The following is a 144,179-nucleotide window of genomic DNA, read 5'->3' as shown; positions in this document are numbered from 1 at the left end:
TCTGTAAATACAGAAAACCAGCTCATAGGGCAGTGGTAACTGGGCTGACCATATAACTAATCCTAGCACCACAAATACCAGCAGCCGGGGAACATTCCTACGTTGATCCTAGACGTCTCGCGCCAGCCAGAGAGCTAACTACCCCTAGAAGGGAAAAGAAAGACCTTTCTTGCCTCCAGAGGAAATACCCCAAAAAGTTGGATAGAAGCCCCCCACAAATAATAACGGTGAGGTAAGAGGAAAAGACAAACACAAGAATGAGCTAGGTATTTAGCAAAGAGAGGCCCACTAGCTAATAGCAGAATATAGAAAGATAACTTATATGGTCAGCAAAAAATCCTATCAAAAATATCCACACTGGAAATTCAAGAACCCCCGAACCGTCTAACGGCCCGGGGGGAGAACACCAGCCCCCTAGAGCTTCCAGCAAGGTCAGGAATCACATTTAGTACAAGCTGGACAAAAATGATAGCAAACAAATAATCCAAAAAAAACAAAGAAGCAGGACTTAGCTTAATTTAGCACGAACCAGGACCAGCAAACAGGAGCAAACAGAATGTGTCTGATAACACCGAGGCCAGGCACTGGACTAAGGTTCCAGGAGGTTTATATAGCAACACCCCTGAAGTAACGACCCAGCTGGGTGCAAACAGAGGGAAGGAAATCCCAGAGTCATATCACTAGTAACCACTAGAGGGAGCCAAAAAAGTCTAATTCACAACAGATGGCCTCAAAATGCGTTCGGACCATGACCATTTGAAACACTGGAGCGTTGTATAAAATATCAACACTCCAATATTGCCGAATTTCTGGCTTCTTCAGGAGCCCCATATGAAGCATCAGGCCCCAAAACTGCATCATTTCAACTGCGTCTACAGGAGACCAGTTAGAATATGATGAACCGGTGTTTTGCTCCAAAAATTGACGAGCATACAAATTAGTTTGCTCCACCATGAGGTTAACAAAATCCTCAGAGAAAAAGACTTTGAAAAAGTCTATTTCTGTGAGACCGGTGGTGTCAAACCTGATTCCTGATTCTGCCACAAAATCAGGAATCAGTGGCTCGTAATTTTCGGGGGGCGAGGTCCATATGGGGTCCAAAGAGGGGCGCGCTGGTTCATCTTCAGGAGTGGGCCCTGCCTCATCTTCATCTTCATGAATGATGGGCACTGCTTCTGTCCTGCGGCGTCTGCATGGCGGCTCCGCCAGGCCGGACTAGGAAGATGAGGAGTTGGAAGAGAATGAGGAAGAGGATGAGGAAGAATCAGAAAAATAAAGAAAAGTGGGATCCTCTCTCTCGCTATCAGTGTCGGAGGCAAGGAAAGAATATGCCTCCTCCGCTGAATAGCGCTGTTGGGAAGAGCGGGACATTTTTTTGTGAGTATGGTGCTTGGGTGTACTTTATTGGTAACTATGTGTATGTATGGGGGGGATAGTGTTTTGTGCAAACTATTCTGAAAATAAAAAGCTAAAGGGAAAAAAAAGCAAATGGGGAGAAAAAAATACCTGTGAAAGGAAAAGTCTAAAACAGCAGGCCCTAGCTCTGATAAGTGATGAAGAGAGATCAGGCCGGGATCGGGGTATCAACACTTACATTTGTAGTCTCTCTTCTTTCTTCTCTCTTCTTTCTTCTGTCTTTAATTTTCTTTAGCAAGGATTGTGGTGTCACAGGCTACTGTGGCACCACAAGTCTCAGCACAGGAGGGGATCTCTCGGCATGACCGCTCTGAAGGAATCCTCATCAAGTGTGAGGATTCCTTCAGAGCAGTTAGACAGGTCAGGGGCAGGTGAGACAGGTCACAGAGCGGTCACACCGCTGCTGTGACCTGTGAATGGTGGGATCAATGATCACATTGATCCCACCAATCAGAGGAGGCCCTGGTGATGCCGGTGTTGCTAGGCACCAGATTATGATCGGAGCTCACAGCTCCGATCATAGGCAGGTCACCGGCAGGTGACCAGTAGGTGACCAGCAGGTGACCGGCAGGTCACCGGCAGGTCACCATCAGGGCACAACACGGTCACACCGCCGCTGTGCCCTGTGAATGGCGCGATCGACGATCACATTGATCGCACCATTCAGTAACTGCAGGCTATCATCAGCAGGCAGGGCACATCAGGCAGGCTCCGGATCAGGAAGTTGCAGGCAGGGCACAGCGCGGTAACACCACCGCTGTGCCCTGCGATTGGCGCGATCGATGTGAGTGTCGATCGCGCCAATCTGGGGGGTTTTGGCCAATGCCTGGTGTTGCCAGGCACCGGCCTAGGATTGAGTACATCGGTACTCGATCCTAGCCTGGGACCTCACTGTTTCAGCAAATCTTATTGGCTGAAACAACGAGAGAGGCTGCGATTGGCTGTTCAGAATTGAGCAGCCAATCACAGCGATCGGGAGACCGGGGGGGCGGAGACAGGCCCTAGGATGCCGACACCATCTTCCTCCAGGTAAGATGGCGTCGGAATTTTAATGCGATCACTGTGACTTAAGTCGCAGTGTCGCATTAAAGGGCATGACGTACTATTCCGTCCTTGGGAAGTAGGGCCCACCCCACATGGACGGAATAGTACGTCTAATGACAGAAAGTGGCTAGATATCGCTGAATGAAATATTTCAGTTGCAAATCTTTATTCATTACATAGTGGAATGTGTTGAGAACAATAAAACATAAAAATGATCAATGTAAATCAAAATGAATATCACAAGGAGATCTGGATTTGAAATGATACTCAAAATCAAAGTGGAAAATCAAATTACAGGCTGATCCAATTTCAGTGGAAATGCCTCAAAACAAGGAAATGATGTTCAGCTGTGTGTGTGTTGCCTCCGTGTGCCTGTATGACCTCCTTACAAGGCCTGGGCATGCGCCTGTTGAGGCGGCGGATGGTCTCCTGAGGGAATACTTCCCAGACCTGGACTAAAGCATCTGCCAACTCCTGGATAGTCTGTGGTTCAACATGACATTGGTGGATGGTGCAAGACATGATGTTCCACATGTGTTCAATCGGATTCAGGTCTGGGGAACGGGTGGGCCAGTCCATAGCTTCAATGCCTTCATCTTACAGGAACTGCTGACACACTCCAGCCACATGAGGCCTGGCATTTTCCTGCATTAGGAGGAACCCAGGGCCAACCGCACCAGCATATGGTCTCACAAGGGGTCTGAGGATCTCATCTCGGTACCTAATGGCAGTCAGGCTACCTCTGGTGAGCACATGGAGGGCTGCGCGGCACTCCAAAGAAATGCCACCCCACACCATTACTGACCTGTTGCCAAACAGGTCATGCTAAAGGATGTTGCAGGCAGATCGCTCTCCACGGTGTCTCCAGACTTTGTCACGTTTGTCACATGTGCTCAGTGTGAACCTGCTGTCATCTGTGAAGAGCACAGGGTACCAGTGGTGAATTTGGCAATCCTGGTGTTCTGTGGCAAATGCCAATCATCCTGCTAGGTGTTGGGCTGTAAGCACAACCCCCATCTGTGGACATCGGGCACTCAAACCATCCTCATGGAGTCGGTTTCTAACCGTTTGTGCAGATACATGCACATTTGTGGCCTGCTGAAGGTCATTTTGCAGGGCTCTGGCAGTGCTCCTCCTGTTCCTCCTTGCACAAAGTCTGTGGTAGCTGTCCTGTTGCTGGGTTGTTTCCCTAATATGGCCCCCTCCATGTCTCCTGGACAATACGCTGACAGACACAGCAAACCTTCTTGTCACAGCTCGCATTGATGTGCCATCCTGGATGAGCTGCACTACCTGAGACACTTGTGTGGGTTGCAGAGTCCGTCTCATGCCATCACGAGTGTGAAAGCACAACCAACATTCAAAAGTGACCAAAACATCAGCCAGAAAGCATTGGTACTGAGATGTGGTCTGTGGTCCCCACCTGCAGAACCACTCCTTTATTGAGTGTATCTTGATAATTGCCAATAATTTCCATCTGTTGTCTATTCCATTTGCACAACAGCATGGGAAATTGATTGTCAAACAGTTTTGCTCCCTAAGTGGACAGTTTGATTTCACAGAAGTTTGATTTACTTTGAGTTATATTCTGTTGTTTAAGTGTTCCCTTTATTTTTTTGAGCAGTGTACTTTATAGTTAGATGAAAATAAAATATCTTCTTACCAGTTCTGTCACCTTGCAGACACATAGTTGTACATGTAGATTTCATCAATTGTGTGATACATGCTCATTGTTGGAAGCCCACAGGGTGAACACGGGTAACCTACTGAGTATAGGACATCCACAGTGGTCCATGTCCATCAGATTGTACTCTGTCCAGTAGTGTAGCCTAGGACCCCGCGCTCTGAGGGGGCCCACACAGAGCTACGCTATGTAACTGTATTGGCGTGCACAGCATATCACAGATACATTCTGTGGCAGAGCAGGGAGACACGATCTCCCTGCTCTGCTGCCAGGCTGCTATGGGGCCTCTGAGGAGGTCGTGGGGGGCCCTGTGCCAGCAGTGAATCCCCCGCCTGTCATCGCAGGGTCAGCTGATCAGGTACATGCCAATACAGCTGACTGCATTGATGAGAGAGGGAGCATTACGCTCTCTCTCTCATCATTCCCACTGGCAGTGTCTGACGTCACTGATGCCAACACTGACAGGGGGTCGCGATGATGTCAGTACTCGGCGCCCGCTATCTGGAGATGAGCGGGCACTCAGAGCACCGCAGGAACAAGGAGGAAGAAAGGTGAGTATTGGATTTTTTTGCTATCGGGTGCATTATACTGTACTGGCTGCCTAATGGGGGTGCATTATCCTATACAGGCTGCCTAATAGGAGTGCATTATATTGTACTGGCTGCCAAATGGGGGTGCATTATACTATACAGACTGCCTAATGGGGGAGCATTATACTTTACAGGCTGCCTAATGGGGGTGCATTATATTGTACTGCCTGCCTAATAAGGGTTTATTATACTATACAGGCTGCCTAATGGGGGTGCATTATACTGTAGTGGCTGCCTATTGGGGTGCATTATACTGTACTGGCTGCCTAATGGGGGTGAATTATACTATACAGACTACCTAATGGGGGTGCATTATACTGTACTGGCTGCCTGTGGGTGTGCATTAAACTGTACTGGCTGCCTAATGGGGGTGCATTATACTATACAGACTGCCTAATGAGGGTGCATTATACAGTACTGGCTGCCTAATGAGGGTGCATTATACAGTGAAAGAAGGAATATAAACCATCTCACCCGTGATGCATAAATCAAACCTCGGGAGCACGGACCCGCTGTGTTCAGGCGTATAAAGTCCAAAAAAGAAGAGAATGTCCAGCTTCACCGAATCCGTAAAAAAGAGTTTTCTTTATTCACAAACTTTAAACATGGAGGATACTGACTTCAGCACGAACCATATGGGTAAGAATCTCAATGTTGAGATTCTTACCCATATGGTTCATGCTGAAGTCTGTATCCTCCATGTTTAAAGTTTGTGAATAAAGAAAACTTTTTTTACGGACTCGGTGAAGCTGGACATTCTCTTCTTTTTTGCATTATACAGTACTGGCTGCCTAATGAGGGTGCATTATACTATACTGGCTGCCTATGGGGGTGCATTATACTGTACAGGCCTATGGGGAGTGCATTATACTATACAGGCCTATGGGGAGTGCATTATACTATACAGGCCTATGGGGAGTGCATTATACTATACATGCCTGTGGGGAATGCATTATACTGTACAGGCCTATGGTGAGTGCATTATACTATACAGGCCTATGGGGAGTGCATTATACTACACAGGCCTATGGGAAGTGCATTATACTATACAGGTCTGTGGGGAGTGCATTATACTATACAGGACTGTGGGGAGTGCATTATACTATACAGGCTTGTGGGGAGTGCATTATACTGTACAGGTCTATGGGGAATGCATTGTACTATACAGGCCTATGGGGAGTGCATTATACTATACAGGCCTATGGGGAGTGCATTATACTATACAGGCCTATAGGGAGTGCATTATACTATACTGGCCTGTGGGAGTGCATTATACTATACAGGTCTGTGGGGAGTGCATTATACTATACAGGCCTATGGGGAATACATTGTAATATACAGGCCTATGGGGAGTGCATTATAATATACAAGCCTATGGGGAGTGCATTATACTATACAGGCCTATGGGGAATGCATTATACTATACAGGCCTATGGGGAATGTATTATACTATATTGAGGACTATCTGGCACATTATACCACAGTATATGGAGGCTATCTAGGAGGCCATCATACAGTGTGAGGATTACAGTGAAGGGGCCACCACACAATGTTGGGGCCATCAAGCAGTTTTGGGCTACTAAGGGGTCAGTATACTGTATGGGGGTACATTGCAGTGAGGAGGCAATATGTTATTTATAAGAGAGCATCATGCTGTGTATAGGGGAGCTGTACAGGGGGAGACTCCGGACATTATTCAATGTGGGCAATTATTGTTATAGGGGAACTCAGGTTACTGTGACTATCAAAGGGTCACACAGGGCAATATTACTTTCTAGGGAGCAAAATGTGGGCACTGTTTTCTAGAGCACTTGCACCCGGTATTAGTATATTATAGAGGGTTGCTTTAGAATTTAGAGGGCACAGAGAACCACACAGCAGGTGCAGTAATAGGGACACATACGGCAGCAGCATTGAGGTACTAGTAGGATGAGGAGTTTGTGCAGGTTGGGAATAGATGGTGATGGCTGAAAATATGAGAAGTGAAATGTGTCTTTGTTGTATTCTCAGCAGATGAGTCCTTGGTGAAAGAAGTCGTGTCGGTCTGGGCCAGATGGAAAAGACCATAAAAGTGAACAACTCCATCAGAAAGAATGTCAGCGGTAAGTCCCCTTCTGTAACTGTACTTTGACCTGTTATATGTTCTGCTGGTATTTACCACTGACCATATGGCCGTAATATCAGTGTTGCTCTTTGTATAGAGATTATTTTCAGCAACATCGCTGTCATCTTCTGAGGTTCTCCTCCACTATTAGGATGCTTCACCGAGTTGTAATCAAGGTTACCTGGTTAGGGGCCCACTCAGAAGCTTTGCCCCCTGAACCAAAACCCTAGCTACACCTCTGACTCCGTCAATACACCATGAAGCAGCATGGCACCTTTCATGTGCTATTGTGTCTTTAAAGTGTTCTAAAGGTAGAAAATAAGCAATTAAAATTAGTGTAAAGGTTCTTTACATCATAAATGCCAACCTGCAAGGCCATATTATAGGGAAGTCTCAATAGACATTTGTCCTGGAGCTTTGTTGTTTTCACCAACTACATTATGTAATGTAGCTTCATCTCCAGGCTGACAATAACATCACCCCAGAGGACCCCTTAAAGCAGCGAAGGCCCCTACTGACCGAATACCACAGATGGCGTCATGAACATAAACTTTATTCAGTTTCCCTTTTACATGGGCACCCAGGTGGGTCGCCACCGTGAGATCCCCCTGTGAACACTGGATCCGGTACCAGGTACCCCACGGCTCTGGCGGGCGACTCATCTGCAGTCCCCTTGATGTTTCCCACCTGCCTGTCTGCGATCTCCTGAACATCGTTTGCCTACATGCGGTTACCAGCATCCAGCCTGCCTGTGGTCTCCTGGATGTCTCTCAGCTGCCGGTGATTTCCAGTATATCGACATTCTGTCTACAGTTCTCTGGACATCGCTTGTCTACCTGCGATTTCCAGTCTCTCGGCTGTCCATGTCCCATATGCCCCACCTATCTGCTGCACCAATGCCCGTAGCCTCTGTGCCCACCCAGACCTTGGGCTTGGAGAATCCACCTCACTTGGTGAGTGAAACACTGTATTCTTAATCTGCCATCCTATCTAATACTGTGAATAGATAAGACATTGTGACTGTAGGATATGTGTTTCCTGACATGTACTGGACATTGACTTTTGTATAAATGTAACTATTGTTACTAAATAAAAAACAATAAATATATACTTACATTTGGTAACAGAAGCAATAAATCACTTCTCTTTAATAGAGTGGACCAGATTACATTTCTGCAGGTTTTGTTGGATTTTTCCAGATTCAGTTCTTATATCTGGACTACAAATCTTCCTGAGATGTGGATGGAGTATGATCTCAAGGAAATGGACAGTTCTCATCTTAGATGGCATTTTGCATGAGAAGACTGCCCCCACATTTTCTGCAAAATGCTTTCCTTTCACTGAGTTTTGTGAAATGCCCAATTCTATGGAGACAGAAAAAAACAGGGATTAGCAGACAAGAAAGGGCAGAAATATTAGTTATTAGAGGAAGGGCATGGATTATTATTCATGGAAAATTAGATCTCAGTCTTCAGTGACCTCCTGATCTCATCATATTAGTTGCATTAATTTAGTTTCTTTATAACGATATAAAAATAAAATATCTCCTTACCTACAGTACAGACCTAAAGTTTGGACACACCTTCTCATTTAAAGATTTTTCTGTATTTTCATGACTATGAAAATTGTACATTCACACTGAAGGCATCAAAACTATGAATTAACACATGTGGAATTATATACTTAACAAAAAAGTGTGAAACAACTGAAATTATGTCTTATATTCTAGGTTGTTCAAAGTAGCAACCTTTTTCTTTGATGACTGCTTTGCACACTCTTGGCATTCTCTTGATGAGCTTCAAGAAGTAATCACCGGGAATGGTTTTCAATTCACAGGTGTGACCTGTCAGGTTTAATAAGTGGGATTTCTTGCCTTATAAATGGGGTTGGGACCTTCAGCTGTGTTGTGCAGAAGTCTGGTGGATACACAGCTGATAGTCCAACTGAATAGACTGTTAGAATGTGTATTATGGCAAGAAAAAAGCAGCTAAGTAAAGAAAAACAAGTGGCCATCACTACTTTAAGAAATGAAGGTCAGTCAGTCCGAAAAATTGGGAAAACTTTGAAAGTGTCCCCAAGTGCAGTGGCAAAAACCATCAAGGGCTACAAAGAAACTGGCACATATGAGGACCGCCCCAAGAAAGGAAGACCAAGAGTCACCTCTGCTTCTGAGGATAAGTTTATCCAAGTCACCAGCTGTAGAAACAACAGGTTAACAGCAGCTCAGATTAGAGACCAGGTCAATGCCACACAGAGTTCTAGCAGCAGACACATCTCTACAACAACTGTTAAGAGGAGACTTTTTGCAGCAGGCCTTCATAGTAAAATAGCTGCTAGGAAACCACTGCTAAGGACAGGCAACAAGCGGAAGAGACTTATTTGTGCTAAAGAACACAAGGAATGGACATTAGACCAGTGGAAATCTGTACTTTGGTCTTATCAGTCCAAATTAGAGATCTTTGGTTCCAACCACCGTGTCTTTGTGCGACGCAGAAAAGGTGAACGGATGGACTCTACATGCCTGGTTCCCACCGTGAAGCATGGAGGAGGAGGAGTGATGGTGTGGGGATGCTTTGCTGGTGACACTGTTGGGGATTTATTCAAAATTGAAGACATACTGAACCAGCATGGCTACCACAGCATCTTGCAGCGGCATGCTATTCCATCCGGTTTGCGTTTAGTTGGACCATCATTTATTTTTCAACAGGACAATGACCCCAAACACACCTCCAGGCTGTGTAAGGGGTACTTGACCAAGAAGGAGAGTGATGGGGTGCTACGCCAGATGACCTGGCCTCCACAGTCACCAGACCTAAACCCAATCGAGATGGTTTGGGGTGACTTGGACCGCAGAGTGAAGGCAAAATGGCCAACAAGTGCTAAGCATCTCTGGGAACTCCTTCAAGATTGTTGGAAGACCATTCCCAGTGACTACATCTTGAATGTCATCAAGAGAATGTCAAGAGTGTGCAAAGCAGTCATCAAAGAAAAAGGTGGCTACTTTGAACAACCTTGAATATGAGGCATAATTTCAGTTGTTTCACACTTTTTTATTAAGTATATAATTCCACATGTGTTAATTCATAGTTTTGATGCCTTCAGTATGAATGTCCAATTTTTATAGTCATGAAAATACAGAAAAATCTTTAAATGAGAAGGTGTGTCCAAACTTTTGGTCTGTACTGTATATTCACACCCTGAACACACGTACTGTAGTTGTACGTGTAGTTGATGCTATATGCATGATGTATGGTTGTAAGGAGGAAGACCAAGCTGCGGGTACCTGCATTGAGCCGGGTCCAGAACTGTCGAGGCTGCATCCCATGTTGTCCGGGGGTAGGAGTAGGGGTCCGGACAGGTCCCATGATCCGGAAAGTGGGGACGTGTTTAAGCCAGAAGGAGAGCAAAAAACGTGCAAAGTGGCATCAGAGAGAGTGCAGCAGGGTGAGCAGGACACTTTGCCGGCCATTGCTGGCACTACAACCCCCATTGGAGTGTATATCACAGAGAACCAGCAGGAGTCACAATGAGTGTTGTTTAAACCTCAGACTGTCACATCAATTCTTACTATTCCTTTAATCCTTGTTTACTGTTTATTACCTCCCTGTGAGATTACTTTCATCTTTACTGTTAAATTAAATAGTATTGTTACACTACATTTCTCTGCAATACCTACGTACTGCATCTCAGCACCTGCTTACATTTGGCAGTCAGCAGGATGCAGTCTATGAGCACAGAGGCAGCAGACCAAACGGTCATGGGTGCCCCAAGGGCCAGCTTACCCCTGGGGGCCATGCTCAGCAATCTCCCAAAATTTACAGAGAGCAATTCACTGCTGTGGGACTGGACTGAGCATGTTAAAGGCATGCTGAGGATGCACCCTATGACCCCCGCTATGCAAGAAGAAATTGCTGTGATGGCCATGGACAGGAAGGCTAGATGTTCTGTAATGTTTTGACCCCCCTCATGAAAGGAACACCTTTACCAAGGTGTTGCAAGTTTTAAAAGGGATGCATGGGGATCCCACTGATGTTGGAGAGTTACGGATGCAGATGTTTAGCCACGTTCAGAGAGAGGGAGAATTCATGACTCAATATATGAATGTACTCCAATCACACCAAGCGGGATGATGTGGGCGTGGGACCCCTGATGTGATCTTGTGAGATCAACTTGTAGCGGGCCTAAGAGACGTGTCGCTTAAACAAGCTTTGCGGGAGCGCCTGTGTGCCAATCCGAGCATGACTTTCCTGGAGATTGAGGCGGAAGAGTGAGTGCGAGAGCAAGAGCAGGGGATGGAAACCTCAACAGGGATGGTTCGGAGTAGTGGGGTACCCGCCTTGCCTGCGGCCGAGCCAGGATGGGCTCAAGAGATTTGGAAAGAAATACAGGAGATGTGGGAAGAGTGGTCTAGCCTGCGAAGAGCTCCCACCATGGCTCCAAATCCGTCCAGAGACAGGAGTGACTGCGAGTCCCACTTGCCCATTGTGCCTCACCAGGAAAGGGGGCAATCCCGAGCAGAGAGACATCCAACTTGTTTCAATGTGGGGACACTATGCCCAAGGCTGTGTGAGATGGGGGCGGCCCCTTACTCAGCAGCGGTTAAAATAGTAGGCTCTGTGGCTGGGGAACGATGTCCTGACTCTGAGAGGCCAAAGAGGAGAGAAGGCATTCCTGAAAATTTAATTTCTGTGAGCCCCCTTGCATGGACTGAAATGAATGTTTGAGCCATTCGCTGCCTAGTTGATACTGGTTCACAGGTGACCACCATGCCGGAAGCGTATTTCAGATGTCATTTTCCCAAGGTGACGCAGCCAAAGTGGGGCTCAGTAATCAAACTGACGGTGGCCAATCAGTTGCCCATCCCAGTCGCATGGGTGGTCTGGATGCAAATTACAGTGTGCGGCAAAGATGTTGGCCGGAAAGGAGTCTTGTTGACCACCAGAGAAAATAGCAATGGCCCTGCAGTGACTCTGGGGATGAATGTGCTAAAAGTATGCAGATCTCTCCTGATCAGCGAGTCACCTGACGCTTTTCTGGACTGATGGAGCCCACAAACCCCCAGAGGAAGGTGTTTCAACAATTGATAGGGGTCACTCAGTCCCAGGAAATGACAAGTGAAGGGAAATTTCTAGGAAAAGTGATAGTCCCTGCAGCTGCAAACCTCATCCTACTGCCTGGCCAGAATGTGCTCACATTGCCCGTATGAGCTTGTACACCCATTGAAGGAATAGAAGTCCAGATAGAGCCAACCTTAATGGACCAGATACCCTTGGGACTCTTCATTGAATGGACACTAGCTGTCGTCCATGATAGTAACGTTGTGGTGTGGTGCGTCAACCTAGAGGAGGACAATCTTTCTCTCCTGCCCAAGAGTGAAGTGGTGCAGGTGCTGGGAATGCCTTAAGAGTTTATGCAGCTGGAGGCCATCCAGTTTGCAGAAAAAAAAGGAGATCCTTGGACTGTAGCCGTTATAATGACCCCGGAGCACCTGCCTGGAAGCATGAAGCAGGGGCGCCGAATCTTGGAGCAAATGCAGGCTGAATTGATGGGACTCTCACCACCACAGGTGCAAAAGGTGGAAGCTGTACTGGAGAGTTACCAGGATGTCTTTGCCCATCATAAAGATGACTTCGGGTGCACTACCACCATTACCCATGAGATACCAACGGGAAGTGCCACCCTGATCCAGGAGAGATACCGGCAGATACCCCCTCAGATGTACCAGGAGGAGAAAGAAATGTTGGCACACATGCTGCAAGGTGGAGTCGTACGAGAGAGCCAGAGCCTGTGGGCTGCTCCCATTGTCCTAGTTCGGAAGAAAGACAGGACCCTGCATTTTTGTATTGACTATAGGTGACTGAATGCCTGCACGGTGTGAGATTCTTACCCCTTACCCAGAATTGAAGAGTCGTTATCTCCTGTGGGGAAGGCAAAGTATTTCTCATCCCTGGATCTTCGGGGTAGACCAGTCCTGTACCACCGCTATCTTCTCATGTGCAGGTCTCACTCCTTCAGTGGATACAATGTGTCCCAGGTACTCGATCTGCTTACAAAACAGGTGACATTTTTGGGGCTTAAACTTCAGGCCGTGCTTCTGTAGTCAACTCAACACTTGCTCCAGCCAAGCCACCAAAGGTGCTCTTCAAAGGTAGCCGCATAGACAATGATGTCGTCCAGGTAGATAATTGTTGCTGGCAGGTGCCTATGGCTGAACATGATCAACTGAAGACTGCATTCATACTGCCCATGGGAATGTTTGAATTTAATCAGATGCCCTTCGGCCTGACTATCGCTGCTTGGACATTTCAGCGATTGATGGAAAGGTGCTTAGAGAATCTGAACTTCAAAGCAACACTTATCTACCTGGACGACATCATTGTCTATGCGGCTACCTTTGAAGAGCACCTCCGGTGGCTGGAGCAAGTGTTGAGTTGACTACAGAAGCATGGCCTGAAGGTGAAGCCCAAAAAATGTCACCTGTTCCGTAAGCAGATTGAGTACCTGGGACACATTGTATCTGCTGAAGGAGTGAGACCCACACATGAGAAGATAGCGGTGGTACAGGACTGGCCTACCCCGAAGACAGTGAAGGACATTCGGGCCTTTCTGGGGCTGACTGGGTACTACCGGAACTTTGTGAAGAATTTCACCAGTATCACTAATTCCCTGTTGGAACTACTAAACGGAGTGCCCTCTGGTTCAAAGAATCAGATTATCCAGTGGGGAAGCAGCCAGAAAGAAGCCTTTTGAGTCTTGAAGATGACCTTGACTGAGGCCCCAATATTCGCCTACGCAGACTTCTCACAGCCCTTCATTCTTCACACCGATGGAAGTCTACACGGTCTGGGGCCGTTTTGTCACAGATGAAGGACGGGAAAGAATGAGTGATTGCTTATGCGAGCCGGTCCCTCCATGACTTAGTTCGGAAGCCAGACAATTACAGCTCTTTCAAGTTGGAACTGCTGGCCTTAGTGTGCGCGATGACGGAGAAGTTAGCTGAATACCTGTCTGGATCCGAACTCTTGGTGCGCACCGACAACAATCCTCTAGCCCACCTGGAAAATGCAAAGCTGGGGGCCTTAGAGCAATGATGGGTGGCCCGCATGGCATATCGGTACAAGATCACATATCGAGCCAGAGCTGAGAACATGCATGATGATGCACTATCAAGAGTGACCCATGAGCGAGCTGGACACGACCAAAATGAAGAATTGGAGGCAGAAGAGATTCCTGGTTTCCAGAACCATGCCAGGTCAATGGCAGCAATGCAGGGAAAAGATCGGAGAGGCATCTGGGGAACAGGTGCTGGGACAACCCCGGAATGACTGGGTGTGACTCCAGCAGGAAGATAAGGAAATGGCTCAGCTGAGACAGTGGGTGGCCCTGAAGCCAGTGTGAAAGAGATGCCATGTCTCCGGGAACTCTGCAGATTTTGTTGCAGTGGGAAAGACTCCAGTTGGAAGATGGCTTGCTGTATAGAAGAGTGCAGTTGGTGCGAGAGTTGGGGGTCACCTGGCAGATGGTGCTCCCACAGAAATTGATCCCAGTAGTGGCTACCGAGGCCCATGAGAGAGGGGCTCACTTTGGTCCAGAGAAGATGTTCCAGCGGTTGCAGTAGCTGGTATATCACCCTCTATTGAAGACTGCAGTGGAGGAGGCCTGCCAGCAATGTCGGAGCTGTGAACTAGCCAAGCCTCCAGAGCAGAGAACTCCAACGCAGTGTATTGTGACTTCTGCCTCCTTGGAGCTGTTGATGATCGACTACTTCACCGTGGGCCGGACTCATGTCGGGTATGAACATTGTCTGGTGATGACTGACAGTGAACAGTTAAGCAAGTTGAAGATGAACTGATATCTAAAAGATGTCCCTCAAGCCAAGGAGTATTATTACTCTGCTTGAGGCATTCCATTCCTTACTTTGGTCGCTACTGTCCCTCAAGCCAAGGAGTATTATTACTCTGCTTGAGGCATTCCATTCCTTACTTTGGACCCAGGATTTCTCCAGCACTATCTATCCTTTTCTCCTTAAAGCGCGGGTCTGCTCTAGTTTTTGTTTCCATAGTACGTACATGGGTGGGCACTACCCGGTTTGACCCCAGCAGCTGGTAAGTGTTGTGCTGGGTGGGAGAGCGCCAGTGTTTTTGCTTATTTTTGATCTCTAAAAGGGTTAATGTTAAAGATGACACATGTCCTTTGTATTTTAGGCAAAGAAAAAAATATTGTCACAGAGCAGCTGCAATTAAAACTTGCACCGTGACTCGCACCCTTAGATCAAAATCAGAAATGTTTCTGAATTTTTCCACAGACCACTTGGTCCAAGGAAAAAATCGGACATGTGCACAGCCCCATAGAATATCATAGGTACAAGGGCTATTTGTGAAAAACATGGATAGCAGTCAAAGTAGAAAATTGGTCAGGTGCACGAGCCTTTAAAGTGAATCTCAATCTCCATGCTAATTAATTTCCTTCTTATATGTTTTTATAGACATCGGAGCTGAAGAAGAGCTCCAAACAAAAACCCTACATAGACATTCTGTATATTTGCATGTACTTCAGATGTCGGGTGCTGATGTATGGAATGGACTCAAGAGCTAAAACCACGCGACCATATATATATATATATATATATATATATATATATATATATATACAGTTGACACTCTATCAAAAGAGCTCAGAACTAGCTACAATCACTGCTGTTTGTTCACATTTATTCAAATATCAGGGGGACATATTTACTCCTCAGTGACATGACTGATGGACTTTTATTGCAGTTGAGGGCTTTCTGAAGCCCTCATGGTCACCAACCTAATACTTCACATCAGATTGATAATTTCACCTTAAATACAGCAATACTACAGCTTTACAGCAGATTGTAAAAGCTTTTGAATCAAATCACAAGTTCAAGTGTCCAATGCTAATAAAATGTGAAGAAAATAGTTAGAAAATGAAAAAATATAAAGAATTCAAAAATACGTGCCTTTTGCCAATTCAAAATTAAAATAAAAAAATGGACTGACATTTCAAAATATAAAATTATGTAACCTACACAATAAACACTGAAGAGAAATTAAAATCAAAATGTCAATATCGAGGGGTTTTTATGACATCATGTACCATAAATAATAGAATAAAAAGTGATTAAAAAGTCATATATACACTAAAACAATACCAATAAAAGCGTAATCTCTTCCATCAAAAAAACAACACCTCATATGGCTACATCAATGGACAAATTAAAAGCTATGGTTCTTAGAAAATAGTGACAAAAGCAAAGGTTTTTTTAAATATTCAGATTTAAAATAAAACAACAAACATTTTTTCAGAAATGTATATAAATTTGGTATTAGTGTTATTGTAGTGTCAAGGGGAATAATTTTTAGCATTAAAGGGGTTGTCTAGGCTTGGGATTCAAGTCTTCAGTCAATCGATGTGGATCCAGACTTGTAAGTCCTCACAGTGTGCAGCATTCTCTGGTTCCGGGAGCGGGGGGGGGGGGGGGGGGCACGTGACCTCAAGTATCTGATTTGCAGAAATGCAGCCATGTGCTGACTAGGCGTGTACAACTTTGCTTAATCCAAGTGAAAATGGCTAATCTGAACGTGGCCAGAAGTATACAAATCGCATACTTGCAGTCACATGACCGCTCACTCCCGCTACCTTCAACATCCTGACAGTGCGCACTGTGTGTGAATCAGCTCGAAGGTCTCGAAAGCAGCAAATTAAAGCATAATCTAAAGAGATTAAAATTTCAGATATTAAAGTAATGCAAATCTCCCTGTCTAGAAAGGGTTACAGAGCTATAGTAATGTATCTATAACATATGCACATTTTTAATTATTATTTACCTGCAATAAACATATTGAACTTGTCTTTTTGAGGTTAATTTGTCTTAAAAAGTTTGTTCTGTTCATAAAGAGAAACATCATCTAGCTTGACAGATACCACACAGTAAATGTCTTCTCTTCTACTGTTTCTTTCGTCTGAGACAGATGTTTATGTTTCCAGTATATTTCACTATCATTTCTGCTGTTGGTGAAATACTTGCAGTGTGCTAATTTACTTTGACAGACAAGTCATATTTGTGGCAATGTTCATGAGTGATCTAATTTCTTGCAAATAACAAGAAGGAAGGAGTATCTGTCGAAACATATGGCTGCTACTGGTACAGTTGGTGCTACCCTCGTCAAGAAGTTAGTATTTTCCATATATTAGCACAAGCATAAATAATTGTTTTCTTTTAATGTATAGAATACAACATCAATATGTGATCTGTAGTGGCCGGACAACATTAATAGACTTTTAATAACACATGCAGGGCTTAAGATTAGCAGTTAATAGGACTAAACTATGGTGGAGGATCAGAGAAGATAGTTTAACATTTCTTCAAATTAAAGATGAGCTTGTTATTAGGCCTCATGCTACGCCATGTTGTGTGTCAACTCATAACATCTTGATGTCGCAAATCCTAGTAAGAACCGGAGGTGTTGAAGAACGGACTGGAAAAGTCACAATGAAAATCAAATACCTATGAAGAGACGACCAGACCGGAACAGTAACTACTGCGCAGAGAGGGTGAGTACCAGGAAGAGGTGAGTATAACTTTTAGTTATTTTTAAACCCCTACATCTTTTATTATCGGAGTCTCTCATAACATAATGCATATTCAAGTCGCATCAAGTAAACTTGATGAATTTCAGCAGTTTTTTCATCCTTACATTAGACTTATAGACATTAATCGCTGATACAGCAAAGTTTATTACCTGTTATTGAACACATATACAGTATGATTAAACTTAAAGGTCTCCACATTAACTAACGTAATCTGTCCAAGATCCCAGTATAATCTCTTTAGTGCAGAGGGATAAAACTTAATGGGCACTGGTGCAAAAAATGTTTTTTCTATTATCACCTGCCACAAATCCAAACTTAAAGGGAATCTGTCAATAGGATAAAACCTCCTTATGCATCTATATGGGCATGCAAGTAATAGAAACTTGAATAAAATTATTCCATGATATTTGCAATCCAATGTCTTATTCCAGAGAAATCAACATTGTTCATCAACATGTAAATGAGCTGTTATTAAGATCTATGGGACGGTCATAGATCTTCCTGAGAATCTGCCTCCAGGGCTTACTTTTAATGAAACGGAACACTATCAGTGTGAGCTATGTAATGGCTGACAGACTGCTCTCCTGATCGACATGTCTCACACTGGTAACATCTCTTTTCATTTAAAGTAAGTTCTGGAGGCAGATTCTCATCTGTGTAAGGCCCATAGCTCTTAACCCCTTTACCCCCAAGGGTGGTTTGCACGTTAATGACCGGGCCAATTTTTACAATTCTGACCACTGTCCCTTTCAGGATAGCTTCCGATACTTGTGTCCCATTGACTTGCATTGGTATCGGTATCGGCGATATCTGATATTTTTTTTATATCGGCCGATCCCATCCGATACCGATACCTTTGAGTATCGGAAGGTATCGCTCAACACTATCCCCAAGTGCTTCACTAAATTTATGACGCCTGGCTTGAAAATAAAAAATTCTATTTTATACCCACAAAAATTATCTTTCAGTCCCCAATTTTTTATTTTCCCAAGGGTAACAGGAAAAATTGCACCCCAAAAGTTGTTGACCAATTTGTCCTGAGTACGCTGGTACCCCACATGTGGGAGAAAACTACTGTTTGGGCACACTTCAGGGCTCGGAAGGGAAGTAGTGACGTTTTGGAATGCAGACTTTGATGGAATGGTCTGCGGGCATCATGTTCCATTTGGTGAGCCCCTGATGTGCCTAAACAGTAGAAACTCCCCAGAAGTGACCCTATTTTGGAAACTTGACCCCCTAAGGAACTTATCTAGGTGTGTGGTGAGAATTTTGAACCCCCAAGTGCTTCACCAAAGTTTATGACGCCTGGCGTGAAAATAAAAAAATCTATTTTATTCCCACAAAAATTATCTTTCAGTCCCCAATTTTTTATTTTCCCAAGGGTAACAGGAGAAATTGGACCCCAAAAGTTGCTGTCTATTTTGTTCTGAGTACGCTGGTACCCCATATGTGGGAAAAAACTGTTTGGGCACTTCAGGACTCAAAAGGGAAGCAGTGACGATTTGGAATGCAGGCTTTGATGGACTGGTCTGAGGGCGTCATGTTCTGTTTGCAGAGCCACTGATGTGCCTAAACAGTAAAAAAAAAACCTCAGGTGACATCATTTTGGAACCTAGACCCCCAAGGAACTTACTTAGATGTGCCCCTTCTTTGGAACTAATCTACTGGTTCCTGTAAAGTAAATTAGTAGTGCATGGAGGTGTGGTACAATTTGAAGCAATCCTTCATACACAGGCCAGGTTTGTCGGGGCAGGTGTTGCATTGATAGATGGTGTCCTTGTGTACTCCTCTTCTGTAGCACACTTGGCACCTTTTTTGTGGCTTACCTTTTCTATCAGTTGGCGGGACCACCTCTGGAAAATGCTGACCTGGTACGATACGAGCACCCTCAGTTCCGGAAGTACTGGGGCCCGCTCCTTCCCTCGTGCCAAACATCAGGGCCTTAACCACTACCTCCTGGAACTGAAGGTATGACGTACCGGTGTGGCGTGCACATCATGACAGCAGGAAAGTGTTGAGCATTGCCATTTGTACGATGTACACGGACAGCTTTTTGTACCACACCTTGGCCTTTCTCAAAGCACTGTACGGTTGGAGGAGTTGATCAGAGAGATCAACGCCCCCCATGTTTTTGTTGTACCCCAGTACACAGTCCGGTTTGCTGACCTGTGTAGAGGTACCCCATACACTGCTGAGGGCACTGCCATCACCGTGTATGGTGATCAAGAGAAGGACATCCCTCTTGTCCTTGTACTTGACCACCAACAGGTGGTCGCTACATTGGGCTTTGCTCTCACCTTTTCTGAGCATCTGCCCAAGTAGCGTCTTCGGGAGGCCTCTCTGATTTTTGCAGACAGTACCGCAGGCTGCGGTACCTCGCGCAGAGAGGGATTTGTAGAGTGGGATGCTGGAATAAAAGTTATCGGTATAGAGGTGATAACCTTTATCCAGCAGTGGGTGCAACAAATCCCACACAATTTTCCCACTCACTCCCAGGATGGAAGGACACTCAGGCGGTTCAATCCTGCTGTCCTTCCCTTCATACACTCTAAAGCTGTAGGTGTACCCTGAGGTACTCACACAACTTGTAGAGTTTGATTCCGTACCTGGCCCTCTTGTTGGGCAGGTATTGAAGGAATCTGAGCCACCCCTTAAAATGAACCAAAGACTCATCCACGCAGATGTCCCTTTGGGGCATGTACACTTCACCAAACTTTTTGCTGAAGTGTTCGATGACCGGCCGTACTTTGAACAGACGGTCAAAATTGGGGTCATCTCGTGCGGGACACCGTGCATTATCGTTGTAATGCAGGAACTTATGGATGGCCTCAAAACGCGTTCTAACCATGACCATTCGGAACACTGGAGTGTTATATAAAATATCAACGCTCCAATATTGCCGAATTTCTGGCTTCTTCATGATCCCCATGTGGAGGACCAGGCCCCAAAACTGCATCATTTCAAATGCGTCTACAGGAGACCAGTTAGAAAATGATGAACCGGGGTTTTGCTCCAAAAATTGCCGAGCATACAAATTAGTTTGCTCCACCATGAGGTTAACAAAATCCTCAGAGAAAAAGACTTTGAAAAAGTCTATTTCTGTGAGGCCGGTGGTGTCAAACTTAATTCCTGATTCTGCCACAAAATCAGGAATCAGTGGCTCGTAATTTTCGGGGGGCGAGGTCCATATGGGGTCCGAAGAGGGGCGTGCTGGTTCATCTTTAGGAGTGGGCGCTGCCTGATCTTCTGTCCTGGGGCGTCTGCGTGGCAGTTCCGCAGGACCCGAGGAGGAAGATGAGGAGGAGGAGGAAGAGGAGGAGGAAGAGGATGAAGAATCGAAGAATCTGAAGAGTATAGGAATGTGGGATCCTCTCCCTTGCTATCAGTGTCGGAGGCAAGGAAAGAATATGCCTCCTCCATTGAATAGCGCTGCTGGGACGAACGGGACGAACGGGACATTTTTTTTTGTAAGTGTGGTGCTTGGGTGTACTTTATTGGTAACTATGTGTACGTGTGGGGGGATAGTGTTTGGTGCAAACTATTCTGAAAAGAAAAAAGCTAAAGGAAAAAAAAAGCAAATAGAGAGAAAAAAAATACCTGTGAAAGGAAAAGTCTAAAACAGCAGGCCCTAGCTCTGATAAGTGAACTGCGTCACTTATCAAAGTTTGACGCCTGCTGGGTGTGTGAACGGGGTTGTGAAAAAAAACGGCAGGCACGAGAGCTCTGATAAGTGAACTGCATCACTTATCAAAGTTCGGCTGTGGTGGTTGGGTGCGCGCAAAGGGATGTGGAAAAAAAAAGAAAAGAAAGGCACGGGTTCAGACGCAGCGGCGGAGTGCGCGCAAGGGGATGTGAAAAAAAGAAAGAAAAGAAAGGCACGGGTTCAGTCGCAGTGGCGGGGGGTGCGCACAAGGGGATGTGGAAAAAAAATAAAAAGAAAAGAAAGGAACTGGTTCAGACGCAGCGGCGGGGTGCGCAAGGGGATGTGAAAAAAGAAAAAGAAAACAAAGGCACGGGTTCAGACGCAGTGGCGGGGTGCGCGCTAGGGGATGTGAAAAAAAGAAAAGAAAGGCACGGGTTTAGACGCAGCGGCTGGGTGCGCGTAAGGGGATGTGAAAAAAAAAAAAGAAAAGAAAGGCATGGGTTTAGATGCCGTGGCTGGGTGCGCGCAAGGGGATGCAGGAAAGAAAAGTGAGCACGAGTGTTGATCGGTGAACTGTGTCACCAATCAACGCTCGGCGGCGCTAAGAAGGTGAAAAAGAAAAGCGAGCACGAGTGTTGATCGGTGAACTGCGTCACCAATCAACACTTGGCGGCTGCTAAATTTGGGCACGGATGGACGCGGCGCAAAGTGGTGGTGGAGGGGTGAAGGGGAAGGGGGGTGAAGTAAGATCGGGCCGGGATCGGGGATGAACACTTACGTTTTTAGTCTCTCTTCTTTCTTCTGTCTTCTGGCTTCTTTCTTTTTTCTTTAGCAAGAATTGTGGTGTCACAGGCTACTGTGGCATCACAAGTCTCAGCAAAGGAGGGGATCTCTTTCGGCGTGACCGCTCTGCAGGAATCCTCACCAAGTGTGAGGATTCCTGCAGAGCAGTCAGACAGGTCAGGGGCAGGTGAGAGAGGTCACAGAGCGGTAACACCGCTGCTGTGACCTGTGATTGGTGGGATCGATGATCACATCGATCCCACCAATCAGAGGAGGCCCTGGTGATGCCGGTGTTGCTAGGCACCAGCCTATGATCGGATCTCACAGCTCCGATCATAGGCAGGTGACCGGCAGGTGACCGGCAGGTCACCATCAGGGCACAGCACGGTCAAACCGCTGCTGTGCCCTGTGATTGGCATGATCAACGATCACATCGATCGCACCAATCAGAGCTGCAGGATCTGGAGCAGGGCACAGGAGGCATGGCACACGAGGCAGGGCACCGGAGGCTGCGGAGCAGGTAGTTGTAACACCGTGGTAACACCGCCGCTGTGCCCTGCGATTGGCGCAATCGATGTGATCATCGATCGCGCCAATCCGGGGGGTTTTGGCCGATGCCTGGCATCGGTACTCGATCCTAGCCTGGGACCTCACTGTTTCAGCCAATCTGATTGGCTGAAACAATGAGAAAGGCTGTGATTGGCTGTTCAGAATTGAACAGCCAATCACAATGATCGGGAGGCCGAGGGGGCCGCGCCATACCCCAAGATGCTGAGGCCATCTTCTGTAAGGTAAGATGGCATCGGAATTTTAATGCGATCACCGCAACTTAAGTCGCGGTGTCGCATTAAAGGGCATGACGTACTATCCCGTCGGTGGTCATACGGGCCCACCCCACCTCGACGGGATAGTACGTCCAATGTCAGAAAGGGGTTAATATAATATATATAATATATACACTCACCGGCCACTTTATTAGGTACACCTGTCCAAATTCTTGTTAACACTTAATTTCTAATCAGCCAATCAATGGCAGCAACTCAGTGCATTTAGGCATGTAGACATGGTCAAGACAATCTCCTGCAGTTCAAACCGAGCATCAGTATGGGGAAGAAAGGTGATTTGAGTGCCTTTGAACGTGGCATGGTTGTTGGTGCCAGAAGGGCTGGTCTGAGTATTTCAGAAACTGCTGATCTACTGGGATTTTCACGCACAACCATCTCTAGGGTTTACAGAGAATGGTCCGAAAAAGAAAAAAAATCCAGTGAGCGGCAGTTCTGTGGGCGGAAATGCCTTGTTGATGCCAGAGGTCAGAGGAGAATGGGCAGACTGGTTCGAGCTGATAGAAAGGCAACAGTGACTCAAATCGCCACCCGTTACAACCAAGGTAGGCCTAAGAGCATCTCTGAACGCACAGTGCGTCGAACTTTGAGGCAGATGGGCTACAGCAGCAGAAGACCACACCGGGTACCACTCCTTTCAGCTAAGAACAGGAAACTGAGGCTACAATTTGTACAAGCTCATCGAAATTGGACAGTAGAAGATTGGAAAAACGTTGCTTGGTCTGATGAGTCTCGATTTCTGCTGCGACATTCGGATGGTAGGGTCAGAATTTGGCGTAAACAACATGAAAGCATGGATCCATCCTGCCTTGTATGGAGCATCTTTGGGATGTGCAGCCGACAAATCTGCGGCAACTGTGTGATGCCATCATGTCAATATGGACCAAAATCTCTGAGGAATGCTTCCAGCACCTTGTTGAATCTATGCCACGAAGAATTGAGGCAGTTCTGAAGGCAAAAGGGGGTCCAACCCGTTACTAGCATGGTGTACCTAATAAAGTGGCCGGTGAGTGTATATAATAATATAAAATTAAGATAGCATGGCTGAGCTGTCTAAGGCGCTGGATTAAAGCTCCAGTCTCTTCAGAGGCGTGGGTTCAAATTCCACTGCTAAAAATATACCACCCCAATCTTCATTGGCTTAAACTAGTTTAAATAGTGACTCCTGTTATGATGACCTGGTGGTTAGGAGCACCCGGAATGACCTGATGAGCAAACTAGTAATACAGGACAAGCTCTGGGAAGTGGGAGCTCTGCTGACCGCAACTCCTAATCCTATCACAAAACACTTGAAATAGCCGTGGAGCGTACCTGACTCTGCCTAGACGCCTCTTCACAGCCTAAGAGCTAACTACCCCTAAAGATAGAAAATAAAGCCTACCTTGCCTCAGAGAAATTCCCCAAAGAAAAAGGCAGCCCCCCACACATATTGACTGTGAGTTAAGATGGAAGTCACTAACACAGGAATGAAACAGGTTTCAGCAAAGGAGGCCAGACTTAACTAAACAGACTGAGGATAGAAAAGGTATCTTTGCGGTCAGCACAAAAAACAACAAAAAAACCATGCAGAGTGTGCAAAAGAGACCCCCGCACCGACTCACGGTGCGGAGGTGCCACTCTGCATCCCAGAGCTTCCAGCTAGCAAGGCAAAATCATGATAGCAAGCTGGACAAGAAAACAGTGATAAACAAATAAACTAGCAGGGACTTAGCTTCTGCTGGAGTAGACAGGTCATCTGAAAGATCCAAGAGAGATCTGAACCAGTACTAGGACATTGACAGCTGGCATCAAGTAACGATCTGAGTGGAGTTAAATAGAGCAGCCAGCCTAGGACTTAAACGAGGTCAGCTGAGGAAGGAACCTCAGAACCAGCAGCTCCACTCACAGCCACCAGAGGGAGTCCATAGACAGAACTCGCCAAAGTACCATTCATGACCACAGGAGGGAGTTCGAGAACAGAATTCACAACAGTACCCCCCCCTTGAGGAGGGGTCACCGAACCCTCACCAGAGCCCCCAGGCCGATCAGGATGAGCCAAATGAAAGGCACGAACCAAATCGGCAGCATGGACATCAGAGGCAACAACCCAGGAATTATCCTCCTGACCATAGCCCTTCCATTTAACCAAGTACTGAAGCTTCCGTCTCGAAATACGAGAATCTAAAATCTTCTCCACCACATACTCCAACTCCCCCTCAACCAACACCGGGGCAGGAGGGTCAACGGAGGGAACCATAGGAGCCACATATCTCTGCAATAACGACCTATGGAACACATTATGGATGGCGAAAGAAGCTGGAAGGTCCAAACGAAATGACACAGGATTAAGAATTTCAGAAATCTTATAAGGACCAATGAAACGAGGCTTAAACTTGGGAGACAAAACCTTCATAGGAACATAACGAGACGACAACCAAACCAAATACCCAACACGAAGTCGGGGACCAACACAGCGATGGCGGTTAGCGAAACGTTGAGCCTTCTCCTGGGACAATGTCAAATTGTCCACCACGTGAGTCCCAAATTTGCTGTAACCTGTCCACCACAGAATCCACACCAGGACAGTCCGAAGGCTCAACCTGCCCTGAAGAAAAACGAGGATGGAAACCATAATTACAGAAAAAAGGCGAAATCAAAGTGGCCGAGCTGGCCCGATTATTAAGGGCGAACTCCGCCAAAGGCAAGAAGGACACCCAATCATCCTGATCAGCAGAAACAAAGCATCTCAGATATGTTTCCAAAGTCTGATTGATTCGTTCGGTTTGGCCATTTGTCTGAGGATGGAAAGCTGAAGAAAAAGACAAATCAATGCCCATCTTAGCACAAAAGGACCGCCAAAACCTTGAAACAAACTGGGAACCTCTGTCCGACACGATGTTCTCCGGAATGCCATGCAAACGAACCACGTGCTGGAAAAATAATGGAACCAAATCAGAGGAGGAAGGCAATTTAGGCAAAGGTACCAAATGGACCATCTTAGAGAAGCGATCACAAACCACCCAGATGACCGACATCCTTTGAGAGACAGGGAGATCTGAAATAAAATCCATGGAAATATGCGTCCAGGGCCTTTTCGGGACCGGCAAGGGCAAAAGCAACACACTGGCACGAGAACAGCAGGGCTTAGCCCGAGCACAAGTCCCACAGGACTGCACAAAAGAATGCACATCCCGTGACAAGGAAGGCCACCAAAAGGATCTAGCCACCAAATCTCTGGTACCAAAGATTCCAGGATGACCAGCCAACACCGAACAATGAACCTCAGAGATCACTCTACTAGTCCATCTATCAGGGACAAACAGTTTCTCCGCTGGACAACGGTCAGGTCTATCAGCCTGAAACTCCTGCAGCACCCGCCGCAAATCAGGGGAGATGGCAGACAAAATTACCCCCTCTTTGAGAATACCAGCCGGCTCAGGGACTCCCGGGGAATCAGGCACAAAACTCCTTGAAAGGGCATCAGCCTTCACATTCTTAGAACCCGGAAGGTACGAAACCACAAAATTGAAGCGGGAGAAAAACAGCGACCATCGAGCCTGTCTAGGATTCAGCCGCTTGGCAGACTCGAGATAAGTCAGATTCTTGTGATCTGTCAAGACCACCACGCGATGCTTGGCTCCTTCAAGCCAATGTCGCCACTACTCGAACGCCCACTTCATAGCCAACAACTCTCGATTGCCCACATCATAATTGCGCTCAGCAGGCAAAAACTTTCTAGAAAAGAAAGCACATGGTTTTATCACCGAGCCATCAGAACTTCTTTGAGATAAAACAGCCCCTGCTCCAATCTCAGAAGCATCCACCTCGACCTGAAACGGGAGCGAAACATCTGGCTGACACAACACAGGGGCAGAAGAAAAACGACGCTTCAACTCCTGAAAAGCCTCAACGGCCACAGAGGACCAATTGACCACATCCGCACCTTTCTTGGTCAAATCAGTCAATGGTTTAACAACACTAGAAAAATTAGCGATGAAGCGACGGTAAAAATTAGCAAAGCCCAGGAATTTCTGAAGGCTCTTTACAGAAGTAGGCTGAGTCCAATCATAAATGGCCTGAACTTTAACAGGGTCCATCTCGATAGTAGAAGGGGAAAAAATGAAGCCCAAAAATGAAACCTTCTGAACTCCAAAGAGACATTTAGACCCCTTCACAAACAAGGAATTAGCACGAAGGACCTGGAACACCATTCTGACCTGCTTCACATGAGACTCCCAATCGTCCGAAAAGACCAAAACATCATCCAAATATACAATCATGAATCTATCCAGGTACTTTCGGAAGATGTCATGCATAAAGGACTGAAACACAGATGGAGCATTAGAAAGCCCGAATGGCATCACCAGGTACTCAAAATGGCCCTCGGGCGTATTAAATGCTGTTTTCCATTCATCGCCCTGTTTAATACGCACAAGATTATACGCCCCTCGAAGATCTATCTTGGTGAACCAACTAGCCCCCTTAATCCGAGCAAACAAATCAGACAGTAGCGGCAAAGGGTACTGAAATTTGACGGTGATTTTATTGAGAAGGCGGTAATCTATACAAGGTCTCAGAGAACCATCCTTCTTGGCCACAAAAAAGAACCCTGCTCCCAACGGTGACGACGACGGGCAAATATGCCCTTTCTCCAAGGACTCCTTTATATAACTCCGCATAGCGGCGTGTTCTGGCACAGACAAATTGAACAGTCGGCTCTTCGGAAACTTACTACCAGGAATCAAATTAATAGCACAATCGCAATCCCTATGAGGAGGTGGGGCACTGGATTTGGGCTCATCAAATACATCCCGGTAATCCGACAAGAACTCAGGGACTTCAGAAGGATGGGAAGACGAAATTGACAACAATGGGACATCACCATGTACCCCTTGACAACCCCAACTGGATGCAGACATTGATTTCCAATCCAATACTGGATTATGGACCTGTAGCCATGGCAAACCCAAAACGACCACATCATGCAGATTATGCAACACCAAAAAGCGAATATCCTCCTTATGTGCAGGAGCCATGAACATGGTCAATTGAGTCCAGTACTGAGGCTTATTCTTGGCCAAAAGCATCAATTCCTCTCAATGGAATAGGATACTGTAAGGGCTCCAAGAAAAAACCACAGCGCCTGGCAAACTCCAAGTCCATCAAATTCAGGGCAGCGCCTGAATCCACAAATGCCATAACAGAGTAGGACGACAAAGAGCAAATCAGAGTAACGGACAAAAGAAATTTTGGCTGTACCGTACTAATGGTGGCAGACCTAGCGAACCGCTTAGTGCGCTTAGGACAATCTGAGATAGCATGAGTGGAGTCACCATAGTAAAAACATAGCCCATTCTGACGTCTGTATTCTTGCCGTTCAGCTCTGGTCAAGATCCTATCACATTGCATAGGCTCAGGCCTCTGCTCAGAAGATACCGCCAAATGGTGCACAGTTTTGCGCTCACGTAAGCGTCGATCGATCTGAATGGCCAAGGACATAGACTCATTCAGACCAGCAGGCGTGGGGAATCCCACCATAACATCCTTAAGGGCTTCAGAAAGGCCCTTTCTGAAAATTGCCGCCAGGGCACACTCATTCCACTGAGTAAGCACAGACCACTTTCTAAACTTCTGACAATATACCTCCGCTTCATCCTGACCCTGACACAAAGCCAGCAAGATTTTCTCTGCCTGATCCACTGAATCTGGTTCATCATAAAGCAATCCAAGCACCAGAAAAAACGCATCTATATTACGCAATGCAGGATCTCCTGGCGCAAGGGAAAATGCCCAGTCTTGAGGGTTGCCACGTAGCAAAGAAATAATGATTTTTACATGCTGAATGGGGTCACCAGAGGAGCGGGGTTTCAAAGCAAAAAACAGTCTACAATTATTTTTGAAACTCAGGAACTTAGATCTATCCCCAGAAAACAAATCAGGAATTGGAATTCTGGGTTCTAAAATCGGATTCTGAACTACATAATCTTGATTGCCTTGTACCCTTGCAGTGAGTTGATCCACACAAGAGGACAGACCTTGAATGTCCATATCTACACCTGTGTCCTGAACCACCCAGAGATTTAGGGGGAAAGAAAAACAAAACACGCTGCAGAGGAAAAAAAATATGGTCTCAGAACTTCTCTTATCCCTCTATTGAGATGCATTAACACTTTACTGGCCAGCTGTACTGTTATGATGACCTGGTGGTTAGGAGCACCCGGAATCACCTGATGAGCAAACTAGTAATACAGGACAAGCTCTGGGAAGTGGGAGCTCTGCTGACCGCAACTCCTAATCCTATCACAAAACACTAGAAATAGCCGTGGAGCGTACCTGACTCTGCCTAGACGCCTCTTCACAGCCTAAGAGCTAACTACCCCTAAAGATAGAAAATAAAGCCTACCTTGCCTCAGAGAAATTCCCCAAAGAAAAAGGCAGCCCCCCACACATATTGACTGTGAGTTAAGATGGAAGTCACAAACACAGGAATGAAACAGGTTTCAGCAAAGGAGGCCAGACTTAACTAAACAGACTGAGGATAGAAAAGTTATCTTTGCGGTCAGCACAAAAAACTACAAAAAAACCACGCAGAGTGTGCAAAAGAGACCCCCGCACCGACTCACGGTGCGGAGGTGCCACTCTGCATCCCAGAGCTTCAAGCTAGCAAGGCAAAATCATGATAGCAAGCTGGACAAGAAAACAGTGATAAACAAATAAACTAGCAGGGACTTAGCTTCTGCTGGAGTAGACAGGTCATCTGAAAGATCCAAGAGAGATCTGAACCAGTACTAGGACATTGACAGCTGGCATCAAGTAACGATCTGAGTGGAGTTAAATAGAGCAGCCAGCCTAGGACTTAAACGAGGTCAGCTGAGGAAGGAACCTCAGAACCAGCAGCTCCACTCACAGCCACCAGAGGGAGTCCATAGACAGTCCATATGACCACAGGAGGGAGTTCGAGAACAGAATTCACAAGACTCCTTGAAGAAGCCAAGGCAAAACATATATTGGAGTTTTGGGTGTCACTTCTCTCTGGTCAGTCTACCTATACATATGTCAAGGAAGAAAGGAAAACCAAGCAGCCATAAAGTCCCATATAAAAATATAAATTTTTATTAAACAGCATTAAAACCAACAGATAAGATGCAATGATGCAACACAAGGGATCAGACATGCATTCCTATCGGCCATGAATAATGGGCCAAGGCACCAACCCGTAACCTGCTTAGATATAACAATATGCCTCTATAATGAAAACCCATAGCTACTAGAGGAAATAATGATGGAACAGTGCCATAGCATGGGAGAAAGTAGATTACAATTCAGTGTGAGTACATACCCGGTATATGCAGAATAAGCAGGATGGATGGGTGACCGGACCCGAACCCGACGCGCATTTTGGAGTGGGCAGCTCTTTCATCAGGGGATAAGTGTGGTAGAAATGGTGTGTGTATTGATACACCACACCAACCGGAAGTGTGCGACCCTCTTGTGCGCTGCAGCAGAACATCGAGTAGCGCGCACGGTCCCCAACATGACTGCTGGCGCCGGAAACACATGGGGTAATTAGTTTGAACAACCATGTTCTCACTGAATCTGACCTATCTCTTTTGGGTAGGGGTCTGTCTTTTTCACCCACACTGGGGTTCGACACCTTCACGGCGGTGAAGGAATTGCATATTTTTGCTAGGTCATTGTCAAAAGACATTTTTATAATGATGAATTTCAAAAACTTTTTCCAACAGAGGAGGAACAAGAGGCAATAAGAATTTTGGAGGAGTTGGCTGAAGAACATACCAATGAAGGAGGTAAGATCCCTCCATCCATCCGTCCACAGTCTACTAAGTTCCCTCCATTTTCCTCCTGTCCCAGTATTGATCTTTTTGTCCGGGTGGTTTCCAATGATTTTCTTAGTATCCCCAAATTTTGTGGGGTTGATAACCTTACTAGGGAAGAAAGGACTCGGCTGAGATTCCTCCAAGAACTACCTGATGTAGTGCTGAAGCCAGTGTATAAGGGTGGCAACGTCGTTGTGTGGCCGAAACAAATGTATTAGAGGAAAGCCTTTAAACAACTAAATAGCACCACTTGTTATAGGAAGTTAACGTATAATCCCCTCTCTGCATTTGTTTCTAAATTGGAATCCATAATCAAAAAGGCCCTAGACAACGAGGTTGTCACCAAAGATCTGGCTTCGGCACTTATGGTAAAAGAACCTACAATTCCTATGTTAAATCTTTTGCCTAAGGTACATAAAGATGCCTTAGTACCACCCGGCAGACCGATCGTGTCTGGGAAGGGGAACTTCCTTGAGCGTGTCAACGGATGGATTGATTGCTACTTGCAGCCATTGGTATCTACTCTGCTCTCTTTCCTCAAAGTGACGGGTGATTTATTGCACAAGGTTGATGGACTGTGTTTAGAGAGTGATACTCTGCTAGCGTCCGTGGATGTTGAATCCCTCTGTACTAATATTAGACATCATGACGGCATTAGAGCTGTTTGTTTTTTTCTTGATACATCCACCCTTTCTCTACCTTTGAGGGATCTCATCCTGGAGCTATTAAAGTTCACTCTGACACAATTTTTTTGTGTTTAAGGGTTCCTTCTACCTACAGATCCAGGGGACAGCCATGGGGGCGGCCTTTGCGCCCTCCAATGCTAATCTGTTCCTGGGTATGTGGGAGAGGGACCTTTTCCTGTCCGACAAACAGGGGTCGATTGATCGTGTCCTTTTATGGACACGCTATATCGACAATATCTTCTTTGTCTGGCAGGGCACCTCCATTGACCTTGTGCAATTTATATCTATTTTGAAAAACAACGACCTGAATATATGTCTTACCCCGGTGTGGGATGATAAGAAGATTGACTTCTTGGATGTCACGATTTGTAAGGATGCAGGGGGTATGATTCAGACTGATATTTTTCGAAAACCCACTGCTACTAATACTCTCCTGCATGCCTCATCGTGCCATCCTTCCCCATGATTAAGGCCATCCCTGTTGGCCAATTTTTGAGCCTGAGATGCATCTGTTCTAGTGAACAGGATTTTGAGATTAGAGCGAAGGAGCTCATGTCACGTTTTCTGTCAAGGGGATATAGCAGACGAAGTCTAAAAAAAGCCTATCATAGGGCGAAATATTCTGATCATGATAATCTTCTCTATAGGAGTACTACGGTGAGGTCAAGTATTAGTAATCAGATAAGGTTTGTCACATGATATCATCCCCAACATGTAGGAGTATGATTGGCAATGAAGAAGGCTTGGCCAATTTTACAGGCAGACCCAATCATTAAAAAGTTTCTGCAGGCTCATCCATTGATTACTTTTGGCGGGCCAGGAACTTGAGGGACCAGCTCACTCATAGTCATTACGTTGGTCAGTCTGTTCCCACATTTCTCAGCGGAGCTGCGGTGTGGGGTGGATGTATCCCATGTGGCAAATGTGTTGCATGCCCGAATATCGAACGTTGCTCTTCTTTCTCCAATTCAGATGGCACTAAGAATTTTGCCATCAAGAAACGTATAACATGTGTTTCTAGATACGTGATATACTACGCCACCTGTCCTTGTGATCTAATATACAGTATGTTGGATTGACCACAAGGCAACTTAAAGTCCGAGTTAGAGAGCACGTTCTTGGTATATAGGCGGCAGCAGAATGTAATGATGTCACCATTTTGAAAACAAGACCAAGACACTTTAAAGGGCCACTGTCACCCCCCTCCAGCCGTTATAAACTAAAAGAGCCACCTTGTGCAGCAGTAATGCTGCATTCTAACAAGGTGGCTCTTTTAGTTTCAGGTTCAAGTATACCCCAAATAAAGCGTTTTTATACTTAGCCACAATTCCTGTCTCTAGCCAGGTAGGCGGGTCCTCACTCCCCAGCTTGGCCAGCTCCTCTGCCGTCACTCCAATCTTCCTGCGCTTTCGGCGCTGCCCCCTCAGCGCTGTTATCTTTTCAAAACCGGCACCTGCGCTGTGTACTGGTGTCCTGCGCAGACGCAGTAAGCTCTGGCCATCTGACATCCCAGCCAGGCTTGCACACTGCGCCGGTTTTGAAACTGCTGCACAAGGTGGCTCTTTTAGTTTATAACGGCTGGAGGGGGGTGACAGTGGCCCTTTAAGGATTTCCACTCCTGTGACGCAGCGTTGCTGAAGGTGCAGGGCATAGATCTCCTCAACATTAACATTAGGGGGGGTGGCCTATCCAAGCGCCTTGCACAATTAGAAACAAGGTGGATATGGACTCTGCGCACCATAAACCCTGATAAGTTGAATGAAAATATTTATTTTGCCCCATTTCTGTGTGTAATTTGGGCCTTGTAAGTTTTTATTATTAATATATACATTTTTATTGTGGTTTTACATTGTTTGCTTCTCTTTTTCGTATAGTACTCTGATATTTTGGATCCATTAATGAATATTGAAGCTCTTATGGAACTTTAGGTCATCTTCGGAACAAGTGTTTCAGCGTGTCAACACAAACAATTTGTTATCTGTAATATTATTTATAGGTTATATTTTTATTTCCATACACTTGTATATTTCCATTGGTGGTTATATGGTTCATAAATATGATTTTGTTCTATTGTATTTATGTGTATAGGTCTGTGTTTATATACATATTTTCTACTGGTGTTGGGATGGTTTTTATGGGGGTACAATATAATATATGATTGATATCTTTATTACCATATGACACAGGTGTCTTGTGTCATTTGCTTTTTGTATATTGGATACATATATTGTAAGAAAATTTGAATATACTTTCTCTCTCTATATATATATATATACACTTTCTCTGGTTTCCCATTAATCACTATGTGCTATTAGAAGTATAAATATTTTTGTATTGTTAGTATTATGTACATTGGTGATTGTGGGATATATATAATTATCTTTCTATGTATTTTGGTACACTGTGTATTGTTTTTTGTTTGTTATTCTGTAGGTTTTGATAGTCTGTTATACATTGTTTGTTTTGTTACCCCTTTCCAATATGGCTGAGTTGCGTTCCCTATCTTGTGCGCATGCGCCGGTTTGCTGAGTGGTGCGCGGTCTCCTTCTTTCCATCCGGTGTTTGATCACATGGGGCCCCACGTGTTTCCGGTGCCGGCGGTCATGTTGGGGACCGTGTGCGCTACTCGGCGTTCTGCTGCAGCACACAAGAGGGTCGCACACTTCCGGTTGGTGTGGTGTATAAATACACACACCATTTCTACCACACTTACACCCTGATGAAGGAGCTGCCCACTCCAAAATACGCGTCGGGGTCGGGTCCGGTCCGGTCACCCATCCATCCTGCTTATTCTGCATATACCGGGTATGTACTCACGCTGAGTTGTAATCTACTTTCTCCCATGCTATGGCACTGTTCCATCATTATTTCCTCTAGTAGCTATGGGTTTTCATTATAGAGGCATATTGTTATATCTAAGCAGGTTATGGGTTGGTGCCTTGGCCCGCTATTCATGGTCGATAGGAATGCATGTCTGTTCCCTTGTGTTGCATCATTGCATCTTATCTGTTGGTTTTAATGCTGTTTAATAAAAATTTATATTTTTATATGGGACTTTATGGCTGCTTGGTTTTCCTTTCTTCCTTGACTTATGTTTGGCAGCTGGCCCCCATTAGTCCTTGATGCATATTTGCTACTTATTAGCTCTATTATGGTATACTTGTAATTGACACATATTTACTTAATATGCTTGCTTCAATATTACTATACCTATACATATGGTATGCTCACATTAATACTTTTGTTATTACCATATAAACCTAAAATTGATTTTTCCTCTCACCTCATTCTGTAGGTGTACTTATTATTCCATGTTATATATGCCTTTTATGTAGAGGTCAGATATGCTATCATGTTTACAATGTACAACCTTTACAATACATAGACTTTGTTCTCTTTATGAATGTTGGCCCTAAATTTGATGCTTTTTTCATGAACTATGGCTCTGTGTTGCCCCCCTACTTATTTGATGAATGTTATATACCCTATAAAAATATATTTTTGCAATGTTTTTTTTTCAAGTGGTTATTTGATTTTTTTGTAGGTTGTCACAGAAAGATTCTGCACCAAACTCTTCTCAGCTACAACTCTAGCAAGACACGCTTGCTTTACCAAAACTAGTAAAATAGTTGCTGGAATCCAGTAGAAATAACTTGTTTGGTTTTCCATCAACTGAAAAAGATTGATGGGACTGCAATAGGGAAGATATATTAATCCAAAGCACGGTCACTGCATTATCAACAACATGGATTTGGAGCTAAAACATCAGTCATTATCAAATAATTGTCTCTGTAGAGAGTCTGAATCAATCAACTTAAGAGATTATCTACACTGCCAGAAGACCTACATAAGAACAGAGCAGCATCAATCAGCTAATTAAAATAATTACATGTACTAATAATCTAGCATTTTTAATCTGTTACTCTTCCTTACGCGATTTGGAGCCAAGATGAACAAGCTGTTCTAGTCTCAAATTTCCTACCATAATTTCCAGAACTCGGAGAGAAAAAGTGGCTTACAACATTGCCTCCCTAAATCGAAAATACGGGGAAATTACAACCTGTAGCCTTGTCTATGGTTCACAAAACTAATTTAGTAGTGGTTGAAAACCTGTTAATAAAACTGATACATAGAAAATTTAGTCTTTTCTAGATAAACGATATTTCAGGCTGAAGAAATTTGTTTTCGAGGAAGTTATTTAAACTAAGGACAAACTGTCAAAAACTAAATGTGTTTGTTCTTCAGTCGATGTAAAACGCAGAATATGTCATCATGTCATTTCGTGCACTTTCCAAACAATCCCCCTTCTACAGTAACATCGTTAATTGAGCATTTAACTTAAACTATATAATCTTGACTCGCTTCCTACCTCACTCTGCCAAAAAGACTGTTTTGGAAAGTTGTGCATCGCATTAACGCTAATTAGGCCCATATTTCTTGGCACACAAACACCGTATTATTAATGTAAGGTAGGCAGAAAGTCATTTATTAGGCAAATATAAAAAAATACTTGATTCTATTATTAAACCATCCATTGTAATGAAATATAGATTTACAGAAACAACGTCACATTTTTCATAAATGTTCATTTAAATTGGCAATTATAATGAACCATTAACAGACCGTATTCAATGTTAGTATGACAACTTGTATATATCTTAAAGGTCAAGTGCTATTACTGTTTTTGTAGTTTATCATCACGTTTTCAGAAGCTGGCCTAATGATTTGCTGATTACTAGAGATGAGCGAAATGATTCGATACAAATTGATTTTGACAGGAATTTTAGAAAATATACAGATCCAAGTGAATTCAAACAATTTGTGTGAATCACCCCAAAAATGCCTGCCACCATTTTACACATTGCAGAAGATTACATCAGCTAAACAAGGCTATCATAACCTCAGGCGCGACCTAAAACATTGAAAAATTGCTCTTCATATAGTAATATGTTTTGTAAGGGCAGTCAAGATGATAAGTTTAGTGGTCTGTGAATAATACATTGATTCAATTAATGGGGGAAAGAGATAGAGGTGCCAGCAGCAGTTCCAGACTCAGCGTGACTAACGAGCGATATGGCATAGCTGGTATTTGTCCGGCTGCATTTGATAACCAAATTTTTTTTCTTTCCTCCATTCTATAGAAATAGAAAGCAGCCAGCCAACACAATATTTTAACAGATAAAAATCTGAAATCAGTGTCAGTCAGAGAAGGTTTGCTTGCTTATTGACTTGTCAGGCTTGGCATGTAATTTTCCAGAAGGAGAAATGTTACCCCTTGGATCCCGGTCAGACGCCTGTCACACAGCCAAACCAGATCTCACACTTTGCACTGACGAGATGTAGTACCCCGAAACACAGTATCTGCAAATTGAGATTTTGATTTTGACTTTTAGCCTAAGTGGGCCGCCGCCAAGGCCGAGAACAGCTGATCGGTGGGGGTGCCGGGTATCGGACTTCGACCAATCAGACATTGATGACCTATTTCAAGGATAGGACATCAATGATAAAGTAGCGGACAACCTCTTTAAAAAAACTGACTAGCTGAAACCTAAGCTCTATGTAGAAACAGGAAGTCTCTTTTCTGTGCATGAGTCATGAGTCACTGCAAAAGACACTGGCATGTGGTAGGAGGGAGAAGCTGGGTCAGGTATTGAAGAGGAGAATGATTTCTTCAGGGAAAAGAGACTTCCTGTTTCTACATAGAGCAGAGACAAGAGAAGAATTAGCTGGGTAGAAAGGCAAAATGAGCAACTGTAAGTACACAGTGCTATATAATATCATGATTGCAATATAATAAGAGGATAAACACTTTGATGGGAGGAATGCTAAGGTTGCAAGATCAACATTTATTATTGAGTCCTAACCAAAAGTAAAAAATGGATATTATATAAATATTATAAATTGTGCATAACAATGCTGAATGAGCAACACACTCACATACTGTGAATATTCCCCACAGAAGTGCTGTAAGCTGTGTTACTATAGACTAGTAAAATAGCCATTGTGTCAGTGAGACTGCAATCACTCAAGTACTCTCCACTGATTCTCCTTCATTCATTTGTGCTCTGTGTACAATGTTTTCAACAGTTTCTCAATTGCCAATAAATAGACCCTAATCACATGGTGACCTGCTCCGTCCTTATACAAATCTACACATTATTGCTGTATTTCTCTCCACTCCTCTAACAAGTGGGTTTCATATCAGCCGACTACAAGTGTTTCTGAAATAAAGCTGCCTGAGTGACTGATCTCATCAGTGTCGAGGCAAAAATTGTTTATCGTACATAAATCTATATATTGTATTTACATGATGTGCTATTGTATTTTCATTACATTATTACTAGTAGTAGTATTATGTACCATGATGTTGAGTTACTTTTCCATAATGCCATGATTTTTAGCCATAACTTTTTAACTCCTTTTCAATAAACTGTAAATCCACAGAGAATATACACTCACAGGATTATTGATAAGTCACACGTATAAAAAAAAAATGAAAGGAACAAAAAGAAATGAAATTGTCTTAAAGTAATTAAATGTATGTAACAACGAATAGATATGAACCATTCTGCTTTTGTTTTGCCTTGCTTGGGATGAATGATAAACAGGAGGTATGGGAAAGGGAATATGTAGTCACTACATAGGCAAACTCTGTATAGTATAATGCAGCCCTCCATAGGCAGATTCTGTATAGTATAATGCACCCCCATAGGCAGACTTTATATTGTATAATGCACCCTCCATAGGCAGACTCTATATAGTATAATGCAGCCCCCTATAGGAAGAATCTATAGTATAATGCACAACCATAGGCAGACTCTATAGCATAATGCAGCACCCTATAGGCAGACTCTATAGTTTAATGCACCCCCAAAGGCAGACTCTATAGTATAATGCACCCCCATAAGCAGACTCTGTATAGTATAATGCAGGCCCTGATAGGCAGACTCTATATTGTATAATGCACACCCATAGGCAGACTCTATATAGTATAATGCAACCCCCTATTGGCAGACTCTATAGTATAATGCACCCCCAAAGGCAGACTCTATATAATATATTGCAGCCCCCATAGGCAGACTCTATAAAGTGTAATGCAGTCTCCATAGGTAGACACTATATTATGATGCACCCCCCCATAGGCAGACTCTATAAAGTATAATGCAGCCCCCATAGGCAGACTCTATAAAGTATAATGCAGTCCCCATAGGTAGACTCTATATTATGATGCACCCCCCTTAGGCAGAATCTATAAACTATAATGCAGCGCCCCCATAGGCAGACTCTATAAAGTATAATGCAGGCCCCCATAAGTAGACTCTGTATAGTATAATGCAGGCTCTCATAGGCAGACTCTATATTGGATAATGAACCCCCATAGGCAGACTACATATAGTATAATGCAACCCCCTATAGGCAGACTCTATATTATAACGCTCCCCCATTGGCAGACTCTATTAAGTATAACGCAGCCCCCCATAGGCAAACTCTATAAAGTATAATGCAGCCCCCCATAGGCAGACTCTATAAAGTATAATGCAGTCCCCCATAGGCAGACTCTGTATAGTATAATGCAGGCTCCCATAGGCAGACTTTGTATAGTATAATACAGCCCCCATAGGCAGACTCCAATATAATGCAGCCCCCCATATGCTGACTCTAATGTAATGCAGCCCCCTATAGGCAGACTCTAATACAATGCACCCCTCAGGACTCTATAGTATAATGCGCCACCATAAAAAATAAATAAATCCAATGCTCATTTCTCTTTCTCCCCATTTCTCTGCTGCGCCGAGCTCCCACACATCTTTGGACCGCGGACGCCGAGTAGTGACATCATCGGCCCGCTGTCAGTGTCTGCATCAGAGACATTTGATGCTGACAGGGTGGTGATGGGAGAGGGAGCGTAATGCTCCCTCTCATCCATGCATTCAGCTGTGTCGGCATCCAGCTGATACAGTTGAACCTGCGATGACAGACAGGGGCCCGGTGCCAGCAGTGGGCCCCCCGCCTGCTCAGGGGCCCTATAGTGACCAGGTGGCAGTGCAGGGAGATCAACTCTCCCTGCTCTGCTGCAGAATGTAACTGCTCCAGGTGGGTCCCCTCAGAGTGAGTGGCCCGGGGCAACTTTGCCCCTCTGCCCTTCTGGTAGCTATGCTACTGATGTAGTGAGTAAAAATTGCTTTTAATTCTTTTGTAATTATTCAATAAAAGATGCATAAAGATACTAAGGATTTTAAATTCAGTAAAAAAACTAGAGCAAAGTATAAGCTAGAAGAGATGTATTTGCTCACACACTGTTCCACTGTTCTTCTTCACTGCTGTGCTGCCACACATTATCTGTACAGTTTCTTCAATGACTTTCTCTCCAAACTGCTATGAATAAGTTGTGAGTAGTGTTGAGCATTCTGATACCGCAAGTATCGGGTATCGGCCGATATTTGCTGTATCGGAATTCCGATACCGAGTTCCGATATTTTTGTGATATCGGAAATCGGAATCGGAAGTTCCCAGTAAATGGTTCCATTCCTTCAGGCCCTGGGATCCATATTCATGTAAAAAATAAAGAATAAAAATAAAAAATATGGATATACTCACCCGTCCGGCGGCCGAGGAGTTTACCGATGTAACCGGCAGCCTCCATTCCTAAGAATGCAGTGAGTTTAGGACCTGCGATGACGTCGCGGCTTGTGATTGGTCACGTGAGCGGTCACATGAGCGGTCACGCGACCAATCACAAGCCGCGACGTCATCGAAGGTCCTTCACTGCTCATTCTTAGGAACGGAGGGTGCCGGTTACATCGGTAAGGTCCAGGGGCCGCCGGAGGGGTGAGTATATCCATATTTTTTATTTTAATTCTTTATTTTTTACATGAATATGGATCCCAGATGGATGATAAAAATGTAGATACTCTGAAATTTGCCAATAGCACAATTCTCTTCCCTGGGCTATTTTTTTCTATTGAGTTAGGTTATATATGATCCATTGAATAAGTTTACATGACATCAATCACCTTGAATGAATGAGATTTTAATACATGCTCAAAAATAGTTTGTAGTATGTTTGATTCTCTAGGGCAAAGGGATCCACAAGTTAGTTGCAGCACTAGAGAAGTCCTGCAAAGATAATCTGTTTAGTCAAAATGTACAACACTTCTTAGTTAATTCTACACAAAACACCACTCCAGTCCATGGGCTGCTTCTAGTATTTCAGTTTAGTTAAAGAGGTTGTCCAGGTTTGGCATGAAAGTCTGTAAGCACTCTGTGTGACTGCAGACTTGTAAATCCTCACATTATGCACAGCACATGCTGCCAGGATTCTCTAGTGCCGGTGGCTAGATTGGTGGGCGGTCATGTGACTGCAAGTATGCAGTATGCATACTACCGGCCATCTTATGACTAAACATGAAAAGTTCTGCATACTCCCGACCACATTCTCACTAACAGGGCATTGAGCCAGGACACACTCATCTAGTCAGAATATAGCCATTTGTATGCATATCGCATACTTGTGGTCACATGGCTAACCGATCTCGCAGCCAGCACCAGAGAATCCTGACAGTACCAGCCATGTGGGACATGAGAATTCACAAGTCTGCAGTTACATGGAGCGACTGTAGACTTTTGTGCCTAACCTGGACAACCTGTTTACATATGCATGGACATCGCCTTTCTTAAAACACCACCCCATTGTTTTTTTTTATTTCATTGCTGGAATGACACTTAAAATCCAAGTCCCCTACCCCCAGTCTGATACTCACTTTCTGGTGTTTTCATCTTTTTTCCACCTCCAGTTCATCTCCTACAGTTTGTGACCTGCTGGCACCTCTAGTGTTTCATGGAGTGCACAAGAGGTCACTAATCAATGGAGATCATCCTCGTTCTAGCTCTACTAGACTTGCATTGAGAGCTTGTAATGTGGCTTCTGAATTCTGACCACTCAGTAGCTGCACTGATAAGATGGTGCCATAGGACCGGAGCAGTGCTGGAAAATGGTGAAGACACTGAAGTATGAGTACACTGTGTTCCAAATTATTATGCAAATTGGATTTAAGTGCAAATAAAGATTTAATTGTTTTGTTTTTCAAATAAACTCATGGATGGTATTGTGTCTCAGGGCTCAATGGATCACTGAAATCAATCTTAAACACATGTGATAATTAGATTTACAGGTGATTCTAATTAAAGGAAAACTACTTAAAAATTATGTTCCACATTATTAAGCAGGCCACAGTTTTCAAGTAACATGGGAAAGAAAAAGGATCTATCTGCTGCTGAAAAGCATCAAATAGTGCATTGCCTTGGTCAAGGGATGAAAACATTAGATATTTCCGGAAAACGTAAGTATGATCATCGTACTGTTAATAGATTTGTGGCTGAATCTGAGGACAGACGTGTTCATGCTGATAAAGGCATAATGAGGAAGGTTCCTGCCAGACAAGTTCATCGGATTAAAAGAACAGCTGCTAAAAAGCCATTACAAACCAGCAAACAGATATTTGAAGCTGCTGGTGCCTCCGGAGTCCCTCAAACCTCAAGGTGTAGAATCCTTCAATGGCTTGCTTTGGTTCATAAACCTACTATTTGTCCACCCCTAAACAGTGTTCAGAAGCAGAAATGGTTGCAGTGGGCCCAGACATATATGAAGACTAAATGAAGTCTTGTTTACTGATAAGTGTCGAGCAACCCTGGATGGTCCAGATGGATAGAGTAGTGGATGGTTGGTGACCACCATGTCCCAACAAGGTTGCGATGTCAGCAAGGAGGTGGAGGAGTCATGTTTTGGGCTGGAATCATGGGGAAACAGCAGGTAGGGCCCTTTAAGGTTCCTGAAGGTGTGAAAATGATCTCTGCAAAGTATATAGAGTTTGTGACTGACAACTTTCTTCCATGGTATAAAAGGCAGAAATGTGCCTTCATGAGCAAAATCATCTTCATGCATGACAATGCACCATCTCATGCTGCAAAGAATACCTCTGAGTCATTGGCTGCTATGTGCATAAAAGGAGATTAACTCATGGTGTGGCCACCATCTTCCCCTGACCTCAACCCTATAGAGAACCTTTGGAGTATCATCAAGCAAGAGATCTATGAGGGTGGGAGGCAGTTCACATCAAAACAGCAGCTCTGGGAGGCTATTCCGACAAGCAGAAACTCTCCACAACTTCAATGGATGCAAGAATTGTGAAGGTGATATCAAAGAAGGGCTCCTTTGCTAACACGTAACTTGGCCTGTTAGAATGTTTTGGAGTTAAATAGCTTTTTTGTTCAGTGAATGTGACCTCCTAATGCTGCAAATTCAACAAGTGAGCATTTTCAGTTCTTTAAAACATATCAAATATTTAGAAATTCTACTGTGCCTAATATTTTGGAACAGAGGATTTTGAGGTTTTATTCATTTTGGAGATTATACTGTTATCATTGGGAGGTTTCTTCAATAAAATTTGATGTATAATCTAACGGGTAACGACTTTTATTAGAATGACTGTCATTTGCACCGACCATTTAGGAAAATCAGAGAAAAATATCATTTGCATAATAATTTGGAACATGGTGTATATGTCAGAGGGCAGTGGACTTAAGCTTAAAGCACCACTCCAACGGTGGAAAAAATACTGGAGTGGTGCTTTAAAAAAAAAGGTCTGAAGGCATGATTTATGAAGTGTTAACCCCTTCCCGACCTTTGACGCCACGTAGGCGTCATGAAAGTCGGTGCCAATCCGACCTGTGACGCCTATGTGGCGTCATGGAATGATCGCGTCCCTGCAGATTGGGTGAAAGGGTTAACTCCTATTTCACCCGATCTGCAGGGAGAGGGGGAGTTGTACTTCAGCCCAGGGGGGTGGCTTTGCCCCCACATGGCTACGATCGCTCTGATTGGCTGTTGAAAGTGCAACAGCCAATCAGAGCAATTTGCAATATTTCACCTATGAAAATGGTGAAATATTGCAATCCAGCCATGGCCGATGCTGCAATAGCATCTGCCATGGCTGGAAATCATGTTCTGCCCCCCCCACACCACCCCGATCTCCTCCCCAGTCCTCCGTTCTGTCCGGTACCCCCCTCCGTCCCCATGTCCGCTTCCCCGTGCTCCTGTCCGCTCCCCCCGTCCTCCGATCCCCCCGTGCTCCGATCCACACCCCCACCACCCCCTCATACTTACCGAGCCTCCCGAAGTCGGTCCGTCTTCTCCCTGGGCGCCGCCATCTTCCAAAATGGCGGGCGCATGCGCAGTGCGCCCGCCGAATCTGCCGGCCGGCAGATGCGTTCCATGTACATTTTGATCACTGTGGTAAACTTATCACAGTGATCAAAATAAAAAAATAGTAAATGACCTCCCACCTTTATCACCCCCATAGGTAGGGACAATAATAAAATAAAGAAAATATTTTTTTTTTCCACTAGGGTTAGAACTAGGGTTAGGGCTAGAACTAGGGTTAGGGTTAGGGGTAGGGTTAGGGTTAGGGTTAGGGGTAGGGTTAGGGTTAGGGGTAGGGTTAGGGTTAGAACTAGGGTTAGTGTTAGAATTAGGCTCTGTGCACACGGTGCGGATTTGGCTGAGGATCCGCAGTGGATTGGCCGCTGCGGATTCATAGCAGTGTTCCATCAGGTTCACAGTACCATGTAAACCTATGGAAAACCAAATCCGCTGTGCCCATGGTGCAGAAAATACAGCGCGGAAATGCTGCGCTGTATTTTCCGCAGCATGTCAATTCTTTGTGCGGATTTCGCAGTGTTTTACAGCTGTTCCTCAATAGGAATCCGCAGGTAAAATCCGCATAAAAAACACTGGAAATCCGCGGTAAATCCGCAGGTAAAACGCAGTGCCTTTTACCTGCGGATTTTTAAAAAATGGTGCGGAAAAATCTCACACGAATCCGCAACGTGGGCACATAGCCTTAGGGTTAGGGTTGGAATTAGAGTTAGGGTTGGAATTAGGGCTAGGGCTGGAAATAGGATTAAGAATAGGCTTGTGGTTAGGGTTATGGTTAGGGTTAGGGGTATGTTGGGGTTAAAGTTGTGGTTAGGGTTGGGGTTAGGGTTGGGATTAGGGTTAGGGTTGGGATTAGGGTTAGGGTTGTGGTTAGGGGTGTGTTGGGGTTGGGTTGTGATTAGGGTTATGGCTAGAGTTGGGATTAGGGTTAAGGGTGTGTTGGGGTTAGGGTTGGGATTAGGGTTAGGGGTGTGTTGGGGTTAGTGTTGGAGTTAGAATTGAGGGGTTTCCACTGTTTAGGCACATCAGGGGTCTCCAAACGCAACGTGGCGCCACCATTGATTCCAGCCAATCTTGCGTTCAAAAAGTCAAATGGTGCTCCCTCCCTTCCGAGCCCCGACGTGTGCCCAAACAGTGGTTTACCCCCACATATGGGGTACCAGCATACTCAGGACAAACTGGGCAACAATTATTGGGGTCCAATTTCTCCTGTTACCCTTGCGAAAATAAAACATTGCTTGCTAAAACATAATTTTAGAGGAATGAAAAATGATTTTTTTTTTTCACGGCTCTGCGTTGTAAACTTCTGTGAACCACTTGGGGGTTCAAAGTGCTCACCACATATCTAGATAAGTTTCTTGGGGGGTCTAGTTTCCAAAATGGGGTCACTTGTGGGGGGTTTCTACTGTTTAGGCACATCAGGGGCTCTGCAAATGGAATGTGACGCACGCAGACCACTCCATCCAAGCCTGCATTTCAAAACGTCACTTCCTCCCTTCCGAGCCCTGACTTGTGCCCAAACAGTGGTTTACCCCCACATATGGGGTATCAGTGTACTCAGGACAAACTGGGCAACAACTTTTGGGGTCCAATTTCTCCTGTTACCCTTGGGAAAATAAAAAATTGTGGGCTAAAAAATCATTTTTGAGAAAAGAAAAATTATTTTTTGTTTTCATGGCTCTGCGTTATAAACTTCTGTGAAGCACTTGGGGGTTCAAAGTGCTCAACATACATCCAGATTAGTTCCTTGGGAGGTCTAGTTTCCAAAATGGGGTCACTTGTGGGGGAGCTCCAATGTTTAGGCACACAGGGGCTCTCCAAACGCGACATGGTGTCCGCTAATGATTGGAGCTAATCTTCCATTCAAAAAGCCAAATGGCGTGCCTTCCCTTCCGAGCCCTGCCGTGCGCCCAAACAGTGGTTTACCCCCACATATGGGGTATCATCGTACTCAGGACAAACTGGACAACAACATTTGGGGTCCAATTTCTCCTGTTACCCTTGGGAAAATAAAAAATTCTGGGCTAAAAATCATTTTTGAGGAAAGAAAAATTATTTTTTATTTTCACGGCTCTGCGGTATAAACTTCTGTGAATCACTTGGGGGTTTAAAGTGCTCACCACACATCTAGATTAGTTCCTTGGGAGGTCTAGTTTCCAAAATGCGGTCACTTGTGGGGGAGCTCCAATGTTTAGGCACACAGGGGCTCTCCAAACTCGACATGGTGTCCGCTAACGATTGGAGCTAATTTTCCATTCAAAAAGTCAAATGGCGCTCCTTCCCTTCCGAGCCTTGCCGTGCACCCAAACAGTGGTTTACCCCCACATATGAGGCATCGGCGTACTCAGGAGAAATTGCCCAACAAATTTTAGTATCCATTTTATCCTGTTGCCCATGTGAAAATGAAAGAATTGAGGCTAAAAGAAATTTTGTGTGAAAAAAAAGTACTTTTTCATTTTTGCGGATCAATTTGTAAAGCACCTGAGGGTTTAAAGTGCTCACTATGCCTCTAGATAAGTTCCTTGGGGGGTCTAGTTTCCAAAATGGGGTCACTTGTGGAGGAGCTCCAATGTTTAGGCACACAGGGGCTTTCCAAACGCGACATGGTGTCCGCTAACGATGGAGATCATTTTTCATTCAAAAAGTCAAATGGCGCTCCTTCCCTTCCGAGCCTTACCATGTGCCCAAACAGTGGTTTACCCCCACATTTGAGGTATCGGTGTACTCAGGAGAAATTGCCCAACAAAATTTAGGATCCATTTTATCCTGTTGCCCATGTGAAAATGAAAAAATTGAGGCTAAAATAATTTTTTTGTGAAAAAAAGTACTTTTTCATTTTTACGGATCAATTTGTGAAGCACCTGGGGGTTTAAAGTGCTCACTATGCTTCTAGATAAGTTCCTTGGGGGGCCTAGTTTCCAAAATGGGGTCACTTGTGGGGGAGCTCCAATGTTTAGGTACACGGGGGCTCTCCAAACGCGACATGGTGTCCGCTAAAGATTGGAGCCAATTTTTCATTCAAAAAGTCAAACAGTGGTTTACCCCCACATATGAGGTATCAGCGTACTCAGGACAAATTGGACAACAACGTCCGTGGTCCAGTTTCTCCTTTTACCCTTGGGAAAATAAAAAAATTGTTGCTAAAAGATCATTTTTGTGACTAAAAAGTTAAATGTTCATTTTTTACTTCCATGTTGCTTCTGCTGCTGTGAAACACCTGAAGGGTTAATAAACTTCTTTAATGTGGTTTTGAGCACCTTGAGGGGTGCAGTTTTTAGAATGGTGTCACTTTTGGGTATTTTCAGTCATAAAGAACCCTCAAAATGACTTCAAATGTGAGATGGTCCCTAAAAAAAATGGTTTTGTAAATTTTGTTGTAAAAATGAGAAATCACTGGTCAAATTTTAACCCTTATAACTTCCTAGCAAAAAAAAAATTTGTTTCCAAAATTGTGCTGATGTAAAGTACACATGTGGGAAACGTTATTTATTAACTATTTTGTGTCACATAACTCTCAGGTTTAACAGAATAAAAATTCAAAATGTGAAAATTGCAAAATTTTCAAAATTTTCGCCAAATTTCCGTTTTTTTCACAAATAAACTCAGAAATTATCGAACTAAATTTACCACTAACATGAAGCCCAATATGTCACGAAAAAACATTCTCAGAATCGCTAGGATCCGTTGAAGCGTTCCTGAGTTATTACCTCATAAAGGGACACTGGTCAGAATTGCAAAAAACGGCAAGGTCATTAAGGCCAAAATAGGCTGGGTCATGAAGGGGTTAAATTAAAGTTTCATGCTTTTTTGGCAACAAGTTCCATAAGATGGGTGCAGCACAGAAATCCTGCAAGCAATTGTTTATTTTGTAAAAACTGACACCAATCCTAAGTCATATTGCACGACTCGTTAAAGGGTTGATTGTGACTTGTAGGATCGCTACTTCCAATAGGTGGCGCTGTAGAGTTTAAGTCCTCTTTTTCTCAGAAGAGGCAATTTGCATATTTAAATTCCCAGAGGAGCATTGTACGGCAAATAAGCCTCCTTACCTTGACAAGCCAGAGATGGTATGTCACTCTCCATAAGGAGAAACGATACCCCTTAGACCCCAGGTAAATATGAAGCAGGTACATAATGTGTGATTTTTTTTCCATAGACTTTAGAAGAGACCACTGCTTTATAGTCTTACATTAAAATAGTAAATCTCATTTTGCCTGGGAAGTGAGTGAACAATAAGATGAATGTACATGTGAGAGGGTTTTGTAATTAGGGTAAATCAGTAAAGCAGAAAATGACAGTAATGACTGAGAAATACATCCAGGAACATGGTCTGGTGTATTAACTCTATCATATCCTCCTGGAGAGTTAATCTTCTGGAAAAGGTCAGGAATGGAAAAGTTGGTAACTGAAGCATGGAGCAATAAAGTCTTTAGTTAATGGTAGATTATTAAAATATATACAAGACTTTTGCCATTCTGATCTTGGTTTTACTGTTATCATACAGGCTACAGTCTGTTAGGCACTGGCTTTATTAATTAGGAAATAGATATTCTGTTAAAGGACGCCTTGCACATTATTAATGTGAACTTCAAAAAATTTACAAGAAATGTAAAATAAAGCGACCTGCTATAAACGCAATGGTAAAAATACTACAGCACAGTTTCAATAAAGCAAAGAAAGTTTTAAGCTTATTATTCCCCTAATCCGGCAATGTTTTAACCCATCAGTGGGTCTTTGTCGAGAAAAAAATTATAATATCACCAAAAATTTAATTTATTTCAGTTCTTCAATACAATAAATAAAACTCATATATTATTTAGATTCATACACTCCCTGACTGAAGTTATGTTGCTTATCCATGTTATGTAAATAAAGGCTTATAACCTGACAATAAATTCATCCATTGGTTGTATAAATTATTCTTTTGAAAGCTGAAACACTCCAAAATGTGGTTTAGGTTAAGAAAATAAATTGGCATCAATGCAGAAATATTGATCAGTTAATGGACACAGAATGGTCAGATTTTGGCAAGACAAAAGTTTTGTCGCCTGGTCATATAATGCACCCAATCCTAGTTTACATCCTCATCTGTGCTCAGTAAATGATCGGCTAATTAGTGTGTGTGTATAAAAAAAAACTCAACACCCCAGAACTGTAACTTGAGCTCTGACAACATGCCAAAAATCCACCCTGCGACCAAAGCCTGGATTATCAAAAGGCTGAAGACCAGATCCACTGCAGAGGTGCCTGGCACCTTTAATGCGTCTCAGTGTTAAGTACAAAGAATTTAAAAAAAGATTTGAAGAGACTGGGGATGTGTTGGACAAGACCAGGTCTGGCAGACCCCACAAGACAACTGCTCAGGAGGAACATTTGTTGGTTAGAAAATCCAAAGCAAGCCCCTCTTCCACTGCAGCAGCACTCCAACAGGCCTGGTCACCTCAAGTCCCTGTGTCAACTAGAACTGTTTGTAGGATTCTGTCTCGAAATGTCCTCCATGGTCGAATCAGTACCCAAAATCCAGCACTAAACGAAAGGCAAATAAAAAGCTGTGTGGCATTTGCCAAGTCCCACAGCCTGATAAACAGATGGACGCTGGAAAAGTGGCGGAAGGTGGATTTCTCTGATGAATCTTCAGTAGAATTACACCACAGCCGCCGCAAATACTGCAGGGAAACTACTGGAGCCCGTATGGATCCAAAATACACCCAGAAAACAGTTACATTTGGTGGTGGAAAGATCATGGTCTGGGGTTACATTCAGTATGGGGGTGTGTGAAACATTTGCAAGGTGGAAGGCAATATCAATAGCCTAAAATATCAAGAAGTATTAGCTACCTCTTATATTCCAAATCATAAAAGGGCTCAAATTCTGCAGCAGGATGGTGCTCCATCTCATACATCCATCTCTACAACAAAGTTCCTCCAGGCAAAAAAGATCAAGATGCTCAAGGACTGGCCAGCCCGGTCATCAGACATGAACATCATTGAGCATGTTTGGGGTAGGATGAAAGAGGAAGCTTGGAAGACAAAACCAAAGAATCTAGATGAACTCTGGGAGACATGCAGGACTGCATTCTTTGCTATTCCTGATGACTTCATTAATAAATTGTATGAATCATTGTTGAACCGCATGGATGCAGTCCTTCAAACTCATGGAAGTCACACAAAATATTAAATATGAATAGCACCACAACTTCATTCACCAATGTTATGCAACATATATTTGTATTTTAAGTTAATTATTTGTTTGAATATCACATTACTTTCTGTGGGCGACAAAACTTTTGTCGTGCCAAAATCTGACCATTCTGTGTCCATTAACTGATCAATATTTCTGCATTGATGCCAATTTATTTTCTTAACCTAAACAACATTTCAGAGGATTTCAGCTTTCAAAAGAATAATTTAAACAACCAATGGATGAATTTAACGTCAGGGTATAAGCTTTTATTTACATAACATGGATAAGAGACATAACTTCTGTCAGGGAGTGTAGAGTGATCTATTTCAAGTGTCTTACCTGGGCCAAGGAAAAAAAGAACTGGACTGTTGCTCAGGTCCAAGGTGTTGTTTCCACAATCAGTGATGGTTTGGGGAGCCATGCCATCTGCTGGTGTAGGTCCACTGCATTTTATCAAGACCAAAGTCAGCGCAGCTGTCTACCAAGAAATTTTTGAGCACTTCATGCTTCCCTCTGCCGACAAGCTTTTTTGGAGATTGAAGTTTCATTCTCCATCAGGACTTGGCAACTGTCCACACTGCCAAAAGTACCAATACCTGGTTTAAAAACAGCAGTATCACTGTGCTTGATTGGCCAGCAAACTTCCCTAACGTTAACCCCATAGAGAATCTATGGAGTATTGCCAAGAGGAAGATGAGAGACACCAGACCCAATAATGCAGGCAAGCTGAAGGCTGCTATCAAAGCAACCTGGGCTTCCATAACACCTCAGCAGTGCCACAGGCTGATCGCCTCCATGCCATGCCGCATTAATGCAGTAATTGATGCAAAAGGAGCCCCGACCAAGTATTGAGTGCATTTACTGAACATACATTTCAGTAGGCCAACATTTCGGATTTTAAAATCATTTTTAAGCTTGTGTTATAAAGTTTCTAATTTACTGAGATAATGACTTTTGGGTTTTCATGGGCTGTAAGCCATAATCATCAACATTTAAAGAAATAAACACTTGAAATACATCACTCTGTTTGTAATGACTCTATATAATATATGAGTTTCACTTTTTGTATTGAAGAAATGAAATAAAGTAACTTTTTGATAATATTATAATTTTGTGAGAAGCACCTGTATCTGGTTTCTGGTTTTATTGCATTTTTGGTGCCAAAACATTATGAAGTTGATTCAGATTTCTTTTTTGTGCACTAAACTTTATCAGCATGCACAATAGATACAGTAAATGTACCCTGACAAAACTGCAGTAAATAAGCACCAAAAACTAGGCAAAACCTGCTTTTTATAAACAGTTTAAACTCAGGTTATAATTGGCATAAAAAAGCTGCAAAAACACAATGTGTAAACATAGCCTAAGACGGAAGATTTACATTACTATTTTTTACCATTATTTTTAATGAGCATATGCAGCGCCCCAGGGTCTTAGTTGCTGCAGTAATATTATTCTCCTCTAGGGGGGAGTGATGTTACGTTTGAAGGCAATAAAGGAGATCTCACCAGGTAAACACAATGCATGCAACACGTTCACACTCCAGACCAGAAGGGGGAGCTCTAAGCCTGTTTAAGGTGAACTCCCCTATAAAACATCCTGATCTGGAGGGAAAAGGAGTTCAGAGTTCAGTTCCTGTCAGGAAGACAGAGGGACAGGATGGAGTTCTGGAACCTGAAGTGCCACGACTCCTGGAAGAAGACACTAAAGTGAACAGATTGCAGAGAGTGTGCAGGAAAGCAGAGCACAGGAGTATCAGAGGGAGATCAGCCAGGAACACGCTGCTCTTTTCTGAGGTGCAGTAATCTGGTAGCCAGCATACCGAGGGAGTAATAGTCTCTACGCTTTACTTCAGAGACTGGCAGGACAGTCAATTCCACGTTGGCTGCCCGACCATATACCCAGGAGGCACGGTGGCAACTTGTGGGGGCTGGGGCGTCTCTAGGGTCCCTGTAAAAAGCCTCAGGCCATCAGTCATATGGGTTTGTCCTATCCATACCATCTGGGGGACAGAGAGGAAGACATAACATCTAGAACATCTACAACAGTTGTGAGGACCTTACCGAGAAGCTCAGCAGGGAGGTACAACAACACACAGGCGCTAGAGGAAGGCTACTGATTTCCACCTGGATAAGGGGACTCTGGATTTGCCTTCAGACCGGCTGGACCCTGCCTTCCCTGTGGTCCGTATCCTGGAGTGTGGATGCTGAAGTCTTCAGTAAAAGGTAAAGAGACTGCACCCTTGTGTCCTCGTTATTCACTGCGCCTTACAACATCCACCATTACCATCGATACTCTGGGATTCCCTGGGGATACACTTCACCTGTGGGAAGGTATACCATCTAGCTGCCATCACATCACCCCAGCGGACCCCTAAGCAGCGTCGGTCACCCTGACCGAATACCACAGGTGGCGTCACAAACTACCCCTTTAAAGACCTTTCCCAAAACCATAAAAATTCTCTTCTTTATTGGACGTCCCTCAAAGGGCCATGGACCGGGTCAGGCCACCATGACATCCCCCAAACCAAAGGACCCGGTACCGAGTACCCCATTGCCCTTAAGTAGGGGCGCTCCAAAATCTTGGTATCACAAACAGGATCTACTTAAGCCTGAGAATCGGGTAATGTGCACCTAAGAACTGTGCCAGAACTCTATTTGAACTGTGATTTGCTTAAAGACTGTGTACTGCCATTTGCCGCCAAAAATTCCCGCCAAAAATCCGCCATTGCCGCGCCGTGTGGAGCGCGAGGGGAGGAGCCATACCTTCGTGGGCGGAGCAAGCCAAAAAGAGCGTGAAGCAAGAAGACGGGTGCCGTGCTGCTGCCTGGAAATCCGGAAGTGGAGATGTCGTGCAGCAGAGCCGCAAGAAGAGATGCTGCAAAGTGCCGATTCCGGAGAGGAGCCCCGACTTCCACCAGGTTAGCAGAGGGGAGGAACGGCCATGTCCGACCCGGGAGGGGAAGTAGTGGTGGTCACAGCCGCAGACCTAGAAGCGCCCGCAGGCCTAGCAATACCCCCAGGCCCCGTAGGTCTTGTACCGCCGCCGGGTCCCGCAGAGCTTGCTGCTTCCATCAGCCAGCCGGACACCACCACGGCTACTACGACCATCATGCCCTTCTCCTTGTCATACATACCTGGAGCAGCCTGGCTCCCGCGATACTCTGGAGAATCGCATACATTAACTGACTTTAAAGAAGGAATCTGCAGCCTGCTTGACTTTTATCCCCTTACAGAGACTCAGAAGGTTCACATGGTAACGGGCCAACTGTTTGGAGCAGCTCTGAAAGAGGTGAAGTCCTGGTGCGCTGCGGACAAAGGGACCGTGCAGCAAAGCTTAAAGCCACCTTTGACACCAGCACCCCCACAGAAATCAAATTGAAGTTTTATGGGTGCAAGCAGAGAGCGCAGGAAAGCCTACGGGACTATGCACTGCGGGCAATCAGGCAGGTTGACCCTAATAGTGTGCAGGATGAAGATAAACTCTTAAAGGAGCAGTTCATTGAGGGGCTCCTGTGCAATAACCAAAGGGCCCAACTGCACCTCCTGGCCATGCAGAATCCTGACCTGACCTTTGCGCAATGTAAAGACAAGGCCATCCAAGTGCTACAGGAGCGACAGCCCGGCAGTGCAGTACTTCCTAGGCATCATGCCCTCACGTACCAACAGGAGGTGGCACCAGGTCCTCAAGTTTCTGCTGAAGCCGATGCCCAGATCCTGGAAGACGATTCCCCTGCAGGACTATGCCTCCAGATGCAGGAGCTGACCAAGAGCGTTGCTGCATTAGCCCGGATCATGCAGTCCCTACTGGAGGCCCCCAAGGAGAAGATCAAGCTGGCTTTCAGACCGAAGGATGTTCCAGGGTGACGACAAAAGAGGATCCCGCCGACCAGAGGCAGAGACAACGATCGCTATCATCAGGACGCATGACCCATCTGCCGCCGCTGCAATCAGGCAGGCCACATTGCAAGGTAATGTCATTTAAACAAGCCACCCTGTTATGATCCGGTGGTAGGATCACCAAACTGACCTGATAGGTAAACCTGAATAGTAGGACTAGCTCCGGGAATGTGGGAACTATACCGACCGCAATCCTGAACCTATCCACACACACTAAAGGCAGCCGTGGAGCATTACCTAAAAACCTAGACGCCTCTTCACAGCCTAAGAAACTGGCTACCTAGAGAGAAAGCAAAGCCTCACTTGCCTCAGAGAAATAACCCCAAAGTTTAGACAGCCCCCCACAAATAATAACGGTGAGTTAAGGGGAAAATACAAACGTAGGAATGAAAAACAGGTTTAAGCAAATGAGGCCCGCTAACACTAAATAGACAGAAGAAAGCAAGGGATCTGTGCGGTCGGTACAAAAACTATCAAAAACTATCCACGCAGAAAGTACAAGAACCCCCACACCGACTGACGATGTGAGGGGCGCACTCTGCACCCCAGAGCTTACCAGCAAGCGAAAAATCACATATTAGCAAGCTGGACTGAACACATCATATACTGAGAAACATATTCAAGGAAACAATGAGCAAAAATAACTAGCAAGACTTAGCTTCTCAGAAAGAGACAGGTTACCAGGGAGATCCAGGAGAGGTCAGAACCAGTACTGAATACAACAACAGCAGGCAACAAGTAAAGGTCCAGGTGGAGTTAAATAGGAACCAGCATAGCAGGAAATGAGGCAGCTGAGCCCAGCTCCAGACCCGCAGTATCGCTAAAGGCCACCAGAGGGAGCCCAGACGGAATTCACAACAGTACCCCCCCCCTTGAGGAGGGGTCACCGAACCCTCACCAGAGCCCCCAGGCCGATCAGGACGAGCCGAATGAAAGGCACGAACCAAATCGGCCGCATGGACATCAGAGGCGACAACCCAGGAATTATCCTCCTGACCATAGCCCTTCCACTTAACCAAGTACTGAAGCTTTCGTCTCGAAACACGAGAATCCAAGATCTTCTCCACCACATACTCCAATTCTCCCTCGACCAAGACCGGAGCAGGAGGATCAACAGAAGGAACCACAGGCACCACATATCTCCGCAACAATGACCTATGGAACACATTGTGAATGGCAAATGATGCTGGGAGGTCCAAACGAAATGACACAGGGTTGAGGACTTCCAAAATCTTATAAGGACCGATGAAACGAGGCATGAACTTAGGAGAGGAAACCTTCATCGGAACATAACGAGAAGACAACCATACCAAATCCCACACACGAAGTCGGTGACCCACACAGCGCCGGCGGTTAGCAAAGCGCTGAGCCTTCTCTTGTGACAACGTCAAATTGTCCACCACGTGGTTCCAAATCCGCTGCAATCTATCCACCACAGAATCCACCCCAGGACAGTCAGAAGGCTCAACCTGACCCGAGGAAAAACGAGGATGAAAACCAGAATTGCAAAAAAAAGGCGAAACCAAAGTAGCAGAACTAGCCCGATTATTGAGGGCGAACTCAGCCAATGGTAAAAAAGTCGCCCAATCATCCTGATCAGCAGAAACAAAACATCTCAGATAAGTCTCCAAGGTCTGATTAGTTCGTTCAGTTTGGCCATTCGTCTGAGGATGGAAGGCCGATGAAAAAGATAATTCAATGCCCATCTTAGCACAAAAGGACCGCCAAAATCTGGACACAAACTGGGATCCTCTGTCAGACACAATATTCTCAGGAATACCATGCAAACGAACCACATTCTGAAAAAACAGTGGAACCAAATCGGAAGAGGAAGGCAGCTTAGGCAAGGGCACCAAAAGGACCATTTTAGAAAAACGATCACAAACCACCCAGATAACAGACATCTTCTGAGAGACTGGAAGATCCAAAATAAAATCCATCAAATTCAGGGCAGCACCTGAATCCACAAAAGCCATAACTGAGTAGGATGACAGAGAGCAAATCAAAGTAACAGACAAAATGAATTTAGGCTGTACAGTACCAATGGTGACAGACTTAGCGAAGTTTTTTGTGCGCTTAGAACAATCTGAGATAACATGAGCAGAATCACCACAGTAAAAGCACAACCCATTCTGACGTCTGTGATTTTGCCGTTCAATTCTGGTCAGAATCCTGTCACATTGCATAGACTCAGGCTTCTGCCCAGAAAATACCGCCAGATGGTGCACTGGTTGTTTGCGCTCTTGCAAACGCCGATCAATCTGAATGGCCAAAGACATTGACTCACTCAGACCCGCAGGCGTGGGGAACCCCACCATAACATCCTTAATGGCTTCAGAAAGACCCTTTCTGAAAATAGCTGCCAGGGCACACTCATTCCATTGAGTGAGCACAGACCATTTCCTAAACTTCTGACAGTAAACCTCTGCTTCATCCAAACCCTGGGAGAGAGCCAGCAAAACCTTTTCTGCTTGGTCTACCAGATTAAGTTCCTCATAAAGCACTCCAAGCGCCAGAAAAAATGCATCCACATTTTGCAATGCAGGATCTCCTGGCGCCAGAGAGAATGCCCAATCTTGAGGGTCACCACGCAACAAAGAAATAATAATTTTAACTTATAGGTATCTGTTGTGAACTCTATTTCTGGGCTCCCTCTTGTGGTCACAAGTGGTACTGTGTGAGTGCTGTCTTTCTGCAGGTTTGTGACTGGCATCAGCTGTCTCGTTATCTGTGGGCTGGTTTTCTATGTAAGCTCACTTGGACTCTCAGTCTATGCCTGCTGTCGTTGTATTCAGTGCTATTCTGATTGCTCCTGTCTACATCCGTAATCAGTCTCTCCATGAGAAGCTAAGTTCTGTTTGCTTATTCTTGCTCATCTATGTTCAATATGTTTCCTAGAATATTATGAGTTTTGTCCAGCTTGCTAATATGTGATTTCTCTGCTTGCTGTAGCTCTGGGGTGCTGAGTTGCTCCCCCCACATCGTTAGTTGGTGTGGGGGTTCTCACATTCTCTGCGTGGATATTTTTGCATAGGGTTTTTTACTGACCGCACAGATCCCTTGCTATTTTCTGCTATCTAGTGTTAGCGGGCCTCATTTGCTTAACCTGTTTCATCTCTGCGTTTGTCTTTTCCTCTTAACTCACCGTTATTATTTGTGGGGGGCTGTTCTATATCTTTGGGGTTATTTCTCTGAGGCAAGTGGAGTCTTACTTTATCTCTAGGGGTAGTCAGTTTCTCAGGCCGTGAAGAGACGTCTAGGATTTCAGGAAACGTTCCAGGGCTACCTTTAGTGTGTTTGGTTAGGATCAGGTTTTGCGGTCAGTCCAGTTACCACATTCCCAGAGCTTGTCCTATTTTCTCTTACTTAGCTGGTTAGATTTGTGATCCTAAGCCACTGGGATCATAACAGGTATCTAAGGCTCTGACATAGGACTGTGAACTACATAATCCTGAATGCCTTGTACCCTAGCAGTGAGATGATCTACACTAGAAGACAGACTCTGAAGGTCCATAGCTGCAGCTGAATTCTGAACCACCCAGAGATTAAGGGGAGGAGAGAGGCTAGACACACTGCAGAGGAAAAAAAAAAACATGAACTCAGGATTTCTCTTATCTCTCTTTTGCGATGCATTAACTCTTTACCGGCCTGCTGTACTGTTATGATCCGGTGGTAGGATCACCAAACTGACCTGATAGGTAAACCTGAATAGTAGGACTAGCTCCGGGAATGTGGGAACTATACCGACCGCAATCCTGAACCTATCCACACACACTAAAGGCAGCCGTGGAGCGTTACCTAAAAACCTAGACGCCTCTTCACAGCCTAAGAAACTGGCTACCCCTAGAGAGAAAGCAAAGCCTCACTTGCCTCAGAGAAATAACCCCAAAGTTTAGACAGCCCCCCACAAATAATAACGGTGAGTTAAGGGGAAAATACAAACGTAGGAATGAAAAACAGGTTTAAGCAAATGAGGCCCGCTAACACTAAATAGACAGAAGAAAGCAAGGGATCTGTGCGGTCGGTACAAAAACTATCAAAAACTATCCACGCAGAAAGTACAAGAACCCCCACACCGACTCACGATGTGAGGGGCGCACTCTGCACCCCAGAGCTTACCAGCAAGCGAAAAATCACATATTAGCAAGCTGGACTGAACACATCATATACTGAGAAACATATTCAAGGAAACAATGAGCAAAAAGAACTAGCAAGACTTAGCTTCTCAGAAAGAGACAGGTCACCAGGGAGATCCAGGAGAGGTCAGAACCAGTACTGAATACATCGACAGCAGGCAAGAAGTAAAGGTCCAGGTGGAGTTAAATAGGAACCAGCATAGCAGGAAATGAGGCAGCTGAGCCCAGCTCCAGACCCGCAGTATCGCTAAAGGCCACCAGAGGGAGCCCAGATGGAATTCACAACACCACCCCTGGGGAAGAGGGCCCAACCCCCTGGAGTAGGACAACCAGGCCTAAACAACTGGCGAGCAAAGTACATTGGAGGACGACCTGTTCTCCACATTGTGATCGACGGTATTCCCATGAACGCTCTCTTGGACACCGGTTCTCAGGTGACAACTATGCCTTACATCCTTTACAAATGTTATTGGGAAGACACCGATATTACTCGTGGCCCTGATGAGGACTTCACCATAGTAGCCAGTAACGGTCAGCCATCACCACAAGTGGGGTACAAAGAGGTCACCATTAAAGTGGGTGGGTAGAATTGAAGGCCCAAGGAATTGTAATTGTTGATATTGACCGACGTGAATGTAACCCCACGATGACCATTGGTACTAATGTCATAGAAAATTGTCTTGCAGAGGTTATTGTCTTATTGCAACAGGTGGCTGAAACTGCTGGTTCCAGTGAGCAATGTGTCCTGCAGAAAGAAATCAAAGCTCTAGTGCAGAGACAACAGGTAGAACTATCTGGTGGAGAAATTGGCTGCGCCACAGTGATTCAATCCCCATTGCAATACCCCCCAAGAGTGAAATGTTAATATGTTGTCAGGCAGCAATAGGCGTCAGAGGTAAAGACTATCAGGCCCTGGTAGAACCTGTGTATTCAGACAGCAGGCCCACAATCCTGACAGCCAGAGGGGTGGTTGAAGTCCGCAAGGGGAGGGTACCAGTGCGTGTCCTTAACTGTGGAGAGGAAGAGGTCCACCTAACCAAATATGACACACTTGCCAAACTGTTTGCTGTTGATAATAATGTGATACAGGCAACAGAACCCTTGGTCCCATCCAACCAGGTGGAGTACAATGGCTCTGCAGGACAAATGGAAGATTGGTGTCAGAAAGTACACATGGTCACTCACTCTACCCCATCACACCAAAAACAAGGGGCTTACAGGGTAGTTCATGAATATGAGCGGGTATTCAGCAAACACCCCCTAGATTTTGGGCAGGTAAAAGGGATTCAACATCATATCCCCACGGGAAATCATCCACCCATTAAAGAGAGATACTGTCCTGTCCCTCCAGCTCATTATCAGTGTGCCAAAGACATGTTGCACGAGATGAAGGAGGCTGGGGTAGTTAGAGACTGTTGTAGCCCCTGGGCAGCTCCATTAGTCCTCGTCAGGAAGAAGGATGGCACGATGAGGATGTGCGTTGATTATAGGCAGATAAACCGCATTACACACAAAGAAGCATACCCTTTGCCTAGAATAGAAGAGTCATTAGCTGCTTTAAAATCTCGTACTTCTCTACCTTGGATCTCAACAGTGGGTACTGGCAGGTTCCCGTAGCAGAGGCGGACAAGGAAAAGACGGCCTTCACCACACCGATGGGTCTCTGTGAATTCAACTACATGCTATTCGGATTGTGCAATGCCCCAGGAATGTTCCAGAGTATGATGGAGTGCTGTCTTGGACACAAGAACTTTGAAACCATATTGCTGTATCTGGACGATGTCATTGTCTTCTCCAAGACTTATGAGGACCATCTGGAGCACCTGGCCGAGGTGCTCGAAGCCCTGTCCAACTTTGGCCTAAAGGTAAAACCTTCCAAATGCCATCTGTTAAAGCCCAAAGTGCAGCACCTGGGCCATGTAGTGAGTGCCGAAGGAGTGGCCCCAGACCCAGACAAGGTCACTGTGATCAGAGACTGGCCAAAGCCCAGCAACCTCCATGAAGTCCGGCAGTTCCTCGGGTTAGTAGGCTACTACAGGAGGTTTATCAAAGACTTCACCATGAAAGCCGCGCCATTGCAAGACCTGTTAGTGGGCAAATCCAAGAAAACTAAAGGTAAGAATACCCCATTTGACTGGAACGACGGACTGGAGGGATCCTTCAGTTGTTTGAAGTCGGCTCTGATGGGCAAAGAGGTACTGGCTTACCCTGAATATGACCAACCGTTTGTGCTGTATACGGATGCCAGCATGACTGGGAGCCATGTTGTCCCAGGTCCAGAAAGGCAAAGAGAGGGTAATTGCTTACGCCAGCAGGAAACTTCTTCCCACTGAAAGGAAACCTGACAACTACCATTCCTTTAAGCTGGAGTTCCTCGCCGTCGTCTGGGCAGTGACGGAGAGATTTAAGCATTACCTGGCCTCAGCAAAATTCACCGTCTTCACGGACAACAATCCACTGACACACTTGGACACAGCAAAACTCGGTGCCTTAGAGCAGCAGTGGATGGCCCGGTTGTCCAATTATGATTTCACCATCAAGTACCGGGCAGGGCACAAGAATGTGAATGCCGATGCATTGTCCAGGATGCCCAACTTGCCAGAAACGGGAGAAGACTTGGAAACACTAGAAGAAATAGAGTTGCCAGCTTTCCATCGCCCCAAGGCCACTCAGTACTCCCATCATGTGAGGAACAGGCGAAAGAACAAGTAGGATGCCACGCTGAATCCCCTGCCCCACCATGGATGGGCAGAGACCCAGGACAGTGACCCCGCGGTCCGTGGGTGAAAGAGCTCCTGACGCAGGCAGGTTCACACCCTGGCCCGGATGAACAAGAGACGCAACAACTGTTAGGGGAGAGGCAAACTGTTTATCTACGATGGTAAGCTGTGCCGAAGAAGCAAGGACCCACGCACTCATGAGTTAGTATGGCAGATAGTAGTCCCAAGACAAGATGCGCCAATGGTTCTGGAGGCATACCACGATGGAGCAGGACACTTCGGATGGAGGAAGTTGGAGAGTCTACTTCGTGGATGGTTCTACTGGGTTGGCACGAAGAAAACCATCGAAAAGTGGTGCCGGGAGTGTGGCCCATGTAGCCTACGCAGGAAGGACCGTGACAGCCAGAGGGCTCCTTTAAAGCCCATAGTCACCAAACAGCCACTTGAATTGGTCACGCTAGATCATGTGAAGCTAACACCAAGCCGATCCGGCTATGTCTGCGCCCTGACCATTGTGGACCACTACTCCAGATTCCTGGTGGTTGTACCTGTCAAGGATTTGATGGCAAGGACAGCAGCCAAGGCCTTTCAATGGTACTTTTGCAGGCCACACCGATACCCAGAGAAGGTCCGTACTGATCAAGGTCCAGCCTTTGAAGCCAAGGTATTCCAAGAGTTCTGCAACTTATACGGATCAGAACAACACCATATCACCCACAAACCAACGGAATGTGCGAAAATATGAACCAAGTGGTAATCGACTTACTGAAGACCTTGCCTGTGAAAGAAAGGAATTTATGGCCAGAAAAGTTGCCAGATTTGGTAGGTCTGTACAACCACATTCCAGTGAATTCCACCAACTGTACTCCAGCATATCTGATGAGAGGCATATCCAGCAAGTTACCTGTTGATCTGGACATGGGAGTTCTAACCCCGGAAAATCCATCATCTGATGCAGATTGGGATACAGAAAGACAGCAAAAGTATCGTACAAGTACAAGAGTGTGTTGAAAGAAGTCTATCTCAAGCCAAACAAAAACAAGAAAGAGACTACAACCAACATGCTCCTGCAACTCCCTTGTCACCAGGTGAACAAGTGTTAAAGCGTAAAAGAAGAATGAACAAACTTGATGCTCAGTGGGAAGCAGAAGCATATACCATCTTACCGTCCAGCTTTGATAATACTAAAGTTTGTCTTATCAGCAAAGATGGAGGAGAAACTTCAACGGCAGTATCCAGAGATGATCTCAAGAAATGCCCTGATAAATTGAGGAACAGAGAAACCGATGCTCAGGAAGGATATAATGGAACTAGAGAGAGTACAAAGGAGGGCAACAAAATTAATAAAGGGGATGGGAGAACTACAATACCCAGATAGATTAGCGAAATTAGGATTATTTAGTCTAGAAAAAAGACGACTGAGGGGCGATCTAATAACCATGTATAAGTATATAAGGGGACAATACAAATATCTAGCTGAGGATCTGTTTATACCAAGGAAGGTGACGGGCACAAGGGGGCATTCTTTGCGTCTGGAGGAGAGAAGGATTTTCCACCAACATAGAAGAGGATTCTTTACTGTTAGGGCAGTGAGAATCTGGAATTGCTTGCCTGAGGAGGTGGTGATGGCGAACTCAGTCAAGGGGTTCAAGAGAGGCCTGGATGTCTTCCTGGAGCAGAACAATATTGTATCATACAATTATTAGGTTCTGTAGAAGGACGTAGATCTGGGGATTTATTATGATGGAATATAGGCTGAACTGGATGGACAAATGTCTTTTTTCGGCCTCACTAACTATGTTACTATGTTACTATGTTACTATGTTACTATGATCCAGGAACACCTCCACCTATGGAAGAGAAGATGATACACACTGTTGTTGGAGATTTTCCTCAGTCCTGGACTCAAATAAATCAGGCCACTGTGATACCTGTCTTGACTTTTCCCCAACTGGGAACACCAGAACAAAATGCGACTCAGAACCATCCAGATCCTGAAGAGACTCAGCACCAACAGGTTCAAGCAGCAATTGTCACCCCTGCAGCGGAACCAGAGACTCCACCCTCTGCTATTGGTGAAACTGTAAGACCCATGGTGAATCTGAGACCACGCAGACGCCTACCTAGTATACCTGCACATAGTACATGCACAAGTGGGTATGCTACAACAGACACAGTAGCTCAGGTCTACACGTAGCATCAAGGGTCAAATCCCAGCTCATTACAAAGATTAAAAATGTTAATAACTGCTGTTATATGTTTGAATTGTTTGCTTAGCTTTGTTACAGGTTTAAAAATGGACATTGCGGTAATGGACAATGCTTACCCACAGGCTTTCTTTGTAAATAGTTTGGTACCTCCAAGGTGCACCCTGGTTCTGCCCACTTTGCCAATGTAGGTAGAGCCTTTCTTTGCTACATCTGTCTAAGGACAATACAGATGACCTTTTACAAACTTGTTTTGCAACATTCAAGTGTCCTCACCTCCCATAAAGGGAAGCCAAAGTTTTGTAATTGTTCAAATGTTTTTTCAAAATTTTGCATGTCTTTGCTAATGTATTGTTGTTTTCTTTTCCCAGTCCGAGAGTACTGGATTTAATGGGGGGGAGTGCAGCGCCCCAGGGTCTTGGTTGCTGCAGTAAAATTATTCTTCTCTAGGGGGGAGTGATGTTACATTTGAAGGCAAAAAAAGGAGATCTCCTCACCAGGTAAACACAATGCATGCAACACGTTCACACTCCAGACCAGAAGGGGGAGCTCTAAGCCTGTTTAAGGTGAACTCCCCTATAAAACATCCTGATCTGGAGGGAAAAGGAGTTCAGAGTTCAGTTCCTGTCAGGAAGACAGAGGGACAGGATGGAGTCCTGGAGACTGAAGTGCTGCGACTCCTGGAAGAAGACACTAAAGTGAACAGATTGCAGAGAGTGTGCAGGAAAGCAGAGCACAGGAGAGGAATATCAGAGGGAGATCAGCCAGGAACACGCTGCTCCTTTCTGAGGTGCAGTAATCCGGTAGCCAGCATACCGAGGGAGTAATAGTCTCTACGCTTTACTTCAGAGACTGGCAGGACAGTCAATTCCACGTTGGCTGCCCGACCATATACCCAGGAGGCACGGTGGCAACTTGTGGGGGCTGGGGCGTCTCTAAGGTCCCTGTAAAAAGCCTCAGGCCATCAGTCATATGGGTTTGTCCTATCCATACCATCTGGGGGACAGAGAGGAAGACATAACATCTAGAACATCTACAACAGTTGTGAGGACCTTACCGAGAAGCTCAGCAGGGAGGTACTGCAACATACAGGAGCTAGTGGAAGGCTACTGATTTCCACCTGGATAAGGGGACTCTGGATTTGCCTTCGGACCGGCCGGACCCTGCCTGCCCTGTGGTCCGTATCATGGATGCCATATCATGTGGATGCTGAAGTCTTCAGTAAAAGGTAAAGAGACTGCACCCTTGTGTCCTCGTTATTCACTGCGCCTTACAACATCCACCATCACCATCGACACTCTGGGATGCCCTGGGGATACACTTCACCTGTGGGAAGGTATACCATCTAGCTGCCATCACATCACCCCAGCGGACCCCTAAGCAGCATCGGTCACCCTGACCGAATACCACAGGTGGCGTCACGAGCTACCCCTTTAAAGACCTTTCCCAAAACCATAAAAACTCTCTTCTTTATTGGACGTCCCTCAAAGGGCCACGGACCAGGTCAGGCCACCATGACATCCCCAGAACCGAATGACCCGATACCGTGTACCCCATTGCCCTTACGGGGTGGGGCTCCAGATACATAATGAAAATTATTAATGTATTGATTTATGTCTTTCTTTGAGTCATACACATTTCTTATTATATTGATCCTTTCGACTAGAACCTGTGAGACTGCTGCAGAAACTATGATGTTATCTCAGTTTCGTCTGGGTCTTAAAATAAAAAGAACAATTACAATAATAAGACATTTTATCTTCTGCTTGCTAATCTGACTCTATGATCACAATTGTTTCAGTGCTTGGGACTATCAAAGAAAAGTGCTGAATGAATTAAAATACAATAGGAATCCTTTGAACATGTGGTTCAAAAAATGTTTGTACTGTGCCCTCTAGAACTTAACATATTTTATCAAAGAACACTGCACAAAAAACATATTCATTGAGATGTTCATAAATGTACATGGCACAGTTGCAATCAAAATGATTCAACCCCCCTTCCAGACAACAAGGGCTGGTTCAGATGAGCATATAACATGGATGTGTACAGTACGAGTAAAAATCGGACAGAATAGTGACCAATGTAATTCAGTAGGTCTGTGCAGATGACAGTTTTTTGGACTGAGTGTCTGAATGAAAAAAAAATTTGCTGCATGCACTATTCTCTTCCATGTATGAGATGAGACTCTCCCATTCTATGGGTTTGCAAAAAAAATTGTAACCCATGCATATCATCTGTATTGTGTCCAATGTGTGTGGATAAGTTATCATTATTAGTCAAGGAAAAAGTATTTGATTATGTGCATTTTAAAATATTCATGTATAAATATGGATTTCATATGGGTGTCACACGGATGTAAGACGTAGACACACAGATGGCACGTGGATGTCATGTGGATGTCAACAGAGGTGAAAATTGTCCGAGTTTTCAGGATGACAATTGGATGATTTTTCATATGCTCATCTGACCCCGGGATTAAAGGGGTAGTCCGAAATCCAAATTTGTTTTCATCCTTAATCCCTATCTATTTGATGCCATAATCTAAACTATTTTCTAATATACTTGAATTAAAAATTCCTTTTCCTTCCCTGACTACATTAACTAACTATTTTTCTATATTTTTTTCTTCTTCCTTCTTGATGAAGCTTCATTAAAGAATCCCAGTGCATGGTGGGATACTCCAATAGTTTAGATTATGGCCTCAAATAGATAGGGATTAAGAATGAAAATTCATTTGGATTTCGGACCACCCCTATAAAAGTTTGCCTTTCACAAACAAACGATACAAAAAGATGAATGAGATACAGCTGAATGTATAATTCACAAGTTGAAATAATAATAATAATAATAATTTTATTTATATAGCGCCAACATATTCCGCAGAGCTTTAAAAAGTATAGAGGGGATTTGTACAGACAATAGACATTACAGCATAACAATGAACAGATCAAAACAGATACCAAGAGGAGTGAGGGCCCTGCTCACAAGCTTGCAAACTTTGAGAAAAAAGGGGAAACACGGGAGGTGGATGGTAACAATTGCTTTCATTGTTCGGACCAGCCATAGTGTAAGGCTCGGGTGTTCATGTAAAGCTAGATGAACCGATTAACAACTTAAATATGTAACAGTACAGACACAGACGGCTATTAAATGCATAAAGTGTATGAGAACATGAGGCAAGGGACCTGATTATGGTTTAAGTTTTTTGAATGGGCCACACAGGGATAGCTAGGTTAATGCGCTGAGGCGGTAGGCCAGTCTGAACAAGCGCATTTTTAGGGCACGCTTAAAACTGTGGCTATTGGGGATTAATCGTATTAACCTGGGTAGTGCATTCCAAAGAATTGGCGCAGCACGTGAAAAGTCTTGGGGACGGGAGTGGGAGGTTCTGATTGTTGAGGATGCTAACCTCATGTCAATAACAGAGTGGAGAGCACGGTTAGGGTGGTAGACTGAGACCAGGGAGGAGATGTAGGGTGGTGCTGAGCCATGGAGTGCTTTGTGGATGAGGGTAATAGTTTTGTACTGGATTCTGGAGTGGATGAGTAACCAGTGTAATGACTGGCACAAGGTAGAGGCATCGGTGTACCTGTTGGTGAGGAATATGATCCTGGCTTTAGCATTCAGGACAGATTGGAGAGGGGAGAGTTTGGTAAGAGGGAGGCTGATTTTTTTCAGAGTCGAAAGTAAGAAAAGGGCGAATTCTAGAAATGTTTTTGAGATGCAGATAAGAAGAGCGAGCCAGTGATCGGATGTGGGTAGTGAATGAAAGCTCGGAATCAAGTATGACCCCAAGGCAGCGGGCATGTTGCTTGGGAGTAATGGTGGAACCACACACGGAGATGGCAATGTCAGGCAAAGGTAGGTTAGTAGAGGGAGAGAACATGAGGAGTTCAGTTTTTGACAGGTTCAGTTTCAGATAGAGGGAGGACATGGTGTTAGAGACAGAGGTAAGACAATCACTGGTGTTTTCTAAAAAGGCAGTTGTGATATCAGGAAAAGAAGTGTATAATTGGGTGTCATCAGCATAGAGATGGTACTGGAAACCAAATCTACTGATTGTTTGTCCAATAGGGGCAGTATACAAAAGAGAAGAGGAGGGGACCTAGGACTGATCCTTGAGGAAGTGGAAGGTGAGAGGAGAAGAAACCAGCAAAAGATACGGTGAAGGAGCGGTCAGAGAGATAGGTGGAGAACCAGGAGAGAACGGCATCCTTGAGGCCGATGGAGTGGAGGAGCTGATGACCTTCCAAAATGGCAATAATTAATCCCAAGCATTGAATAAATAAAACTTGGCACTCAACTCAAGTTGAGTGACAAGTTTTATTTATTCACTACTTTATTGACTTGGGACCCTACTTGGGCACCAACACAGCTTTGCCACGATATACTTTCTAATTTCCAATAATCCCAAGCATAACTGAAAGACCACCAATTATTGGCTTCAGAAGAGATCTTAAGAGATTCTAGAGTGACCATCATGGGTGCCTGACTTGAACACTAAAGAAAATCTTTAGTAGAATTTGAAAAAGGCAGTTGCAGCCCGGAATATTAATGAACTGCAGGCCGTTGTCTATTGGGAATGAGCTAAAATCCATCATTAAGGCTGACAGAAGCTAATGTCTGGCTATACATCACGTTTGCAGCACATCATAACAGCTGGAGGGTTCTCAGTAGGTACTATTGACACTTATTATGAAAAGGTTGAATAATTTCAAAACTGCAATAGTCCTAAAAAATGACCTTTTTTACTGAATTTTGAAATAAAACTGTTAGGGGTCGAGTTCCCGCCTCTGCACAGGGGGAATCTCGGGCCATCTCCGCTGCGGTCTCCCATTCTTCTCCTGCCGCGGTGGAGGCTGCTCAGCGGAGACATCGGTCCCAGCATCTTGCTCAATCTGACTCTGTGAGGAGGATTACTGCTGCTTTTCCAGCTTCTGCCATTGAAGTCAGTGCTGTGCAGCGGAGAGCAGACACTTTTGGGACTAAGTCCTGCTTTTCTCCTTCTGAAACAGAAACACATGGGCCACTTGCACATTGAACAAGTCTGTAGGAACCTGTTCACACCACCAGAATGCTTGAAGACACAAAAGAGCACAGTGAGGTCAAAAATACTCTGTTGTAAAAAAAATCACAGTAATCAGCAAGTGCTAGTCAAAAGATGTAAAGAAAACAGGGTATTTAGTTGATAAGTTTTTTTGCAAAAAAAATGTATACTAAGCTGCTCCACCAAATCGTCAAGGTATACCCTTATAGAGCAGTCCTAACTAATGTATAGAATCCCTATCTGATGTATTTAAAACCTGATCATCTGTATAATACCTGTATAAGCAGGGTTCAGAAAAGGACTATCCATGTGGACATGCAGGATGGAGCAGTTAAATGCAAATGACCCACAGAGGAGTGGTGGACTCCCCAGTCTTGTAGAAACAAGAGAACAATTATAGAACCAGAAACACATGGGCCACTTGCACATTGAACAAGTCTGTAGGAACCTGTTCACACCACCAGAATGCTTGAAGACACAAAAGAGCACAGTGAGGTCAAAAATACTCTGTTGTAAAAAAAAATCTCCGCTGCGGTCTCCCATTCTTCTCCTGCTGCGGTGGAGGCTGCTCAGCGGAGACATCGGTCCCAGCATTTTGCTCAATCTGACTCTGTGAGGAGGATTACTGCTGCTTTTCCAGCTTCTGCCATTGAAGTCAGTGCTGTGCAGCGGCGAGCAGACGCTTTTGGGACTAAGTCCTGCTTTTCTCCTTCTGAGCATGCCCAGGGTAAGATCTCTCATTGGAGATCGAGGGTCACATGCTTGGATACTGCAGCAAAGCCCATTGGTTCTCCAGGAAGGTCCTGAAGGTGCTCAGGCTTTGTGGCAGCCTCTCATTGGTCCTTCTAGGAAGGTCTTGTTCTGACTGCAGCTATAAAAGCCTCACATGACCGCACGGCCATGCACTAGTATCTTTCTAAGTTATGTGCTTTGCGTCAGTGTGGTCATGTAACATTGTGTTCAGGGACCCGGCTGAAATAAGCCCCTAGAATGCTGGCAACTCCGGCGAGGAGTTTGTGTGTTTGTGTGTATTCAGGGACCTGGCAGAAATAAGCCCCTAGAATGCTGACACCTCCGGCGAGGAGTTTTGTGTGCATGCATGACTACTGACTGCTCTCTGTTGGGCAGTTAGCCTGTGCTCCTGTGAAGTCTAACAGGGTGCAGTGCTTTGCTTTCACGGCTGCTCTGTGAGTTAACAGAGCTAGCCAATACCGCCATATAGTGCTGCCATTTGCTAGCAGCAAGTTTTCCTGCACGGTGGACCCCGGGCTGCGAACGCATCAATAACAATAAAAAACGATATTTTCTCGGTGCGTTCTGCTAGCCCTAACACAAAACATTTCTTATATTAGCTGTGTTAAGCTATATAAAGTATTCTTGTGTGTGTCACTGTTTTATTGCAAACATGGCTGAATAATTTTGATTTTAACTGTAGATGTCCTATACCTGATATTACCTACCTCCATATTCTGGATGAAGTATGATTTGTATACAGAGTTTATGTAATGACCTCCACAGAATAACTACGCTGCTTGTTATGCTGCTCTACAGCTTCATACAAGAAATTTAAAGTAGCATTAGAAAAGTTATCAAATCTAGAATAACAAATAAAAAAAAATAAAAAAATGTTTTGGCCCTTAAAGTTAAAATTGCAGGTCTTTCATGGGGTTAACCGTCTCTTTAGGAAGGACATATCTCTTATGTTATATTACGTATTATGTTTTAATATGCATTATGTCACGTATATCTTAAATAACATTGTTTTAAATTGTGTTGCTTTTTAAACATTTAAAAACAGTGAATGTAAATGTGTGTGGTATGTATATATCTAAGTAGATTAAACAAGTTTGAAGATGCACACAGCTAAGGCTGCTTTCACACATCAGTTTTTAGCTGTCAGGCACAATCTGGCAAATTTTGAAAAAAATGGATCCGTTGCAAATTGTGAAAAATTGATGCGACGAATCCGTTTTTTTTGCTGGATCCGACCTTTTTTTTTTAAACCCGGGGATAGAGTTTGGACTTCCTGTTCTGGGGGAAGAGAGAGAAAGAGAGACCAGAATAGAAAATTCATGATTTGAATGGAAAATGCATGATTTGTGTAAAAAAAACGGATTCGGTCGCCGGATTCCATCATTTCACCTCATGTTTCATATGTTTTTTGCCAGATCCGTCGCTGTCCTTTTTTTCGCTGGACAGAAAAAACATTCCTATGTCCGTTTTCTCTGGCCGCCGGAAAACAAATTTTCGAGGGATCAGGCAAAAAGTGGATGAAACGTGAGGCCATCCATCGCAATCCGGCGCTAATACAAGTCTATGAGAAAGAAAAGGATCCAGTGGCAACTTTTACCGGATCCGAATTTTTCAAAATTCGCCGGATTGTGCCTGACGACAAAAACCTGATGTGTGAAAGCAGCCTAATGCCTGAGAGAGTGGCTGCAAGTGAACTCCGCCTTCTGCTTGTCAAAGACGATAAAGAAAGTGAAAGCAGAATTGATGGCATTAGTAGGAAATCAAGAGTGAAGTGCATGTCTCCTCGGAGGGATGAGATCGGGGGAGACACCACGTCAGGTGGTATCAATGGTGCAATTAGTAATTATAAAAGGCCCAGGAAGGTCAAGAAGGGACTTGGCGCCTGTAGAAGGACGGACATGCAGTACAGCGAGCTGGCTAATAGCCACCACCATTGCAAGAAACCAGATTCCAGTAAAGGAGTAGAGAGACCAGATTCGGATAAAGGAGTCGAGAGACCAGAGATCAGATCCAAGTACAGACCCGAGTACTAATACTTTATTACCTAGTGGTAAGCACTGCAGCCTTGCAGCGCTGGAGTCCTGGGATCAAACCCCAACAAGGACAACATCTGCAAGCAGTTTGTATGTTCTCCCAGTGATTGCCTGGGTTTCCTCCAGGTACTCCAGTTTCCTCCCACATTCCAGACACATACTGATAGGGAATCCAGATTTTGAGCCCATCGGGGACAGTAATAAAGATGTGTGCAAAAACTAAAAAGTGCTGCAGAATACGTTTGTGCTGTATAAATAAAGAGATTATTATTATTATTATTATATTATTACTTTATTTCACTTACTGAGCTCCCAAGCACTATGTTGCAATATTGTTGCATTGACCAATTCTAACTTCTTTAGATGCTACTTTTATTTGCTGCTGGCAAGATCTGTACACTATAGTATAGCAGTCTGTGTTTGGGGTTTACCCTGTCTTGAGTAAGTGGGTAGAGAGCACAGAAGCTCAGACAGGGAACGTCCCCTGTACAGACAGTAAATAGTGAATTGAGCAGAAAATACTTTCTTGATTAGCAAAAGCTACTAACAGGTACAGTCTAAAAGAGTGAATATGCACTGTAACGCCCGGGAGACCGAGGTACCCAGCACCAGATCAATGAGGTCCGTCTCTTGAGGGGGATGTCACTAGTGGCTTGACCCGGTGCTGTGGCCTTAGGTGATGCACAGTGTAAGGGATATCATGAAGGAACAGACACTTACTTGATCAGCAGCAGGTCCTCTCAGCTGTGATGACCCCGATCCTGGATCGATGGCTATTGTCCAAATGAAAGACTGAGGCGCTGAAACGTTTAACCAATTTACTTTAACAAAAAGGGATTTGCAACCAATACTGTCACCGGAGTCTGTTTAAGAACTCTGAATTATTTTGACCCTGTCAGGATTTCCACCTCTTATTATGCGCAGTTTCTGTATGGCCCTGCTGCTGTATGTGAACTGGCTGCCGACCCAATCTGTCTCTTCTGTGCTCTGGTCCGATGGACAACCCGAGTCCTTTTTTGTCGGCTTACCCCCTCTGGGAGTACCGCTGAACTCTGTGTCTGTTGCTGCGTCTTACCCTGGTGAAGCTGATATCACCTCACTTCCTTCCGGTTGCTGTATTATGTATAACGAATATAGCCACGGATCCGGTATCCGTCTCTGCGCCTATTCTGGGTAGAGGTTATTGCTACCCGGTTCTCACAATGTCCTTTTTCTCTATTCCTCTTTTCCTACTATGGGTATTACGGGCCTATAATCCGTTATAGGGCTGTTAGGAGTTCAGTTATACGACCTCTCACTTTCAGCTCCTCAACCCAACTGCCAGTCTATTTCTCAGACCAGAATAGATCAAGGGGAGTCTCTGGAGCTCCCCCTTCTGGCCGGAGATGGTAGTGCAGTCTTGCTATTTTAATATTTGTATTTGGTGTCAATAACTATTTTTGTGACAAATACCCCTAGGGGCGCCACATTACCCATGCATTGCACTTATACCAATAAATATATAAAAGATAGGACCATCTTGATTGGCTAAATCTTGTCATAATTGCATGCCTTTTATGCTTTTTTGATTAAAATATTGTCAACCAAGTGCCCTAGTGTATTTGCTAACTTTGTTTTAATCCTTGTTTTTTTTATTAATGGCCACAGTGTGAATGTGACCAACTACAGGTGCTTCTGACCAAATTAGAATATCATCAAAAAGTTAATTTACTTCAGTTCTTCAATACAAAAAGTGAAACTCATATATTATATAGAGTCATTACAGACATGAGTGATCTATTTAAAGTGTTTATTTGTGTTCATTTTGGTGATTATGGCTTACTGGCAATGAAAACCCAAAAGTCATTATCTCAGTAAATTAGAATACTTTATAACACCAGCTTGAAAAATTGTTTTAAAATCCGAAATGTTGGCCTAATGAAATGTATGTTCAGTAAATGTACTCAATACTTGGTTGGGGCTTCTTGTGCATCAATTACTACATCAATGAGGAGTGACATGGAGGCAATCAGCCTGTGGCACTGCTGAGGTGTTATGGAAGCCCAGGCTGCTTTGATAGCAGCCTTCACCTCTTCTGTTGGGTCTGGTGTCTCTCATCTTCCTCTTGACAATACCCCATAGATTCTCAATGTGGTTAAGGTCAGTTGAGTATGTGCTGGAGAATGAAATTTCCATCTCCAAAAACCTTGTGTTCAGAGGGAAGCATGAAGTCTTCTAAAATTTCCTGGTAGATGGCTGTACTGACTTTGATCTTGATAAAACACAGTGGACCTACACCAGCAGATGACATGGCTCCTCAAAGCATTACTGTTTGTGGTAACTTCACACTAGCCCTCAAGCAGCTTGGATTGTAGCCTCTCCACTCTTCCTCCAGACTCTGGGACTTTGATTTCCAAATGAAATGCAAAATTTACTTTCATCTGAAAGCAACACTTTGGACCACTGAGCAACAGTCCAGTTCTTTTTCTCCTTGGCCCAGGTAAGACGCTTCTAGAGTTGTCTGTTGGTCATGAGTGGCTTGACATAAGGAACACAACACTTGTAGCCCATGTCATGGATACGTCTGTGTGTGGTGGCTCTTGAAGCAATGACTCCAGCAGCAGTCCACTCCTTGTGAATATCCCCCAAATTTTTGAATGGCCTTTTCTTAACAATCCCTTCAAGGCTATGGTTACCCCGGTTGCTTGTGCACCTTTTTCTGCCTCACTTTTTCCTTCCACACAACGTTTCATTAATATGCTTGGATACAGCACTCTGTGAACAGCCAGCTTCTTTAGCAATGATCTTTTGTGGGTTACCTTCCTTGTGGAGTGTGTCAATGACTGCCTTCTAGACAACTGTCAAGTTATCAGTCTTCCCCATGATTGTGGAGCCTACTGAAACAGACTAAGGGACCTTTTTAAACACTTAGGAAGCCTTTTACAGGTGTTTTTTGTTAATTATTATAATTTACTGAGATAATGACTATTGGGTTTTCATTGGCTGTAAGCTGTAATCATCAACATTAACAGAAATAAACACTTGAAATAAATCACTCTATTTGTGATGACTATGTAATATTTGAGATACACTTTTTGTGTTGAAGAACTGAAATAAATTAACTTTTTGATGATTTTCTAATTTAGGGAGAAGCACCTGTATATGTTCCAGCTCATTTCTTTGTTTTTGTTTTTGTTTTTTTGTACGTATAGTGGTATGACTTCACCTTCTTCGACTGTGTATTTAGTTTATAGAACTTTCCATGGGCAGGTGTAAGCTGGCTGGCAGATAGAGAAGTCATAAATTAAAGGACCATCCTGAGAAGGCTTTTATGCTTTTTTTAATTAAAATAGTGTCAACTAAGTACCTTGTGTTATTTACATGCATTAATACTAATCCACAGTCTAAAAGTGTGCAGATTTTTTCATCCTTGATAATCTGAGCCATATCAATTCTATTTTCTTTTCATCTCTGATAGCTGAAAACTGTATTTTGTTAGAAAGTTATAAATTGAACATGACTAGACCAATGACTCAAATTATTGGGTAGAAACTGAATTTGTAGATTTAAATGAATACCTTTAATGAAAACCTTGAAGTATGTTCAAATGAATGGGCTCCAAAAATATAATTTATTTTTTTTTTGTTCGAAAATACAAAGGATTTAGGAATTGGGAGTATGATTTTCTAGAGCACAATATGATTTGAGAGGAGACAGTTGCTGAATGGATTATCATTTTGCCAGAATGAATTGCAGACATCACATCAGATTAGGGAAGGTCTTCCTTTTTGATTTCTTAAAAAAGAAAGTAGTGCTAAGGTGGTACTAAAAAATTTCTATATGTTAGTAGTAGTTTGAAATATGAACAGGCTCAATTGTATGGAGGGTTTTTTGTAGCTTGTAGGAACCTCTGGAGGTTTTATACAGCATGATTAGGTAACAGTTAATAATATATGTACTTTCTCTCTGTTTTCAGTATGCAGGCACTAAGTAATAATCAATTGCATTTATTTTCATTTAATTCAAATGGACAAGGGATTACTCATCATAGAGGTAGTCCATGCAACTGCATGGGACACTTAGATTCAGGACCATGTCCTAGATAGTCCCATACTATATGCTATGAAGTGGCCAGGACCCGTTAATCTATATATATAATTGTCTAAGGTCCACTTCCGTCTGTTTATCTGTCATGGAAATCCCGCGTCGCTGATTGGCCGTGGCCGGCTGGGAATTGGCCCCTCCCTACTCCCCTCCAGTCATTGCCCCCTCCATGCTCCCCTCCAGTCAGTGCCCACATAGCATTTTAGCAGTCCATTAACACTGCCATTAACCCTGTTACCTGGCGCATCGCCACTAGCGATGTGCCTGCAGCATTTCCGGGTCCATCACCACTTTTGACAAGTCTGACCAACTGTTTACTATTAATGCTCCTTATGCAGCATCAATAGTAAAAACATATAATGTTAAAAATAATAATAAAAAAAATCATGATATTCTCACCTTCCGGCTTCCCCGGCAGCTTTTCCTGCTCCTTGCGATGCTCCTGTCCCAGTAATGCTTTGCGGTAATGGCCCCAGATGATGTAGCGGTCTTGCGAGACCGCTACATCATCACGGGTTTTTGCCTCAAATCATCACTAGGAACGGATCTGGCGGGAGCATCACTAAAGGCCTGGGCTTGATCCGGGGGCCGCCGGAAGGTGAATATATAACTATTTTTTATTTTAGTTCTTTTTTTAACAGGAATATGGTGCCCACACTGCTATATACTATGTGTTATATACTACATGGACTGTGTTATATACTGCGTGGGCTGTGCTATATACTATGTGGGCTGTGTTATATACTATGTGGGCTGTGTTATATACTACATGGGCTGCGCTATATACTACATGGCTGTGCTATATACTACATGGGCTGTGTTATATACTATGTGGGTTGTGTTATATACTATGTGGGCTGTGCTATATACTACATGGCTGTGCCATATACTGCATGGGCTGTGCTATATACTGCATGGGCTGTGCAATATACTACGTGGCTGTGCTATATACTATGTGGGGCTGTGCTATAAACTACATGGGCTGAGTTATATACTATGTGGCTGTGCTATATACTATGTGGCTGTGTTATATACTGTGTGGGCTGTGCTATATACTACATGGCTGTGCTATATACTACATGGACTGTGTTATATACTATGTGAGTTGTGTTATATACTACATGGGCTGTGCTATATAGTACGTAGCTGTGCTACAAACTGCGTGGGCTGAGCTATATATTGCATGGGCTGTGCTATATACTACGTGGGCTGTGCTATATACTATGGGCTCTGTTATATACTACGTGGCTGTGCTATATACTACATGGCTGTGTTATATACTATGTGGCTGTGCTATATAGTGCATGGGCTGTGTTATATACTATGTAGGCTGTGCTATGTACTATGTGGGCTGTGTTATATACTATGTGGCTGTGTTATATACTGCATGGGCTGTGCTATATACTACGTGGGTTGTGTTATATACTATGTGGGCTGTGTTATATACTACGTGGGCTGTGCTATATACTACGTGGCTGTGCAATACACTATGTGGCTGTGCTATATACTATGTGGCTCTGTTATAAACTACATGGCTGTGTTATATACTGCGTGGCTGTGATATACACTCACCGGCCACTTTATTAGGTACACCATGCTAGTAACGGGTTGGACCCCCTTTTGCCTTCAGAACTGCCTCAATTCTTCGTGGCATAGATTCAACAAGGTGCTGGAAGCATTCCTCAGAGATTTTGGTCCATATTGACATGATGGCATCACACAGTTGCCGCAGATTTGTCGGCTGCACATCCCAAAGATGCTCCATACAAGGCAGGATGGATCCATGCTTTCATGTTGTTTACGCCAAATTCTGACCCTACCATCCGAATGTCGCAGCAGAAATCGAGACTCATCAGACCAAGCAACGTTTTTCCAATCTTCTACTGTCCAATTTCGATGAGCTTGTACAAATTGTAGCCTCAGTTTCCTGTTCTTAGCTGAAAGGAGTGGTACCCGGTGTGGTCTTCTGCTGCTGTAGCCCATCTGCCTCAAAGTTCGACGCACTGTGCGTTCAGAGATGCTCTTAGGCCTACCTTGGTTGTAACGGGTGGCGATTTGAGTCACTGTTGCCTTTCTATCAGCTCGAACCAGTCTGACCATTCTCCTCTGACCTCTGGCATCAACAAGGCATTTCCGCCCACAGAACTGCCGCTCACTGGATTATTTTTCTTTTTCGGACCATTCTCTGTAAACCCTAGAGATGGTTGTGCGTGAAAATCCCAGTAGATCAGCAGTTTCTGAAATACTCAGACCAGCCTGTTGTGGATTCTGTTTGTGGGCTCCCTCTGGTGGTTACTGCTGGTACTGGGTGACTTTGGTGGGTTGCGGCCTTTGGTTTCCACCTGTCCATCAGAGGCTGGGTGTTTCCTATTTTACCTGGCCTTTCTGTCATTCCCTTGCCGGCTATCAATGTATTCAGATGTGCTCTGTTTGGTTCCTGCCTACCTGCTCCCAGATCTTTCAGGATAAGCTAAGTGCTGATTTTCAGTTGTTTGGTTTTTTGTCCAGCTTGCTTATTATGTCTCTATGCTAGCTGGTAGCTCTAGTGGACTGAGGTTCTCCCCATGTGCCATGAGTTGGCACATGGGTTCTTGTAATCTCAGGATGGTTTTTTGATTAGGGTTTTTTGCTGACCGCTCAGTCCCCTTTTGTATCGTTCTGCTTTCTAGTTTACAGCGGGCCTCAATTTGCTAAATCTATATATATCATCTCTATGTGTGTGCCTTCCTCTCATTTCACCATCAATACATGTGAGGGGGCAACTATATCTTTTGGGGTTCATTCCTCTGGAGGCAAGTGAGGTCTTTATTTTCTCTGCAGTACTAGTTAGCTCTTAGGCTGGTGCGTGGCGTCTAGAACCAACGTAGGCACGCTCCCTGGCTATCTCTAGTTGCGTTTGTCAGGCGTAGGGCAGCGGTCAGCCCAGGTTCCATCACCCTAGAGCTCGTCCGTTATTTATTTGTACTTTGCTTGTCCTGTGCTATCCCTAGCCATTGGGGATTCATGACAGTATAGCCGGACAACAAAGTGTTAATTGTTTGGGCTGAAGCAGGAGAAAAAGAAGTGTTTAAGGGAAATTTTTTTTTTTTTTTTTTTTTTCCCTTCAGAGTTTTGCTGCCTAGCCCTTAATTGCTGTCTAGCTACTTCTTACCTCCTCTTAACCCTTGAATGGCTCTGATCTTATCTGTTTAACATGGATGTCCAGAGTTTGGCTTCCAGCCTGAGTAATCTCGCGGCAAAAGTTCAAAACATACAGGATTTTGTTGTTCACACTCCCATGTCTGAACCTAGAATTCCTATTCCAGAGTTCTTCTCTGGAGATAGATCTACCTTCCTGAATTTCAGGAACAATTGTAAATTGTTTCTTTCTTTAAAATCTCGCTCCTCTGGAGACCCTGCTCAACAGGTCAGGATTGTAATATCTTTCCTGCGGGGCGACCCTCAGAATTGGGCATTTGCATTGGCACCAGGGGATCCTGCATTGCTCAGTGTGGATGCGTTTTTTCTGGCATTGGGATTGCTCTATGAGGAACCCAACCTGGAGATTCAGGCTGAAAAGGCTTTATTAGCCCTCTCTCAGGGGCATGATGAAGCGGAAATATATTGTCAAAAATTTCGGAAATGGTCGGTGCTTACTCAGTGGAATGAGTGCGCCCTGGCTGCAAACTTCAGAAATGGTCTTTCTGAGGCCATTAAGGATATTATGGTGGGGTTCCCTACGCCTACAGGTCTGAATGAGTCTATGGCTATGGCCATTCAGATTGATCGGCGTTTGCGGGAGCGCAAACCCATGCACCAGTTGGCGGTGTCTTCTGAACAGGCACCTGAGACTATGCAATGTGATAGAATTCAGTCCAGAAGTGAACGGCAAAGTTATAGGCGGAAAAATGGATTGTGTTTTTATTGTGGTGATTCAGCTCATGTTATATCAGCATGCTCTAAACGCACAAAAAAGCTTGATAAATCTTTTGCCATTGGTACTCTGCAGCCTAAGTTCATTTTGTCTGTGACTCTGATTTTTTCACTGTCTTCCATTTCCGTTGATGCCTATGTGGATTCGGGCGCCGCCCTGAGTCTTATGGATTGGTCATTTGCTAAACGCTGCGGTTTTAGTCTGGAGCCTCTGGAAGTCCCTATTCCTCTGAAGGGAATTGACTCTACACCATTGGCTATGAATAAACCGCAGTATTGGACACAAGTGACCATGCGCATGACTCCCGTTCATCAGGAGGTGATTCGCTTCCTTGTACTGTATAATTTACATGATGTACTAGTGCTGGGTCTGCCATGGTTACAAACTCATAATCCTGTCCTGGACTGGAAAACAATGTCTGTGTTAAGCTGGGGATGTCAGGGGGTTCATGATGATGCACCTCCGATTTCTATCGCTTAATCTACTCCTTCTGAGATTCCTGAGTTTTTGTCTGACTATAGGGATGTTTTTGAGGAGCCTAAGCTCAGTTCGCTCCCTCCTCATAGAGATTGTGACTGTGCTATAGAATTGATTCCTGGCAGTAACTTCCCTAAGGGTCGTTTATTTAATCTGTCACTGCCAGAGCATACTGCTATGCGGAATTATATTAAGGAGTCCTTGGAAAAGGGACATATTCGTCCATCTTCGTCCCCTCTGGGAGCAGGTTTTTTTTTCGTGGCAAAAAAAGATGGTTCCCTGAGGCCTTGTATAGATTATCGCCTTCTGAATAAGATTACAGTCAAATATCAGTATCCATTGCCATTATTGACTGACTTGTTTGCTCGCATTAAGGGGGCTAGGTGGTTCACTAAGATAGATCTTCGCGGTGCGTATAATCTGGTGCGGATAAAACAAGGTGATGAGTGGAAAACCGCATTTAATACGCCTGAGGGCCATTTTGAGTATTTGGTAATGCCTTTTGGACTCTCCAATGCTCCGTCAGTCTTTCAGTCCTTTATGCACAATATTTTCCGTGAATATCTGGATAAGTTTATGATTGTGTATTTGGATGATATTTTGGTGTTTTCTGATGACTGGGAGTCTCATGTTCTACAGGTCAGGAAGGTGTTTCAGGTTCTGCGGGCCAATTCTCTGTTTGTGAAGGGCTCAAAGTGTCTCTTCGGAGTCCAGAAGATTTCTTTTTTGGGGTACATTTTTTCTCCTTCTACTATTGAGATGGATCCCGTTAAGGTTCAGGCAATTTGTGACTGGACACAACCTACATCTGTTAAGAGCCTACAGAAGTTCTTGGGGTTTGCTAATTTTTATCGTCGGTTCATTGCAAATTTTTCCAGTATTGTTAAACCTTTGACTGATTTAACTAAAAAGGGTGCTGATGTTGCTAATTGGTCTCCTGCGGCTGTGGGGGCCTTTCAGGAACTTAAGCGCCGGTTTTCTTCTGCTCCTGTGTTGTGTCAACCAGATGTTTCACTTCCTTTTCAGGTTGAGGTTGATGCTTCCGAGATTGGAGCGGGGGCGGTTTTGTCACAGAGAAGTTCTGATGGCTCGGTGATGAAGCCATGTGCATTCTTCTCTAGAAAATTCTCGCCCGCCGAGCGCAATTATGATGTGGGTAATCGGGAGCTTTTGGCCATGAAGTGGGCATTTGAGGAGTGGCGTCATTGGCTTGAGGGTGCTAAACATCGTGTGGTGGTCTTGACTGATCACAAGAATCTCATTTACCTTGAGTCTGCCAGGCGTTTGAATCCTAGACAGGCTCGTTGGTCGTTGTTTTTTTCTCGTTTCAATTTCGTGGTTTCATACCTGCCAGGTTCAAAGAATGTGAAGGCAGATGCTCTTTCCAGGAGTTTTGTGCCTGACTCTCCTGGAGACTCTGGGCCTACTGGTATCCTTAGGGATGGGGTAATATTGTCCGCCGTATCCCCAGACTTGCGACGTGCATTGCAGGAGTTTCAGGTGGATAAACCGGATCGTTGTCCACCAGAAAGACTGTTTGTTCCGGATGATTGGACCAGTAGAGTCATCTCCGAGGTCCATTCTTCTGTGTTGGCTGGTCATCCTGGAATATTTGGTACTAGAGACTTGGTGGCCAGGTCTTTTTGGTGGCCTTCCTTGTCTAGGGATGTGCGTACCTTTGTGCAGTCTTGTGAAGTGTGTGCTCGAGCTAAGCCTTGCTGTTCTCGGGCCAGTGGGTTGTTGTTATCCTTGCCCATCCCGAAGAGGCCTTGGACTCACATTTCCATGGATTTTATTTCTGATCTCCCGGTTTCACAGAAAATGTCCGTTATCTGGGTTGTGTGTGACCGCTTTTCTAAGATGGTTCATTTGGTGCCCTTGCCTAAGTTGCCTTCCTCCTCTGAGTTGGTCCCTTTATTTTTTCAGAACGTGGTTCGTTTGCATGGGATTCCGGAGAATATCGTTTCTGACAGGGGATCCCAGTTTGTGTCTAGATTTTGGCGGACGTTTTGTGCCAAGATGGGCATTGATTTGTCTTTCTCGTCTGCATTCCATCCTCAGACGAATGGCCAGACGGAGCGAACTAATCAGACCTTGGAAACTTATTTGAGGTGTTTTGTTTCTGCTGACCAAGATGACTGGGTTGCTTTTTTGCCACTGGCCGAATTTGCTCTTAATAATCGGGCTATTTCTGCCACGTTGGTCTCTCCTTTTTTTTGTAATTCGGGGTTCCATCCTCGTTTTTCCTCTGGTCAGGTGGAGTCTTCGGATTGTCCTGGAGTGGACATGGTGGTGGACAGGCTACATCAGATTTGGAATCAGGTGGTGGACAATTTGAAGTTATCTCAGGAGAAGACTCAGCAGTTTGCTAATCGCCATCGCCGCGTGGGTCCCCGACTTCTTGTTGGGGATTTGGTGTGGTTATCTTCACGTTTTGTCCCTATGAAGGTCTCTTCTCCTAAGTTCAAGCCTCGGTTCATCGGTCCTTATAGGATCTCGGAGATTCTTAACCCTGTATCTTTTCGTTTGGATCTCCCAGCATCGTTTGCTATTCATAATGTGTTCCATCGGTCGTTGTTGCGGAGGTATGAGGTGCCCGTTGTTCCTTCGGTTGAGCCTCCTGCTCCGGTGCTGGTGGAGGGAGAATTGGAGTATGTTGTTGAGAAGATCTTGGATTCTCGTGTTTCCAGACGCAAACTCCAGTATTTGGTTAAGTGGAAGGGTTATGGTCAGGAGGATAATTCCTGGGTGGTCGCCTCCGATGTTCATGCGACTGATTTGGTCCGCGCCTTCCATAGAGCTCACCCTGATCGCCCTGGGGGTTCTCGTGAGGGTTCGGTGACCCCTCCTCAAGGGGGGGGTACTGTTGTGGATTCTGTTTGTGGGCTCCCTCTGGTGGTTACTGCTGGTACTGGGTGACTTTGGTGGGTTGCGGCCTTTGGTTTCCACCTGTCCATCAGAGGCTGGGTGTTTCCTATTTTACCTGGCCTTTCTGTCATTCCCTTGCCGGCTATCAATGTATTCAGATGTGCTCTGTTTGGTTCCTGCCTACCTGCTCCCAGATCTTTCAGGATAAGCTAAGTGCTGATTTTCAGTTGTTTGGTTTTTTGTCCAGCTTGCTTATTATGTCTCTATGCTAGCTGGTAGCTCTAGTGGACTGAGGTTCTCCCCATGTGCCATGAGTTGGCACATGGGTTCTTGTAATCTCAGGATGGTTTTTTGATTAGGGTTTTTTGCTGACCGCTCAGTCCCCTTTTGTATCGTTCTGCTTTCTAGTTTACAGCGGGCCTCAATTTGCTAAATCTATATATATCATCTCTATGTGTGTGCCTTCCTCTCATTTCACCGTCAATACATGTGAGGGGGCAACTATATCTTTTGGGGTTCATTCCTCTGGAGGCAAGTGAGGTCTTTATTTTCTCTGCAGTACTAGTTAGCTCTTAGGCTGGTGCGTGGCGTCTAGAACCAACGTAGGCACGCTCCCTGGCTATCTCTAGTTGCGTTTGTCAGGCGTAGGGCAGCGGTCAGCCCAGGTTCCATCACCCTAGAGCTCGTCCGTTATTTATTTGTACTTTGCTTGTCCTGTGCTATCCCTAGCCATTGGGGATTCATGACACCAGCCCTTCTGGCACCAACAACCATGCCACATTCAAAGGCACTCAAATCACCTTTCTTCCCCATACTGATGCTCGGTTTGAACTGCAGGAGATTGTCTTGACCATGTCTACATGCCTAAATGCACTGAGTTGCCGCCATGTGATTGGCTGATTAGAAATTAAGTGTTAACAAGAAGTTGGACAGGTGTACCTAATAAAGTGGCCGGTGAGTGTATACTACTTGGCTATGTTATATACTACGTGGGCTGTGCCTAATACTATGTGGCTGTGCAATATACTACATGGCTGTATTATATACTACGTGGCTGTGTTATAATCCCATAGAATGTAAGTCTGCAAGGACAGGGTCCTCTCCCCTCTGTACCAGTCTGTCACTGTAAACCGGTTTACTGTAAACGATATCTATAACCCTGTATGTAACCCCTTTGTCATGTACAGCACCATATAATTAATGGTGCTATATAAATAAATAATAATAATAATATACTATGTGGCTGTGCTATATACTACGTGGCTGCACTATATGCTATGTGGGCTGTGTTATATGCTATGTGGACTGTGTTATTTGCTACATGGGCTGTGCTATATACTACGTGGCTGTGCAATATACTATGTGGCTGTGCTATATACTACATGGCTGTGTTATATACTATGTGGCTGTGCTATATACTGCATGGGCTGTGTTATATACTATGTAGGCTGTGCTATGTACTATGTGGGCTGTGTTATATACTATGTGGCTGTGTTATATACTGCATGGGCTGTGCTATATACTACGTGGGTTGTGTTATATACTATGTGGGCTGTGTTATATACTACGTGGGCTGTTATGATCCGATGACTTTGGAGCCGCATGAAACTTTCTCTATAGTAGGTGGAAACTGTACTGACCGCAAAACCTGAACTAACAATGCAACTAGAAGTAGCCATGGGGTGTGCCTAACAAACCCTAGACACCTCGACACAGCTGACTAAAGAGGACTAAATACCCCTATAGATGGAAATAGGAATACTACCTTGCCTCAGAGCAGAACCCCAAAGGATAGGCAGCCCCCCACGAATAATGACTGTGAGTAGGAGAAGAAAGACACACGCAGGCAGAAAACAGAATTCAGCAAAAGGGGCCACTCTAGCTAAATAGGGAAAGATAGGACAGAATACTAAGCGGTCAGTATTAAAACCCTTCAAAAAATATCCACAGCAGATAATACAAAAGTTCCACAATCTAACTAAAGACATGGAATGTATATCTGCAACTCCTGAGAATCCAACAAGACTGAGAAAATACTGAAACAATCAAGCTGGACAAAAAACAATGAATAGCACGGAATTATTAAGCACACAGCATGTGTGCCACAAAAACAGAACCAGACACTTATCTTTGCTGATTTGGCAGCAAGGCAGAAGGAACCAAACAAGGACCAACACCTCCAAAACCATGGGCAACTGGCAAGGACTAATGAATAGTGTTGAGTAGTGTTGAGCGATACCGTCCGATACTTGAAAGTATCGGTATCGGAAAGTATCGGCCGATACCGGCAAAGTATCGGATCCAATCCGATACCGATACCCGATACCAATACAAGTCAATGGGACTCAAGTATCGGACGGTATTCCTGATGGTTCCCAGGGTCTGAAGGAGAGGAAACTCTCCTTCAGGCCCTGGGAACCATATAAATGTGTAAAAGAAAGAATTAAAATAAAAAATATCGCTATACTTTACCTCTCCGACGCAGCCGGGACCTCAGCGCAGGAACCGGCAGCGTTGTTTGTTTAAAATTCCCGCTTTTACATGGTTACGCGAACTCCCGGCTTGTGATTGGTCAGGGCGCCCATGTTGCCGGGCCGCGGACCAATCACAGCAAGCCGTGACGAAAATACGTCACGGCTTGCTGTGATTGGTCCGCGTCCCGGCAACATGGCCGCCATTAACCAATCACAAGCCGTGACGTCACGGGAGGCTGGACTTGCGCGCTTTTGAAAAAGCGCGCGTGTCCAGCCTCCAGTGACGTCCCGGCTTATGATTGGTCACGGCGCCATGTTGCCGGGACGCGGACCAATCACAGCAAGCCGTGACGAAAATACGTCACGGCTTGCTGTGATTGGTCCGCGGCCCGGCAACATGGCCGCCATTAACCAATCACAAGCCGTGACGTCACGGGAGGCAGGACAAGCGCGCATTTTAAAATTGCGCGCGTGTCCAGCCTCCCGGCTTGTGATTGGTTGATCGCGGCGCAACCAATCATAAGCCGGGACGTCACTGGAGGCTGGACACGCGCGCTTTTTCAAAAGCGCGCAAGTCCAGCCTCCCGTGACGTCACGGCTTGTGATTGGTTAATGGCGGCCATGTTGCCGGGACGCGGACCAATCACAGCAAGCCGTGACGTATTTTCGTCACGGCTTGCTGTGATTGGTCCGCGGCCCGGCAACATGGGCGCCCTGACCAATCACAAGCCGGGAGTTCGCGTAACCATGTAAAAGCGGGAATTTTAAACAAACAACGCTGCCGGTTCCTGCGCTGAGGTCCCGGCTGCGTCGGACAGGTGAGTATAGCGATATTTTTTATTTTAATTCTCTCTTTTACACATTTTAACAATGTTAAAATGTGTAAAAGAGAGAATTAAAATAAAATGTTGTTCCGATACCCGATACCCGATACCACAAGAGTATCGGAATCCCGGTATCGGAATTCCGATACAGCAAGTATCGGCCGATACCCGATACTTGCAGCATCGGAATGCTCAACACTAGTGTTGAGCGATACCGTCCGATACTTGAAAGTATCGGTATCGGAAAGTATCGGCCGATACCGGCAAAGTATCGGATCTAATCCGATACCGATACCCGATACCAATACAAGTCAATGGGACACCAAGGATCGGATGGTATCCCTGATGGTTCCCAGGGTCTGAAGGAGAGGAAACTCTCCTTCAGGCCCTGGGATCCATATCAATGTGTAAAAGAAAGAATTAAAATAAAAAATAGGGATATACTCACCCTCCGACCTAAGGTATTTCAAGCGCTTGAAAGACCTTAGGTGACGTCACTGCTTTGTGATTGGTTGCGTAGCGGTCACGCGACCGCTATGGACCAATCAGAGCGCAGTGACCTCATCTAAGGCCCTTCAAGTGCGCATTCTTAGTTACAACGGCTCCCGGTTACGGCGGTAAAGTCCAGGAGCCGCCGGAGAGGTGAGTATATCCCTATTTTTTATTTTAATTCTTTATTTTACACATTGATATTAATCCCGATACCAATTCCCGATACCACAAAAGTATCGGATCTCGGTATCGGAATTCCGATACCCGCAAGTATCGGCCGATACCCGATACTTGCGATATCGGAATGCTCAACACTACTAATGAATCCTGCAAGCCTAAATATCCCAGTCAGAACTGCAATCAGCAGATACACCTGACCAGGACTGCAACTCAGGGACAACTGCATTACCACCTACAACCACCGGAGGGAGCCCAAAAGCAGAATTCACAACAGTACCCCCCCTTGAGGAGGGGTCACCGAACCCTCACCAGAGCCCCCAGGCCGATCAGGACGAGCCAGATGAAAAGCATGAACCAAATCAGCAGCATGAACATCAGAGGCAAAAACCCAAGAATTATCCTCCTGGCAATAACCCTTCCATTTGACAAGATACTGAAGCTTCCGCCTCGAAAAACGAGAATCCAAAATCTTCTCAACCACATACTCCAACTCCCCATCAACCAACACAGGGGCCGGAGGATCAACAACGGGTGCCACATATTTCCGCAATAAAGATCTATGGAAGACACTATGGATAGCAAAAGAGGCCAGAAGCGCCAATCGAAAAGACACCGGATTAATAATCCCAGAAATCCTATAAGGACCAATAAACCGAGGCTTAAACTTAGGAGAAGAAACCTTCATAGGAACATGACGGGAAGACAACCTGACCAGATCCCCAACCCGAAGCCGGGAACCAACACACCGACGACGGTTAGCAAAACATTGAGCCTCCTCCTGAGACAACACCAAATTGTCCACCACCTGAGCCCAAATCTGCTGTAACCTGTCAACCACAGAATCCACACCAGGACAGTCAGAAGGCTCAACCTGCCCAGAAGAAAAACGAGGATGAAAACCAAAATTACAAAAAAAAGGCGAAACCAAAGTAGCCGAACTAGCCCGATTGTTAAGGGCAAACTCGGCCAACGGCAAAAATGCCACCCAATCATCCTGATCAGCAGACACAAAGCATCTCAAATAAGTCTCCAGGGTCTGATTAGTTCGCTCGGATTGGCCATTTGTCTGAGGATGAAATGCAGAGGAAAAAGATAAATCAATGCCCAGCCTAGCACAAAAGGCCCGCCAAAACCTAGAAACAAACTGGGAACCTCTGTCAGACACAATATTCTCCAGAATACCATGCAAACGAACCACATGCTGAAAAAACAACAAAACCAAATCTGAAGAGGAAGGCAATTTAGGCAAAGGCACCAAATGAACCATCTTAGAGAACCGGATACAGAAATTATACACGGCACTCGAGGCTCCTGGGTGGTGCTCAAGTAAGGTTTCCAACCCGTCAATGAATGTATAATAAACTTGGCACTCAAGAGTTCTTTTTGTAAGATGAAAGAATAACTTTTCGTTTATTGGTGCAACCAGTTCAATAATTGATGGTTTATAAACGTTTTCGGTCACAAGACCTTCATCAGAAACATCATATATGAAACTGAAATACATAATTTACAGAAAAACCATATGTTACACAATATGGATCACATAAAGAGGATAAGCCTATCCACACTCACAGCTTTCTTTTTAGCTTGAGAAAATTCCACGACTCACGCAGCACCTCTGGATTCGTCCCAACCGCCACGGTTGTCACCCCCTGTTTTTTGTCTTTTATGTGCTACACTTGTATATTTTTCCAGAACCAGCACCCATCGGATTCTTATTCGTTTTACTTGTGTGCATATACTGGTCCTCTTTATGTGATCCATATTGTGTAACATATGGTTTTTCTGTAAATTATGTATTTCAGTTTCATATATGATGTTTCTGATGAAGGTCTTGTGACCGAAAACGTTTATAAACCATCAATTATTGAACTGGTTGCACCAATAAACGAAAAGTTATTCTTTCATCTTACAAAAAGAACTCTTGAGTGCCAAGTTTATTATACATTCATCTTAGAGAACCGGTCACAGACAACCCAGATAACCGACATCCTCTGGGAAACCGGAAGATCAGAAATAAAATCCATAGAAATATGCGTCCAAGGCCTCTCAGGGACCGGCAATGGCAAAAGCAACCCACTAGCACAGGAACAACAAGGCTTGGCCCGTGCACAAGTCCCACAGGACTGCACAAAGGAACGCACATCACGTGATAAAGAAGGCCACCAAAAGGACCTACCAACCAAGTCTCTGGTACCAAAAATACCAGGATGACCAGCCAGCACAGAACAGTGAACCTCGGAAATCACTCTACTAGTCCATCTGTCAGGAACAAACAATTTCCCCACTGGACAACGGTCAGGTCTGTCAGCCTGAAATTCCTGAAGAACCCGTCGTAACTCAGGGGAAATGGCGGAAAGGACCACCCCTTCTTTCAGAATGCCGACTGGTTCAAGAACCTCAGGAGAATCAGGCGAAAAACTCCTAGAAAGGGCATCAGCCTTAATATTCTTAGAACCCAGAAGATACGAGACCACAAAATCAAAACGGGAAAAAAACAAGGACCATCGAGCCTGTCTAGGATTCAACCATTTGGCAGACTCAAGGTAAATCAGATTCTTATGATCGGTCAAGACCACAATACGGTGCTTAGCTCCCTCAAGCCAATGTCGCCACTCCTCAAACGCCCACTTCATAGCCAATAACTCCCGATTGCCGACATAATAATTGCGTTCAGCAGGCGAAAATTTACGGGAAAAGAAGGCACAAGGTTTCATCAAGGAACCAACAGGATCCCTCTGAGACAAAACAGCCCCTGCCCCAATCTCAGAAGCGTCAATCTCAACCTGAAACGGAAAAGAAACATCTGGTTGGCGCAACACCGGAGCAGAAGTAAATCGACGTTTAAGCTCCTGAAAAGCAGAAACAGCCGCAGAGGACCAATTCGCCACATCAGCGCCTTTCTTTGTCAAATCGGTCAAGGGTTTAACCACGCTGGAAAAGTTAGCAATGAAACGGCAATAAAAATTTGCAAAACCCAAAAATTTCTGAAGGCTCTTTACAGACGTGGGTTGAATCCAATCATGAATGGCCTGAACCTTAACCGGATCCATCTCAATAGATGAAGGAGAAAAAATAAAACCCAAAAAAGAAACCTTCTGCACCCCAAAGAGACACTTAGACCCCTTCACAAACAAAGCATTGTCAGGAAGAACCTGAAATACCCTCCTGACCTGTTCCACATGAGACTCCCATCTAGCTAAATAGGGAAAGATAGGACAGAATACTAAGCGGTCAGTTTTAAAACCCTTCAAAAATATATACAGCAGATAATACAAAAGTTCCACAATCTAACTAAAGACATGGAATGTATATCTGCAACTCCTGAGAATCCAACAAGACTGAGAAAATACTGAAACAATCAAGCTGGACAAAAAACAATGAATAGCACGGAATTATTAAGCACACAGCATGTGTGCCACAAAAACAGAACCAGACACTTATCTTTGCTGATTTGGCAGCAAGGCAGAAGGAACCAAACAAGGACCAACACCTCCAAAACCATGGGCAACTGGCAAGGACTAATGAATCCTGCAAGCCTAAATATCCCAGTCAGAACTGCAATCAGCAGATACACCTGACCAGGACTGCAACTCAGGGACAACTGCATTACCACTAGTGTTGAGCGATACCGTCCGATACTTGAAAGTATCGGTATCGGAAAGTATCGGCCGATACCGGCAAAGTATCGGATCTAATCCGATACCGATACCCGATACCAATACAAGTCAATGGGACTCAAGTATCGGACGGTATCCCTGATGGTTCCCAGGGTCTGAAGGAGAGGAAACTCTCCTTCAGGCCCTGGGATCCATATTAATGTGTAAAATAAAGAATTAAAATAAAAAATATTGCTATACTCACCTCTCCGACGCAGCCTGGACCTTACCGAGGGAACCGGCAGCGTTCTTTGCTTAAAATGCGCGCGTTTCCTGCCTCCCGTGACGTCACGGCTTGTGATTGGTCGCGTCGCCCATGTGGCCGCGACGCGACCAATCACAGCAAGCCGTGACTTAATTTTCAGGTCCTCAATGCCTAATTCTAGGCATTCAGGATTTTAAAATTACGTTCCGGCTTGTGATTTAGAATTATGGCATTCATGACCTGAAATTACATCACAGCTTGCTGTGATTGGTCGCGTCGCGGTCACATGGGCGGCACGCAACCAATCACAAGCCGTGACGTAATTTTAAAATGCGCGCGTTTCCTGCCTCCCGTGACGTCACGGCTTGTGATTGGTCGCGTCGCCCATGTGACCGCGACGCGACCAATCACAAGCCGGAACGTAATTTTAAAATCCTGAATGCCTAGAATTAGGCATTGAGGACCTGAAAATTACGTCACGGCTTGCTGTGATTGGTCGCGTCGCGGCCACATGGGCGGAACGCGACCAATCACAAGCCGTGACGTCACGGAAGGAAGTAAACGCGCGCATTTTAAGCAAAGAACGCTGCCGGTTCCCTCGGTGAGGTCCAGGCTGCGTCGGAGAGGTGAGTATAGCAATATTTTTTATTTTAATTCTTTATTTTACACATTAATGTTGTTTCGATACCGATACCCGATACCACAAAAGTATCGGATCTCGGTATCGGAATTCCGATACCGCTAAGTATTGGCCGATACCCGATACTTGCGGTATCGGAATGCTCAACACTAATTACCACCTACAACCACCGGAGGGAGCCCAAAAGCAGAATTCACAACAGTGGGCTGTGCTATATACTACGTGGCTGTGCAATACACTATGTGGCTGTGCTATATAATATGTGGCTGTGTTATAAACTTCATGGCTGTGTTATATACTTCGTGGCTGTGTTATATACTACGTGGCTGTGTTATATACTATGTGGGCTGTGCCTAATACTACATGGCTGTGCAATATACTACATGGCTGTATTATATACTACGTGGCTGTGTTATAATCCCATAGAATGTAAGTCTGCAAGGACAGGGTCCTCTCCCCTCTGCACCAGTCTGTCACTGTAAACCGGTTTACTGTAAACGATATCTATAACACTGTATGTAACCCCTTTGTCATGTACAGCACCATGGAATTAATGGTGCTATATAAATAAATAATAATAATATACTATGTGGCTGTGCTATATACTACGTGGCTGCGCTATATGCTATGTGGGCTGTGTTATATGCTACGTGGACTGTGTTATTTGCTACATGGGCTGTGTTATATACTATGTGGCTGTGCAATATACTACGTGGCTGTGTTATATACTACAGGGTTGTGCTATATACTACATGGGCTGTGCTATATACTATGTGGATGTGCTTTATACTATGTGGGCTGTGTTATATGCTATGTGAGCTGTGTTATATACTATGTGGGCTGTGCTATATACTACAAGGCTGTGCAATATACTACGTGGCTGTGCAATATACTACGTGGCTGTGTTATATACTACATGGCTGTGTTATATACTGCATGGCTTTGTTATATACTACGTGGCTGTGCTATATACTACGTGGGCTGTCTTATATGCTACTTGGGCTGTGTTATTTACTACGTGGGCTGTGCTATATACTACATGGCTGTGCAACATACTACGTGGCTGTATCATATTCTACGTGGCTGTGTTATATACTATATGGCTGTGCTATATACTACGTGGCTGTGCTATATGCTATGTGGGCTTTGTTATATGCTACGTGGGCTGTGTTATATGCTGTGTGGGCTGTGCTATATACTATGTGGCTGTGCAATATACTACGTGGCTGTGCTATATACTACGTGGGCTGTGCTATATACTATGTGGAAATGCTGTATACTATGTGGGCTGTGTTATATGCTACGTGGGCTGTGTCATATATTATGTGGGCTGTGTTATATACTACCTGGCTGTGCTATATACTATGTGGCTCTGCTATATACCACATGGGTTGTGTTATATGCTACGTGGGCTGTTATATGCTACGTGGTCTGTTTTTTGCTACATGGGCTGTGTTATATGCTACGTTGGCTGTTTTATATGTTACATGGACTGTGCTATATACTATGTGGCTGTGCAATATCCTACGTGGCTGTGTTATATACTACGTGGCTGTGTAATATACTACGGGGCTGTGCTATACACAATGTGGGCTGTGTTATATGCTACGTGGGCTGTGCAATATACTACATGGCTGTGTTATATGCTACGTGGCTGTACTATATGCTATGTGGGCTGTGTTATATACTACATGGGCTGTTATATGCTACGTGGCTGTGCTATATTTCTCTGCTGTATCTGCATCATAAATCGTGGTATGTGTTAAAGGGGGGCCCACTAAGACTCTTTCGCCCGGGGCCCTCAAAAACCTGGAGCCGGCCCTGGCTTCGCTAATTGGTTGTGCCCGGCCGGGCACGACCAATCAAACAGCGACAGGCGCAGTGCAGCCGTGAATTTGAGTGGGATTTGAACCACGCTTCGCTGATTGGTTGCGCCCGGCCGGCCGAATCCTGTGTATTCATTGCATTATTCTTAAATCTTCATAAATAAACTACATACAGATTCTAGAATACTGATGCGTTAGAATCGGGCCACCATCTAGTATTTCCTTAAACAGAATGCATGCAAATATATGAGAGCTTATTGATACAATGGATATACTACATTTACAATCATGGATCAATATAATAGTGCTCATGGGGTGATAGCCATAAGATGTTTCGACTCTCCTTAGTCTTTTCCAGCATATAGCTAGAAGCAATAAAGGCTTTGTATTAATATTATTACATTCCAGATCCCAGAGCATAATAACCTTAAAAGGAGCTTGTCACCTCCAAAATGCATGTTAAATGGGCTATGAAGCGTTGTAGCATTGTATTCAATACTTACTGCTGTACATCCATGCTGGGGTCACAGGAGATATTATCTGGTGCAAGGTGTTACAGCATATGGTTGTAGCCAGGCCCAGTACCTTTGATCATGTAACCTCCCCTGGTGTGTTGGCCAATTGCTAATTTATCCCAAATAAGGTCCCACAATCCCTCTCACCTGATCCTCTACTTAGTCCTATAAATTTAGAAGCATTCTAGGGGGGCACGTGTCTCCCAGCAGCAAAGTATCACGACAGCTAAAGTATCGTGAAGTGCAGTTATTTCAATAGCAGTTAGTCACGGCAGGAGTCAGGACCACACTCTGTATCTGTCTCTCTTGGGTATGTCTGCTGAATAAGCACTTCTTATTACGTTGATCTAGCTTTTTGTATTAACCCATCTTACTCCTTCATCATGTTTACATATGCCCTTACAGTGTTTGCTCCACTAATCCTCTCTCCTTCACTATCCACAAACCCCAGCAACCTCTAACCAAACAAACATCTCCCCTTCCCTCTTACCTAACTACCTGTCCTCCTCTGCTGACCTGCTCCTCAACCTCAAATCTGTTCTAATAAAACATATAACAAGCGGCCACTCTCCTTCTCCCACCTGCTCTCCCTTTCTCTGCTTCTCCTCACTGCTGGCAACATATCTCCCAAACCTGGACCCCCACAGCTCATACCTCCCATTACTAACCCCTCCTACATCTCCCTATCTAATATGAACTTCCGCAATCTTTCCAACATAAAACCCGTGCCCCTGATGCCCACCCCCCTGCTCCCTCTCTCTGGAGCACTCTGGAATGCCTGCTCACTCTGCAATAAGCTTCATATGATTCATGACCTTTTTCTGTCTTGCAAGCTTGCCTTCCTCGGCCTCACAGAAACATGGCTAACACCCTCTGACACCGCCTCCCCTGCTGCACTGTGTTACGGTGGCCTCCACTTAACCCACACCCCTCGCCATGGCAACAGACATGGTGGAGGAGTGGGTCTTCTCCTTTCTTCAAACTGCATCTCTATCCCAATCCCACCTCTACCCTCCCTTATCCTCCCCTCTTTTGAAGACCACTCTTTCCTCATCTACTCTCTCTCCAACCTCCAAGTGGCCATCATATACCGACCTCCGGGCCCGGCCACTGCCTTTATTGACCAATTCTCCACCTGGCTTCTTCACTTTCTCTCTGCTGACATTCCCACCATCATCATGAGTGACCTCAACATCCCCACTGATACCCTTCAGTCAACAGCCTCCAAACTTCTGTCCCTTACTTCATCTTTTGGACTTGCTCAGTGGTCCTCCGCAGCCACCCACACAGACGGACATACACTAGTCTTCACCCGTCTCTCCTCTCTATATAACTTCACCACCTCCCCTCTCCCTCTATCTGACCACCATCTGCTCACTTCATCATCCCTGTCCTCCTCACCGGTCACCCATGTCCAGCAACATGCACACCCCCGCAGAAACCTTGCACACCTAGACACCCACCTACTCTGACTCTATCCTACCACTGGCATCCATATCCTCACTCTGACACAGACAGTGCCACTGCCTTTTACAATGCCACTCTCACATCAGCTATTGACACGGTTGCCCCTCTCGTTCATGGCAGAGTGTGACGTATCAATAGAAAACCCTGGCACAATAACACCACTAAAAAGCTCCTGCAAGTGTCCAGGGTTGCAGAGCAGCATTGGAAGAAAACACATTCGCAAGTCGACTACACTGCATTCAGACAGGCAACACTCGCTTTTAAATCTGCTCTCACCTTGGCTAAATAGGCCTACTTCACAACCCTCGAATCTTCCCTATCCTACAACCCCAAGCAGTTATTCAAAACCTTTAACTCCCTCCTCCACCCCCCACTGCCCCCTCCAACCTCCCTCATCTCTGCTGAGGACTTTGCCACACACTTTAAAAATAAGATCGATCAAACAAGGCAAGTCTTCATTGTTCAACCACCACAACTCCTTTGAATACCAGACCAATGCCCAAACCCCATAACCTCCCTATCCAACATCACTGAAGGGGGCTTAATTGTCTCCTCTCCAAAGAGCAACTCATCACCTGTGCACTCAACCTCATCCTATCCCACCTCCTCCCCAACCTCACCACCACTCTTATCCCATCCCTAACCCACCTCTTCAACCTATCACTAACTTCTGGCACCTTCCCTTCTGCTTTCAAACATGCCACAATCACGCCTATCCTTAAAAAGCCAACCTTTGACCCAACAGCTATGCCCAGCTATCGTCCAATATCACTGCTCCCATTCGCTTCCAAACTCCTGGAGCAGCACATCCACGCTGAAGTTTACTCACACCTATCATCTAACTTGCTCTTTGACAATCTAAAATCTGTTTTCCGCCCCATCACTCAACTGAGACAGCTCTGACCAAAATTACTAATGACCTTCTTACAGCCAAAGCTAACGGACAATACTCTGTACTCCTCCTTCAAGACCTGTCCTCTGCTTTCGACACAGTTGACCACTGCCTCCTACTACAGATCCTCTCCTCTTTTGGCATCAAAGACCTTGCCCTATCCTGGATCTCCTCATACCTTTCCAACCGCACATTCAGCATCTCCCACTCCCACACTACCTCGTCTCCCACCCTCTCTCTGTTGGAGTCCCCCAAGGCTCTGTTCTAGGACCAATACTCTTCTCAATCTATAGACTTGGCCTGGGACAACCCAATACCATCTTTATGCTGATGACACTCAGATCTACCTTTCTGGCCCAGAAGTCACCTCTCTGCTTTCCAGAATCCTGGAGTGTCTATCAGCCATATCCTCCTTCTTCTCCTCTCGCTTCCTCAAACTCAATATGGACAAATCTGAACTCATCATCTTTCCTCCATCTCATAGATCTTCCTTACCTGACCTATCTATTGCAATTATCGACATCAAGCTTTCCCCTGTACCGGAAGTCCGCTGCCTTGGAGTAACCCTTGACTCTGCCCTGTCCTTCAAACCACACATCCAAGCTCTTTCCACCTCCTGTTGCCTCCAGCTCAAAAATATCTCCAGAATCCATCCTTTCCTCAACCATCAATCTACTAAAATGCTTGTGCATGCCCTCATCATCTCCCGCCTTCACTACTGCAACATCCTTTTCTGTGTCCTCTCTACTAACACCCTTGCACCTCTCCAGTCCATCCTTAACTCTACTGCCAGACTAATTTATCTCTCTACTCGCTACTCCTCCGCTTCCCCCTCTGCAAATCTCTTCACTGGCTCCTATTCCCTCAGTGTATCCAGTTCAAATTACTAATACTAACCTACAAAGCCATCCATAACCTGTCTCCTCCTTATATCTCTGAACTAATCTCTCGATATCTTCCCTCACATAATCTCCGGTCAACCCAAGACCTCCTTCTCTCCGCCACACTTATTCGCTCCTCACCCAACCACCTCCAAGACTTTTCCCGAATATCCCCCATCTTCTGGAATTCTTTGTCCCAACATGTCCCACTGTCAACCACATTCAGATCCTTCAGAGGGAACCTGAAAACTCACCTCTTCAGGAAAGCCTACAGCCTGCACTGACCCCACTGCCTCCTCACCACTACCGAAGGTACCGCCTCACAAACACCGGAGCTTCTGCAACCCTCAACCTAATGTCTCCTTTCCCACCATCCTGTAGAATGTAAGCCCGCAAGGGCAGGGTCCTCACCCCTCTGTATCAGTCTGTAATTGTTAGTTTGCTTACTGTAAGTGTTATCTGTAATTTGTACATAACCCCTTCTCATGTACAGCACCATGGAATCAATGGTACTATATAAATAAATAATAATAATAATGACACTGTATTGTTTCTGGTACAGTACCTGAGAAAATAACTTTTTATTTATATACAAACAGGGAGGCGTCAGTGCTGAACATTGACTGAATGCTGCCATAGTAAGCATGGCCACACTCCCTGTCTCCTTACTTCTGACACTGCTCACTAAAGTAATACACCTGCAAGTGCAGCAAGGCTTCTTTCTAGCTTGTTCACTCTTGGCTGGGACTTCCAGATCCAACCAGACCTCAGAGGTCACTGCGTGTCACACAATGTGATGTCATGGAAGCAATGATTTCTGAGACCTAGTAGCATCCAAAAGTTAAGAGTTAAAGAACATGCCCACTAGAAAGAAGAGACTATGTGGACTGGATGGCCATCAGTGAGTAGAGCTTCTTGCGATCCAATCCTCTTCTTTGCAACATCGTATCTTTGATCTGCCATTCTAGGCTGTGACTTCTGGCCGCAATGAGGAATCTGAGGATATTGCGAGTCACGCATCCTTGAAGTCATGATATTCGACACACAATGATCTCCAAGGTCTGGTCATGACAGGGAAAAGAAGATAGAAAGAACTTAAATAAAACAAAGAGATTATTTGGGAGGAATGAGCCTGTGTGCTTATCACTGGATCAGATGATCTACGAGTCTGAAAGAGAAACATATTACATTAGGGCAAAATAAATCTTTGTACTGTGCTAGCTAGTAGATAGAAAAAAATATGAAAAATGGAATGTCAGTGGTAGATTATCTTAATGGCTAACTGCAAAGGTGGTAACAAATAGCAAGCTTTCGAGAATACTCAGGTCTCTTCATCAGTCATAGTTCAACACAAAATCTGAAGAGTGACATAATTATACTCAACAGGACACAGGAACTTGATTATGACATTGTAATGCTAAAAAAGATAATCTAATTCCCAACGGACTTGCAATATCTTTAATGAGGTATCTCACATCTGATTGTGGGTGTAAAATGTGGTCAGATTTTATTACATTGGAACAGGTTAGTCAATGAAGGCAAGAGAATTTAGCTGATCTCCTAGTGCCCCAAAATTATTGTGAGCATCACCATTTTAGGCTTCACTTATCTGCTCAAATAAAATGGTGATGTTTGGAACTCAGAAATCCAGAAACATGACCTGTGTAGGAGGAGCCAATGTTTATGTATAACATGATGGACATTCAGCATCAAAATAATGGTAAATGAGAACAAACACCAGAGTCTTTCTCTGTTCAAGAGTTGAGATGGGTACCCTTGATCTAATCTAGTCTGATGGATTGTTGGTCTATATCTGTTGCTATTGATTTGATGAAATTGTGAGCATCTTTGGTTGTAATGGGGTGACAGGTCCAGTAATGTAATAGACCGTTTTTGACTATAGGTTTGGAATATAGGTCAGTGCTCAAAGAACCTAGTCTGATTTTTTTCAATGATGTGTCTAGAAGGCATATCTCCTTATCATGGCAGTTAAAGGTCAAACTGTAGTCCTGAACTTTCTTTATTGAAAAAAAGAAAGATGTGTTTTAATCATTAAATCTATTCCAAATATAGAAAATGTGCTTGAGAGCCATGAACATGGTAAAATCACCCATAAAACAAAAAATACAAAAAAATATTTACCCCCCGAAGGTGGTTTGCACGCTACTGACCAGGCCAATTTTTACAATTCTGTCCACTGTCAATTTATCAAGTAATAAATCTGGAACACTTCAAATAATCCTGATGATTCTGAGACTGTTTTTTTCATGACATATTGTACTTTGTGATAGTGGCAACATTTCTTTGATATGACTTGCATTTATTTGTGAAAAAAACGGAAATTTGGCAAAAATTTTGAACATTTTATAATAACATAGTAACATAGTTATTAAGGTTGAAGGAAAACGTTAAGTTGATCCAGAGGAAGGCAAAAAAAAACCCATGTGGCAAAGAGTAAGCTCCGCATTGGGGAAAAAAATTCCTTCCCGACTCCACATACGGCAATCAGACTAGTTCCCTGGATCAACGCCCTATCAAGGAATCTAGTATATATACCCTGTAACATTATACTTTTCCAGAAAGGTATCCAGTCCCCTCTTAAATGTAAGTAATGAATCACTCATTACAACATCATACGGCAGAGAGTTCCATAGTCTCACTGCTCTTACAGTAAAGAATCCGCGTCTGTTATTATGCTTAAACCTTTTTTCCTCCAGATGTAGAGGATGCCCCCTTGTCCCTGTCTCAGGTCTATGATTAAAAAGCTCATCAGAAAGGTCTTTGTACTGTCCCCTCATATATTTATACATTAACATAAGATCACCCCTTAGCCTTCGTTTTTCCAAACTAAACAGCCCCAAGTGCAATAACCTCTCTTGGTATTGCAGACCCCCCAGTCCTCTAATAACCTTGGTCGCTCTTCTCTGCACCCGCTCAAGTTCAGCTATGTCTTTCTTATACACCGGAGACCAGAACTGTGCACAGTATTCTAAGTGTGGTCGAACTAGTGACTTGTATAGAGGTAAAATTATGTTCTCCTCATGAGCATCTATGCCTCTTTTAATGCATCCCTTTATTTTATTTGCCTTTGTAGCAGCTGCCTGACACTGGCCGCTGAATATGAGTTTGTCATCCACCCATACACCCAGGTCTTTTTCATTGACGGTTTTGCCCAGAGTTTTAGAATTAAGCACATAGTTATACATCTTATTACTTCTACCCAAGTGAATGACCTTACATTTATCCCCATTAAAGCTCATTTGCCATTTATCAGCCCAAGCTTCTAGTTTACATAAATCATCCTGTAATATAAAATTGTCCTCCTCTGTATTGATTACCCTGCAGAGTTTAGTGTCATCTGCAAATATTGAAATTCTACTCTGAATGCCCCCTACAAGGTCATTAATAAATATGTTAAAAAGAAGAGGACCCAATACTGACCCCTGTGGTACCCCACTGCTAACCGCGACCCAGTCTGAGTGTGCTCCATTAATAACCACCCTTTGTTTCCTATCCCTGAGCCAGCTCTCAACCCACTTACACATACACTCACCGGCCACTTTATTAGGTACACCATGCTAGTAACGGGTTGGACCCCCTTTTGCCTTCAGAACTGCCTCAATTCTTCGTGGCATAGATTCAACAAGGTGCTGGAAGCATTCCTCAGAGATTTTGGTCCATATTGACATGATGGCATCACACAGTTGCCGCAGATTTGTCGGCTGCACATCCCAAAGATGCTCCATACAAGGCAGGATGGATCCATGCTTTCATGTTGTTTACGCCAAATTCTGACCCTACCATCCGAATGTCGCAGCAGAAATCGAGACTCATCAGACCAAGCAACGTTTTTCCAATCTTCTACTGTCCAATTTCGATGAGCTTGTACAAATTGTAGCCTCAGTTTCCTGTTCTTAGCTGAAAGGAGTGGTACCCGGTGTGGTCTTCTGCTGCTGTAGCCCATCTGCCTCAAAGTTCGATGCACTGTGCGTTCAGAGATGCTCTTAGGCCTACCTTGGTTGTAACGGGTGGCGATTTGAGTCACTGTTGCCTTTCTATCAGCTCGAACCAGTCTGCCCATTCTCCTCTGACCTCTGGCATCAACAAGGCATTTCCGCCCACAGAACTGCCGCTCACTGGATTTTTTTCTTTTTCGGACCATTCTCTGTAAACCCTAGAGATGGTTGTGCATGAAAATCCCAGTAGATCAGCAGTTTCTGAAATACTCAGACCAGCCCTTCTGGCACCAACAACCATGCCACGTTCAAAGGCACTCAAATCACCTTTCTTCCCCATACTGATGCTCGGTTTGAACTGCAGGAGATTGTCTTGACCATGTCTACATGCCTAAATGCACTGAGTTGCCGCCATGTGACTGGCTGATTAGAAATTAAGTGTTAACAAGAAGTTGGACAGGTGTACCTAATAAAGTGGCCGGTGAGTGTATTTTCCCCTATCCCCAATTTTCCAAATTAGAATTTTCATGCTCTTAAATCACAGAGATATGTCACACACACAAAATAGTTAATAAGTAACATTTCCCACATGTCTACTTTACACCACCAGTGTTCTTGACTTGCACTATATGTATTTGCAATAGCACGTTTGCACTTTTTTCGTATATGAATAGGAATTTTAATTGGTATTAATAAAGGTTACATTTTATTAGTCCAGATTGCTCACAAGCATTTAAAAAAAAAATTGGATATACAGAGCCCCTGCTTATTTTGATTTCTACTTTACACCAGCACAATTTTGGAACCTATTTTTCTTTTGTTAGGAAGTTATAAGGGTTAAAAGTTTACCAGCAATTTCTAATTTTTACAACACAATTTAAAAAAACATTTTTTTTAGGGACCACATCACATTTGAAGTCACTTTGAGGGGTCTATATGATAGAAGATACCCAAAGGTGACACAATTCTAAAAACTGCACCCTTCAAGGTGTTCAAAACCACATTCAAGAAGTTTATTAACCCTTCAGGTGCTTCATAGGAATTTTTGGAATGTGGAAAAAAAATTTACAATTAACTTTTTTTTCACCAAAACTTTACTTCAGATTAAAAAAAAAAATATTTTGACAAGGGCAACAGGAAAATATTTACCCCAAAATTTGCTGTGTAATTTCTCCTGAGCATGCAGATGCTCGATATGATTACAGTGATACCTCATTTATATATTTTTTTATGTTTTGGTGCTTTTACACAATAAAATCTTTTTTGTAGAAAAAATAATTATTTTTACATTGCTTTATTCTGAGAGCTATAACTTTTTTATTTTTCCCTGATGGAGCTGTGTCACAGCTTGTTTTTTTTTTGCGGGACACAATGAAATTTTTAGTTATATCATGTTTAATTATATCCTTTTTTTGATCGCATTTATTCCACTTTTTGTTCGGCGATATGCTGATAAAGCATTGTTTAAGCCTTGTCTTTAATTTTTTTATGGTGTTCACTAAAGGGGTTAACTAGTGGGACAGTTTTATAGGTCGGGTCATTGTGGACGCGGCGATACAAAATACAGTATGTGTGCTTTTATTGTTTACATTTTTTTCATACAAATATTTATTTATAGTTTCAATATATTTAGATTTTTTTATAATTATTTTTGATTTTTTAAATATTTTTGCAATTATTTAAAAACATTTTTTTACTTTTTCCAACTATGGGACTATCATTTTTTGTAGGCTGATTGCTTGTACAGCATGAGGATGCAGCAGCATCCCCATGCTGTACAAACTGTAAGCTCTACACTGACCAGAAAGGTTGCTGATCATGCACTGCACATGATCAGCAACTTTCCTAGCTCTGGTGACCCAGATGTCGTCATGACATGCATGGCAACTTAGTAAAGCTATAACATTTAGGCTGATGTAGCAAAGCTGTATGCATATGTCCGTGTTACAATGGCATGATCAAGGTACCTGTATGGGGGTGATAAGAAGGGGACCTCAATCAAATTCCGCCACTCTAAAAGCTGGTGTATAGTTTTGGAATCAGTATTTTGATGTGACTAAGCATTACCTTACATGATCTGCAATAGAAAGCATCAGAGAGTACTCATACAGAAGAAAACTATGACGATTGCTAGCCTGCACAATTTTTATTTTAAGTACAGGAGTAGAGAAAATATTATTTGCATAAAAAGTGTTACATTATACTGTTATCATCAATTTGATAGAAAGCTAAATGACTATTGATGATCACAGAACAGATAACATTATTACTGTTTAAACATTTAGTGAGTCTGATATCAAACAAACACAACAGAAAGTGGATTATAATAACTGCATGGATCAATAATTCATACAATAATTTAGAAGCACAATTAATAGATATTTTGACTGTCACCCTCAATGCTTAGACTATTTTTTCATGCAATTAAAATGCAATTATATTCCATGATTTGTGTTATGATAACCTTGCAAATTACAGGAAGGAGTTTGTTTCATTGTCTTCATTCGATAGTCTCTAGCCGTATTTATTAAGACTGGCGTTTCATGCCCTAGTCTAAAAAAAAGATCATTAAAATAAATTGTGGAAAAAAATATTAATTTGACACATTTTGGACTGTCCTAAATAAAAAAAATTCTAAAGGTATTTTTATGAACATTTTTTGTGGTTTTGGGGGGTGTTGCCAGTACTTTTCTGGGGAAAGGGATCAAATGTCCCAAGTGTCCATTACATACGTAGGTAAGTATCAAGATGTCCAAATAACACTACACATTCAATAAACTAAACTGTATTTGAGTAAATCTGGGGAATAGTGGGCATATTACAAACATCATTACTTTTGGTGCCTCTTTCAATACTGTCTGCTGATAGTCCATGGGTGAACCCCTTAGATAAGCACAGCCCATCAGGTGGTCGTACATGCGGTATAGCTCAGCGCAATCACTTAGATCCTCTAATATACAACTAACAGAATGTTTTTTGTTATTATGCAGACTTTACAATATGAATAATTGCACCAAAAGATGATTCTCATCCAGCAGTGGACAAAAGTGGATGGTCGGAGAGGACTCTAAAGATTACCACGGGGTGCTGGGGTAGAATGCCAGACAACAAGGTGTGCCATAACTCTAAGGACCCACAATATATATACGCAGGCCAATTTTTTTTTTTAATCCAATCAAAAACAATTGTTGAATAATCTCTTTAGACTTGCATTCATAGATTTAATAAAATAAGCAAATTCACAAGCTTTGGGAGTACAGGGTGGGCCATTTATATGGAAACACCTGGGTGGGCCATTTATAAACTTGCATCCAAAATGGCTGACTTCAAAATGGCCACCATGGTCACCACCCATCTTGAAAAGTTTTCCCCTCCCATGTACTAATGTGCCACAAACATGAAGTTGATATCACCAACCATTCCCATTTTATTTTTTTTATTTAGGTGTATCCATATACATGGCCCACCCAGGTTTATCCTTATAAATGGCCCACCCTGTAGAAATAAGTGAATCTTTTAAAATTCGAACTTACTGATTTTGCCAAAAATGTCAGGAAAAATATTTATTTGCGGTCCATAAATTTGGGCAAATCTCAAAACTGAAAAGCTTATCATAAGAGCTTACACACTACACGAGAGAGGACTCTGCTGACCATAAAAGCTTACATTCTATAGGAGACAGTGAGAGAGGACTCCGCTGACTATAAGAGCTTATACTCTACAGACTTATCCAGTGACTCTGGAAATGAAAAATGTCTAATGTACAAACTGTGCTTTACTGTGAACCTGGTAATCGTTGAACTGTGATGGGGTAGGTGCTGATCACCACCGTACAAGGTATAATAATCTATAAGCTGTCATAGCAACAGGGCATTATGGTGAAGCCCGAGCGGCAACACAAAATGACATTTACCTGTTCTCTGATGCTTCAGCAGTGTGGAAAATAGTGATGGTGAAGGTTATTGTTTTGCAAACCATGAATAGCACCTGAAAATCTTCAAATACTCGTGAAAAGACAAATTTCGGGAAATTTTACTCAAACTCGACCCTCAGTGGATTGATCCACCCACCTCAATTTGGGAGTAGTTTATGTTTTAAAGTTTTGTTGAAAGACAATTAGATATTCCAACATATAAGTATACAGCAATATTTGTCATGAAAACAAATGTATCCAACTTTTTATATTATTATTATTTATTGTTATAGCGCCATTTATTCCATGGCGCTTTACATGTGAGGAGGGGTATACATAATAAAAACAAGTACAATAATCTTAAACAATACAAGTCACAACTGGTACAGGAGGAGAGAGGACCCTGCCCACGAGGTCTCACAATCTACAAGGGATGGGTGAGGATACAGTAGGTGAGGGTAGAGTTGGTTGTGCAGCAGTTTGGTCGATCGGCGATTACTGCAGGTTGTAGGCTTGTCGGAAGAGGTGGGTCTTCAGGTTTAGGTTCAGGTTCAGTATATTTACTGTATTTTAAGATATAGTTTACGGCATGGCTTTGTATAGAAAAGTGTACCAGATTGCACTTTTTCATACAAAAAGCTTTTTTGGCACATATGTCCATCATAGTTAAGAAATGCAATGTGAATAATCAGATCCATGATCTTCACACGTGATAAATTTTATCTATGGAATAAAAACATGAAAACAAATTGTTACTGCAAGACTATAGCAAATAGCTCACAATTAATCTAATTAAAGAGAAATATAAATAGAGTGAATTAATTATGAGAGCTAAAAAAAAGGAATTCACATTATCAACTTTAGCAGTGAATTAGACATGAATAGGCAGGTAAAATGTGTGGCAATTAATTTTAAAAAATATATCTAATTACTCATTGTATAAGTATAAAAACAGAATAAGTGAGGACCTGGATCTATTTATGCTGCACATTTTATTTATTTATTATTATGCTTTGCTTATTTAGCACTATCATATTCCGCAGCGCTTTACGTACATGATCACATACAGTTTTAGCTGTAAAGTGGTTCAGATCATACGGTATTTATGGTTTTCATTAGTCAATGGTTTTTCCAAAATCTAAATTAATTGAATTCCCAGTTCAGATTGCTAAATTAATCTGGTTGACATTCACATAGCCATATGAGGGCTTAGCTTCTACTAGATGAGTTGTAGCTTTTAATGGCACTATTCATTTAATAGAGCAGATCTTTTGTCATTCAGATTTGCCAACTTTTTTAAATTTTCCCATTAAAAAATTGATTATCGGTGAATAAAGTTTCAATACTAGAAATCTTGTAAAATACATATGGGAGAGAGAGACAGGACCCCAGTGATCATTAGAGCTTACACTTTATAGGCAAGAGAGAGAGGTACCCACTAGACCAAAAAGGTTACACTCAACAGAAGTGAGAAAGAGAGGGAACCGTTTTCTGTAAAGGTACCGTCACACTCAGCAACTTTGCAAAGAGAACGACAACAATCCATGACGTTGCAGCGTCCTGGATAGTGATCTCATTGTGTTTGACACGCAGCAGCGATCTGGATCCCGCTGTGCCATCGCTGGTCGGAGCTAGAAGTCCAGAACTTTATTTCGTCGCCAGGTTGGCGTGTATCGTCATGTTTGACATCAAAAGCAATGACGTTAACAATGGATGTAATGGAGCTAACAACCAGCGAGAACGAGAAGTGAGTCGCCGTTACGTCACTGGATCGCTCCTGCATCGCTCTGGAGTTGCGGCTCGTTGTCTATATCGCCGCAGCATCACTGAGTGATGAGTGATTAAGTCTTCACAAGGTTGGCACACACTGTTGGTGGTATGTTGGCCCATTCCTCCATGCAGATCTCCTCTAGAGCAGTGATGTTTTGGGACTGCCACTGGGCAACACAGACTTTCAACTCCCTCCAAAGGTTTTCTATGGGGTTGAGATCTGGAAACATGATCGAATTCAGATGAAACTAAAAATTTCAGGAAATTTAACTCAAACTTGATCCTCCATGATGTGATCCACTCATCTATACATATAATGGAAAGACATGAAAAAAATTCCTAATACCGAGGTATGGTAAAAAAAAGAACTGCAATTCCCCCATTTTTGTTTTGGATTTGTTTTTACTGTGTTCAATTTGTGGTTAAAATGATTACAATAATACCAAATTTATCACTTTTTTGTTTGTTTTCACTTCTTCATTTCAGTGATGTAAAAATATTCATTAATTTGCAAAAAAGAAATTGCTTGTGTCAACATTTTCTGAGACATTTTACTTTCTTATACTTCCGTCAATGAAGCAGTGTAAGTACTTGTGTTTTTATGGCAGGCTAATGTTTTTATTCATGCAATTTTGTACATAACACAATTTTAATCATTGTATTGCATTTTTTTAAGTAGATATGGGTTAATTAATTTTATTTATATTTTGATAAATCAGACTTCTATGGAATGCAAAATATGCTTATTTTTTATTTCTTTTTTATTAAAGGCTGAAGGGGAGGGTTATTAGAGTTGTATTTATGTTTTATAAACTTTTTTCTTATTTTTTACTGATTTTCTTAATCATCTTAGTGGACTTGAGCCTGTGATCATTTGATCACAACTTTTATAACTTGGTATACCTTGTCGCGGTGGTACAGCTTTGTGCTTTTTTTTATCAAAAACAATGTTTACTAAATACCCTATGTTAATTATTTAATGCACTTGCTTTTTTACTCATTTATTTTCATTAGGGTATATGCACACATTGCTTATTCTTTGGTTTTGCTTATTTCTGTGATGGACCTACAGTAGGTCTTTTTCCAACCAATGTAACCACTTTGCTGAGAAATAGCCAAAAAGGACGTTTCTGTGGATCTCACAACAATTCTTTTTGGATTTAGTATAATACAAACCACCCTTACCACCTCCTGCTTCTAATTTATGAAAGCATGCTTTGAAGTCCACTCGAATTCTTATGAGTGATTATGTAAATCTGGAATACACTAAATATTTATTCACTACTTTATTTGTTAGGTTCCTGGATATTATATGTATATTTCTAGCTGTTATGTTGTGAAATGCCAACCTAATCCACAATTATAATGTAATATTTATTTGCTGCTGGAGGGTGACATCAGTCTCCTTCCTGTCGCTCCCTGCTGAGATTTAACGTGAAATAGAAGCCACTAATGGATCCATAAGTATGTCATCAAATGGTGTGCAATTCAAAATACACTAGATGTGATTAAATAATATGTGACATCAAATCTAGGTCACTGAGTAACAGTTATCTACTTGAATATAAGTGGCAGTTATTGGTAAATGAACATAAATAATCATTGTAAGTCAATTATCCTTGTGTAAAAAAGTGACCTGCAGAAAAAAAGGACATTAAAGGGAACCTGTCACCTCAAATTGGTGGGATATTTAAATGACTTTTTACCGGTCCGATGTACAGTGAAATACTTCCGGGACATAGTGCGTGGGCGCATGTGCAGTAATGCTTTTCGGCTTTGCATGCAGTTGGGCGTGCGCGACCGAAGATTGCATTGCGCACGCGCCAACCATGGAGCACACATACTCTAATTCACTAACATATTGCAGACAACAGGGACGGATGGGGTGGAGAAATGAAGAGAAAACTCTGCCCATCGGACCACTAAAAAGTCATTTAAATATCCCGCCAATTTGAGGTGACAGGTTCCCTTTAAGAAACATATGTTTATGGTTACATATAACTATTCAGTAGGCAAGCTACATGCTTTATATGTAGGATTTTGGCTGCAATGTTGACCAATAAACTGATCTCAAGACCAAAGATTGCTCTATGCTGCTCCTACATCGCATGGCATCTTATTTAGAGATGAACAAACCTTTCAATGTGCGGTTCAGGGAGCATCACGATGTTCGCCGAAGGTACGTATACATAACACCTTAAGCGGTGACAAAACACTTCCCAAGCAGCTCAAATTAGGGGCAGACAATGATGTCTTGATGTTTCTGTAATGCACACTGTGTGCCTCACTGCTGTCATGGGGAAAACCACTCTTAACAAGCGTGTTTCGATACTCCAGCATGCGCACGGTTCTTTCCAGAGGGGATGCATCTGGCTAAATTTACTCTTGTACCGTGGATCTAACAAAGTGGCAACCCAGTAGTCAGCACTATTTCTAACCTTAAGAATATGGGCATCATGTTGAAGATAGTGCAGCAAGAAGGTGCTCATGTGTCAGGCGCTTCCATGAGGTTAAAGTCTATGGTGTGTTGGTGGTGGGGTAACATTCAAGCTTGCTTCCTATGTCCCTTACCAACAACCACGAAGAACAGAGAGGGGATCATTATCCTCTTCATCTCCTGATTATTGCGCAGCAATTATCTCTTCCTCTTCGTCCTCCTCCATTTGTTCCTCGCCTCCTCCACCTTCAGTAACAGTTTTTCTGGTACTATGAGCCCTGTTGATCGCTGTAATCCACCCTCCAATGGAACCCACCAGTGCTATAACAATCAGATACTTAGAGATATTGTTATCCCTTACACTGCTTCCACCTCTTCCTCTGGGACCACTACCTCCGGCAGACTATTCAAAGTGTGCTCCAGCATGTAGATGACCGGAATAGTGATGCTGATGATGGCATTGTCAGTGCTGACCATCTTAGTATCCATTTTGAAACTGTGCAGATAGGTGCAAAGGTTTTTTGTCTGTGCCCACTCCACAAGCGAGATTTGCACCACATCAGTACTACATTGGCCCAGGCTATGCAAAAAGGCATATTGCACAAGAGCTCATCGCTGCTGCTGCAGTTGCTGCAACATGTGCAGAGCAGAATTCCACTGTGTCAGCATATCGCAAATCAAACGGTTAACCGGTAGGCTGAAAGACCTCTGTAGCAGTGCAAGTTGATGACCTGCTGGGTGCGATTGTCAAAAGTGAGCACACAATGACCATGCTTCCTGCAACAATGCATTCAGGACAGGAGAGTGGCAGAGAAATTGCTCTACCACCAAATTGAGGATGTGAGCCATGCAAGGCACGTGTCTGAGGTTGCCTTGGTGTATTGCTGCCACCAGGTTTCCATCATTATCGCACACAGCCTTCCCTGTCTCCAGGTGCAGTGGAGAAAGCCATGGCTCTACCTCGGCCTGGATAGCTGTCGACAATGCTTGAGTTGTGTGATTGCATTCTTGGGATGCATATTAATTCAAACACTGCCTGCTTGCTGTGAGCTGCACAGTACAGAGGTGGGGGATTCTCTCTGCACTGTTTGAATACATATCTCATTAAGGGAGAGGTTGAGGATGCAGGTGGAGGCCCTGGAGTAGGTGGAGGAGGCAGAAGCAGTTGAGAAAGTGATAAAGAGGCTTGTCCCACAAGCCTTGAGGATTCCAAGACTTATGGAGAAGCAACTTGCACACCTGCCACCACAGTCACCCAGTGCACTGCCCAGTCAGTGAGATGTAACGCCCCTGCCCAAGTTTGCTCTTCCAGGTATCAGTAATGAAATGCACCTTGGCAGACATAGATTTTTCAAGTGAACGGGTTATGTTATTTGTGACATGCTGGAATAGCGCAGGCACAGCATTCTTTGAGAAGTAATGGCAACTGGGCAACTGGTACTGGGGAACTGCGATGGCCATCACCTTTCAGAAACTGTATCCATCAGCCAGAAAGGCAGCATTTCCATAGCCAACAGATTGGAGATGTGGAGTTCAAGCTCCTAGCTTTCCATATGTAGGAGTAAACATTGTTTTACATGACCACAACTGTGGGATCAAGGGCTGGCTGCTGTGAAGGAGAGAACATAGAGCAGGGTGAACACATGTTCTTTCTTACCCTCATCTATAAGGCATACCGCTGTGCAGCTGCCAAAGAAAGGGAGTCAAGTAGCCTGCCCAGTAAAAGATGCTGTCTGTGGTCTTTGGATAGGATGAGATGGTGTTTGTTCAGTCGAGCTTTCATTAACATTAACCCCTAACCCACGTACATGTCGAAAACCAAGCCTATTCCCTCTTCCACCATGACCTCGCTTTTTTCCACTCATGTTATATGTGCCCTTACCCTCTTTTAACCTGTTGTTTCACAACTTTAACTGTCACTAAATGAACACTCAGCTTTTATTTTCTTAGATAGCATGTCTGAAAATCACTCTTAGACCTAATGATTTAGATTAGCAAATGGGGCCTCCTGATTCCTCACTGCAACACAGTTTTAACTCATACAATTTGGATTAGCAAATATGGCCTCCTGACTGCAACACAGTTTTAACACAAACAATTTTATATTAGCAAGTAGGGCTTCCTGGCTGAACTCTAATATTAGGCCTAACGATTTTGATTAGTAAATGGGGCCTCCTGATTTCTCACTACAAAACAGTTTTAGTTCAAACGATTTGGATTAGCAAATGGGACCTCCTGACTGTGACATAGTTTTAGCACAATCTAGTTAGATGCTGGAAGATCAATTTCACACAGAACAGGATCCTATCTAACTAAATGACAAGTTCACTTGCAGCAGCAGCAGCCTCTCTGCGCTGTTACACTGAGAAAATGGTGCTAGCAAAGCAAGATATCTGCTTTTTATATGGAGAGGTTCATGTGACTTTTGCAGCCAATCACAGAAGCCCTTGTGCCATGATGTTGTGGATGGCTTCTGCACCCTGATTGGCTGTCAGGCTGTACACACATTAAGTTATTTAAAAAAAAATGAAAAAAAAAATTATACACTCTGCCCCTCCTCTGACCTAGACTAAAACATGCTCAACATACAGCACCACTATCCTAGACAAAGTAAAAACAAAAACATTAGTGGAAACGCGATCATTTACTGTTCTTTGGCCGAATGTTGCCGACTTGAGGAAAATTACTTGGGAAACATGAATCCAAATGTGCTACAGTCGTGCAAAATTTGAGATTGGCAACCATTTTCAAAGCAAGATCGCTAATTTCTAGTCATATTGCAACCCACAGGGTATAGCAACAGTTGCATTCATTCAAGTCACTAAGAATCCAACCGGTTCCAATTTATTGTGATTTGCACTGTGTATTGCAATGTGATCCCATTAATTTCACCTGCATTATGTCTGATCTAGCAGGTGTGAAGTGCTATGTTTGTCGTTGTGGCCTGCATCATGGTCACTATCTCGACCCAGGCATAAAACCATGTTTAATTATTTGGATCTAATGAAAAAAGCTCAGTGTAACTTGAAATAATTCTATGGTGCCGAAAAAAAACACAGATGGAATAAATTTTAACATTTTAACATGCTCTCTTTGTTCGAATGAGTCTTCACAGGGGAGGATTTAATTGTGTGCATGGAGTGATTACTTGCAGAGCTATATCTCGGCATCTTAGCACATTTTAGAAGTAGAAATGCTGAGTTATGCTGTAATAAAATGATCAATTCAGCCCCCATTTGTAGAGACAGGACCACAGTTACAGTTTGGACAGACAATAACATTTACGTAGTTTAGATGTATTATGCACATATCAGTACCACTGTACCAAACACATGCATAGTATTACTAATATCATACAGCATAAATGTATAGTAATGCTATATTGTATGTATTAATGCACAGATACATCACACATCCTAAATAGTAACATAGTAACATAGTAACATAGTAACATAGTTAGTAAGGCCGAAAAAAGACATTTGTCCATCCAGTTCAGCCTATATTCCATCATAATAAATCCCCAGATCTACGTCCTTCTACAGAACCTAATAATTGTATGATACAATATTGTTCTGCTCCAGGAAGACATCCAGGCCTCTCTTGAACCCCTCGACTGAGTTCGCCATCACCACCTCCTCAGGCAAGCAATTCCAGATTCTCACTGCCCTAACAGTAAAGAATCCTCTTCTATGTTGGTGGAAAAACCTTCTCTCCTCCAGACGCAAAGAATGCCCCCTTGTGCCCGTCACCTTCCTTGGTATAAACAGATCCTCAGCGAGATATTTGTATTGTCCCCTTATATACTTATACATGGTTATTAGATCGCCCCTCAGTCGTCTTTTTTCTAGACTAAATAATCCTAATTTCGCTAATAGTGTACTGCTATATGATACACACATATTGCTTACAGACATACTGAACATATATCAATATTACACACATTTCCCAGAAACATACACATTACACTTATATATTTATAACACATACATATAAACATTATATACCTATCATCTGATCAGTCTCTACCTGGACTTACTCCAGCAACTACTGCCTCTGTCAGCATATTCACTCTGGGGGCAATGCTGTTAAGGGAGGAGACATCATTTGAAAAATCACTATTGGGACCTGTATGCTCTGTCCAACTAGGAATTCTAGTATGATTGGGACACCTATAATACCATCCAGTTTGGCAGAATGGAAATTTGACTGTGACCAATGAGGAAGTATCACACGCTACTTAAACTCTCAGTATACTGCTGGGAGTTGGCAGCTATTGTTTGATTTTCTCCTAGTCCACTTGTGCTATTGTTGCTGCTCTTATCCTGATTTTGACCCAGCTTCTGACCATCTGGTTGCTGGCTCTGGTTGTTTCTCTGACTATGGTTTTGTCTGATGATTTTATTCTTATTCTGTCCTTCGTATTACTGACCCAGCTAGTTAGACTACCCATACCTTAGACTCAGTTCTCCAGCCAGCAGTTTCTCTGTGGACACAACTCAGGGGCCCCATAGTAAATATACATCACTTTATTGGGCTAAACGTGTAAAGATTGGAGTTCCTATGGGATCTAGTAGATCAGGAGTGGCTTTCTCTCCTGCCCTTGAGCAACTTCATGGGGACCGAAGTGCTCTGGCTGGCAACTGCATTTTCACAGCTGTCGGCCTTTTAATTTCTTATTTCTCTGTGAGCATGCACACACAGCATTTACTATAGGATGCTGAGGCATATGCAATGGAAGTTTAGGATGTACTCTGTGGGCAGAGTTTGTGCGCAATGCACTGCCATCCCTCGTAAACACACAGATATTCGTGGAACTAGACAACTATCTCATGTGTATTGAGGCTTCCCAACTCACCCCTGAAATATGGCACTGAGCCAGTATCAGAAGATCTTTTGCTTTCAGAAGTGATAAGGCTTGCTCCTCTATCTGTTAAAAATAGATGAATGTTTGGCTGGAAAAGCCGTGAGGCGAGGAAGTTAAGGAGTCCAAGGTCAAATGCCAGGAGGGTACATCATAGAAGGATAATACAAATGGATAGCCAAAGGCTAAGTCCGGTGTAAAAAACACAATGTCAAAGTGCAACAAGGCAAAAGGGGAATACAAAGGGGTAGCCAAAAGGAGCAAACACACCATTGAGATAAAAACTACAACCATCAAGGTCTGATAAAAAGATAAAAACTGGAAACAAATTGGTTAATCTGTGCTGCCATTAAAGAAGAATTAAGAGATGTAGAATCCAAATGTACATGGTTTATTTGTCAAGGCAAACTTCTTCATCAGGACTAGAGACGAGCGAATTTGTTCAGAAAACGTTTGAAAATCTATTCGGCATGAACATTGCACATTTGGATTCATGTTCAGATTCCAAGCTTTTTTCTTAAAAATCGGCAAAAGTTAACCCCTTTACCCTGTAGCCTGCTTTCACTTTCCTGATCAGGCCAATTTATACATATCTGACCACTGTCACTTTATGAGGTCATAACTCTGGAACGCATCAATGGATCCACACTGATTCTGAGAATATTTTTTGAGACCTATTGTACTTCATGATAGTGGCAAAATTTGTTTGATATGTCTTACATTTATTTGTGAAAAAATCAGAAATTTGGCAAAAATTTTGAAGCTTTTGCAATTTTCAAATTTTCAATTTGTATGCCCTTAAATCAGAGAGTCATGTCACACAAAATAGTTAATAAATAACATTTAGCACATGTCAGTTTTACATCAGCACAATTTTTGAAACAATTTTTTATAGGAAGTTATAAGGGTTATAAGTTGACCTGCTATTTCTCATTTTTACAACAAGATTTACAAAACCATTTTTTAGGGACCACATCACAATTGAAGTGACTTTGAGGTGCCTATACGATAGAAAATACCAAAAAGTGACACCATTCTAAAAACTGCACCCCTCAAGGTGCTCAAAACCACATTCAAGAAGTTTATTAAGCACGGGCTAACATTAGCATTTCAGTCTGCAGCGTGGTGCTGCAGACTTCTTTCTTTAAGCTCTGCCTACTCCGCATGCGTCCTGCATACCTATCCTTATCATTGTGTATGCAGGGACATGCATTGCATGCAGATGCGTCAGCATGCGTCGTTTTGAAGTGCACTCGGAACGCAACATGTTGCATTTTCTTGCATTCGGCAGGCACTTTAAATCGACACACGAGGATGCATCCGCATACAACGCATGTCCCTGCGCACCCAATGTTAAAGACAGGTACATAGGATGCATGCAGAAGTAGGCGGAGCTTAAGAAAAGAAGTCTGCAGCACCACTCTGCAGACTGATACGCTAATGTGAACCTTGCCTAAGCCTTCAGGTGCTTCACAGGGATAATAGGAATATGGAAGATAAAAATAAACATTCACTTTTTTCACAAAAATTTTCCTTTAGACCTAATTTTTTTACTTTTACAAAATAACTGGAGAACAATGGACCACAAAATTTGTTTTTAACTTTCTTCTGAGCATTCCAATGCCCTATATGTGGGGGAAAACCACTGTTTTGGTGCACAGTAGGGCTCGGAAGGGAGGGAGCTCCATTTCACTTTTTGAATGATAAATTTGCTGGCATAATTAGTGGACGCTTTGTAGCGTTTGGAGAACCCCTGATGTGCCTAAACTGTGGAAACCTCCAACAAGTGAAACCATTTGTTAAACGAGAACCCTCAGGGAACTTATCTGGATGTACAGTGAGCGCACCTTGAAACCCCAGGTGCTTCACAGAAGTTTATAACGTTGAGCCATAAAAGTAAAAAAAATCTAATTTTTCTCACAAAAATTATTTTTAGCTCCAAATGTTGCACTTTCATAAGGGTAACAGGAGAAATTGCACCACACAATTAGTTGTGTAATTTGTTTTAAGTCTACTGATACATAATATGTGGAGGAAAACTACTGCTTGGGCGCACGGCAGGGCTTGGAAGGGTAGGAGCACCATTTGACTTCTTGAATGCAAAATTTGCTGGAATAATTATCAAATGCCATGTCGAATTTGGAAAGTCCCTGATGTGAATAAACAGTGGAAACCCCTCACAAGTGACCCTATTTTATAAACTAGACCCCTCAAGGAACTTATCTAGGTATGTGGTGATCAGTATGACACTTTTTCTAATAGACGCTCCTTTTTTGGGTGCAGCTGAGGGATGGGATTTTTAGGCTGGGGGGCCAATATCCATGGCGACTTACCAGACTGAGAATACCAGCCCCCAGATGTCATCTTTAGCTTGACTGGTTGTCAAAAATAGGGGATATCCCCCACTGTTTTTTACATTGTTTATTTAAATAATTAAGAAATACCGCGTGGGGATCCCTCTATTGTTTTTGATAACCACCTTTGCTGAAGCTGACAGTTGAGGGTTGCAGCCAATATTGCCTGGCTGCTTATCAAAAACACAGGGGAACCCACACCAATTTTTTTTAAATTATTTATTTATAGCGCAATTGATGGGTCAATTGATACCACTTTTCCTGGTGTCTGCTCCTAATTTTAGCTGTTTTGGCAACATTTCGGCCCCCCTGAACATGCTGTCTATGCGTTTGGTTTTGCTTCCCATTGAAGTCAATGGGGTTTGGGTATGTTCGTCTAACCCGTTTGGCGAACATCAGGACGTTCGACGATCCGAACCTTGAAAGGTTCACTCATCATCTATAATCAGGACAAGCCACAATATAGTCACAATCAGCATAAGCAGAAATAAATAGACAAGGCATTCAATAAAGATTCACAAACAGATAGAAAATTTGGGCTGAAAGCCCTAGCCAGCTCACCAATTCTAGCCACAGGTGCACGGGACTCCTTCCGGACTCGATGTGAAGCAACAGCAAAATTAAGGTAAATGTCCCAGCTCCTTAAACTAATTCCTTTATTGTAGAGACTTTAAAACATGATATGCGGCATGATCCTCACAAAGTGGGTGTGTACATGAGCACCAACAATTCAACTGAATTGTCTCCTGTTTCTCCTGTTACCCTTGTGAAAGTAAAAAATTGCAAGTCAAAAAATAATTTTGAGGATTTTTTTTTTTTTTTTTTTCACGGCGCTGCGTTATAAACTTCTGTGAAGCACTTGGGGGTTCAAAGTGCTCACCACACATTTAGATAAGTTACTTAAGGGGTCTAGTTTCCAAAATGATGTCACTTGTGGGGGGTTCCACTGTTTAGGCACATCAGGGGCTCTCCAAATGTGACATGACATCTGATCTAAATTCCAGCCAATTCTGCATTGAAAAAGTCAAACGGCGCTCCTTCCCTTCCGAGCTCTGCCGTGTGCCCAAACAGTGGTTTACCTCAACATATGGGGTATCGCCGTACTCAGGAAAATTTTACAATATCATTGGTGGTCTAATTTCTCCTGTTACCCTTGTGAAAGTAAAAAATTGCAGGCCAAAAAATCATTTTTGAGGAAAAAAAAATATTTTTTTTATTTTCATGGCTCTGCGTTATAAACTTCTGTGAAGCACTTGGGGGTTCAAAGTGCTCACCACACATCTAGATAAGTTCCTTAAGGGGTCTAGTTTCTAACATGGTGTCACTTGTGGGGGGTTTCCACTGTTTAGGCACATCAGGGGCTCTGCAAACGTGACATGGCGTCCGATCTCAATTCCAGCCAATTCTGCATTGAAAAAATAAAACGGCGCTCTTTCCCTTCCGAGCTCTGCCATGCGCCCAAACAGTGGTTTACCCCCACATATGGGGTATCACCATACTCACAACAAATTGTAGTCAGAACATCTTTGGTGGTCCAATTTCTCCTGTTACCCTTGTGAAAGTAAAAAATTGCAGGCCAAAAAATCATTTTTGAGGAAAAAAACATATTTTTTATTTTCATGGCTCTGCGTTATAAACTTCTGTGAAGCACTTGAGGGTTCAAAGTGCTCACCACACATCTAGAAAAGTTTCATAAGGGGTCTAGTACCATACTCAGGACAAATTGCACAACAAATTTTGCCATTTATTTACTGTTTTTACACTTGTGAAACTAAAAATTTAGCTCTGAAGCGAAATGTTTGTAAAAAAAGTTAAATGTTAATTTTTTCCTTCCATATTGCTTCAGTTCCTGTGAAGCACGTAAAGGATTAATAAACTTCTTGAATGTGGTTTTGAGCATCTTGAGGGGTGTCGTTTTTAGAATGTTGTCACTTTTGGGTATTTTCTGTCATATACACCCCTCAAAGTGACTTTAAATGTTAGGTGGTCCCTAAAAAAATGGTTTTGTGAATTTTGTTGTAAAAATGAGAAATCGCTGGTCAACTTTTAAACCTTATAACTTCCTAACAAAAAAAAAAATTGTTTCCAAAATTGTGCTGATGTAAAGGACACATGTGGGAAATGTTATTTATTAACTAATTTATGTGACATATCTCTGTGATTTAGGGGCATAAAAATTCAAAGTTTGAAAATTGCAAAATGTTAAAATTTTTTGCCATATTTCCACTTTTTTCATAAATAAACGCAAGTAATATCAAAGAATTTTACCACTAACATGAAGTACAATATGTCACAAAAAAAATTCTCAGAATCAGCGGGATCCATTAAAGCGTTCTAGTGTAATAACCTCATGAATTGACAGTGGTCAGAATTGTAAAAACTGGCCTGGTCATTAAGCTGCAAACTGGCTCCGTCACTAAGGGGTTAAAACTAAGGGGAAGGGTTTCTCCTTGTGGAGAGTGACATACCAGCTCTGGCTTGTCAAGGTAAGGAGGCTAATTTGCCATGCCATGCTTCTCTGGAAAATTGAATATGGACATTGCCTCTTCAGAGAGAAAGAGGACTTGAACTCTATAGTGCCACCTGTTGCAGGTAGCTGGCGCTATAGAGTTCAAATGCTCTTTCTCTCTGAAGAGGCAATTTGCATGTTGAACTCTGATGACCAGGACCTTTTTTTTTTCAGCAAAGACTCCATTATAACTCACCGCCTCTGCATGAGTGAATCTCTCCCCTGCTTTTAATCGTCCTCTAATAGTCAGGGTTCTTGTACTTCAGTGATTTGCCCACCCCATCAATTGTCATTTTGCAAATGTATTTATACTGAACCAATGGTTCAGAATATACCGCTGTGAGTGTTACTGAATGCAGCTATACGTCAATATTCTAGTACTTCACATCCCAGTTGACTTTATTTATTTTGACTATGATTATAGGCGCATGCTCTTCATTTTTCATGAATAATTATTTATTTCTTTATAACTATACCTATTATTCATGCTCATTATTGCAATACATTCCTATATACGTGTTCATTGATTTTGTGCGAACACAAATTCCAAACACTTGCGTGGCTCACATGAACATTCATATACCTCTCCATTGCCAAACACATTCAAAGACAAGTTCGACTCCATTTATTTTATATTACTTTTGATTTCTTATTTTTTTATTCTGTTATTTTTTTCTTCTTTTTTACACTATATTTACTTTTTGTCTCATATTTATTACCTTTTGTAAAGACGTGTTTTTCATGATTTTTATATTTTGACAACATTATCCTTGTGACCTACAACATGAAACTGACATTTCTTGACCTGCAGGTTAAATGTTATCTCATGGTCATATGATTGTTTTTGACCTTGTTCTTACGCACCTTTATTTGAACGCCTTGTCTATTTTTTTCTGCTTGTGGTTATTGTGACTATTACGTGGTTTGTCCTGATGAAGAAGAGGTAAAACATTGAAACGCGTTGACGAATAAACCGCTTACATTTGGATTGTGCATCACTTCATTCTTCTTCAATGGCAGCACAGATCTACCCATTTGTTTCCAGTTTTTATCTTCTGAATCTCCTTGTGGGTCTGCAGCAGCTTTTATTAGTAGTTGTGTGCACACAACCAAACCAGGTGAGCACAACTGTGCATGTTCTCATAATAATTTTAACACAGTGAAGACCCTATTTGTGCTTTTATTCCTTTACAGTTTCCTTTTCCTCACTAAGGTTTGATAGTCAGCCAGCTAAATAGCCAGGTAATCACCAAGAACCAGTGACTCCTGGAAGACCCTTCAGGCCCGGCCAGATTGGGCAGCTGGGCTGTCAATCACAATACTGACAGTTCAGAATGCCCCTGCCTGAGATTAGGTGATTGGGCTGTCACTAACAATACTGACTGATCAGCATGCTCCTATTCTATAGAGTTACTGAGGCGTCACTCACAGCATAGTGTAATCATGACAAGAATGCTTTGTGCCAGCATTAGGGTCTCTGCCTTGTCCTAGGCAAATTGTCTCTTCAGAGAGGAAAAGGACTAGAACTCTAGTGCCACCTATTGGAAGTAGCAATCCTAACAGTCAATGTCAACACTTAATAGGCCTTGTCACATGACTTAGGATAAAAACCAAACCAGAATCTCAATTTGCAGACATTGTATTTCTGGGTACTGCCCCTCGTCAGTGCAAAGCGAAGATCTGGTTTGGCTGAGAGAGAGGCGTCTGACCGGGATCCAAGAAGTATTGTTTCTCCTTGTGGAGAGTGACATGTTAAGCAGGTCAAGATGAGGAGACTTATAGCTGCAATGCTCCTCTGGGAAATATGCAAATTGTCTCTTCAGAGAGGAAGAAGACTAGACCTCTAGTGCCACCTATTGGAAGCAGCAATCCAAACAGTCAATGTTGAACCCTTAACGAGCCTTGTCACATGACTTAGGATAAAAATAAAACCAGAGCCTTAGGACAAGCGGTAACAATAGTTAGATTATACATAGTAAACTACAACTCACTTTTGGAGATGGGTGAACCCAAAAAATAAAGTTTGGGATCCTTACCGAACACCTACTGTTCGGGCATGAACCCCGAACACGAACTTCTCCAGGAAGTCCGTGTTACTGTTCAGGTTCTACACCCTGAACATTGGGTGTTTCCCATGCTGCCATCTGCATGATAGTGCAAGAAACGCTGGCAGCTATCAGAGGCAGTAAGATTATTACCGCTGGTCAGAGAGCTTCGGTTCCCCCGCGGTCAACATGAGTCAGCACTGCAACAGGTGGTAAATAGTTTACTGCCAGTCAAAGGCGCTGTCTGATGAAAGAATGCTACTCCCATCAGCCTATGCTTGCTAGCGCTGATAACAGAGATAGCAGGCACTGCTGATTGGAGTATTCATCAGCCGTTGCCTATGCTATAAATAAATAAATAAACTGACGTGGGACCTCTTCAGCTGTCAATTTTATTATGGCTGATTATCAAGAATAGCGGGGTCCCCATGCTGTTTATTTAAATTATTTAAATAAATAATTTAAAAAAAAGCATGGGAGCACCCCCATTTTTTGACAACCAGCCAAGCTAAAGCAGACAGCTGGGAGCTGGTATTCTTATCGCCGATCAGAGCATGTGTTTGCCACACTGTCATGCAGATGACAGCGTGGCAAACAATGGATGTTCAGACCCCTCATTCATCTGAATGGGGTACAGTTTTGGGTTCGGACACAGTTCGTGTACCATTCGGGTACCCGAACCTAACTTTTTTAAATGTTCGGCCGGACCCACTGGACCCAAGCATCCACGGGTTTGCCAGTCACTACTCACTTTACATCTTGTTATGTGGATATGTACATTAAAATGCAATGTCAGTTTATATGCAGTTTTCAGCTGGTAATTCAGTTAATTAGCATATTTGTTTTGATACTGGTGTATTGTTTTATATATATTTGAAAATGAATTTGCTTTACCTCTCATTTTCTTTCCATTTCCTTTATTTTGCAACACTATCAATCTTACTAGTTGCCAATTTAGTATACCAACTTTGGTTATTTACTTGTCCCCTGTGCCTAATTCTCCTTTGCAATGATTTATCTGTACTTCTTCAGTGGTTATTCTTCTCTAATCATGAACTGATATAGTAGCTGCATACAAATAATCTAATGGACTCATAGAGAAAGGGACCAGACCAAGATAAACAAGCTCACTGGGAGAATTTTAACTTCTTAACTTCATTCAATCTTGATATAATGTTATTGGCATCAATGCCAATAGAGCAAAAGTCTAAGGAGATAGAAATTTTAGCTCAGGCTACTGATACTGAGAACACTTATCTAATAGAGATAAACAAACCTTTTAAAATTCAATGTTGGCAGCTTTGCCGAAAGCACTGCGAATTGAAAGCACTGCAAAGCATCCAATTGCCCTGGAAAGACGTATAGCGCTGTAAGTACTCCAAGAAATGTATTTAACCGATTTCAAGCTCTTTAATGCAAAACACCCTTAGTAATATCAACGGGACCTCAATATATGATTTGAATAAACAGATGGAAACTGGTGGTAACTAGTGTTGAGCGATAACGTCCGATACTTGAAAGTATCGGTATCGGAAAGTATCGGCCGATACCGGCAAAGTATCGGATCCAATCCGATACCGATACCCGATACCAATACAAGTCAATGGGACTCAAGTATCGGACGGTATTCCTGATGGTTCCCAGGGTCTGAAGGAGAGGAAACTCTCCTTCAGGCCCTGGGATCCATATTAATGTGTAAAAGAAAGAATTAAAATAAAAAATATCGCTATACTCACCTCTCCGACGCAGCCTGGACCTCAGCGAGGGAACCGGCAGCGTTGTTTGTTTAAAATTCGCGCTTTTACTTGGTTACGTGAAGTCCCGGCTTGTGATTGGTCAGGGCGGCCATGTTGCCGGGACGCGGACCAATCACAGCAAGCCGTGACGAAATTACGTCACGGCTTGCTGTGATTGGTCCGCGTCCCGGCAACATGGCCGCCATTAACCAATCACAAGCCGTGACGTCACGGGAGGCTGGACACGCGCGCTTTTTAGCCCCTTCACCCCCAAGGGTGGTTTGCACGTTAATGACCGGGCCAATTTTTACAATTCTGACCACTGTCCCTTTATGAGGCTATAACTCTGGAACGCTTTGACGGATCTTGGCGATTCTGACATTGTTTTCTCGTGACATATTGTACTTCATGTTAGTGGTAAAATTTATTCGATATAACTTGCGTTTATTTGTGAAAAAAATGGAAATTTGGCGAAAATTTTGAAAATGTTGCAATTTTCCAACTTTGAATTTTTATGCCCTTAAATCACAGACATATGTCACGCAAAATACTTAATAAGTAACATTTCCCACATGTCTACTTTACATCAGTACAATTTTGGAACCAAAATTTTTTTTTGTGACGGAGTTATAAGGGTTAAAAGTTGACCAGCAATTTCTCATTTTTACAACACCATTTTTTTTTAGGGACCACATCTCATTTGAAGTCATTTTGAGGGGTCTATATGATAGAAAATACTCAAGTGTGACACCATTCTAAAAACTGCACCCCTCAAGGTGCTCAAAACCACATTCAAGAAGTTTATTAACCCTTCAGGTGTTTCACAGGAATTTTTGGAATGTTTAAATAAAAATGAACATTTAACTTTTTTTCACACAAAATTTATTTCAGCTCCAATTTGTTTTATTTTACCAAGGGTAACAGGAGAAAATGGACCCCCAAAGTTGTTGTACAATTTGTCCTGAGTACGCTGATACCCCATATGTGGGGGTAAACCACTGTTTGGGCGTATGGCAGAGCTCGGAAGGAAAGGAGCGCCATTTGACTTTTCAATGCAAAATTGACTGGAATTGAGATGGGACGCCATGTTGCGTTTGGAGAGCCCCTGATGTGCCTAAACACTGAAACCCCCTACAAGTGACACCATTTTGGAAAGTAGACCCCCTAAGGAACTTATCTTGATGTGTGGTGAGCACTTTGACCCACCAAGTGCTTCACAGAAGTTTATAATGCAGAGCCGTAAAAATAAAAAATCATATTTTTTCACAAAAATGATCTTTTTGCCCCCAATTTTTTATTTTCCCAAGGGTAAGAGAAGAAATTAGACCCCAAAAAATGTTGTGCAATTTGTCCTGAGTACGCTGATACCCCATATGTGGGTGTAAACCATTGTTTGGGCGCATGGCAGAGCTTGGAAGGGAAGGAGCGCCATTTGACTTTTCAATGCAAAATTGACTGGAATTGAGATGGGACGCCATGTTGCGTTTGGAGAGCCCCTGATGTGCCTAAACATTGAAACTCCCTACAAGTGACACCATTTTGGAAAGTAGACCCCCTAAGGAACTTATCTAGATGTGTGGTGAGCACTTTGACCCACCAAGTGCTTCACAGAAGTTTATAATGCAGAGCCGTAAAAATAAAAAATCATATTTTTTCACAAAAATGATCTTTTCGCCCCCAATTTTTTATTTTCCCAAGGGTAAGAGAAGAAATTGGACCCCAAAAAATGTTGTGCAATTTGTCCTGAGTACGCTGATACCCCATATGTGTTTTGAGAGCTTTGAACCCCCAAGTGTTTCACTACAGATTATAACGCAGAGCCGTGAAAATAATTTTTTTTTTTTTCTCAAAAATGATTTTTTAGCCCCCAGCTTTGTATTTTTACAAGGGTAACAGAATAAATTGGACCCCAAAATTTGTTTTCCAATTTGTCCTGAGTACGCTGATACCCCATATGTGGGGGGGAACCACTGTTTGGGCGCATGACAGAGCTCGGAAGGGAAGGAGCGCCATTTGGAATGCAGACTTAAATGGATTGGTCAGCAGCCGTCACGTTGCATTTGCAGAGCCCCTGATGTACCCAAACAGTACAAACCCCCCACAAGTGACCCCATATTGGAAACTAGACCTCCCAAGGAACTTATCTAGATGTGTTTTGAGAACTTTGAACCCCCAAGTGTTTCACTAAAGTTTATAGCGCAAATCCGTGAAAATAAAAATTCTTTTTTTTTTTCACAAAAATGATTTCTTAGCCCCCAGTTTTGTATTTTCACAAGGGTAACAGGATAAATTGGACCCCAAAAGTTGTTGTCCAATTTGTCCTGAGTACGCTGATACCCCATATGTGGGGGGGAACCACTGTTTGGGTGCATGACAGAGCTCGGAAGGGAAGGAGCGCCATTTGGAATGCAGCCTTAAATGGATTGGTCTGCAGGCGTCACGTTGCATTTGCAGAGCCCCTGATGTACCCAAACAGTACAAACCCCCCACAAGTGACCCCATATTGGAAACTAGACCTCCCAAGGAACTTATCTAGATGTGTTGTGAGAACTTTGAACCCCCAAGTGTTTCACTACAGTTTATAACGCAGAGCCGTGAAAATAAAACATCTTTTTTTTCCCACAAAAATGATTTTTAGCCCCCCAAATTTTTATTTTCCTAAGGATAACGAGAGCTTGGACCCCAGAAGTTGTTGTTCAATTTGTCCCGAGTACGCTGATAACACATATGTTGGGGTAAACCCCTTTTTGGGCGCACGGGAGAGCTCGGAAGGGAAGGAGCACTGTTTTACTTTTTCAACGCAGAATTGGCTGGAATTGAGATTGGACGCCATGTCGCGCTTGGAGAGCCCCTGATGTGCCTGGACAGTGGAAACTCCCCAATTCTACCTGAAACCCTAACCCAAACACACCCCTAACCCTAATCCCAACGGTAACCCTAACCACACCCCTAGCCCTGACACACCCATAATTCTAATCCCAACCCTAATCCAAACGTAAATGTAATCCAAACCCTAACTTTAGCCCCAACCCTAACTTTAGCCCCAACCCTAACTTTACCTCCAACCCTAGCCCTAACCCTAACCCTACCCCTAACCCTAACCCTAAACGTGACTGAAATACGTGGCACTGAAATACGTGGCACTGAAATACGTGGCACTGAAATACGTGGCACTGAAATACGTGGCACTTAAATACGTGGCACTTAAATACGTGGCACTTAAATACGTGGCACTTAAATACGTGGCACTTAAATACGTGGCACTGAAATATGTGATACGTGGCACTTAAATACGTGGCACTGAAACACGTGGCACTGAAATACGTGATACGTGGCACTGAAATACGTGGCACTGAAATACGTGGCACTGAAATACGTGGCACTTAAATACGTGGCACTGAAATATGTGATACGTGGCACTTAAATACGTGGCACTGAAATACGTGATACGTGGCACTGAAATACGTGGCACTGAAATACGTGGCACTGAAATACGTGGCACTGAAATACGTGGCACTGAAATACGTGGCACTGAAATACGTGGCACTGAAACACGTGCAACTGAAATACGTGGTACTAAAATATGTGGCACTGAAATACGTGATACGTGGCACTGAAATACGTGATACGTGGCACTGAAATACGTGGCACTGAAATACGTGATACGTTGCCCTGAAATACATGGCACTGAAATACGTGGCACTGAAATACGTGGCACTGAAATACGTGGCACTGAAATACGTGGCACTATGACTGTCAGAAAATGTTCATTAAACGGTTAGGGGTGAGGTTAGGGGTAGAGTTAGGGTTAGGGTTTGGATCCCTTTATCACCTTGATGGTGGTGGGTGGCTTTTCAGTGTGTTTTCTGTTTTTTTTTCGATTAAAAATGCATGCGTTTTTAACGCAAACAAACGCATGTGCTTAAAAACACCAAGAAAATACTGCAGGTTGTATTTCTGAAAATTAACGCATGCAGAAAAAAACCGCATGCGTTTGAAAACGCGACCAAACATGTACAAAAAAAACGCATGCGTTTTCAATGTTAAATATAGGGAAAAAACGCATGCGTTTTTTTGTGCAAAAAACGCTGCAGACAAAAACGCAAGTGTGAAACCAGCGACGCTTTTTATAGCAAAAAAGTTTTTGCGTCTCCACATTTTGAGAGCTATAATTTTTCCACATTTTGCTCCACAGAGTCATGTGAGGTCTTGTTTTTTGCGGGACGAGTGGACGTTTTTATTGGTAACATTTTCGGACACGTGACCGTTTTTGATCGCTTTTTATTCCGATTTTTGTGAGGCAGAATGACCAAAAACCAGCAATTCCTGAATTTCTTTTGGGAGAGGCGTTTATACCGTTCCGCGTTTGGTAAAATTGATAAAGCAGTTTTATTCTTCGGGTCAGTACGATTACAGCGATATCTCATTTATATCATTTTTTTATGTTTTGGCGCTTTTATACGATAAAAACTATTTTATAGAAAAAATAATTATTTTGGTATCGCTTTTTTCTCAGGACTATAACTTTTTTATTTTTTTGCTGATGATGCTGTTTGGCGGCTTGTTTTTTGCGGGACAAGATGACGTTTTCAGCGGTACCATGGATATTTATATCAGTCTTTTTGATCGCGTGTTATTCCACTTTTTGTTCGGCGGTATGGTAATAAAGCGTTGTTTTTTGCCTCGTTTTTTTTTTTTTTTCTTACGGTGTTTACTGAAGGGGTTAACTAGTGGGGCAGTTTTATAGGTGGGGTCGTTACGGACGCGGCGATACTAAATATGTGTACTTTTATTGTTTTTTTTTTATTTAGATAAAGAAATGTATTTATGGGAATAATATTTTTTTTTTTTTCATTATTTTGGAATATTTTTTTTTATTTTTTTTTACACATTTGGAAATTTTTTTTTTTACTTTTTTACTTTGCCCCAGGGGGGGACAATACAGATCGGTGATCTGCCAGTTTGCATAGCACTCTGACAGATCACCGATCTGGGAGAAGTGCAGGCTGCTTCACAGTGCCTGCTCTGAGCAGGCGTCTGTGAAGCCACCTCCCTCCCTGCAGGACCCGGATCCGCGGCCATCTTGGATCCGGGTCTGGAGCAGGCAGGGAGGGAGGTAAGACCCTCGCAGCAACGCGATCACATCGCGTTGCTGCGGGGGGCTCAGGGAAGCCCGCAGGGAGCCCCCTCCCTGCGCGATGCTTCCCTGCACCGCCGGCACATCGCGATCATGTTTGATCGCGGTGTGCCGGGGGTTAATGTGCCGGGAGCGGTCCGTGACCGCTCCTGGCACATAGTGCCGGATGTCAGCTGCGATATGCAGCCGACACCCGGCCGCGATCGGCCGCGCTCCCCCCGTGAGCGCGGCCGATCGGCTATGACGTACTATCCCGTCGGCGGTCATACGGGCCCACCCCACCTCGACGGGATAGTACGTCGGATGTCAGGAAGGGGTTAAAAAGCGCGCGTGTCCAGCCTCCAGTGACGTCCCGGCTTATGATTGGTCACGGCGCCATGTTGCCGGGACGCGGACCAATCACAGCAAGCCGTGACGAAATTACGTCACGGCTTGCTGTGATTGGTCCGCGTCCCGGCAACATGGCCGCCATTAACCAATCACAAGCCGTGACGTCACGGGAGGCTGGACACGCGCGCTTTTTAAAATGGGCGCGTGTCCAGCCTCCCGTGACGTCCCGGCTTGTGATTGGTTGAGCCGCGGTCAACCAATCACAAGCCGGGAGGCTTGTATAATACATCAGCTGAGAGGTGATACATGGGAATGTGAGACACATCCTGCAAATTCGACCAAACTTATTATGCAACAATTGATGTTTTGACAACATTGGCAGTTTCCCCTTGTTTGGTTTAGTTCATCCTCACTCATTTTGTGCGCCGCGGTCAACCAATCACAAGCCGGGAGGCTGGACACGCGCGCATTTTAAAATTTTAAAATGCGCGCGTGTCCAGCCTCCCGGCTTGTGATTGGTTGATCGCGGCGCAACCAGTCACAAGCCGGGACGTCACGGGAGGCTGGACACGCGCCCATTTTAAAATGCGCGCGTGTCCAGCCTCCCGTGACGTCACGGCTTGTGATTGGTTGCGTCTCCCATGTGACTGCGACGCAACCAATCACAAAGCCGGGACGTAATTTTAAAATCCTTAAGGACCTGAAATTACGTCACGGCTTGCTGTGATTGGTTGCGTCGCCCATGTGACTGCGACGCAACCAATCACAACGCCGGAACGTAATTTTAAAATCCTGAAGGACCTGAAATTACGTCACGGCTTGCTGTGATTGGTTGCGTCCCGGTCACATGGGCGGCACGCAACCAATCACAAGCCGGGACTCACGTAAAGGAAAGAAAAGCGCGAATTTTAAACAAAGAACGCTGCCGCTTCCCTCGGTAAGGTGCAGGCTGCGTCGGAGAGGTGAGTATAGCAATATTTTTTATTTTAATTCTCTCTTTTACACATTTTTACATTAATGTTGTTTCGATACCGATACCCGATATCACAAAAATATCGGATCTCGGTATCGGAATTCCGATACAGCAAGTATCGGCCGATACCCGATACTTGCAGTATCGGAATGCTCAACACTAGTGGTAACCAATAGCCTGTTCATCACACATTAAACTTTGTAAATACTGTGTTGCTACACAGTTTGTTCATTGTTTTGTGCCTTTTCATACCTCTCTATTGCTAAATTATGAGCTGCGACGTCCGCTCACTTTTTAGATTTACAACCAAATAGCTGCTGCATTCCATGTTTCTGCTTTTATACAGGCTACGATAGTCCCACCTGATTGGCTTTGTTATACCATGTAATGTGATAGAAGTAGGACAGGATTGTTTGAGCATTCTTTGGCTGATGCAATCTTCTGAAATCTTCTGCAATGTCTAAAATGATGACGACCATTTACATGCTTTATTGCGTTTAGCATATCCCTAAAAATTTGACACAAATTTATTCACATTCAATTGCTTCACTCGCCTCAAGTCCCTGATAATAGTAATGTGACAGCCATCAGCTACAACATAACATAAGGAATTTCTGATAAAGTACATTTATGGTATTTAAATACAGTAATGTAAAAATAAAAAGCATAACTTTTGGTGTTTTTTATCGTATGTGGCACGCTGGAGCATGGAAATGCCCGGTGTGCGGTGCAAAAGAAGGAAAGAATGTAAAGGGTGATGATAGAGAAAGGAAGAGGAGAGACACCTAAACACTCACCTGAGACTGCATTCTGTGCTCCCTATTGTCCCTAGATGGGTCCTTTTCCCCGTTCACGATCACGGGGATGCCTAAGCCCCGGGTGGCCCTGAGCTAGCCCTAACTAGTGAGCAGGGCAGTAAAAAACTAGTCTCACTACTAAAGTAAAAAAACACAGAGAGGTAAATAAACAGAGAGACATCAAACAACAAATGGAACTCCACCGCTTAAACTGGAACAATATCTCCAAGGACTGGAGCAACTTCTCCAAGGAGGTCAGCATAGGAAATCTATAACTGACTCAGGTGAGAGCTAGAATTCAGTTTAAATAGTGGAAGGAAGTGGCAGCAAAATGAAGTCATTGAGATTAGAGCCATATGGAATACCAGCAGGATCAAAAAGGAACTCTTAACCCCTTCCACACCAAATGAAAATAAACCGGCACCACTCAAGTTAAATACCGAGCAGGCTCCAAAGAGGACCTGTAATCTGCCAATTGCTGTGACCGTCTGATGCAAGACACCACAAAGCTCTCAGAAAAATGCAGCACATTTGTTAAGATATGTGGACATATCAATATTTGATCTTCTTTGATAAAGATTATATACTTTAACAATTACATTACACTGGTCAACAGCATTTTTGGTGCCAAAGATATTTCATCGAATTTAGGGTATTTTGGGGGTGCTGATTCTGAATATGTCATCAGTTTTGCCAGATTGGCTCAAGTTTTTGAGATTTTTGGTATCTTATTTATAGCACTTGTTGGTAAATGCGACGCATCATCTCATTAATTTCTTTGGATTAGTACTTGAACTGAGCAGTTCTCAATATAGTTTTGTGTTAATTAGTGTTCTAAAAGTTTGTTCATAGCTTGATTTTTGCACTAACTTTATGTTGTTGTCTGTTTTCCAGTGAAAAGCATGAACTCATCAAGAAGAAGTTGTCTTAACGATCCAGACTCATTCTGTTACATTTGTGGTGAATACACACTGCCAAAACATAGAAGAAACATAACAGACTTCGTAAAAAAAGTGTATTTTGCCTATTTTGGGGTTATGCTTGGGGACCAAGACAAGTTTTGGGCACCACACATAGTGTGCAAAGCATGTATCGAATTATTACGAAAATGGAGCAAAGGACAAAGAAAAAGCTTCAAATTTGGTGTTCCAATGGTGTGGAGAGAGCCAAAAAATCATCATGATGACTGTTATTTATGGTAAACACAGGTACAGGCACATTTTCACAATGAGGGACAGGCCTTCTTGCAGATTCCATGTTACTCCCATTTTCGTTTCTTATGCTTATTGAATCCTTGCACTTGCACTGCACAGAAATAACAGTCATCATGATGATTTTTTGGCTCTCTCCACACCATTGGAACACCAAATTTGAAGCTTTTTCTTTGTCCTTTGCTCCATTTTCGTAATAATTCGATACATGCTTTGCACACTATGTGTGGTGCCCAAAACTTGTCTTGGTCCCCAAGCATAACCCCAAAATAGGCAAAATACACTTTTTTTACGAAGTCTGTTATGTTTCTTCTATGTTTTGGCAGTGTGTATTCACCACAAATGTAACAGAATGAGTCTGGATCGTTAAGACAACTTCTTCTTGATGAGTTCATGCTTTTCACTGGAAAACAGACAACAACATAAAGTTAGTGCAAAAATCAAGCTATGAACAAACTTTTAGAACACTAATTAACACAAAACTATATTGAGAACTGCTCAGTTCAAGTACTAATCCAAAGAAATTAATGAGATGATGCGTCGCATTTACCAACAAGTGCTATAAATAAGATACCAAAAATGTCAAAAACTTGAGCCAATCTGGCAAAACTGATAGCATATTCAGAATCAGCACCCCAAAAATACCCCAAATTCATTAAAATATTTTGGACACCAGAAAAAATTTTTTTTTTGTTGTTGACCTGTGTTATCTTTATCTGTAGCAATAGCCTATTAAATGGATATTATAAGCTTAGAGAAATACAGAAAGCATCTACATCAGTCTGAATGTTCACCAAATAATGCAAACACAGCTCCAAAGTAATTGTATTTTGTATTCATTAGTTTGACCAGCTCTTTATAGCACCTTTGCTTTGATGCTACCATGACCTGTTGGAGAAATTGTCAATATGAAAGAATAAAGCTTCCAACGATCCTCTTACCACCTCACAGACATTCTGTCACTGCTTCTAATTACAGTTGCATGTATGCTGGTTTATTGCAAGGTATAAGAAAGGACCTTCATTATTTACTGTCACAACATTGTTAGCTGCTCCCCTACTCACTGAAGTAATGCATTAGCTGCTGCCTAGCATGAGAAACACAATCCCTCCTAAGAAAGGGAGGAAGGGGAAAGTGCAGAACAATGAAGATAAGAAATCCATGATATGTGACTTCCTGTGAGAGGGACAGGGGAAATAACCAGTGTTCACCATAAAAGACAAAACATATACTGGAGATATACACCAAGAGTATAGACATTTATCTGAGATTAACTATCAGAAGATGTAGACAGTACATTAGTAAATGCACATATAAACTATTTGCACACATGGTTTATAAATTGGAAAATTCCTCCAAAAATTCCCTCAGCAATTGCTTCTTATAACTGTCTACAAGTCTTCGACATCACCGTGAAGTATTTTCTTTCCATCTGTGTGATGTTTGACGTGTTTCTTGAATGCACAGCCAGTTCATATCGCCCCCATGAACTATCAATGGAATTTAGACCTAGGGGGCAAGTTAAGGTCCAAGTCTAAATTCTATTGAGATCCTATGAGGGATTCATAATGGGCTAAGCATTCAAGAAACACTTCATTCAAGTTACACGGAAAGAAAATTCTCTCAGTTGATGCAAGAAACTTGGAAATAGTTATATTTAACATCCGCTGAAGGAATTTTAAAAGGGATTTCTCAATTCTTAAAACTTCTGTTTACTTATATTATCCATCCCAAGTAAAAATTGCAACCTATTTGCAGCATATGAACATCACTTAAGCAAATAGCTGCAGCAAAATAGCGCTCTTAATTTTTTTTTTCATTAATGCACTCTTGAAATAAAGCAGAATACTTACTCCTGGGCTACAGTTCTTTGAATGATGTCTACCATCGAAACCTAGGCAAATCTAGTAATGGGTGCATAGGTTTTAGTTTTTAGAGGGGTGGTCCGAAACACAAAGTAATCTTCCTCCTAAATCCCTATCAATTTAATGCCATAATCCAATTTATTTTCTAATATAATTTAATATAATTTAATTAAAAAGATTCTATCATCCCCCACTCCCTCGGGGGTAAGGGTTGCAGTCACTGCAGCAGCCTCTGCCCTGTTCCTGAAGCAAAGCGTCATCAGTGACCTCCATTTCAGGGGCTGGGCTAATCCCTGATCTAATGAGCATGTGTCAGTTGTCAATTTCCAGATAATACTCAGTAGATTCTTGTCACTGTACAATATGCAAGTGACATAACTTGCAGGGGCTGCGCTGGTCTCTGCACACTGATTATTCTTATAATGTGCTCTCAATTCACTCTGTTGCTGGCTTATTGCTTTTAATCAGAGAGAGCGCACTGTCACTCTGCATATTGCATGGTGACAAGGAATCTACTGAACTTTATTTCTGTTTCGGGCCACCTTTTCAAGCACAGCCTGTTGTCTATTATATGCTGATTTTGACAGCATTTGTTTTCCCCCATGTCCTCTATTTTCTGGATGTTGAGCATTCCCTGGCCATTTGGATTGCATATTTTGATTCCTGCTTTAACTCTACCTCTATTTGCTCCATTTAGATTGTTTAACCTAATTTATCTTCCTGTTCTGACTCATTGCTTTGCCTTATGATATGATGAAGAAACTATACCTTAAAGATGGTTTCTACTTTCTCAAAACTGGACCCTAAGCCTCTAAAATATCTAATGAAATATATAGAGCAGGTTCTCACACTCTGCTGATGCTCAGATCTTGATGGTTTTGGTCTCAGTAGTACTGTAACTAGTGTTGAGCGATACCGTCCGATACTTGAAAGTATCGGTATCGGAAAGTATCGGCCGATACCGGCAAAGTATCGGATCTAATCCGATACCGATACCCGATACCAATACAAGTCAATGGGACTCAAGTATCGGACGGTATTCCTGATGGTTCCCAGGGTCTGAAGGAGAGGAAACTCTCCTTCAGGCCCTGGGATCCATATTAATGTGTAAAAGAAAGAATTAAAATAAAAAATATTGCTATACTCACCTCTCCGACGCAGCCTGGACCTCACCGAGGGAACCGGCAGCGTTGTTTGCTTAAAATTCACGCGTTTACTTCCTTACATTTTAAAATGCGCGCGTGTCCAGCCTCCCGTGACGTCACGGCTTGTGATTGGTCGCGTCGCCCATGTGACCGCGACGCGACCAATCACAAGCCAGAACGTAATTTTAAAATCCTGAAGGACCTAAAATTACGTCACGGCTTGCTGTGATTGGTCGCGTCGCGGCCACATGGGCGGCACGCGACCAATCACAAGCCGGGACTTCACGTAAGGAAGTAAATGCGTGAATTTTAAGCAAACAACGCTGCCGGTTCCCTCGCTGAGGTCCAGGCTGCGTCGGAGAGGTGAGTATAGCAATATTTTTTATTTTAATTCTCTCTTTTATACATTTTTACATTAATGTTGTTTCGATACCGATACCCGATACCACAAAAGTATCGGATCTCGGTATCGGAATTCCGATACCCGCAAGTATCGGCCGATACCCGATACTTGCGGTATCGGAATGCTCAACACTAACTGTAACACAATTTACATTTTTTTGTATTTTTATCAATTAAATTCTAAAAATAAGAAGTGATCTAATTTTCAAGTTATTATTAAAACTGGTAAATTATACACAATTCTGTCTCAGAAATAATCCACAATATCTCAAAAACATAGAGTAGATCTATAAAATGGCTGCCTCTTGCATTATTTCAGTAAAACCACCTGCTGTACTACCAGTTCATACCAGTGGGTGGAAACAGTGATTCATTCTACTATTTTTGTTCTATGGTACGTGATCAATCACCACACCCTGAAACCCAAATTACTAAATACGGGAAAAAAAAATGCATAAAGAGCAATACAAAGTGCGTATCATTTTATCATGAAATTAGTAACACTGACTTGTCTATAAATTAAATGTACAGTTCTGCAGGAAATTGCAGAATTCAGCAGAAGACAAATCACACATCTACTTCTGTAAAAACTAGTTATATTAATTTCTTAAAAGACATAAATCACTAAAGCTGAGCACATTATAACATAACTAATACTCAGTCAAGTTTGAAATGAAGTAACGTTTGCTTCCGATGGTAGATCAAGCCATATAGGGATTAATCTCTTTCCATTTATTAAAATGAGAAAATGTACATTAATTCCAGGAAATGATGATATCTATGATTGCCTATGCGATAATGAAAACAATACCAATTGATTAATGAGGAACTGAATATAATGACAAGCCAAGTTTCAGGAAATAGTCAAAACCTCCAAAGCAATCAGTTGAATTTTTTTGGAAAAAAAAAAATTGGATGCCTTCACTATAGAACAACGCTAATGACATCAATACTAAATATAATATGAATATGAATCTAGAAATAAACTTTAATGACTTGTCAGATTTCAAAATACAGGAAATGTTCGGAATGCCAAAAAAGTGTATGGAATTCTAAAAAAAAAAAAAAGCAGAAAAGAAGCAAATGGCATTTACTGATAACTTTGTAATAAAACTTAGCAGTTCTGTCCCTGTATGGAAAGGTCAAAAGATAAAAACAACTTAGAAAAGGCATAAAAAGGTATTAATACAGTGCAGAGTTCCTATAGGGGTGCAGATGTATCTAAGGTTCCTTTGACACATACAAAGGACACCAAGAGAACAATGCATAGGCTGAAATGGTCTATGACGCATTCTTCTGCCTTTAAATAAATTAAATCATTTGGAATAAATCAAGTTTGTTATAAAGTTCCTAAAAGTTTTACAATAGACAAAATTTGAGATTATTGTGATTCATTTGAATCCAGCAAAATAGCAGTCACTCTTCATTTTGTTGGACTCGTTAGAGGACAAGGGACGCAATGCATATCAAGTCAAGTCAATGGTGTGCATAGGGCCTAGTCACCGTCACCTGTATGTGATGACCAGTAGTCAGCGATGGAAGAGCGGTGGGAGCGAGCAGAGAACCAGTGAGGGAGCAGAACAGAAATGGAAGTGGCATAGCAGGTGAAGGGAGAGGTGAGTATAATTTTTAATTCTTTCTGAGCCCTTTCCCTCTGTTTATCATGCTTTGGCGTCTGGACCTCAGATCATAATAAATGTCTTTTAACAGCAGTCATGGCACTTTCATTTTGAACTGAATTAATTCTATGCAAATATAATATTTAGGTTAAATTGGTTGAATTTAATTTGAAACTTATTTTAACTGATTTGGTCATTGCTAATATAAACTTTGGATTTTAAAGGATTCAAGATAAATTTGACAAAATTGCCAATTTGTGACAGTAGGAACTGTGCACACTGTTAGATTTCCCTTGTAATGCCAATGCAAGTGATAGACTAGATTCTCATCCACTTCTCTTGATACAACATTGTACGTTGAGAGAAGCAGGATGAGAATCTAGTGGACATGTGATCACAATCACACACAAGCGTACACGTAACAGCCCTACTTGCACTGAAAATAGACAGGAACCCTGACAGTGTGCACATTGCACGCAGTAATGCTTCAACAATATTCAATCGCATAGAGTATCTGGCTGACTGCAGAAATGTCTTTTGAGCCAGAAAACCCCTTAAAAAATTAAGATAAATTTGCCAAAATTGACCCCCTGACAAAGCTGCAAGCAAAACGTGCATTGGGGTACAGGGTAGTGTGCTTTAGTACACTGTGGCACATGGTTTGTATGGACTTATCTTGACTCATGTCTAGGCACTTTTCTGTGGTAGGGAGCTATATATGTATTTTCATATCAGCCAGGTCTGGTTTCTTTTAATGTCTATTGACTGAAGGCACCGTGTACATGTTTTGAAGCTTACTTAATAGTTGCCACTTATTGCTCTTCATAGAGCATGGTATGTATATTTGTTTACCTTCATCTTCTGTTCAGTGATTATGTATCACTAGATGGTGGCCCGATTCTAACGCATCGGGTATTTTAGAATATGTATGTAGTTTATTTATGAAGATTTCAGAATAATGCAATGAATACACAGGATTCGGCCGGCTGGGCGAGACCAATTAGCGAAGCGTGGTTCAAATCCCACGCCAATTCGCATCCAAACTGCGTCTGTCGCTGATTGTTCACGGCTGGCCGGGCATGACCAATCAGTAAAGCCAGGGCCGGCTCCAGGTTTTTGAGGGCCCTGGGTGAAAGAGTCTCACTGCCCACGTATCATATAACACAGCCCACGTAATATATAGCACAGCCACATAGTAAATAGCACAGCTACGTAGTATATAACACAGCCACGTAGTATATAGCACAGCCACGTAGTATATAGCACAGCCACATTTAATATAGCACAGCCCACATAGTATATTGCACAGCCACATAGTATATTGCACAGCCACGTAGTATATAGCACAGCCACGTAGTATATTGCACAGCCATGTAGTATATTGCACAGCCAAGTAGTATATTGCACAGCCACGTAGTATATAGCACAGCAAGCGCAGTATATAACACAGCCCACACAGTATATAGCACAGCCCATGCAGTATATAACACAGCCCACGTGGTATATAGCACCGCCATGTAGTATATTGCACAGCCACGTAGTATATAGAACAGCCCATGTAGTATATAGCACAGTGACGTAGTATATAACACAGCCCACGCAGTATATAACTAGGCCTGTTGTGTATCCGCTTTTTGGGCTCCCCTGGTGGTTGCTGGTGGTACTGGTGACTTGTTTGCACTTTGCTGCTTCTGTTCACCTGCTTCCATCAGTGTTTGGGAGTTTCCTATTTAGCCTTGCTCTCCAGTCATTTCCTTGCCAGTCATCATTGTAACCAGAGCCTTCGGTTGCATGTTCCTGCTACTAGTCTGCTGATCAGCTAAGTGGACTTTGTCCTTTTGTTTTGTACCTTTTGTCCAGTTTGCAGTTTTTGTAATTCTCTGTAGCTGGAAGCTCTTGCGGGCTGAAATTGCCACTCCTGTGTCATGAGTTGACACAGGAGTCTTAAAGTAATTTCAGGATGGTTTTTGAAAGGGTTTTCAGTTGACCGTGAAGTCCTCTTTTCCTTCTGCTATCTAGTAAGTGGACCTCTCTTTGCTAAATCTACTTTCATACTGTGTATGTCTTTTCCTCTTAATTCACCGTTATTACATGTGGGGGGCTGCTATCATCTTTTGGGGTATTTCCCTAGAGGTAAGCCAGGTCTGTTTCTTCCTCTACCAGGCGTAGTTAGTCCTCCGGCTGGCGCGTGGCATATAGGAAGCCGTAGGTATGCTCCCTGGCTACTGTTAGTTGTGTGGTAGATTTAGCTCACGGTCAACTCGAGTTTCCATCACCCAAGAGCTCGTTCGTTACTTATATGTTTCTTACGTTCCCTTGCCATTGGGAACCATGACATAGGCCACGCAGTATATAACACAGCCCATAAAGTATATAGCAATGTGGGCATCATACCCTTGTTAAAAAAAGAATTAAAATAAAAAAATAGTTATATACTCACCTTCTGGCGGCCCCTGGATCCAGCCCAGGCCTTTAGCGATGCTCCTCGCGACGCTCCATTCCCAGTAATGCCTTGCGGCAATAACACGTGATGATGTAGAGGTCTCGCGAGACCGCTACGTCATCTGGAGTCATTGCCGAAATGCTTTCTTGAGACCAGAGAGTCGCGAGGAGCGGGAAAGGCTGCCGCGGATGCCGGAAGGTGAGAATATAATGATTTTTTATTATTATTATTTTTAACATTATATGTTTTTACTATTGATGCTGCATCATAGCAGCGTTAACAAACTGCATTACACCGCGTTATGCCACGGTGTAACGCAGTCCATTTAACGAACTGCTAAAACGCTATGTGGGCGCTGACTGGAGGGGAGTATGGAGGGGGCACTGACTGGAGGGGAGTAGGGAGGGGCCAATTCGTGGCCGGACTGCGACCAATCAACAACGTGTGATTTCCGTGACAGAGAAACAGACAGACAAACAGACGGAAGTGGACCTTAGACAATTATATATATATAGATGATTTTCAATACTACTATTTTTTGTGATACATAGAATAGTAATATGATTTACTGATTTGCAACCACGCTGCCCTATTTTTCTGTTTTTTAATGTGTGGACGAAAGGGGTTGTCCACTTTTGAAATCAATTCTGTCAGCAGGTCTCATGTGAAAATGAAAAATTTCAATTTACCTTCTTGGTCACTCAGGTGCTTAACATCCATATGATCACTGCAGCAAATGGCAGGCCTTGGTGGTAATTCCTGCATGTGCAGTACAAAACTGTTGTGCACAGTCATTGGCTGTAGTGGTCACATAGCCGTACATGATGTAATCTGCTGGGTAAGTGAGCAAAGATCATCAGAATGTTGAGGATTTTAAACATGACTTACGGTTAGCTTTTTAAATTGCTATTTTCCCTGGTGTCAGAATAATTAATTTCTAATTAAAGTCCTGTGAAAAATTCTTAATCCTCTATGAATGAAATCTAATGGCTGCAGAGGACTCAGGGCAATGAACACAAAAAAATGATCTCTGGCAGCAGTGAAAACCAGGGAAGTTGCAGATATTATGATCTCACTTGGACCTTGGTACCTAAGGGAGCAAAAATGTTATACAGTGGGGGAAATAAGTATTTGATACCTTGCTGATTTTGTAAGTTTGCCCACTGACAAAGACATGAACAGTCTATAATTTTAAGGGTAGGTTAATTTTAACATTGAGAGACAGAATATCAAAAATAATCACATTGTATAATTACATAAATTTATTTGCATTTTGCAGTGATAAATAAGTATTTGATCCCTCTGGCAAACAAGACTTAATGCTTGGAGGCAAAACCCTTGTTGGCAAGCACATCAGTTTTTTGTGGTTAATGATGAGGTTTGCGCACATGTCAGGAGGAATTTTGGTCCACTCCTCTTTGCAGATCATCTGTAAATCATTAAGATTTTGAGGCTGTCGCTTGGTAATTTGGAGCTTCAACTTCCTCCATAAGTTTTCTATAGGATTAAGGTCTGGAAACTGTCTAGGCCACTCGATGACCTTAATGTGCTTCTTTTTGATCCACTCCCTTGTTGCCTTAGCTGTATGTTTTGGGTCATTGTCTTGCTGGAAGACCCAGCCACGACCCATTTTTAATGTCTTGGAGGAGGGAAGGAGGTTGTCACTCAGGATTTTATGGTACATGGCTCCATACATTCTCCCATTGATGCGGTGAAGTAGTCCTGTGCCCATGCAAGAGAAACACCCCCAAAACATAATGTTTCCACCTCCATGCTTGACAGAGGGGACGGTGTTCTTTGGGTTATAGGCAGTATTTTTCTTCCTCCAAGCACGGCGAGTCGAGTTAATGCCAAAGACCTCAATTTCTTTCTCATTTGACCACAGCACCTTCTCCCAATCACTCACAGAATCATCCAGGTGTTCACTGACAAACTTCAGACGGGTTAGTAGGGAATGAAATACTTATTTCTCAATGAAAAATGCAAATACATTTATATAATTTATACAATGTGATTTTCTGGATTTTATTTTTGATATTCTATCTCTCAATGTTTAAATTAGCCTACCCTTAAAATTATATACTGTTCATATCTTTGTCAGTGGGCAAACATACAAAATCAGCAAGGGATCATATACTTATTTCCCCCACTGTATATGTGGAGAACAGTATTCTGAAAGGTCCATATGTGCAGACCAGTGCTGTAAATTCCCTGTATGTGATCAATGCTGTAAATGCTCTATATGTGCAAACCAGTACTGTAAGTGCTCTATATGTGGAGACGTATATATGTGGAGACCAGCGCTGTAAATGTACAAAATGTGATTTGTGGAGATCAGTGCTGAAAAATACTCTATATGTGAAGACCTGTACTGTAAACACTCTATATCTGGAGATCAGTATTATAAATATCCTATATGTAGATACCAGTGCCATAAATGCTCTATAAATGGAGATTTCTGCTGTAAATTCCCTATATGTGGAGACCAATCTTGGAAATGCCCTATATGTGGAGACTTGCGCTGTAAATGATCTATATCTGGATACCTCCTCAATCAAGTGCTGCAACCTCCGGTAACCTATTATTTTTAAACCCTTAACCCCCAGAGCTTTTTTCAGTTTTGCTTTTTCATTTTTCGCTCCCCTCCTTCCCAGAGTATAACTAGTGTCTCCATTTTTCGTGATCTGGGGTTGAGTGAGGGTTTATTTTTTGTGTGCCAAGCTGCGTTTTTAATTATACTATTTTGGTGCAGATACGTTCTTTTGATCGCCCGTTATTGCATTTTAACCCCTTAACCCCCAAAGCTTTTTTCAGTTTTGCGTTTTCATTTTTCGCTCCCCTCCTTTCCAAAGCCATAACTTTCTTATTTTTCTGTCAATATGGCCACGTGAGGGCTTATTTTTTGTGGAATGAGTTGTACTTTTGAAGGATATCATTGGTTTTACTATGTCATGTACTAGAAAACGGGGAAAAAAATCCAAATGCAGTGAAATTGCAAAAAAAGTGCAATCCCACACTTGTTTTTTGTTTGCCTTCCACTAAATGCTAAAACTGACCAGCCATTATGATTCTCCAGGTCATTACGAGTTCATAGACACCAAACATGTCTAGGTTCTTTTTTATCTAAGTGGTGAAATAAAATTCCAAACTTTGCTAAAAAAGAAAACAAATTGCGCAATTTTCCGTTACCTGCAGCATCTCCATTTTTTGATCTAGGGTTGGGTGAGGGCTTGTTTTTTTGCGCGCCAAGCAGACTTTTTTAATGATGCCATTTTGGTGCAGATACGTGCTTTTGATCGCCCGTTATTGCATTTTAATTCAATGTCGCTGCGACCAAAAAAACGTAATTTTGGCGTTTTGACTTTTTCTCACTACGTCGTTTAGCGATCAGGTTAATCCTTGTTTTTTATTGATAGATCGGGTGATTCTGTTCATGGCGATACCAAATATGTGTAGGTTTGATTTTTTTTTAATTGTTTTATTTTGAATGGGGCAAAAAGGGGGTGATTTAAACTTTTATATTTTTTAATTTTTTTCATATTCTTAAAAACCTTTTTTTGGGGGGCATGCTTCAATAGTCTCCATGGGAGGCTAGAAGTTGCCACAACTCGATTTCCTCTGCTATATAGAGGCGATGCTCAGATCGCCTCTATGTAGTAGGATTGCAGCATTGCTATGAGCGCCGACCACTGGGTGGTCCTCGTAGCAATCTGGCATCAACAACCATAGTGGTCTTCAGGAGACCTCTGGTTGTCATGCCAATGCACCAATGACCCCTGATTACGTGATGGGAGTCACGGGTGAGCGCATTTCTGTCCGGAAGCGCTTGTTAAATGCCGCTGTCAGAGTTTGACAGCGGCATTTAACTAGTTAATAGGTGCAGGTGAATCACGATTCTGCCCGCGCCTATGAGGTTCTGCCTTCGGATGTACTATTTCGTCCAATGGCAGAAAGGGGTTAATGCAATGTCGCGGCGACAACATTTTTTTTCATTCTGGCGTTTTTACTTTTTTCTTGCTACACCATTTAGCAATCAGGTTAATCCTTTTTTTATTGATAGATCAGGCGATTCTGAACGCGGCAATACCAAATATGTGTAGGTTTGATTTTTTTATTGTTTTATTTTGAATGGGGCGAAAGGGGGGTGATTTAAACTTTTATTTTTTTTATTTTTTTCATATTTTTAAAAACTTCTTTTTTATTTTGGCATGCTTCAATAGCCTCCATAGGAGGTTAGAAGCTGCCACAACTCGATCACCTCTGATACATAGAGGCGATGCTCAGATCGCCCCTATGTAGTAAAATTACTGCATTGCTATGAGCGCCGACCACAGGGTGGAACTCACCGCAATCCGCCATCAGCAACCATAGAGGTCTGCAGGACACCTCTGGTTGTTATACCAATGCACCGATGACCCTTGATCATGTGACGGGGATCACCAGTGCGCACATTTCTGGCCCGATGGCCGGAAGTGCTTGTTAAATGTCGCTGTCAGAGTTTGACAGCGGCATTTAACTAGTTAATAGGAGTGGGCGGATCATGATTCCAACCGCGCCTATTGCGGACACATGTCAGCTGTTCAAAAGAGCTGACATGTCCCAGCTTTGATGCAGGCTCACCGCCGGAGCCCGCATCAAAGCGGGGGTTCTGCCATCGGACGTACTATTCCATCCGATGGCAGAAAGGGGTTAATCATGTGTTGTATATATTCCACCCTTGTTTGCTACTCACTCACACTTTCTCTGATGAAGCTGTGATCTACAGCGATACACGTGGGGTGTATGGGTGCCTCCCTGACTTATGGGCTCTGCTTTTGGGTGATACTTCCATTTCGGCAGATGTCCTATTTTTCAGACTGCCCTCCATATATGTTAGGCTACTAGGGTTGAGTCGCCTACCTTGATTATACCTACCCTCCATCCTTTATGATCTGATTGACCTATTAAGCTATGTTGGTAATTTTGCTGTATTCTTATTTACATAGCTTGTGCCCTCTGGGGGGGCCAGTATCTGTCGGGCCATGCTGGGTTTCCTTGTTGCTATATTACAGTACTTATCTACAGTATGTATGCCTCATATGCCATTTTATTTAAGATTTCTACTTGCTGACAGTTGGGTTTAAGATTGCAATTTCAGTCACGCTGCCATAATGGTTTAGGAGATGTGACATTTTTATTATGTCTGTCATTATTTGACAATATATCTTTTTTGTATCTACTCTTGTCTGTGTATGCAATGTATTTAGCTTTGGTAATTATACTATTATCTTACAGACTTGCGTTGGCTATCTTGCACTATATTGAGCGTGTGCTAGGTTTTGGCATTAATATTTTATGGTTTTATAGAGTTGTTATTGAGTTTTCTATTAATAAAGTTTTGGATTATTTTGGTTGTACGCATCGCTATTGTATTTCTGTTTTCCTTTATGTTGACCTATATCTGGAGACCAGTGCTATAAATGTTCCATATGTGGAGACAAGTGATATAAATGTCCTATTAGTGGAAATTACTTTTGTAAATGCTCTATATGTGCAAACCAATGCTGTAAATACTCTATATGTGGAAACCAGAGCTGTAAGTGCCCTATATATTGAGACTAGCCTTGGAAATACTCTATATGTGCTAACCAGCGCTGTAAATGCTCTATATCTGAAGACCAGCATTGTGAATGTTTTATATATGGAGACTAGCACTGTAAATGCCATTTATAGTACGATATCCACATATAAAGCATTTACAGCACTGATCTCCACATGTAAAGCATTTACAGCACTGGTCTGCACGTATAGGCCATTAAAAGCGCTTGCTCAATATATAGGACATTTACAGCGCTGGTCTCCACATATGGGACATTTACAGCGCTGGTCTGCACATATAGGACATTTAAAGCACTTGTCTCTACATATAGGACATTAACAGCACTGGTCTCCAGATATAGGGCATTTACAGCGCTGGTCTCCAGATATAGGGCATTTACAGTGCTGGTCTCCAGATATAGGGCATTTACAGTGCTGGTCTGCACATAAAAAGCATTTATAAAACTGTTCTCCATATAAAATTGAAACCTGAAGTTTACATACACTATATTAAAAGATACATATGCATGATTTTCTCAATATCTGAAATGAAATCAGAATAAACCTTTCCTGTTTTCGGTCAATTAGGATTACCATAATTAATAATATTTGCCAAATGCCAGACTAAAGGGAGACAGAATGTTTTATGGCATTTTTATCACTTACTACAAAGTCAGACATTTACATACACTAAAATTACTATGCCTTTAAACAATTCTGGACTGCCCATATGATGATGCTATGTGGTTGGATGCTTCTTTTTTTGGCAACATCTGAGTTAACAAGAGACACACCTGTGGATGTATTTTAATGCACACCTGAACACTGCTTCTTTGTGTAGCATCATCTGAAAGTCAGCCAAGATATCAGGAAGAAAATTGTGGACTTGCACTAGTCTTTCTCATCCTTGGGTATAATTTCAAGATACCTGAAGATGCCTCGTTCATCAGTACAAACAATTATATGCAAGTACAAATAAAATGGGAATCTCAAGCCATCATACTGCTCAGGAAGGAGACAGGTTCTGTGTCCCAGAGCTGAACGTGCTTTGGACCGACATGTGCATATCAACCAAGGACAAAAGCAAAAGACAAAGACCTTGTGAAGATGATGGCAGAAGCTGGTAAGATTGTGTCAATATCCACAGTGAAACGAGTACTGTATCAACATGAGCTGAAAGGCCACTCTGCCAGGATGAAGCCATTACTCCAAAAGAAACATAAAAAAGCCAGATTAATGTTTGCAAATGCACACAGGAACAAAGACCTTAATTTTTGGAGACTTG

This window comes from Ranitomeya variabilis, chromosome 2 (assembly GCF_051348905.1).
Source record: "Ranitomeya variabilis isolate aRanVar5 chromosome 2, aRanVar5.hap1, whole genome shotgun sequence".
NCBI classification, from domain to species: Eukaryota; Metazoa; Chordata; class Amphibia; order Anura; family Dendrobatidae; genus Ranitomeya; species Ranitomeya variabilis.
This window is presented reverse-complemented; position numbering follows the sequence as displayed.